The following is a 142688-nucleotide window of genomic DNA, read 5'->3' as shown; positions in this document are numbered from 1 at the left end:
ACATACACACACTCACACACACACACACACACACACTCACACACACATCCCAGATCTCCTATCCTACAGCCACAATACCCTGTTGTTTCCCCTCTGTGTTCTGTCATCGCCTACATGTGCTACTGAAATCCTAAATGGCTTCTTGGTTTTAGCTCCTTGCTAAGTGCTGAGCTCTGTGGCCCAGTACCCCTGCTCTCGGTAGTTCACATTCCAGCACCCTGTTAGCATGTGCTTGCAGTGGCCTCTGTGGAAGTTATATAACTGCAGCACTATAAATAGGCTGGCTCTGGATCTTTTGTCTTTACCTGCTTGCTGTTATTCTAGCAGTTATATTTCTGGAAAGCACTGGAAGCTATGCCATGTAGCCAACCGTTACCATAGTTACTTGTATTAGTGGAAGGCACCCAGTCCAAAAGACTGTTTCTTCTGAGATACAGAAGATTATTTTTAATAGATTTATTTGAGAAGCAAATGGCATTGGACTCTCACACACTGCTTCATCAACAAGCTAATGGGCATTTGAACAATACTGGACAGTTGCATCTACCTCAAATGTTTATCTTGAAGGGAGAACAATGTTCTGGGTCAAAAAGTTTTTTTGCATGCAAAAAATGATGCAAATATAACGGCAAAACAAATATATGATGATGAGAGAACAACACTAAGCAAAGCTTCCATGTGAATTTTGAATTTGAGCATAAGCATGTTTTACGAAGGTGGTATATTAGAATTTGATGTACCTGACTGGAAAATGTTCAGGCTATCATCTGAAACTCATTTAACTCATTTGTACTCTTTTTGTCAAATGTGACATTTTATGACCAATTTCAAATAGAAGGAAATAAAAAAAATGGTCGACTTTCAGCTTTTCTATTAATCAGAGCAAGAACCGTGTGCAAGTTTAATTATGAGGCATATTAGATTTTGCGGCAATGCAGAGGAAATTGATATCTTGGCATGCGCCAATGAAGACTCAAGCAATATGAAACAACAACAGCTTTATTACATACATAAACCAGCATCTAATGAGAGCAAGAGACGCATTAGCTGAGGCTGAGAAATGAGGTATGTTGAGGAAACTGTTAAAGGCAAATCAGGTCAAACCGCTTTCCCATTCTTTAATCTGGAGACTAGGAATGGTACATTCTACCCTAAGTGTAACAGAGTCCTGATAGTTTTAGAATTGCCCTTTCTATCAACAAATTATTTACACCTAATACAAAAAGTGGGTGAAATTGCCATGGAAACATTCACTTAATTGTGCCATTTAAGAGCCAAAGAACTAGAGTACAGTGAACCAGTGGCTCTTGAGGCAGAGTGTAGATTGATCCAACCACAGACCATGAGTGGTTCATTAGATCTATTATTGACTCAGGGAACATCGGGCATTTTATCCACCAGTATGTCGGTTCCTGGGAAGTTGAGATTACTCTTGATGTTTTGTCATTTTAGAGGTATGCAAAGTAAATGTGTGGCCTTGTTGATGATTGTTGGACATTCTCTCTTTTCAAAGTGATGCTGATTCCCATGGTCAAATCCAATTGTCTCCTTTGTCCTCGAGCAGACAGGAAAGTTTTTTTGTTTTTTTTTTTTTTAAATAAAAAATAAAAAATGTTTTCTTTATTTTATATCAGGATTTCATAAGCTCCTAAGAGCTGGTAATTCATTTTTGTCCCTTATAGGGGACATGAGCCCCGGCTTTAACTGAATAAATATATATTGTACTATGATGAAACCTACACTAAATGTGACATTCAATAAAAATAAAATAAATAATATTTTACTGCGACATGTTTTTGTCATTGTATTATATAAAAGAAATAAAAACTTTATCTTTTTTTGGTCAGGTAACAAGAGGATAAGCCTCTGTTCTCCACATACATTCTCAACAAACATATTGAACCTGCCAATGATAAAAAAAGAAACGACCATTTTATGTTAAATGATTTGTGATTTGCAGAGAATTGAATGCAATAATTTTGACATCCATATCAGAAAGCAAGGCTATTTTAGAGTTCCGCAAGGTGCTCATCATATATAATGCACTGAAACAAGCCCACTAAATCCCTAATCATTCACATGTGAAAGAGCAGCATTAGGCAATGAAGCTGTAAAACCTTGAGCCAAAATGAAGGATCCGACTAATCCTAATGCAGGAGAGATGAGCATGGGTGGCTGGGGACAGAGGTGGGCGAGCCGCTATTTTTGGTTCACAAGGGGAAACCTGCCATCGACCGCGGCCCCCCAGTACACGGGCTTCCCTAATTCACTCCTACACTCCAGGGATGAGGCAGCTCCTCAAAGGGCTGTGCTTCCGTTCCCTCCGAAACGGCATTCAGCCGCCGATGCATAACCAATGCGTGAAAACCTGGCACCGGAGGTGTATGCCTAGCCTTCTTAGCGAGTCGTGTTTCCGGACGCGGGTTCCAGTGTTAGGGCTCCCAATCCGTATTCGGTTCTGAGAAGCTCCATTGTTTCGTTCTGTGAGATAGAGGGTGCGCTTTATCCTTTGCCCGAGGGAGCCTAACGTGGTGAAGGTGGCACAAATTTGCTTTGGAGGTGTACAAATTTGTGCTCCCTGTACCGCCCTGTTAATCTTATTGATTCAAGGCTATTGTTATCTGAGGTGTGTTTGTGTGTGTGTGTGTGTGTGTGTGTGTCTGTCTGTACACATGTGGAAACCATCACAGGCTCATTCAGGTTGTGAAAACTTCACTGTCAAGTAAATATTAAAAGTTTCTGATCCAAAAGCCTGTGGTTTGTGACATTGTGTGGTAGACTGAAATGACCGAAGAGTTCTTATTCATAGAACTTTAGAATTCTACCTATATAGATACTGAGTACAGAAAGTAGCACTATAATCAGTACATTTATCTGGGCTCTATTACATTTCTCACAGGAACAACATGCACACCAATGTTCAGCATCATTCTGGTTTTTGTTGGGTGAACCATAAGGGCACAGAAGGGTTGGACTCATTTTGTACAAGAGCCCTGATGGGGTCTCAGGGGTTCACTAGAGAAATCAAGGTTCAACTTGCAGCAGGAAGGAGCACTCTGAGATTAAAACCCATGACCTTCAGGCAAAGTGTCCCTATCATCCCCGCACAGAGCTGCTTGACTGCCAATTCACTGCATGTGGTTCAAGCTACAAGGAGGGCCGCAGTTCCCTCCATCAAAGGGAAATATGCAGCAGCTGTGCGGGGTGATCTGTCAGTCATCTCAGGCGACTGAAGCAGCGGCACGACTTGAACAATGCGCTTCCTGTTTTCACTGTGAAATCCTTCCAGTCTGAGCCTGGGTGTATGTGATGGCTGTCAGGAAGAGGGAGAAATAGTCTATGGTAAGCATTGCCGTGGCAACACTAATCATACCTTGACAAATTTAAAGGCTAGCTAGCTGCCATACTCATTTCCTTTTGAGGCCTCAGTACCACCCCCCCCCCCCCCCCCCCCCCCCCCCCCAAAGAAAAAAGCTTATTATCATGGCTAGCTCAAGTCTGTAGTTGTTACAGTCTTTAATTTAACATTTTTAATCTTTTATTCAATATTTCTCTTATTATTCAGGGCCAGGTAGTTTATTTCAATGATGCTTCTTATGACTTTAAAAATAATTATTATTTATTACATAAAACATTCAGTTGCAGATGTTTATATGTTTAGTCCTGGGACACGGGGATATATTAATCTGTATAGTATTCAACCAAGTGAGCTTGTTTCACGGGAGACTTCTTTAGATGTCACCCTAGTTGGTTTTAAGTGACGGGCACATTCTGATTGATCTGTAACTTTGACAGAAACAGAAAAGTAAAGGAACAGAAAATTCGAAATTCTACGACATTCCGTGGCGCAGCCACGAACAATACAATGACCACACGGAATTGGAATGTTAACATGATCCTCAGAGCCAGGGTTTTAAAGTAGCCTATAATGGTTGAGTATCACGGTTAGTGTAACGTTCAAATGCAATGCAGTTAGGGTAGGGACAATGCTTTGAGTAAATTAACCATGGCAGAAACATCTAACCATTCGTCCAGAGGAAATGGGAACTCTTCAACGTGAGTCGACATAGCAATATGGGATTGTGGTGCTGTCCTTGGTCCTGGTTCAGCGCGCATTCGCCTTGTCTGTTCTCTTTTCTCTGCTCTCAAGTCGACTGCATCTAGACAACTGCACGCCAGTAAGTAATGACAGGGAAACGTGAAGTTGCAAGTACTGTCATGAAATATGCTACAGCATAGCTTTTCAAACCGCTCTTCACGTCTGTTCCAAAGTTACGGTCCAAAACTAACTATAAAACTGCAGTGCCTAACTTGAATTGAATAAATACGTTTTGAAAAATGCCAGCATGTAGCCTAAACCATAGTGTTTTACTCCCAAGCACATCGGGATTGTTGTCGATGTTTCCATCTGCCCACTGGGCTGGGGCGTCTTTTATATTTGGGCTTCATAGCTACCAGTAAATCTGTCACGTTTGTAGCGGCTTTATTCGGCAGTGTCTACAAAAACAGAGCAAGAATACGGAGTTGTGGGAGTGCAGCCCGCCTGATTCTGGAGAGAGACCTCTCAGAGGGAGTTTGAAGCAGCTATTTACAGCAGAGTGTATTTTCAGTAATCTGTCACCATAACCCACACGTGCACCGAAGTGCAATATTCACCATTGTTTAGCTAAGGAATTCTGGCAGGCGATAATCCCTGAATGTTCACAACTCCAGAAAACCTCGCGACCTCTTATACAAACGATGAAGTCACGTTCTTGCCAAACGACCGTTTAAAATTATCCAAGCAATCAATAAAAACAGATTTTTTGTTTTGTTTTAACGACTGCCATTATTATTATTATTATTATTATTGTTATTATTATTATTATTATTAGGCTATTAGGCTATTATTATTATGCATTGTAAAGAAATTTCATTATGAGTACGTAATAGTCAGCTGCTCCCCAAAAATTGCACTTCGAACAACATAATGGGCTGTATTTTATTACCACGCTGATTTGTATAAATCAGGCATTCATCGATAGTTGGTTACCAGTCAGCTACGACAGCCAAAAATGCCATTGAGTCCACAGGACAGTGCAGAAATTAATAACGTTTGAGCATTACTCTGCAAATGTGCACAAAAAGTACATTCAAGATGTTTAGAATCTACTGAACATCCTCAATGGTCCGAATTTGTCTCGGGCTAATCAAAGTTTGCATTGCCACGAACTCCCTATCGTAAATTTGTATGTATCCACGGCGTCAGCATTCTCGTATTATTGTTATTAACACTCGTTATGCTAGTTAAACCCATCTTGATCTTTACCTAGACTAGCCTTTAAAGTGTTGCAAATTTTCGCTTCAGTCTCTATATATCTTGTCACAAAGTAATCGTGTACTCTAGCGTGACTAAATTGCATATTTAATCGGAACAACTGGTTTGCTGGACAGTTTATTGATTGGAGACCGTACTCCGCTGTTACATAACAGAAGAGCGAGAAAATGGCGAGGACAATGCGACAGAAAAGGAGAGCCGTTTATAACTGATATGAAGGTGTTGGTTCTAAGACTTAATGGAAATCGGTTTTATAACAGATAGGAATGTCTTATACCAATTTTTCGATAGCATGCAAAAAAATGCATGTGCGACGTATTCCTCTTGGACTTTACGCACGCATAGTCCTAAGGCATGATTTAAAGAGCAAATACTGAAACCAGAAACTACGTTATCAGCATGTCACTTGAAAGCGATAAAAGATTCACATTTTATAGTCTTTCATAGGAAAAAGTCGGATACGGCCGTGTCAGAACCTCATTTTCGCGTACAGATCTTCAGGAGAGTTGCGGCAACGTCACAGACGTAGGTCTCCTTTTTTGGGGAAACCCGTCACATCCTCTGTCCATGTATGGGCATTGAGTTGATACGCAGCGGGGAATCCTCTCAGTGGAGATGATGAATGGGGAGGAGGGACGACCGATCAACCCAAGAGTATATAAGGCGAGGGAAGGGAAGCCGCCGATGTGAATTCACAGAAACAGATAGGACACGCGCAGCAACCCTGATTTTGTGCACGCAGATTACAGAATAAAGGGAATCCCGGATTATTTTCACAACTTTCTCCTCTACAGCCTTTTCGGAAATTATCTAAAGGATCTGTTCCCCTGAGATTTAAGGACATCTGACATTTGCCTGTCATTTTGCTCATCCACCTGCATTTGGATTGATACAAATCGCTGGACGTTGATTTTAGAATCATGCTGAACAACATGGATTTAAACTCCAAAGATTCGTTTTATTCCCATTTTGACAACTGTTGCAGCTCTTCCCTTGGGCTTGAGACGATTAGATCTAAAGAAAATCAGGACATTTTCATGGAGGCTGAAAGCCAAGCACCTGTTCAGTTGAATCAAGGTGAGCCGTTTTGCTGTTGCAACATAGATCAACAAATTCATGCATGCACTCTGAATTGCAGCAATAATGTAAACTATAATTGCAGAGTCCGTGTGTGGCAATTTATTAGAGAAAATGTATGAGTTTTTTTAAGTGCACCATAATGCGTATTGGCTCTTTCGCATGCTTACATAACAAATGCATAATTTGCATGCATACAATGTCAGTGTGTAGCCTAGTTGATGTGTGTCACTGAGTTTTTTATTTTTATTTTTAAAAATGTTTTTCGTTTTCCTTAGATGGTGCAACCGTGCATCCCAAAGCCGAAGCATCCAACTCGGATTTCTTCTTTGACCCAAGCGACGTCTCAAAAGGCAGCGCCCCCTCCTCTTTCGCCTACTCTGGCAGCTTCTACGTTGAGTCATCGCAAGGACCGGTGTGCAGCACAGAGACCCTGCTCAACATGATCACAGAGATAGTCGGTATATCCACGTTGCCCATGTCAGAATTCCAGCAGGGTGATCCTGGCTCGTCCTACGCATCCCCTTCTCCACTGGAAAACGGCAGGGGAAGCTTTCCAGACACGGGATTCCAGAACCAAGGCGCTACTAGTGCCGTGGTGAGCTCTTCTCCGCCAGTATACTCTCCAGAGCAGGTCTGCAACAGCTACCCCGGAGTTCAGACGAACCTCCAAGATCCCACTGCAGCCCAAACAAACTTTGGTTCATCGGCCCAGGTTCCAAGCCAGGGGCATCCAGAACCGCAGCAACCGCAGCCTGCAACGTTTCCAGTGGTTGTCAAAAATGAGTTCGAGAGCAGCTGTTACGAATGGGACCCATTCAGCAAACCCGATGCATACTTGCCCTCAAGTTTAGAACCAGATATATTCCCGATTTCTGGTAATAGCCCATCTGAGCAACAAGTGGACGTTAAGGACTTCCTTGACTCCTTGGCTCCCATTTGCCCTACTGCTGACACTGAGTGCAAAATAGAACGTGTCATCAAGCAAGAGCAATGCTTCATGGACAACTGCGCACAGAATTTTACCAGTCCCCTTTACACTAACTACCAAGTACCAGTCATGGATGTCTCAAACAACGTTTTGAAACCAGACGTGTTTTCCAATATTGGATCTCAACCTTTGACAAGCCAGTGCGATTCAACGTACTCCTCCTCTACTTTGTCCAGTACTATAGACTCGATTCTTTATTCATCTCTGTTGCCAAACACTTTTCAAAGAAACTGCACACGCGTGGAAAAACCAACTCGTATCAGAAAAAGCCCGGCTTCCTCTAACGGGCCGGCCAAAGAAAAACCTTTCTCTTGCCCCATGGAGAACTGCGACAGGCGTTTTTCCCGATCCGATGAGCTTAATCGGCACATTCGCATTCACACGGGGCACAAGCCTTTCCAGTGCCGCATCTGTTTGCGGAGTTTCAGTCGTAGCGACCACCTGACTACGCACACTAGGACTCACACAGGGGAGAAGCCGTTTTCCTGCGACGTGTGCGGCAAACGATTTGCCAGAAGCGACGAGAGAAAAAGACACGGTCGCGTGCACCTCAAACAGAAAGAAAAGATGGAGCTGAAGCCACAAGTTATTAGTACTTGGCCCTTTACTTTACCCGAGGGAATCTGAACACGCATATGCGTGTTATATGGGCTATATGTGCATGAAATTAAATCTTTCCGTCTTGGAAGATTAAAGCTTTGTAAAACAGTTGACCACTGATTACAAGTTAACGTCTAAGCGTTTGCGATGTGTCATGCCTGTCCAGTCCAGGTGACTTGACGGTCCGGCTTCCGGTGTAACTGTCATTGTCGGAGGAAGAGAAGATAAGAAGGTCTCTCGCTTGAAATCACGGCAACGTATTTCAAATGGGTCCGAATTTTGGAAGGAACCATGCATTGCAAGTCCTATTTACATGCTGAAGACTGCCAACACTAGCGTTCTATGCAACAAATGCGTAAAAACTAATGGACAGCATCCGGCATAGTCATCAGCTAATTACTCGAGACTGAAGAGTTGCTCTTACATTCTGTGTGAGGATATTTATGAGAAATCTCACTAAAGAGCAGTTTCGAAACAGACTCTGAAAAGAATAAGAATAAAAACATTGGAAATGCTACCACAGAAGCAAATCGCAAAGTTCATAACCTCCAGGTCTGAACAGCGACAACCTCAAAGCAAAAAATGCCAATCTAATCGAAAAACGAAACTGAACTAAGGGTGGCGTAGGGTGAATTACACTTAAGACTTGGCAGTTGAGAGTCCGGCGATATGTGCTTTTGATGCTTTTTACATAACACTGCGACAAGCCAAACTGTGTTTCTTAAAGTTGCATGTTCTTGTTTATATTGGAGTATTTCTTATGAAACAAAGACAGCGTTGTCCTGCGTGGGACCAAAAAAGACGCTGCGCCGTGAATATAAAATAACTCTCTCTTCGGCACTCTATTTGTGCCAAGGTTTTGTTGTCATGATATTGTTGGTTTGTACTTGTGCTGTATTTTAATACTTATTGTATTTATTACTTGGACATATGAATGAAATGTGAAGGTATACAACCTGTGGCAAAATAAATATATTTGTATAACTATCTTTAAGTATTTTTCTAAACGTGTATGTATATTTCCAAAAGCATTGCTTTCTTGCAGATTTTTAAATGGAAATGTCTTATTTCCAAACTTATTCACAAGGTTATATTTATGCTAAGAGAATGTTCCAACACCTTAAATATTCCTTTTTTATCACAGTAAAATGATGATGTTTTATTTACACCCACATTGTCACGTTTTGATAAAATTTTGAGTGGAATAAAGCTGTTCAGTGAACCAATAATATTAACAGTGTAATATATAGTTTCAATTCAATTTTATAAAATATCCCAGCACATTATCACAGCATGGTAAAGATTCTTCAATCACAATAATATCATTTAAAATATGGATAAATCTGATTTAATTCTAAGGGTTTCTGCAGTTTGTGGTATTGCCAAGCACGAATATGCACAATGCTGATTGCAGTTGAGTAATCTTGTAAGCACACATTACTGCCACATTCACTTCTTTAATTGATTGGTGATACTATTAATATCTTAAAATGCATCGTCAAAAGGCAGACATTCAATTTAGTGCAAGTGTGAATTATATCGAGGGGTTAGATTGTTTTGTACAATCTAAGTACTGTAAAATGATGTGTATTCTTAACTTGCCTTAAGTTATATTAACTGTTATATTAACTAAGATACAAACTTGTAAATTTGTACAGTTTATACGAAATACCTGAATAGTGTTGTTATTTTTCATACAAATGTTTATGAATAAAACATTTGCTTTTTCGAAATGCTACTGCATGGGTTTGCAATTCGTTCAATTTCCCAGTCTGTATTTACTGTATACACACACACAGACACACACACACATACATGCAAGCACGCGCACACATGCACACACATGCATACACACAGACAAACATGTGTTCTACTTTAGAAGTCCTCTCTCACTATAGTTTTACTCATTTAGGTGTGTGAGTGTCGTCTGCATATTTATCAGACATACCAACTGTCCTGGTAGCCATCTGTTATTCCATTTCTTCATCAGTCCTTCACAGCATTGAAAAGTGGTCAGAGAACAATACAAGAATCACTCGGTACTTTCATATTCATAGCAATGCATGAGAACACAGGAGAAATTGTATAATTATTAAGAATACCCATGCAGAAACTTAATAATGTCATAGAATTGGGGCCTGCAGTCAAAAATATTGCCATAACTTAACATAAATGGACAAATATTTCATACTAAATTTTAAAAAGCCAAAGAGGATGTGCACATCACTTTTGTTGAGGTTATGAGCCTAGAATCAACAGTGGAAAAATAACAGGAAGACACATACTCTCAGTGTTCCACATTTTTATTGGAGAAATGTAAAAAAAATAAAAATAAATAAATAATAATAAAAAAACCAAACACTTTTCTGATGGAGTCAGCCATAACTCCATTGGTCTCCTTGGCGACAAAACCAGCTCAAATAGAACCTTTTTGTCACATCTTAGCCACCAATGTTATCACCATCCATTCAAAATACCTTGTGTCTGTGAATGAATGTGTCTGTTCTTTTCTCTCATCTGCCTCAACGTTTGTGTCACGGTTCTTTTCTTCATTTTCCCATTAACTACGTTGAAAGTACCATCTATTGAAAGTGACGCATGGACATAGGCCTCCATTCACGCAAAGTAAATACTCTGATATAACTCATTCAGAAAATCATTGGAAATTATTGTTAGAATACTCTTCACAGATTGAAGAGCTTGTTTCCTGCACAGGTCTGAACAAGGATTGTTTTTGATAGCTTAAAATAAGGGGGATGGGATTCTGGGTGGTGAAGAAAGTGCTACTATTTTCTTGTTCAAGGTTGTGCTGAAATCTTATTGCACATTTGTAGTTTTGCGTTCACTGCTATATGGTAAGGTGTGCAGATAATCCATACGGGTGAAACAAAGCTACACATGGTACCTTTACAGAGCTAATATTGCATCACAGATTCATAGACAACCTGAGCACAAAACAAAGAAGATGAACCCCTCATAGCTGACTGCAGATATAAGGAAATTTGTGGTTGAAATCGAATCAGCAGACATAGAATGCATTACCCAGATCTATGAAAGGGGAATCTCTTTATGCATGCTATATACATGTTTTGTGCCTTAGGATCCCAAACAGCATGTTCTAAATGTGCAGGGATTCTGAATTTTAATGCTGTCTCAGATGTTTTTTATGGTCCACAGTGTGGCAAATTTGAGCCAAAATGGTGGGAGAGCAAGCAGTAATGTCTGTCTGGATGATATATTGCTCCATTCTGCTGCTGGTGGTACGACTGAGGACTCCGCTGTGAATTGTGGAATGAAGGATGCCTGTTTTCATATGACACGCCTCACTGGCACTGCCACTCCTTCGCCCTCACAAAAAAGGCAACAATTTGAGTATTTTCTTGACAAAGGACCAGCAGGCCCCATGGGATCTGCAGAATGTCCTGTGCAAACAGCCATAATCAGCACTGCCATGCACTCTAGCCACCGTTGGGTTCCGCACCAGTTCTTTTGGCATGAATAAGCCAGAATCTCTTGGGTTCCTCAAAAAAAAGTGACTTGTCTTTCTTCAATCAGAAACAACTAGAGTTGTTCTCTACTGAAAATAAGTTGGCCTGAGTACAATCAGCAGCTTTTAAATGATTTCGCATCAGGTTTTGGTTTGTGTAGCACCAGTAGCAGGTGCTGTATTTTGGAGTTTAAGACAGCATCCTGTACCGCCATAAAAGATTTGATTCTCTGCTGTGACCAAACCTTTACACCAAAAAAAGAACGTAGAAAAGTAATCCAGCCATTTTAAAACCTGAAGTTCATCTTAGTTTCTTTTAATATGAAGATTCATTCCTATTCTCCTCCAACAATGGTTTTGTAGAGACCTATATTCAGCATTGTTGTCCTCTCTATTTGTATATATGCGTGATTGAAACTCTGAATCAATGTGCATAGTATTTTCTTTCTCATGAAAATTAAGGTTTTGAAAAGTCACCTCTCATTTGCATATTGAAAAGCAAGCGTTCAAAACCTTCATAAATTATGCTGACATTGTTTACATACAGTAATAATAGCTTACAGTTTCAAAGTAGAATTCTGAAGTCGCAGGCTACTGAATTTAATTAGGTAGCATAAAACACATTTTTATCTCGTGTGAAAGTTAAATCAAAATTATTTGAATACTCTAATAAAACCTACTTAAATGTAGTTATATTAGATGGAATTTTGAGGCAATTAAATATTTGTGCTCTTGTTAATTAGCCCTGCACCAATATAGCATATTTCTCTTCAGGTAAAATTTAACACAATTTTAGTTGAATAATTGCTACTAAACAAGATATACTTTCCAGCCTCCCTGTGTGAAGTCGCAGAAGTCACAATTATCTTGCAGCAGACAGCATTGTAATGCAACGTGTTTACATGGTAATGTATCTGATTGAATGGCTACATCACGAACAACCTGTTCTTGATGTTTAATAGTAGCTTGATTAATGCGCTCTAAGTGGTGAACATCTTTTTTGTGGAATTTGACACAAAGTCATATCCTCTTTGCCTCTTGTAATTAAACACTGAATAGTCAATTGTCAGCAACAAGGGTAACAGATTTTTTTGGCTGCATATGAAAAAGAGACCTCTTTAATGCTCAGATGAATGAATTGGATCCATTAGGGACTTCCTGTCATATCATCTCTGCACTGTATGTCTCTTCTGTTCAGATTTTTTTTTTTTAATTGCAAGCTTCATCTCTGACATGCATTTAATAAATAATCACGCTGTGTCGTTGCTCTGTTTCATACTTTAGCTTTGTCAAAGTTAACTGAGGTCTATGACATCATTTAAGTCATATAATCACCCTGCCCCTGTCTAGCATTTCACCTATCCCTAACACAGATTCGGTCTTTTTGTTTTCAGACCCTGCAATTTTTTGCTGTCTATTTATCATGCATTTATTGCATATTTAATGTGGTTCAATGCGGAGCAGTTAATTGCATAGTTTTGTACAATTTTATTTCATGTTAAATATTTTAGGTGAAAAGCTGTCAACCGAGGCAGCAGTTGTTGCACTTGTTTTCTCTCTCAGCACTATATGTCACTCTCTGGGGAATTATGGCACTGTGGTCCTTCATCTTTGTGCCCGTGTTTGCATTTTGAGTTCCTCTGGATGACTGGTGTCTTCTAAAAGCCAGGAAAGAAGAGTTGAGTAATGAATTAGGATGGACATGGTGGACCATGCTCTCAGGTTTGCTCCAGTACATATGGCGCAGTGTTTGTTTTTAAGAAGGTTATTAAAGCTATGTTGTACCTGAGAGCGTGGTTGGCTAGCTGTGCAAATTGTGTGAGCACTGCCTGTCAGTGGAGAGCACAGGAGCAACAGTTTCCTCATTCACTCCAAAAATAAAAAATAAAAAATGTGTCTTAGCAACGGGAGGCTCTTCAGCGCACCCCATTTGCACAAATCATTGGCTTGTGAATGTTCATTTCTGTGTTTCGCAGCGACCCGAACCATGTGTCCATTATTATGCAGATCAAAGATCAGGTTTTCGCAATGCAGGGTTACAGACCTCAAGTGCATTCTAATGGTACGTATACTTAGTTAATGATAAGTATACGTACGTACACTTCAGACCGAGTCTCGGCCACAACACGCCTGACAGATCCACTCTAATGCAATCATTATGTTGTTTTCTTCCCGCGTAGAGCGTGCGGCTTGCACAGCAAGACCCACACGTTGGCTCTGTAATCAAGGTGCATAATCACCTAGCTGTATCTGCAATCAACTGCGGTGGATTAAGCCTTAAAACCACTCCAAGCTCAATGGAATGGTGTTCGGTCCTAAAGAAGGGCGTAGGTGGCATGGAGAATTCCGGTGATTAGACATTCAGAAAGACAGAATTACAAAATGTAATTGTTAGGTATACGTCTGGTTGCCCAATTTCCACAATTTCTAGATAAGACGAATCATTCATTAATGTCCAGTAATGGTTGGGTAACCGCGGATCTGCGGATTGGAACGGTTTTTAAACTAAGGGCTATACCTGACTTCTGCTGAATTCTATCACAAAACATCTCTATGGTAACAGTGGAATGCAAGGTCTGGTACCTTATGAGTGAGAAAAGAGAGAGAGAGAGAGAGAGAGAGAGAGAGAGAGAGGGAGAGAGAGAGAGATCGAGTGGAACCCAGGTTTTTAGCAGCAATTTCTGATTTTGCAAATTAAGCAGATGATTTCAGGTTTTCTTGTGAATTCGTCAAGCGCGAGACAGTAGTGTAAAACCTTAAATAGCTAGCTTTGTTGACTGTGAAGGGACTTCCAATTGGTTCATATTATGACTGTGACTCACAGCAGAGGCCTATAATAGTGTGTAACGGCGTTCAGCAGATTGGCGGTCGAAGCAGTGAAAGCCAGCTGCCAGTGGGACACATCCCAGCAGCGAAGCGTGCCATTGCCCACTGAGGGACCAGGCACCACTGCCCTGCTTTTTGTCCTGATGATTAGCCGAGCCTCTGCTGCAGTTGGTGCAAGCTCTCCCCTATGGTAGTGAAGTTCTGTGAACCATGAGATTACTCCCTGGATTGTGTTAAAATAAACAAAAATGAAGAGTCAGCCCAGATTTGGCTGGGAATCCGTTATTTGTGGAGAGTTTAAAAACAAAAATCAATTCAATGGGAAATATATTTTGTAGTCTTGTCATAAGTACCTTTAAAGAAAGGACAGTAGGCCCACCACCCAACATTTTTTATGGGGAAGTGCAATTCAATGCAATACAATTTCCACCCTTTAGTTAAACTTCTTAAATATAAAAACCGCATGGAATGTTTTGAGGGATCAGAAAAGTTATTTGTTACCACTCCTTCAACTGGGTGGAGAAATATAAGAACAAACAGCAAGAGCATTTAAAAATCACCGGCAAAGGTCGCCATCCTGCTCCAGCATTCATTCCAATCCACGTTTCGGTAAAGCCGCACACTGCGCTGATCGCGGAATTTGTACTCATCGCTGAATCTTTTTTCTTCTTAGCAACAGTCCGTCTCACATTGAGCACCTGTTTCCAGGCAGTTCAAAGGAATACCCAGAGAGACCGTGCTATGGCCAGTCGGCGTCACTTTAGCTCGATGACGCCGGAAAGCCTGTGCTTAACGTAAGAAAAAGCGTCCTTCTGTCGCTAACGAGAATGAATCACCTCGGATTGTCAGAAAACATGCTTTGCCCATATAGCTTCAATACGTTCAATACCGAAGTGATTTTCGGAGTCAGAATGAACAATTAAGCCAGCCAGAAAATACCTAGTCATCTTACCCGTGAACTTTAGTGACATATTCGTAGTCACTGGTCTAAGAATTTTGTTAGCCAGATTTGGCTAATTGCTCATATGAATCAGGTGAATGCATTTTTGTCATCATGCAGCCATTTCACACAGGGCAAAGGACACCACTCAAGCAATAGACCAACTTGACCCTGAAGACTTTCTCCAGAAAATACCCATGTAGCCTTAAGACAATTGTAAATAAGTGTTTCAAAGTTGAACATAATTTCTTCATAAATGCCTATTAATGTCAGTTCGTTACATTGATTCCAGATTCATCGCTGAGGCACATATCAAAGAAGGATGGGATCGTATTTATTATTTTATTATCCAACACCACTAGGCTACATGTGAGTGAATTCAGTATTTTTGTCATGAGAGTTTTGTTTGAGATAGATATTGATATCTGCACGTGGAGCTCAAATGGAAATAGGCCAAAGGAAAGCTAAAAAAGAAACCCACAGGTCTTTCATTGTGGATACTTGCTAGTGTGTTTTTATTGCATGAGGTTTTTTTTCTGCTGTGATACAAAGAGAAATGAACTATTTTAACTCTCCGGGGAGGCGGTTGAGAAATGCACACAATTCTCCTCAGTAATTACTGCAGTCGTTACCTCAGAACTGGTGTGTGTTAAATTGAGATTCATTGACTGGGCCTTTTCCTGTTCAATATAGCAGTTCCTCCAGTTATTATAGACAGCAGCTATTGTCTGGGTACAGATGATCTCCTGGATTCAGTTTTCACCTTGTTTCAGCAGCACACGCTATGTCTTTTATTGCCCTTGTCCTTGTGACCGTATTGATCCTACGGCATTTATGAGAAAAGGATACTGCAAGATATAAAACAAGATTTAACATATTAATTTAATCTCTTTTTTTGTAAAGTGCATCTAAAGAGGAACCTTTTCTTTTTAAATGAGGTCTTTCCATTTAATTACTGTTTGGTGCCAGAGGTAGTCAAAGATGATGACAAATGTGCATTTTCTTCGCAACACTGTTTCAGCGCTTGCTTTATGAGCAAAAATAAACCTTGCAAAAATAAGCTGCTGCGCATTAGAATGGTGGGCGGGCACAACTGCCTCATGAACAACTTTGAAGAATATGGCAGTTGGACTCGCTTAACTTATTAACATACATTTTATATTTTAAATGTTCTCACGAATGGGTGTTTGGCAGTTTTTAAATTCTTTTTTTTTTTTTTTTTTTGCTTTTCAACACGTTCGGAAAGCCAAATTGAATTTGCATGCATGTCTCATCTCTGAAATATCCTCCAACAATTTGTGCAAGCAGAAACTCAATCTCCCCTGCCAGTGACCAGCTGTCAATTCTTTTCACTCTGTAGTTCAGCATCTCGCTAAAAAAGAGGGACTCTTTATGGACACTTTATCAGTTAGCACGGGCTAACTGCTGGCACCTGACCAACCAGCGGAGGCTCCTGATATGTCAGGAGATGAGAGAAAATCCTGCCGACTGAACCTCACTTAGCGAAGAGATGCCCTGCGGGTCTGCTAGCCAACAGGATGAATTCTGTACTGTTTCTCTCTTTTATATGATAAGAAAAATGCATTCATGTCATTTTCAATGGTTGTTCTGCTGTTGCGCACAGACCTGTTATTGACTATTCAGTATGGCCTGCATCCAGTTTCAACCCTTGACCCCAGATCACAAGCTAACTGCTGTGCTAATATTCAGGAATCAGGAGGATTTAAAATAACATTTGCTTGAGTTTGGGTCCAATTTTATTTATATGGCCAGATTGTAACATCTCAGCATAATGTATACAAGTAGAATTCAGGTGAATGGGCATGTCATATCTCAGATGTATACTAGAGGGAATCTTATGCTCAACCATCACACCTTGCCCTGATATTATGCAAGAAAAAAAATTCAAATTATGAAATAATTTCCTGCTTGAGGCAAATTTTATGCTACTCTCCATGGCTTGATTAGTTTTCCTCATGCCAATCACCAGTTCAGCTGATTTATAAATTGAGCTTTCCTGCTGTCAGCACAGTGCCCTTATATTATTACAGCCAACAAATATAAATATGTAAATTGATTTCTAATTGTTTCATTACTCTTAATTGTTTGTAATACAGCATGACACAAAGAGTTAGGACATGATTTTAATGTACATTCACCAGATCATAATTAAACTGAAATACATGTATGTGTAACCTCCATTTATTAATTTAGTTTGTATGTATTTATGTTAAAACAATAACAGGTTTACAATCTCACGGTCAATACATGTGCCTTCAAGAAAAGTGTCTTCTGTATCCTTCATAAATGTCATCTGAATCTATCACTTCATGATCTATCACTCATAAAATTCACATCAGTGGCCTGCAGTACTCTATACATATCCAAAGATATTTTTAATAATCATCTTAAGAGTTTCACAGTTATTATTTAAATATATTTCCATGTATTGCTGTTGTGTTTTCTAGCGTAGATTCGCTCCTGGTAGCAGTTAAGGATGTAGGCATCCAAATACATAAAACAGTTAAACAACCTGCTTTCATACTTAGATTGTAAGCCAAAATAAGTTCCATTGAAAATCCACTGAAAAGCAGTACTTGATATTACTGATACTGGATATACTGTTACTATGGCAACAGCTGTGGATTAAGCAAAGAATATGGAAGTCATTTTTATTATTTCTATTTTCATTGTGTTAGTAATATTTACAATATTTCCTCAATTGAAATTAACAAATAACTTTCAGGAATATATTTTGAACAGGAAGTGATTATTATTTGTTTATTAATTAAAATTACTTAAAGAAAAAAAACTGAAAAAAGTACAAATTATCTTCTTTGGTTTATTGCTGTAAACAGGAAATCTCTCTTTGTTACATATCTAATAAATCAGTTACAAATTGCATTTTTCCTATATCAGCAAAAATGAATGATCGAGGCCTTTGACTTGATAGTACTGTTCTATAATTGTCAAATTAGTATGCACAGAATGTGTTTGGTATTATGAAACCTTTGGCCTATTTTTTATTAGTATTCATCCACTTCATGTTCCACAAGCACTTTCAACATTAAATTGGCGTGACTCGGCATTGGTTTCCTGCTACTGTTCTTGTTTTGCTTGCGTCCATGCCCATGCCAAAGTGAAAATAAATTCATAGAAATATTTTGAGCATTGTCTTTCTAAACCTTACTCATATCACCCTCATATCAAATTCAGTGAAATCATTTGAAAACCTTCAATATTAATTTTGAAAAACACAAAAACAAAAACATTTACACTTTTAAATCTATGTTTGGCCAACAAGATGTGTGAGGCTTACAGCAATTGAATAGCTGCAGTGTCTACCTGTACACTGTGGCTCATAAAAGACTGCACAAGTCAGAATACTTTTAGAATTTTCTAGTTCTAAAATGCATTTCATAACTTCCATTTAGTGAAAAGAAACAATTCAGACAAATGCCATGACCATTTCAATGAGCACTGATGAATACATCTGTCTGAAATGTTAGCTGATGCACTGAACACTTTAACAATTGCTTTCTTTTTTTTGTTTTTTTTTTACAAATTACTGTAGACAAATTCTGCACTAAATTCTATGAGAACATGAATGACAGTTGGGAATTTATGACTTATGTAGTCTTCTTTTGAGGTATTGTGTGTGCAGAGCTTTTTCCCACAATGAAAACGTAAAAATGTTACATTTTCACTGCTATGATGTCATCTGTTACATTCCTTCTTGAAGTACTTTGTTATTTTACTTGTTATTTACATTTTTAAAATTTTCTCATCTCATTATGTCATTTTTGCTGTCCATGCCTTTCATTTTTTCCCCCTATGGATGCAAGGAATCCATTTTAGACTAAATGATCTGGGTTGGGGCAATGTTTTCCTCTGAAAAACTGTTAGGTGTATGCTAATACATGAACAGACCAACTCAGTCTCAGGTTGGATTCTTAGCGCAGTCCATACTGTATGTAAAATAGCCTCTGCTGCTAAACCCTCAGCACACTAAGCAATGTTCAGCAGTCCCTGTGTGTCACTGCAACCCCCTCCCCATCCACACACAAACGCACCCATATCCACACACACATCCAGATGCATACCCACACCACCACCGCCCTCCTCCTCACACGTATACCCACAATCCACTCCCCATCCACACACAAACGCACCCATACCCACACACACATCCAGATGCATACCCACACCACCACCACCCTCCTCCTCACACATATACCCACAATCACCACCCCCAACACGCATAATGTATCGAACCCACACGTGTGTACACACATACCCTCACAACCCCCCACACAAATGTACACAATACATAACACACACGCACGCACGCACACACACACACACACACACACATACACCGACCACTTACTTGAGAACAAGCTGCCCTCATACCAGCCCCTTTCCCTGGCCTCTATGCCCACTGTGTACCCCACACTCTGCAGTGTACCCTGAGTGACAGAGGATTGCTCATGTCAAAATAGTGAGCCCTGAGGTTTTTTGGAAGGCGCTGACTCACTGAGGTTGAAGTCATCCAAGTCCGGAAATCTTTTGTTGCCATGGTTTTGTGAGAGGATGTTAGATTTTGGAACACATTAAGGGACACTAGGGTGAGCAGTGATTGCTAGGGTTATCTCCTAAAGGAATTTTGTTAGATGGTTAAAAAAATTTTTATGTCCCCACAATGTTTGGGACAAAGGCACATTCTTTTTCTTGATTTGGCTTGATTTGTAATCAAGCAATTCACAAGTGCACACTCACAGCTTTTATTCAAGGGTATTTTTTTAATACACTTTGATTTTGCCTCTAAGCAGTTACAGCCCTTTTTACACATTAGTTTCAAGCCAATTAAAATAGTCATAACCAGGTGAGTATCTTCTTTGGTGATGCTCTGCCAGTCCTGAGATGCAACCGCCTTCAGCTGCTGCTTGTTTCAGGGGCTTGTTCAGTTTTTGCTTCAGCATATGAAATGCATGTTCAGTTGGATCCAGATCGGGTGAATGACTTGACCAATCAAAACCTTTCCAGTTTTTGGCTTTGAAAAAGGCTTTCTTGCTTTGTTGTTTGACCTTGAGCAGATACGACGCACTACAGAATTCATTCTGCTGCTGCTATCAGCAGTTATATCACCAGTGCAGACAAGTGAGCCAGTATCTGCGGCAGCCATGCATGCCTGAACCATAACTGTAACCTGGCCATTTTTGTTTTTGGTGGATAACTAATGGTTTGCGTCTTGTAGTGTAGCATCTGTAGTTCTGTTTGTGAAGACTCATGAGAACAGTAGTCACTGACACATCTACTGCATGCCTGCCTCCTGAAGCGTGTTTCTGATATGTTGGGCAGGTGTTTGGGGTTTTTTCTTCATTATGGAGAGAATTCTCTCAGTTGTAGATGTCTTCCTTCACCTACCAGGCCCTTTGTGAATACTGAGCTCACCAGTGCTCTCTTTTTTCTTAATGATAATCCAAACAATTGATTTTGATAAGCCTACAGTTTGGCCTATTTCTCTAACTTTTTATTCTTATTTCTCAGCCTGACTTCCTTGACCTTCATTAGCACATATTTGGTCCTCTTTTTGACGAATGCCAATAACAGACTCCAAGGACAAACAGAATCAAGATACTGAAATTTGAAACCTGTACTAAGGAAGCAAATGAACACACGTGACTAATCAAAAACACCTGTGAAACCACTTGTCCTAAACATTATGATGACCTGAAATTGGAAGTCTATGTATAAAAATACTGTAATTCCTGTGTGTGTGTGTGTGTGTGTGTGTGGACAGGTATATGAGTGAGTGAGTGAGTGAGAAAGAGATACAGCACTGCAGAAAGTTGTAGAATATTAAGAATCAAGATTGTTTCTGAAAATATGCTACGTTTACAATTGGATTAGTGGATTGTAATCTGCACAGCACTTGCATTTCGACATCAGAATAATGATGAATTTGAGCCCACACGTCTATTTGACCATTTACTCTCTTCTGCTGCCCCCTGTTGGCCCAGTGTAGTAACTCAACTGGGCAATAATTTTCTCAGGAATGATGTTATGGTGATTCCACATTTCAGAATATTGTCGATATCAGAAAAGATGTCTTGTTTTAAATCAATTAAATTAATTATGAATATTATCCAAACCCTAATATTGCACAGATAATGAGCTGTATACAGATATCTTGAAAATACTTTATGGTATTTGGAAGATCGTCTGTTTTTTATTTGTTCATAAGTCAATGGAAATGCCATATGACTACCGCAATGGATTACGAAAATAAACAGTAAACAGATCCAAGTCACATTTTCCAAATATTAAAAAATGGGAAATATATCAGGCTCTATAATAGCATGCCAGGTTTTTCCAGTTTTGGATTCACCTGTTACAACAAAGCATACATACAAAACAAATGGCATTAATATGCCTGTGCACCCAGGATGTATGTGTTTAAGGATGGTATTACAGTTGGAAATTGATTTTGTTTACATTTGACTTTTTAATTCATTGGGGTTCTGTTAAACTGTTCCAAGGCACTGACCCAGCACCTGGGTGGAGGGCCTTTGAATGGAGTTTCTGATTAGCACGTGTGAGACAGGTGACTAACTATTAATGTTCACTTGTAGATACTCTCATGGCAAATGAAGCTCATTTCATAGGAAACAGAGGTGTGGATGCATGCACACAGCAATTTCCCTTAGAAGACATTGCAGTCCACTGTGTTCTCTCAGATAGTTTGATGCATATCAATCTGTGTTATAATGTGACACATTTCAAATGCTTATAAAGCACACAAAGTGCAATGGAATGTAGTGAGACTGAGTCTTGGCACAAAACCCTTATATTAATAAATATAATGTTTGAGTTTCATTACTTTAATAAGCTACGCAGAACAGAGAGTAACATAAAATTGGAACTTCATTGGAATACATGGACTTGTGTTCTACCGTGATGTATGCTCACTGACATCTCTGCCGATTGTGTTCGACTTCATATTAAGCTTTTGTGTTAATGATATATTACAGACATGGCTAAGTTTACACATACCTCAGCACACTGGATCATTAGCTGGTGGCTCCTTTTAACTGAAAGCAATATCTGTCACGATTTTTCAGCTCATACTTGTATGGAGTTTTACAGAGCATGGAAATTACAGAGCGAACCCACCTTTCCTCATTCTGAATGCAGTGACCCCTATTTACCATTAGATGGTGCCTTAGACCATTTTGACCAAAAACCTGAGTCAATGTTTCTGTGCTCTTTGAGGTGAGGAATTTTCTTTTTTTCATTCTCAAACATTTTTTTTTCTCACTGAAAATGTGTAATCTCAGTTTTCCTCATCAGTGCTGCAAACAGATATTTTTCAGAACATAACATAAATAGATATTTAGTATTTAAAAATAGGGATTCCTCTAAAGATACCATACATATAAATATCCGAAGTGTTTCAAAGCACCAAAGTTTAAATTAGAGTACACAAAATTTAATTTCTTTTAGTTCTCCATAGCAATGAATAAAAACCTGTTATAAAAGCTGAGGTCATTTCAAGACAATCTTTGCCATGAATGAACCTGTTAGAAGGACAGAGTAGAGACAATATCCACTCTCTGAGGTGACATGCACTGCTGTCATAAATTCCAATTTGTCTTCATTTAATTTCTGATTCCTTACATATCATGAAATATCCTGGAATATCCCAAAACATAATGGGATCTGACTCAAGTGCTTCTCTTCCCCTAAACAAGTGCAACTAAACTCAGCTTCAGGACTGTGAAAAACATGGGTTTTTAGAACACTCATTGACATTGCAATTTTATACTAAAACTATAAAACAATGCTCTCAAAGTCAGCTATGACAATGAAATGATGCTGCCTGAGAAACGCTAAACATTTCTAAATTGTGCTTCATATTTAATAATGCTGAAATAGGTCTGGCATTGTCCAAGAGAGTATATGGTAGCAAAAAATAAATACTTCAGCATTGCTATATCAGTTATCAGTTAAACCATTCTTACTTGCCCAACAGAAGTTCTATCATCTCTTGAGCCACTAAAGTCTGGCTAATAAAAAAGGTTTTCGGTGGATGCTCAGATCTTGGCTAAGCCTTGTGATAGGAGATTGGTGCTTTGTGAAACCACACAAAATGACAGAGCTACCACATGCTGTCAGCAGCTTACTGATTTTAACAAGCAAATGTGTTTCACTGTGGAAAGCCAAACATTCTGACTGGTAGCGTCAGTAAATGACAGCTTATTGTGATTCCACTCATTTTGGGGTTCACATAATCTCACCTTGCCATCACTCCCACCCACAAATCCTTCCCCAGAAGCACAGTTTGTTTATAATGTATGACACTGTGCGGAGGAAGACCAACAGTTCTATGATTCATCTGCACAAGGTTCCTAAGCAGGTCACTTTGTTTGATCACTTCACAGGTCAAACACCTGGTCCCCACAAATCCCTCTCTCTCTGTTCTCCTGCATCAGAACATACCATCTCTTAGGACAAATCTCTTTCTCTCTCTCCTCCCCTCTCTCTTACTCTACCTTTCTCTTGCACACTCGCACACACACACACACAGTGATCTAGTGCTGTTGTTACACCTCTCTATACCGCCTATAAGACTCATTCTACTTTATAGGTTCTAGAACTTTCCATTTTTGGTTTGAACACTTGCACTGTGATTGACTATGACTAACCAATTTTATATAGGGAGCTTGAAGAAAACTTGTTGTAAAAACTGAAAGCATCTAACACAATGCACAAAACTTACATATAATTACACAAAGTCCATTACAATTATATACTAGCAAATAGCCAATATGATGCACATCAGATAGAATGTTTACATTGACCCCAGTGGTGACTATTTATTTAACTGTGGTGGATGAAAATTTTAGAGCTATGGCACGGCTGTTCTTTTGACATACCGCAGCGTGAATAAATATAACAGCTGGAAGAACGACGAAAATCACACAGGCGTCGAATCGGTTAACAAGGGGATGCCTTTCATGTTGCAGTTTTGCAAGGCAGAAATCACGCAGAAGCAGCACACCCCTCTACCAGCCCGGATTCGGCGCGTGCTGTACTGTATTCTGCTGCAGAGTGGAACGCGTGACGTCAACGCTGGAGCAGTTGCCTGGCTCGGGAGGAAAATGGGGAGAAATTTGCGAGGTGAGATACGCTCTTTTTATGCATTGTGCATGTTTTGGAGGGCGGTTGTGGAAGAACCCTTTATGTATCTACATAACGTGCGTCTAATTTTGAACCTACTCAATACTATAGCTAAATAAAAGAAATTCAAGCCAGATGCACCAGCACCGATAGATTTCAGTGTAGCCAGCGCGCACCAAGGAAAATGGTGAAAGCAGTGCTAATGGGTGCACTTTTTATTTTCATTGGCGATCCTCATAGCCGGCGCTTTACCCTCGGAATCGGTGCAAATGAGTGTTACATTTTTCCGTTCGACAGAAGTCGTTTCTATATTATTACTGGAGGCTGATTATGTGTATGAAAACTACATAGTATGTAACCGCGATTGCGATGGGAATTGATGTATTCCTCTTGTCCTTACACTAAAATCCAGAACAATGCATACGACGCCAACTGATTAGAAATTAAATCTATTCGGGTGGTCGGAATGTAAGTGAAAGTGTCACTTAATCGATCAACTGTCAATATGAGGTCTTAACAGGTAGACCCTTGAGGCTCACTTCGGTTAATAAACAGTGTCACCCGGCCTTATTTGGCTGGCGCTGTCAATGCTCGATTGGATATGCGACTTCACTCATGTCCATTTGGCTCCGTGCCCGATGCCAACCTAGCTAGTATTTATCCATATCACAATGCGTTAGCCGGGACTGGAGCGTAAGATCAAGCGGTTTATTTATAAGAGGGACACGGACGCTGATTTTTCCTGTGTGCTTAACCATGACATTTTCCATGGGGTCTTGCACAAGGAAATAATTTCCATTCGAATGTTTGAATCGCGTTGCTACGTTGCTACACGTTGCTATTTTCTTAAATCGAATACAGAAACATGGTTATCCGACTCTTGACAGTCTGTCGTGATTTGTGAATGAAACCATTTTAGTAGACTAGCTCAATCTAGACAGACTATGGTGACGGTGAATATGATGGTGAGATGACTACAATCATCAGTGGAAGGGGAGAATATAGCTTTGCCAATACATGTATTCATTTGTTTCATAAATGCCATCGTTGTTATGTCAGACATACTAGGAACGATTTGTTAATTCGTTTGGATCGCCATATTTTCTGTGGGTGCCGTTTTGATTTTAATACTGTCATGTTTTTGCACTTTACGTGACAAAATGTGTATAGCCTAACAGGATATTTTTGCGAGACGCGTAACCCTGAACATTGCGTAATTCTAAGTGTAGGACTTGGTTGTAATGGGACTGGATAAATAGCAAAATCGCATAATTCTATGTAATTTTCTGAACAAGATAAAATAAATTCTTCACGTAACATTTGAGTTAAGACAGTCTCTTTCTTTCATCTGTGCCTCTCCACGAATCGCTGTGGAATGCATAACAACTGATGTTCTTTTCCCAGCGGATTTTTGTCTGGAAATGCCATTAAAGGTCACATTGTGCGGTTTGTCAAAGATAAATAAAATAAAAGACTTAAGTGACACACTGGAAGGACAATTCATTCTGCCCCACCGTGGTTAACCAATGCAAAACCCTTTTCAATACACTGTCATTTGAAGCCAACAAAGTGTCACCTGTTGCTATGGTCATGTACTTGACATGCCCCAGAAGCCCTTGTTCTGGATTGTGGTTTTCAAAAGATGCAGTCGCTGACCAGCTGGAGCCTTTAAAACATATCTTTCAGTAATAGTCTCGAACAACTGTAGTCTAACTTCATAAGGCCTTCGACGGTATGAACATTACGATTTCTTGAAGCAGCTGTAAACAAATGCTTTACAGAAGCTAGCATAAAGTAGGGTGATTTACTACATTTTCACGTTTTCATGGTTTCTTGGTTTCATTGGTTTTTAAACTGGCATGCTTATAAGGGGGCACAGTTGTCTAGTAGGACTAAATATTAGGACAAGAGGCAAATTTGATTGTGTGAGAATAAGGAAGTAACATTTTTATGACAATATTCATATTCAGAATAGTAATAAATTCACAGAAGCTCCACTTTTTATGCTCCCCCGTACCCCACCCCCCACATTCTCTCCAACTTAAAATTGTCCATCTGTATACAGTGCTCATACTGCAGATCTCCTCATCCAGTGCATTAGAGTGCAGAAGAGCAGGCATCCTCCAAAGTGCGCAGTGTTGCCAGCTGCTTCTTTTGACGCTGGAGCCCACAAGCTAAGCTCGCAAAGCTCGCAAAGAAGTGAGTTGGGGGAAGCCAATTCATATGCAGCTTTAGCTGGCAGACTCTGTGGCCCCTGGTCAGCCTGCAGGGGGTGCTAGAGAGCGCCGAGACGTGGCACCCGGCCGAGGGAACGCTCACTAACCCTGCCAATTATGCGTTGCCCCGCAGGGTTACTGGCCACAGCTGGCACTAGAAAAGATGGGAATTCAATCTTGAACCGAGGGGCCCTTACACGGAGACACCACTTTTAAATAATTTACTGATTTACACATTCTGTCTGAACTGTTTCAATTAAAACTACAACCGAAAGTACTAGAATACCTTTATTCCTATTTAATAATACTTGGGCCAGTGGCTATACCACATGACATTCCACTTTTAAGTTTAGACAATGCCTGCCTGTTTGGAAAATGGAGATGTTACTGTAAGTGGTTTTGTCAATTAGTAGAGGTTGGTTTCTCTGGATCATGCAGTGGTCCAATCATGTGACAGTGCTATTGAGCTGTAGGAAACATCTTAAATGTAGGTCCTGAAGCACTGAAATGGTGGCACATACAGTTTACAATAAGTCGGGGCATTTTCCTGTGTTCTAGCCAAATTCCCAATCTGGCTTTCTGTTTGGCCATATGAGCCTCCCCTTCTAAAGAAATCCCTCCTTGTCCACTTCAACTGGTGTATTGTGGGCATTTTGGCACAAAATGGTTTCCATTCATCACCCAAGATTTACAAAGGTTTTGTAGCGACAGCAGTGTGAGTGCACACTTTCTCCTTAGTGCTTTTTTTCTGTTTACCTTACGCCTGTATTTTTGAGGATGTGCATGCACTGTGATTGCTTTAAAGTGAGTATTATACCTGGCTATGTGCATATTACATGTGTACAAGTTCTAGGGAGATAAAAACGTAAAGACGTAGAAAATGCCATATCCTAAAACCCTAAAAATGCCATTGCCTGAATGAACACAAAGATGTTAGAAGATGGGAGATAGGAGGAGAGGCAAAAAGCAGTCTGAAAACATGGATCTTTGGTCTACACCATGGCTATTCAAAGCTGGACCTTGAATCCAAATCTGGCCCTGGTTTTCTTTTCCCCCAGGCAATTAACTGAACAATTTGTGCTACTGATTGGCCACACTGTCCAGGTAAAGGGAGGGGGAAAGCAGTTTGTGGACCTCGAGGATCGTGATTTTAGTTACCAAGGGTCTACACCAGGGGTGTCCAATCTTATCCGAAAAGGGCCAGGGTGGATGCAGGTTTTTGTTCTTGCCGAGCACTAGGACACCTGATTCTACTTATTAAGGTCTTGATTGAAGACCATGGTTAGTCAATTAGTTGAATCAGGTGTCGTAATGCTGGGCTGAAACAATCACCTGCACCCACACCAGCCCTTTTCGGATAAGATTGGACACCCCCGGTCTACACCCTTCAGTTCTGTTTATGCTGCTGTTCAGGTGAATATGCTTTACGAATACTTCATCAGCGCTGTGTAATTAAGTCCGCAGCAGATGTACTCCAATAACGATAGCAGGGCAAATACGTTTTTGGAAGAGTACTGGGATATAGATGAAATCACTGTACTGTCAAAAAGTTGTTTTTGTATTTAATGCTAAATTGGTAGCAGACAAAAATATAAATACTACAGTTTGTTTCTCACAACACTTTGCCAGTGCTAAGTAATAGGAATGTCAGCAGTTTTACCTCCACATGGAAAGTAAGAGTGGAGAAATCGGACCAAAGGAATATTTCAGTTTGCATAAACCATGCCTCCTTTAGGTACTGACCTATGCATTAGCATTAACATGGGAACTAACCCTGAGATAACACACAAGACTTAACAGGTAATTAGGCTATGTCCGTACAGCCATGAAAACAATTAGCAATATCAGGGCAGTGCTTTTCCAGCACCTACATGTAGCTACATAGTAATGTAAAATATGCGCTATGTTCAGAGCTTCCTCTGTGTAAAATTCCAAGAATCTTGTTTGCCTTGTTCTTCAGTGTGGGGAAGCCAAGGATGAGCAACTGTTTGTGAGAAATGTCTGTGACACAAACACAGTTCACATGGAACAAGCTATCATTTGCTTGCCGGTCATTGTGTGATATTTAAAATCTATCAGCCATTAACTGAAATCATATAAGATGCATATTTGGAGGCACTTTCCTGAATGGACTAGATATTGCAGGTACATTGGAAGCATCCTAGTTAGGGAAGTGAATCAAGTGTGTGCTAAATTTAAAATAGTAATTTTAGTAAAACCTTTCATAAATTAGTTGGTGGCTATTTGCTGTTTTGTTGTTGAGTTGTTGCATTTAACAGTTCCTACAGACTGTTCACCTATGACCTCAGTTTAATAATTAGACAATAGAACTCAGGCATTCTGTTTAGACTGACCAAATTCAGAGTGGGCATTTCATATTTCAGTATCTTCTATGCCTTCTTTCAGACTGTGTTTGGGTACTCATCGTCCGGTGTCCTTGTGTCTTATAAAAGTCATTTAGGGGGCATTTTAGCAGTTTTTATGTTATTAATGGTGACTTTATATGTCTAGTGTGAAATGTAACTGGATTTATTGCATATGCTTGCGTGTCTGTGAGAGGATTTTTTTTCTCACTTGATCATTTAATTAAAGAATGGAAACTTTGTATGTTAGCTTGAGATATTTTGCACATGCATTTTGCACATGCATTTCCATAGATAATGATTTTGGCTGTTTAAGTGTTTCTTGTTAAAATTTGTCTTGCACAGGGATAAGAAACTATGCCCCTAGAGTGCATTAGTCGTAACCCTTTTACAAGTTAAGTCAGAGGCGATTCTACTGCTAATCCAGTTAAGTATGTCAGGTTGTAATCCGTATTTGACAAGCAATGAAATAAATAGCAAGTGTCCTGATATATGATTTTATATATTTATTTTTATCCTGAAGACCCTGGAACTGCAAGGTCTGACATTTGTCTTGTGGATGAACCTTTAAATGTATGTTTCCTTTTGTGCATGTCTCTAGGTTGAATCAAGTTGGTCCATCACTGTACAGAGTCACGATATCTGAGAACAGTAACTATTACAAGCAAGTGCAATCCTTTCAACTGTTAAATTCCTTCAGGGAGAGCAAGGGACAGACCACAAATTTCAGTGCGCCTGTGAGCAAGATCAATACAAACAGTTGGGCTGTCGGTTAGGTTTTACTTGTGCACTTGAGGCACGGTGCCTTTGTAGAATGAGCGAATGACTGAGTGATACAACGCACAATTGCAATAAATGCTTGAAGAAATTATCTGGTACAGTAATTTGCATGTAAGGGAGTAATAATTATGTGGTGCTATCATGTCTCCCTGAAATACACTCAAAATATATGGCTCGCTTGCTAAATGCATTTGAAAGGTGGCCTCTGTTCACAAGTGTCAATTTTCAGTGACAATTGAAAATTCCATATTTGTATATATGCAAATTACTGTTATTTACTGAATATTTGTATTATTCTATTTCCTTCTACTAGTCATTCAGCTAAAGCCATAATGCATTAGTCTATACACAATACAGATTTATTTCTGTCAAGACATGTTTACAATGAGCATTTGCTCATTTTCTTTGTCTCGTTGAGTACTGCTTCAAGCTACCAAGCTAGCTTATAAAGTAGCTAGTAACATTTATGATATAGGACTAATACATCCATCCATCCATTATCTATACCAGTTTATCCTGGGCAGGGTTGCAGGGGGTGCTGGAGCCTATCCCAGCGTGCATCGGGTGAGAGGCAGGAATACACCTTGGATAGGCCGCTAGTCTATCGCAGGGTACACACACCATTCACTCGCACAATCATACCTAGGCGAAATTTTCAGGTGCCAATTAGCCTACCCTCATGTCTTTGGCAATCTCCAAACAGAAAGACCTAGGCCAGGATTCAAACTGAGGTGACAACAGTGTGTGACAGTGCTACCCACTGCATCACCATGCCACAATATTCAAATTTCATTTGCATATACATATGCTGCATGTTTCCTGGTTGCAGTTCATTCCCATTTGCTGGGAATAGCATAATCTCCCTGCTTCACTTCTGTTAATTGTAAAAATCTTGACTGCATGGTGTAGCCTAGTGTAGACTGGAGAGTCTTGGGTTCAAGAACAAGGCCTAGCCTGATCAACATTAGCTTTCTCTTTCCTTCTTCCTCCCTGTTAGCAACCCACTGGCCGAGAACATGTGCCATTTGCCTTCCCCCGCTCATTTCAACAGTCCCGGGCATCGCCGAGAGCACTTCTCTGTCACCCTACTGGACAGATGGAAGAATTGTGAATTGTAACAGTATGGGGACATGGGGAGTTTGCCACGTTGCTTAACACTATATCATATGCTTGGACTCAAATGGCAGAAGTGCTACCGTAAACAGTTTGAATAATTTAGATTATTTAATCAGTTCTTCCCCTGGGAGCCACAGTGAAAAACTGAAGGCTGACATAGGTCTCCTTATTAATAAACATCACTGTTGAATAGGCATAACAGAGTTCATAGAAAACAGGGAATACTGCCCTATATTTATGTATAGTTGTGTCGTTTAGGATTTGGGATCATTTTGGTTCTGGTGTTTCAGAGTTTCAAGTCAAAGTACAAACACCATAAATATATTACGTGCACCTCAGTGCCAGAAAATGGAAATTTGTAGTTTTTAAATTAAAGATCAATTAAAAGGATTTTGGCAGATGGAGTAATGTTCACAGGCTTTGAATGATAGAAAAGCACAGTGAAGTGTTCTCCGCTGAGTTGCAAAATAGCTGCCCACTGAATTCCTCAGTAGAGCAAACGCATGGCGACTGGCAGCTCTGTGAATACATGAATATTTCCCCTTCCATGGGGGTAACATTTGGAATCCCTTTGGTGTATGTGTGTGTGTGTGAGGGATGATATTTAGTGTGTGCTTTTCACATTGCTCGGCCTGTTGCTGTTCGCAAAAATCTAGGTGTCTTAATCCGTTACGTTTACTTCGGTTTTGAGCACGTTTCAATGACGACGATCAGTTTATAGGCGTTTACGCATCAAATTATTAGTGTGCATGTGAACGCAGTCACTGAATCCTTCCTTCCTTCCTTCATTCCTTCCTTTGTTTTTTGTTTTATCTTTTGGTTTTTGTTAATTCGTTTGTACATTCGTTTGTTCATTCCCTCCCGAAGGCATGGCGGTTTGGATAGGGGGCGTAAATCAGGCTGATGCCAGCGAGAGCAGCGTATGGAAGGCTCCGCGTGGCAGGGGGATCAGCCAGCCGTAGCGGGAGAGTCGTGACGGTGATGTGCTGGGAGTGAGGCGGGCGGCGACTCAGCCAAACACAGCTCCGCTCGCAATCCCCTCTGCCTGGGGACTCCCTGCGTTGCACTGTGCTACGGTATGCCCGTCACCACAGGATGGAAGCGTTCTTCGGGTATCGCCTTGTAAAGAACGCCAACAATTGTTCATCTGTGGGGAAAAAAATAACAGTTCGGAGAGTATTATAGATTAACCAATATGTTGTGAACGTTAATTTGTTCATACCCTTATAGGAAAAATAATGCACTGAAGCAAATGTCGCTCCCAGCAATGGTGGGGGAGAAACATTTTTCTACTGCATCATTTTGGCGCAATCCAGTTTTGCAGCCATTAGCCTGCGTCGTATTGATCAGGCTGAATGTGTAAATGGTCCTAAAATGATTTCCTGGATTACTTCTGTCTCTGGAAAGCGATATTAACAGTAATGAATGACAGTATGAATGGTTAGCATTAACAAATATCCCAGTAATACAGTGATTACATACCATGCTAAATCGTGCTAAATCAGGCCCTTGGAGGATGCAGTATCCTGTGAAATGTACGGAGGCAAGCAAGAGGAGGTGGGGGAGGGGCAGGGAAGAGAGGTGGGTGGAGACGTCAGTGACGAGTGTTTCATAACCATTTCCCAAAGCGCGCTGTGCGCAGTGCATCATGGGTAGCCGGCAGTTAATTGATTCAATGAAGCCCTGGGATCGATAGGTGCCTGTGTCAGAAAGTCTCGCAGCCTCGGTCGCGAGGGCCCGTCGTGCGAGTATCTCCCGCCCGGGTCCTGACGCACGGCGGTGGCGCGAACGAGACAGTCACGCCGAGTCACCTGATCGAGCGGGGAGACGCCGCGATGCTAACTGTGCTGGGTTTGCCCGCAGCAGCAGCAGCAGCAGCAGCCAGCAGTGAGTAAGGCTGGGGGGAAATACCAGGCTAACACGGAAAGAATGCGCTAACGTCCTGTTCCGCCGCGCGGATGATACATACCCTCTGCGGTGAGGCGCTAGTCTCCAGCCAACCGTCCTGCTAGCCTGGGAGCGCCTTTGTTTACACAGCGATGTTGTGTGAATCAATTGGGAGGGAAACACTGGGCAGCATGGTTGCCAGACCTTGCCCTCTGTTGGGTGGAGTCTGGGCCCTGTCCCGTCTGTTTGGCAACCTTCAGACCGGAGGTAAAATGAAAGGGGTGGGTGGGGGGGGGGGGGGGGGGGGGGGGGAGGAGTTGTGTTGTTTTGTTGGAATCACTTATGATTGTTTTTGGGAGGTTGGCGTATTCTAATCTTCACTGCTGAAGTCAGGGTTATTGCATTTCTTTCACAAGATGGCTGACAAACCCAGGAATGGCAACAGTTATTCTTGGAGAAATTTCTGCTCAATCAGCTCTCCGGCTGATTGCATAATGAAGTGCTTATCTTTGAATTATTCTCAGATTACCCGGCCGACACATGCTTATACACAGTAAAATGTCCAGTCTTAATTCAACTGGAGTTGGACCAAATGTACTCTGTTAGAGTTGAATTAGCACTGGACATTTTACTGTGTATTGTAACACAGCCATTCCTTATGAAGTAAGATATTGATAGAGATTCCTGCTGCATAGGCCCACTATTAGTGCCGTTTCCATGGTAGAGGCAACATTGTGCGTGCTTTCCTAATGGTAAAGTTCACTTTCTGTTGGCCTGTATGTAGCATTGAATGATGTTCACAAGGCAGTGCTAGCTCTGCTGGAGTCATGCACTGGAGAGAGTAGGATGCTGGGATTGCTTTCTTCTTCTTTTGTCGTGAACAAGGCACTGCAAGCCAGTACAGCAGTGCGTGAGTCATACTGATCAGGGTCATATTTTATTGATAAGAATGTCAGCCTCATACATGGAATCATCTGCTGGCTTTTTCTCTCTCTCTCCTCCTCCTCCACCTCCTCTCCCTCTCTCTCTCTCTGTCTTTTTCTCTCTCGCTCTTGATATATACAGTGTGTATATATATATATATATATATATATATATATATATATATATATATATATATATATAGTGTGTGTATACATATTTATATGCATATACAAACAGAGACAGAGCAGTGGAGAGGATGGAGTTCTTGGCTATAACAACATGCAAACTGAGCTGTCTTTGATCAGTGGGAGCATTAACATATTTGGACTTATTACTTCCCTGCTGCTAACAGTAGCCTTCACTGCTGAGAGAGTGTGTTCGGGTGTGAATGAACGCTGTCGTTGTTTGATCTCATGAAGGATGAGGGCCGATCTGAAATCTCAGCTTGGGTCAGAGCCCCTGCAGTGAGGCCCCACAGCATGGGAGGGGACAGCGGGAGGAGGAGAAGAAAGGAGGGATGAAGAAAGGGTAGAAGTGAGAAGATATAGCCCGATAGCATTGGGGAAAAAGATTTGCAGTGATATTTCCATCACTCTGACATTCTCTCTCCATAACCTGTCAAACCAGGTTTGCAGTATTTAAAAACACAGTGAACCCAGTGGCCTACACGATCACCAGCCACATTGGTCAAGTCATCCTCATGTCCTTCACGTAGTGATCCCTTTGCTCTGTGCCGAATGAGAATTGAAAGTAAAGATTTGTTTTGCTTTTAGTTGTTTGCTTGCAAACAAGAGTGTACGGGCGGTCTCTTGTCCTCTGAATCCTAGTCCATAATCTCTCTGCATGCAACAGTCCCGCTGTCTCCCCTGTGGTCTAATTAAAACCGCTCTCTCACACGGATTCTCACATTTTGTGTGTGGTTCTGTGTTCCAGCAACTGTATACAAATGAAAAAGGATCAATATATTCTGTTCTGTATCGTGGAGAGCCTGCTTAGTGTGTTTGTTGCTTGTGTGAGATGGGGAAGGGAAAATCTTTGCCTACTGGAGTTGGACTGAGGTCACAGTAGTGTTTTTATAACGCAGAGAGGTGCTATGCTCTATCTGTCTCTCTCAGTATTTTTTAAGAAGTGATTTGTTTGTCACAGACCTGTGATCACAAAAAAAGGATTCACAAGCAGCAATCAGTGATGATTACACCTCTAGCCCCCGCCCCCCCTTACCACCTCCCCCTCCAGGTGAACATAACTTTTTCATTCTTCCTTCCCTGTTAGTGTCAACTCTCAAAACTCTCACCTCCTCTCTCCTCGCTGGTGCTCCTGCAATCTGTGCCACAGAACTGGGAGAATCTGCTCCCACGTCATCTAAGCTTTCCGCCATAACTCCATCTCTATGTGCCACCTGCTCGGAACCCCGAGATCTCCTTCATGGAGTGACCACGGCAACCTCCTGCCACCGCCAGCTTTTGGGAGTGAACCCCTGTCTCTCTTCATCACCCCCCCCACTCACCGATCCTCCCCTCCCTCCTTCACTGATCTCTCTCCCCCCTGGTTTCCTCCTCTCTTCTCTCCCACGCTACCTGTGAGTCAGCCGTTCCCGCACCTCCCACCTCAGCCGTCTGCCTCCGACGGCGGAATCAGCCGGCGTGCTGTTCGAAGGCACCGCCCCGCTGACAGCAGGCGGTCGTCTGGGGCCGCCGGGCCGCGCTTCTACGGTCGGCGCTCTCCGCTTGTGCGGACCCGGCCCGATAGATGAGATGTTTAGTCAGAACGGGCCATTTGATGCTCGGTGATATGCGTGTTTACCAATGTCTACATCCCTGACTGATTCCGAAGTGCTACGTTAGCGGGAGAGCTGCGTCGCCTCTTCCTGTCCATGATATATCTCCCGTAACTGCAGAATTCTCTCACACAGAAAAACTCACGCATGGACGAAAAATGAGTTTTATGTAAATAGGGGCAGGTGAGTCTTCAGCTAGATTTGAATGACATTTTTGCATCAAAATGATAGCTTTTACAGTAGCCTCCCCTTTTTAAAGGTTTCACATGGTACAGTAATATATCTTTTCATAATTAAGCTCTAAGATACCGCACGGTGATTGAATTCTTAATTGCTTTGTTCCTTATGGCTCAGTTTGACCAGATGTGAATCAATGTCAGATGAGAAATCATGAAACTGAAAAGACACTCATTTCTTCACAGCTGAACTCACAGTGAAGCATATTTGACTTTATAAAGGGATCCTTTTCATTTTTGACTGCCATCTTGAAGCAATGAGCCATGGTCCAGTGGTGAAACAGAGAGTGATGTATCAATCAGAAAAAAATACACATGGAGTTGTCACTGAAGAGACATAGACATACCACTAGTGAGATTTCCTATGTACAGGAGGCTGAAATAGTTAAAAACCTGTGGGCGGCAAGGTTGCAAATGCAGTAAGAGGAGGCTTTTGTGTGTGTGTGCGCATGTGTGTGACCGTGGGAAGTGATGTCACTATGGTTACGAGTGAAAGACACATGTTCTAGGCCTAGACATGACTAAGAGGCTGTCTTTTCTCATTTCAGAGATTTCAGAGATTGATTGAAAGAGGTTGTCTCTCTCTAATGCCAGAGCTCTGGGCTGGAGGGTCTTAGTGGTCACATGACATTTCAGCGAGCCGAATATATATATGCTTGCACTTAGCATCTGAGAGACCTAAGGAGTTTATTCATGTACTGTTTGTGTAGCTTGAACAATATAAATGTTCTTTTGAACATATCAAACTACTGTTATATATAGTTACATGTTATACTAAATGCAGTCTATACTTTGGAATATAGAGTTGGAACTCAATGAAAATTGCAATGGGTAAAAAAAAAGTCAAAATATCAGTGTGATTCAAACAGAGGAATAAAAGATGCTTTTAACTTGCAGTTCAGGCCATTTTAGCACACTGGCACAAACTGCTGCTCACATATCAGCGCTCACGGCTGCAGCCACCCCTATCGGTTTGAGAGTGCTAACACACACGTGTTCTGCGATGCAGCATGTGGAGTTGCTGCCGCTGCTTATCACTTTTCGATTTGGTGAGTTGGGCTTGGGTCAGACTCATCATCTGCAGCTCGACAGGCGGAATTGCAGTCCTGGGGTGGTTGCTAGCGAGCAGTGACATGCAGTAAACCCGGCTGACTGATGCTATCCCGTCTCCGGGCAACGTTAGCGCCAGTTGCGCATTGCCCTGTAAGGCTGCCAAGCACAGCCGGCAGTGGCGCGGTCCGGATTTGATACCAGAACTCGGGGCCTATGCAATGCGTGAGAACAGTATGATCAGGATGAGCCATAGCAGGATCCACCCAGCAGCCACCAACTGCTTGCTATTTTACCAGAGTTTTGGCAAGTTAGTTATACTAGATGCCTTTAGAGCCTTTAAAATTGCTAACATTATTCACTGAAGACTCTTGATATGATTCAGGGGCTCTTGGGTGAAAGGCAGTGCTGTAGAGTGTTACGCGGGTGCAGTCGGTGCTTTGCCATTGCAGAAATGGAGCAGTTAACTGTGCAGTCTGGAGATAATATTTGGCTTTGCCAGATTTTTACTGAGCATTTCTCTTTTAATCTATATTACAGTTTCTGGAGGATATGTGAAGGCTATATTTATGACCCATTACAGGCATTTCACCAGGCACACTTTTCCAGAGCAACTTATGCAACGTTGCATTTTTGCATAGGATAGCTGGACGTATACAGAAGCAATTCAGGCTAAGTACTTTGCTTACGGGTACAAGGGCAGTGTCATTCCTCGGACTCAAACTTGCAGTCAAGTTGTTATTGTTGAATTAAAAAATGTGGGAAAGTTTGAATTCTGGAAACTTCCACTGCTTTGTGGACTGTTCAGTTTCATTTTATGTGTGTGTGTGTGTGTGTGTGTGTTTGTAGAAAGTAAATCTTGAACAGTCAGCTCTAATGTCAAGGGAGATGAGAAAAGCTGACCACCAAAGCCATGGCAGGAAGTGACACATAACTGGCAGGATGCCACGTCTCTAAGCTGGCCAATTATACAGTCTCGTGGCCTGTCTGATGCAGGCCCTGCCCCTTGCCTGTGACTGGAGCTTTCTTGTTTTAATGAGGGTGTGTATTATGCCAGTATGCTCTCTCAAATACCAGTAAATTTTAAATATGTTCTCTTTCTTTACTTCATCTCCTTCTCATCCTTCCACCTTTCTCCCCCTACCCCCCCCTCCTCTCTCTCTCGCTCTCTCTCTCTCTGTCGCTCACTCTGTCCAGACATTTAATTACTGCCTTGGCCCAGCTGTTCTGTACTTGGCACAACTGTTGAGCTCTGTCTGAGAACATCCAAGAGGAGGAGTGCTAATATGCTCATTCTTTTTATTTTTATTTTTTTTTACAAATTGAGCTAATGTATACACACCAAAAGCTGCATATTTCCTACTGTATGTGACAGAATTAATTCAGAAATGTCCAGGATTGATTTTGTTAAAATGAACAGTTGTACCACAGGATTTGGGGACATTTGGGGAAGTTTTGTAATTAGTAATGTATAACTGGAATATTGATCCTCGATCCACGATAGTCTGAAAAAATGGTGCAATGATTTTTTGATTAATCGATCTTTTGGTGCGGAAGATTGAATAAAAACTCAATCATATGTGCACACTTAACTATATTGGAGCGCATTTAATTCTTTCACTTAAATTCTTATGTGCACCGCACAGCTTATTAGAATGTTTCAATATACTGGCCAACAGTATTAGATTAAATATGAGAGGATGTGGCTTACAAAATGCTAAAGACTTATTAAGGGCTCGGAAGTACTGAAAATTAAATTGCTAACATGCAAATTGCATAAAGCCGGCTAGATAATTGTATTAAGACAGCTACAGATACATTGCGTGCCAGGTACAGAATGTGTGTGGGATGTTTCTGAGATGAAATAGATTGATGTAATGAATATACTGTCTCTGGTGGGCTTGGTCTCAGAAATTCACCGTTCTGCCTTTCTCGACTTGGCTTTGAAAGTTGATGTGCATGTTTATCCAAATGTGAAGTTTCACTGGATTTTAGGTGCCGGGCATTGTGGTCCAGTGACAGGCGTGGCCACTGTATCGGGTGGTAAATGGATAAGAGAGGGAGAACACAAAAGCTGAAAAATAGGCTCTTTCGGGAAGCAGCTTGTGCCGAGCTAGCATCCTTTGATAGATGTGTTAAAGCAGTCTATTTTCTGTCAGGCCAGATGGGCCGTCATCCTGGCCTGACAGACTGACAGATCCGACTGCTAGTGAGTCTGTCATCGGGGAGAAGTTAACCGCAGACCCATTTTAAGATCTAACAAGGTTCCTTTGAATGCAAATGACTCTTTTCTGGTATGATTGCGGGACCCACTGTCCCCTTCCAAGCATAGAACCTGTCCAGCTGTTTATTCAGACAATTGAAGCAGGGAGGGGGTGGGGGAGGTACACGACTGAGGGAATGCAGACAATCGCAGCAGCTGGAAGCAATTCAAATATAAACTGAGGATTTTGCAGCTCCGAACCACACAATAGGCGTGTTTCTGAATGCCTGTCCCCATAAGGCAGAGCAAGCTGTGTCTTTATAGATGTCCTGACAAAGGGAAGAAGCAACACCTGGGCTGATTACCAGCCAGCCTCGGGTGTGCTTGCTTGTTTTTGAAGCCATTGCTGTCCATGGTCCTGCAGACCTCCCAGCCGCACAGAATTATTTGTACCTCCAGATTGCTTCAGAAACTACAGCAGAAAAGATATTTGAAAATGAAAGTGTATGACCATCACAGTTAATGACTGTGCATCTCTGTGGTGGAACCTACAAATGTGATTTATCTTTGAGCTATTAAAATGAGTATTATCTTTTTGTTGCATTTACAGGTACAGCCATTCCTTAAAGAGCTCATGTTTGAGCAAAATCTTTGTGAAGGGTAAAAGGTCAGAATTTTGTGGAATTTACATTGAGGCTGACTTTTTGCTTTAAAAATGTAATACTTCAAGGTGAGCTGTTTAGTACCAGCTTTTCCACTTTTTTCACTAATTGGATCTCTTGCTCTACTGAAGAGTAGAGCTTTTTCAGGGTTTCATTATCTCACACTGTCATTAGCAGTCCTTCCCCCACCATAATCAAAAACCTTTAGAATACAAATCCTAAGTATTCACATGAAATACATTTGGTGCAATATTCTTCATGTTAACGTTGCATATGTATTGAATTGAATGCATATGCACATGCACTGAATTGATTTTTGCATATGTATTGAATATGCATCCCTGCCCATAATAAGCGGGTATACTGTACATAATGGATGTATTAATATAACTTAATATTTAATGTATGAACAACACAAAAAAAGATTTACATTTATGAGAGTTCCAATTTTTAGATCTTTGAATAGTGAGTATGTCTAGTTTTATATCTGTTTTACAAAATATCTGTTTCACATGAAGCTATTTATTATCAGTTTACATGTGCAAGACCAAAGGACCAATCGTATTTCAGCCTTTTTAAAATGTAAAATTCTCAACCCCATTTCTGTTCAGTGGAGGCTTATAGCACTGTACAAACGCCTGCCTCGTTAACTCAATTAAATCACACAGACGTGCAGCGTTAATTAAAGTGGGGATGGTCACTTTCTGAACCCTGGTGAGTCACTATCTGTTCCTCATGGTGTTAGCACTTTTCATTCCCCAAATGAACAATCTTGATTGAAAGATTGTGAGGTTCAAGCAAACATCAGAAGGCTGGCCCCAATTTCATTTGTATTAAATACTGAAGGACTGGGAATGATAAGGACCAGCAAAATGGCCACCTACTGGCAGACTGAATTATGGCATCAAAGTGGATTAAAAAGCATCGCTTGACGCACGAGATATTGCTAGCCTAGATCTCAGTCCGCTTCTGAGAATAATTACTTGTAGGCATGGGGTCTCCGGTGGCTTGAATTCAGACTTTCACATGAATTAATTTGCTTGAGAGCTTCAAAGGCTTGCAAGTACAGTGGAAATAGGTTTAGGGAGAAAATAAAGGTCAAAGTCGGCACTGAAAGGATGCTGAAGACCATCATAAGTGCGTACAAATCTTCTTTTAGATACCTGGCCCCATATGACCTTTCAGACTCTTAATTACACAGCGTAAAGCTGACCTAAGGACTCAGCATCTGATGCTAAACTACTTAACGCTGCGTGGAGCTCTCTGGGTATTCGTCTTTTCAGGGAACTGGATACACAGAGAGCCCAGGTCCTGACTTCGGAAATGTACACGATGCACAAAATCAGCTGGAAGCCCTCCAACAGCGATGTTTCCATGCTGTTTGATGCCAGTGCCGTGATAATGGGCGATGTAGCCTGACCCTTCCGTGTTCTGCAGTGATGTTTATTCACTGTGCCTTTAATGAACTGGTGCTGCTGTGTGCTATACCCCAGTCCGCTGGAGACATCCGTCCAAATGGAGATCGAAAAAGAATTACTAAAGCTGCCTGTCGCAATGTATCGTACTGTAATGCCTAAGGCGAGGCTGCCCAAGCCTGTTCCTGGAGATCTACTATCCTGTAGGTTTTCATTTCAACCCAAATGCTTCACCTGATTCTACTAAGAACTCTAGCTGTTGAATGAGGTGTGCTTTGTTAGGGCTGGATTGAAAACCTGCAGGACAGTAGATCTCTGGAAATGGGGTTGGGCAGCCCTGGTCTAAGGTCTCTGTCGGATCCTGATCATGCTAGTACTGAGTGTGGTAGCCACCTGGAATGGGGTGTGATTGTAGCTTTGTCCAGGGTGGACGTGTTTCTGTCAGCAAGGCTCTCCTCACCCTTCAAAACTCTTCTGGTCTTTTGGATGTCTACATTCTGTCTGCTCCAGCGGTGCATAAGGTGCAGTCTTTGACATTGCGACCGTGCTGGTCCGCTGTAGAGGTTGCCTGTTCTCTCTTGAATTAACTGAGGATGTTGCAATGATGGGCCTGGCCTAAATATCTGAGGAGCATCATCTGAATTGGTAAAGGAGTGAAAGAGGGAAATGAATCTTGGTTATGAAAGATGCTTGCTGCTTTGTTCTGTCAGACCATGGTTATGAGAGTGGTAGACCTATGTAAGAATTCAGGACTAATGAAACAAGGAATGTAATAAAAGGACAGGAATGCAACTCAAGGGAAGCCTGTTGTTCACATGGCCATTACTACAAACTCAAAACCTTTTCATTCAAAACAATCTCAAATTGTTACGTTGGATATGTTTCTGAAACTGTTAAGCCTGACATTTTTTCCCTGCTGAGAAATAACATTCCTTCTCCTTCTACCATTACAAAAGAATTTGGTATGCCGCATTGGGCAATTAATAACAGCGGATAAGGATCTCCTATAAACTGTCTCCATTTTTGCTTTAATGGCACAGCACATTGCGCTGCAGTTGCTTTCGCTCTCTCTGTATTTTCTCCAAAGCTGAGCTATTTTTAACAATACCAAATAAAGTAAAAAAAAAAAAAAAAGATGGCCCAATCTGTGCTTTCAGTGCAGTGCTGAAGACCAAAAGGAATAATGAGGAGAGGTCCATTTCTCATAGCAGGTGTCAGATTATTGAAACATTGCTGTCAGACAGATGAGAGCAATGGGATCTATATTTATCTGCACTCTTAACTGGTGTCAATCTGTTCCTCTCCTTCAGCATGAAGCGGAGAGCTGACGGCAAAGCACCAGCAGAGGGCAGCACCGAGTGACGAGAACACGACCCCCCCTTCCCCTCACCCCTGTGCGTACGTGTGGGAGGGGTCCTCAGATTCTACGCGGAGGTCCACGGAGAGGGTAGGCGACTGGTCATGCGGGCCACGCCCTCCGTCTCCCCAGGCCCCGCCTAGCGAACCGGCCCCGCCCCCCTCGCTTTCCACCATGCCGGGCGCCGCCCGCAGCTCGAGGAGCGCGCTGACCCGCCGGCGCGGCCGCGGCGGAGCGTGAAGGCTGCCGGCGCGGCGGAATGGCCTCCCTGGACCTGCCCTACCGCTGTCCTCGCTGCGGGGAGCACAAGCGCTTCCGAAGCCTCTCCTCCCTCCGGGCGCACCTGGAGTACAACCACACCTACGAGACCCTCTACGTGCTGTCCAAGTCCAACAGCGTCTGCGACGGGGCCCTGGTCCCCCTGGTGACCGAGCGGCCCCTGCTGACCGCGGCGGGCGGAGGGCGCGACCCCGCCGAGCAGCACCGCGCCCGGGACCAGCGCTTCCCCTACGACCTGCCCTGCGCGGAGGACCTGGGCCTGACGGCGGCCGCCGCCCGCTGCATCCCCAATGTGGAGATCCCCCTGAGCGAGATCTTCATCAAGAAAGGCATGGCCTCCGCCAACACCCCCAACCCCGGCACCGCCGTGGCCGTGGCCGCCAACGTGGCCGCCAGCGCCGTGGAGGCCGCCTACGAGGAGGGCCTGGCCCGGCTCAAGGTGCGGGCCTTCGAGAAGCTGGAGCTGGACGAGCGGCTGGAGAAGCTCTCCGAGGAGGTGGAGCAGAAGATCGCGGCGCGGGTGGGGCGCCTGCAGGTGGAGCTGGAGCGGAAGAGCTCCGAGCTGGAGAAGGCCAAGCAGGAGAGCGTCCGCCTCAGCCAGGAGAAGCAGGACCTGGAGGACAAGGCCTCCGAACTCTCCAGGCAGGTGGACGTCTCCGTGGAGATGCTGGCCACCCTCAAACAGGACCTGGTCAACAAGGAGCAGGAGCTGACCCACAAGCAGCAGTGAGTACCATATGCTCCATCCAAATAAACAAAACAAATACTCCCTTTAGGTTAGGTTACCATTTTTCATTACAGGCCTTTAGGATACACAAACATCACCTATGGTATTGTCTTGGGGGGTCATGATTGAGGGATTGTATTTCTGGTAATCTCTATGAGAGGACTAAGAGGCTGTTTTAACAAAGTTTGAGTTTAATGGGTCATCTGAAAGATGGAATATCCCACATCACTATGGCCAATCCTGCACCAAGGACAGACAGCCTGTGCTAGCAATGACATTTAATTTGTGCTTCCTGCTCATTGGACCTGCATTTCAATTGCCACTCAATCAATTATTTGTCTGCGGAAGCTGTTTGATTTGATTTTAGAATGGCTGATTCCATTTTAAATAGCCCAAATTCCATTTACAAAGAATGTGTAATTTGTGATTGATGTGCATGTGTGTGTGTGCATGCATGCATGCATGCATGCGCGTGTGTGTGTATGTGTGTGTGTGTGTTTGTGCATGCATGCATGCATGTGCGTGTGTGTGTATGTGTGTGTGTGTGTTTGTGCATGCATGCATGCTCGTGTGTGTGTATGTGTGTGTGTTTGTGCATGCATGCATGTGTGTGTGTGTGTGTGTGTATGTGCGTGTGTGTGTGTGTGTTTGTGCATGCATGCTCGTGTGTGTGTATGTGTGTGTGTGTGTTTGTGCATGCATGCATGTGTGTGTGTGTGTGTGTGTATGTGCATGTGTGTGTTTGTGATTGGTCATCTCTCTTGTACTGCATCACTGCACACAGCCCCTGTAGAGAGGCCTCTCTGCGCTGTGTCAGAAAGCACAGAGTTGTGACCCCGCCCTCCTCTATCCTTCTCACATGACCCATGCTGCTCCCCAGCATTCCTTGGCCAGATGTCTGCCCCCGGTCCGGCCCTCTCTCTCTAACTCTGTCTGCACCCACAATTCCCTGTTTGGACAAGAACATCTGGCCTGATATGCTGCAACCATGCAATTAGATAAAAGGTTTACATCTAATAAGTGATACATTTGTGGATAATATATTTTGAATGCTTTTTTTGGTATTATATAATATATTCACACTTTGATTTTCTGATTTTTATAATTGCAGCGGGGGGTTTCTATTGTCTAAGTGTGAGTGGGTTGACTTCCTCATGGGGAATGATGTCTTCCTCCTGCTGGTAGACCGTATGCCATGAAGCATACTGCGCGTGTGTGCTGTCCTCACTTGGTTGCCCAGCATCCTATTAAGTGACTACATTGCATGGTTTGGATATGCATAAGTGACAGCAAAGTGCTTTATTCTCAACTTCAATGAAATCTCCTCTTTTAACCAATAAGGTCTGTGTCTTTTGTGTGCGAAAACGCCACTAGCATCGTTGGCTTTCATGTTTCTGATGAATTTCTTTATTCAAAGGTTGAAAGAGAGCTGCCCTCAACAAAAATGTTTGCTCAATTGGGCTACCTCTAGTCAGCTTTTGGTAGAATGAATGGACAAGATAGTTGCCTGAAAACTGGGCCAATTTGAGCACGTATTTTGAAGAGAACAGTACAGTCATCAGATTAACTGTACACAAGACAAGTGGGTAAAGCTAGCCTTCGGTAAAGAAAAACAGCAATGAATGAATGACCAGAGGTGAATGTTAACTTGAACCCAGCCTTAATGATTAACAGAAAATGTGAGAGAACATTGTTTTCAGGGTGTTTTCTTAGATTAGTTTGGATTCAGTTAACCCAGAGATTTAAAAAAAAAAAAAAAAATCCAAACATACTGTGGCCGATTGTACAGTAAATCGTTAAAATGAACTCAGTCATAGTGATTTTCTCTATTTTAGTTGTATTTCTTTTTAGCTTCATTTCAAGTGACGTTTGAAGTTAGTTTTATCATTGTGTGTTGACCATTTGACTCCATTAGTGGATTTTGTTGATAGGGGCAGTGTCTAGTCTGAGGTGGGGGAGGGAGCTCTGCCTGGGCTGAAATTCTCTACAGGAAACCTTGAAATGGATAGAAATATGAATGTATCATTTGCAATCTAGCAAAATGTGAAAAATGAGGGTGTGAAGACTTTTGCAAGGTGCTGTATGTTTATGTTATTTCAAGGATTTTTCTTTTTTTTGGTGCCATGCTGCATTATGAATGATCAACTTCTTGGAAAGAGCAGGACAGAAAAATTATAGTGTTAATAGCTAACAGAGATTTGTCATAACAGTTAGCCTTTTGTGGGATAAAGTGTTTGGAATGGTGCCCGCAGCCCTGGCTTGCTACCTTGTCCCTGATACTGCAAGCTCTTTTTTTCCGCCAAGCCATGATGCCGCATCTGTTGATCTGACAGTGAAAACAAAGTTTGAAATGGATGTGCTGACCTCCTCTTGGCCCTGGCGTTGTTGTTTTTATTTCTTCTTATCTAGGATTTTATTAGGATCTTCTTATCTAGGATTTTATTAGGATCTTCTTATCTAGGATTTTTTTTAGGATCTCTGGTGAAGGTTGGCACCCGTATCTTGAGACAATACTAGGCCAAGGTCATTAGCGTAATTATATTTGCGATCCTAAAGCTGCACGGGACAAGTTGCTTTAAACTGACCTCTCTAACATAGAGACTTGGGTAGGCAAGTCCAAAATTACAGCTGCATGAGATTTGGAAAGCATAGAAAGGACGTTTCCTGTTTAAAAACTGATGGCGCGTCTCTACAGCAACATTCCCTGAGACTGGGATAGACGTTGCCAGGTGAACTGCGGTTGCTTTAAATGCAGTGCATGAAGTAAATTGCGGACACAGATGGTAAAGCATGATAACAAGTGGTGTTTATTGGTCACACTTCCTGAGTATGTGATTGGTCCTTTGGTCTGACTCCATATGAGCGGAGACAGTGAAGAACCTTGGGCTGAGGCATGATGGGAAGTATGTAGGCTTATTGTGTTAGACTGCAGTCATTTGCTTTTGTTTGCATGACAAAATGAGTCATTGTATCAAGCTTTTAAAGAGTTAAAAGTGATATCATGGTATTTATATGTATATTAATTTTTATAGAGTTGTTATATTTCTAACTCTTTGTAGTGTTTTTTTTTTTTGCTCAGGGCAGGGGAAATGCTATAAAATAGTAATAAAGATGACATAATAAAAACAACATAATAAAACAGTGAACAAAGATGAATACACAATGAAAAAAGCAACAGTACATAGGAGCACGAAAGACTGCTAACCTGAGATGGGCCTGACAATAAATACATATTATATATTGCTTAATTGAAGTTACCAGCCCGCACAGCAATATGCCTGAGTGTAATAGGAATAATTAAGGTGTATGGCCAGGGAGCATAATAGCTGAGCTTAAATTTGTTGAAAAACTTGATTACTTCTCAAGCTATGAAAACCCTCATTGTTAGAAAGCAGTCTGAAATTGCTTTTTTTCCCCAGGCCCATTAAACTTTTCGATTCCAGGACAGCAACACAAGGATGCAACATAACTGAAACGCTGCTCCTGGAGAAATTAAGCATGCTTTGTCCATTTCTCACAAGGATATACATTTCGCCCTGACAGGCTGTTAGTTTAGATTAGAGCCAATGGCTTTTTTGTCTTTCAGCAAAGACACTCAATGCTAATAAGCTACACTGTGCACAGTCATTACTAGGTTGCAAGCTGCAAGCTGCGGGCTGCAGGCGCATGGCACCAGGTCCTGGTGCATACAGGTGGTAATGCAGCCTGTTGGATTCAATGTTGCCAGATGCCTGCGATTTTCCTCATGAAAAAAACAACATTTTACATTCACTTGCATACAACTACCCTCCCTACATTTCCCAGATATCCCTGGTCTGGCATCCCTGGTGTACTGAATGAGATCCTCCTCTCATGAGACAGCTCCTATTAATGTACGGCCTCTCTCCCTCTCCAAGGGTAATGCATGCATAATATGCAGCACTGTGCTGTCCTCGGGCCAGGTGTCAGAATGTGCTTTCACTTTGCCCTCTGTTCTCATTGTCAATCAGGTATTCGTGGATGTGCCTTCTGGAAATCTCCATTACACGTACAATATTTTTGACAAATAATTTCATTGTCTCATTTTGGCACACCTCTTAGTGAATTTGCATTGTTTGTGCATATGTGTTCAGCCCATTGTGTTGCAAATTTGTATGAAATGTGCTCTATTAAAAAGGCCTGATTTATTGATTGATTCATTGATTTAAGTTGTATTAATCCTTTGAGGTGTGAGATCACAAATATATGATTAGAATGTTCTTAACTGAAATTAAAAGAGATTTTATAGAACACTGACTGACAAATAAAAAGCCTACTCTTCAAAGGGTTAAGGCAGGCGGGCCTGTCTGGGTTTTCCCACATTCCTAGGTGAAGAGAAGGGAATGGATGGCACCGGCTGGCAGTTTTGCAGTGGGGTTTTCTTGTCTTCCGGGTCGTGAATATAAAGCACAGCTGTTTGAGAGAGGAGGAATAAAGAGCACCGTCAGGGCCTTGTTCAGCTGTCTGCTGAACAGAGCCAACAGGCGCAGCAGGCTGGTCCATGTTGTGAGATTTATTCCGTGAAGGATGAGTGAGGAGAGGGGGGCGGCAGTGGAACGGCGAAGAGAGACCATTATATCAACGCGTAATGAAACCGCCCCCACCCTGAACGCAGAGCGAATGGAAAGCCGTTTTTCTTCTGGTATCGCCCCTCTCTCGCAAGGCTCGATCGGCGTGAGAAGACCGGCAGCCGCCGCAAAAAAAAAAAAGAGAACCGTGTTAAAGCCTTCCCACAATGCATCAGTCACGCAACCGAGGGTCATCTTCCCGTCAATTGCCAATTACATCCAGAGGATGGAATTGCCATGGTGACAGCTTACTGGAGGACAGGGTGTTAGCTTACCTTGAGCTTATGCTACAGTGTTCCGTGCCTCGATACAGGGGATCAGACTGATGAGGAAGCGGAGCACATTTGGCTAGCGGGGATTTATGGGCGTTGCCTTGTCCCGCCCACTGGATCGCTGTGATTGGGTTGATGTGTAGGCCTTTGAAGACTTAAGGCTTCGAAGAGCACAGAGAACCTGTCAATCGCTTATATAGAAACACCCCTTGGATTCTTTGCGTGCCGCTAAGTTGGCGCTAGCCCCGGCTTATTGGGCTTTCGTTCCAGACCATTCGTCATATGCGCGGCACCTCGTCTGTCTGGTGGCCAGCTACTCGAGCGGGACCAGAGAAGGGGTTGAGCTGCGATTGGACAGGAGTCAAGTTGTCATGGCGCCAGCTGTGGCATGGTTTTCCCACTCTTTTGTCGGGGCCGTAGCTTTGTAGCTGAGGTTTGCTGCGAGTCGCCACTTTTATCTGCCCTATTCATCTCTCCGCCGGATGTTAGCCGTCTCCATGGAAACACTCGAACACTTATCCAGATATAATCGCACGCTTCACTTTCTCTCCCCAACATCAAAATTGGTTGAGCAGTTCACAGTCTGATTAGCATGCACCTTTTCCCTCTACCTTATTTAAAATAAAAAAACAAACGCTGTGCTGCAGGCAGACACTGATCCCCGGCTGATCCTTAACTTTGGCTCCCTAGTATATGCAAGCTTTACTTTCTTCGCAAGCAACGTTCGACACAATGGGCAGAATTTTCCAGTTGCCAAATGCAAATGGTTTCCATTGTCAACCTAGCTCATGAAATGACTGTGACATGTGACGTCATCTGAGCAGTGATAATTTGATTAAAGGTTCATGGAGTCCCCTGCATCAAGACTACCAGTAAAGCAGTGAACAGTGTCAAATGTCAAAGGGGCACAGTGGACCACAGTGTAACACTAATTACATATGCAGCATGATGATCTCATGAGAAACTAGAACGGGAACTTTTGTATTGTGGTTCACTTCTCAAGAGATGTTCTAGTAGCCCACAAATCCCACAGGCAATTATTTTACCTAGTTTCATCAAATCAATCCATACATTTTTTAGCAGTTAGTTCAGACAGAAAATATGATGAGTGCATAATCTATACCCCATCTGCTGACAAATAGAGTTAATTGAAGCCCATGCCAAGAGTGTATAAATCAATATTGTAACATTAGTGCATGCTCCACTTCCCCAGGCTACTTTTCTATGTCATTTTCTCTCTTTTTTCAGGAAATATAACCATGCTGTGTGCTCCAGTCACATGTACTTGTTGACTGTGCAGTTTCATTGTTCTGCTTTGTTGGGTTGCAATTGCAGATGCCTCAGAAGTGATCGTGTGTGCCCTCAATGGGTAACCTGTGAGGGAGATTAACCCACAGGGGACACGTTTGGCATAATTAATTTACCCTTGCTTGCTTGCTTAATTAATTTTTAAACTTAATGGGTCATTAAGTACTGTACATTACACCTTTAGTGTTTTTGGGGAAAATGCCCGTAAGGCACATATAACAGAAAGAATGTGGGGTGCATTGTGAAGGAAGTAAGGGATCAGGCAGAATACATTCTAGAATGTTTTTAATTGGTGCATTTGATTTGCTGGGGGATTTGAATTAGAGATTTATGTATTTTTTAAAAGCTAGTAATGCACATTTGGGTGCTGATGTTTTGAAACAGAATCTATGAGCGCAGGAGCATATTGAGTGGCTAGCTAGCCACGTTGCTCTTATCCCAGACTGTGCCCCGGACCTCACCACCCCTCTCTCTTTCTCTTCTCTCCTTTCCTTCTCCTCCTCTCATCCTTATGTTCATTGCAGATTGGGCTCTAATCCTTTTCACCCTCTCTCGCTCTTACTCTCCCTGTCTTTTTCTCATTCCTCCTTTCCTTCTCCTTCAAACCTGCTCATTACAGATGGAGCCCTTTTTCTTTCCACTTCTTACTGTCTTTCTTACCTTTCTTGTTCGTCCTCTCATCCGTTTGTCAGATTTGCAGTCTGTCTTAATCTCTCCCTCTTTCTCTCTCTAATGCTGGCCTTACACTTGACAATATTTTAAGTGATTTCACGGTCTTAGAAGTCGTAGTAAAATCTTGCCAGTCTTACCCTCAGCCGGTTCACGCAACCACTCACTGTTTGTACTGAACACTATGCGGAGATCCTTGAGTTACAGCATTACCTGAATCTGTGCTGAACACAGCACATAGATCCATGTCTCATTAACAGCTATGCCTGGATCTGTACTGAACACAGTGCAGAAATCTTATATCAGCTCTGCCTGTTTTTGTATATTGAACGTAAACCACCGCATGCTCCTGTGCCCTATGGCTGCCAGTAGGGGAAAACGGGAATTTAATTGGGTGCCGGAGGTTACCGGGGAGCAAATTATAATTCATGATGCACCACAGTAAGTCAGCAAGGTGGGATGTGTGGAAAATGGTGATGTGCTCCTGCTGATAGGCCGACGGTTAATGGAGCGCGTGTAGACACATCAGAACCGATGTAACAAGGAGAACATGGACTGTGTGAGAATAGAGAAATTAGCTTAATCCTGTTTAAATCCTACTCTTCTGATGTCTCCTTCTAATTTAATTTGTTGTGTTGGTGTTTATTTATTTATTTATTTATTTTAATTTATTGTTTCGTCTAATTACATAGCAGGTACCCAGGGAAATGGAATATGCTTACAGGGTATCTTTTCCCGATTACATCGTGCCAACAAATAATTGGATGTCTAATAAATCCCTGAGTGTCATGCACATCACACGTGAATACGCGAACACTTTCTGTATGCGCCTCTACAAATATTACAATTAGTGATATCCTTAAACCTGTGCATAGCCAATATTTTGACATGTACGTTTGGACATGGAGCAAGGCGTGCCTGCATCATTGTAATTATGTTGGTCGCACTGCGCCTTGCAGTCATTTCTAAGATAAACATTTCATTGCATCACACTAATGCATGGTCTTATTCATGTTTTCACTTGTATGTTATTCGGTGCTAGGCTTTTCCTCCACTATAATGTTATGCCAAGTCTTTCACATGCATGCTTCTTCTACCATTATGCATCTTTATACTGTAGGTCCGCACTGATAGTGGGGGATGGTGTGCATGTGGATCTTTCCTACTTATAAATAGTCTGCCTACGCTACATTTATTTTCTTTGATATTCACACTTGCGGAGCTTTCCGGGGGACTGAAAATTCATGAATAAATTATGATGGCAAACTCTAGAATGTACTGTTTAGAAACAGAAAGCCATTTTACTATGCCTTGAAGGATATAATCTGAGAATGCTTTTCCTTAATACACTGACAGGTCCTTATGGGAAGGGTTTTTTGCTGGGGATTTTAGAAAATATAGAATTAGTATTTTGATGTCCCTTTTCAGAAGTGCTTAAGCAAATGCCAGAACAAACTACCACAAGTCTGCAGTATCAGTGCGGGAGAGCCTATATACTATACAGTAGCTATAGTGTCATTCATGCGTGCTTGCAATGCAGAGTGTTGTGTGTTTGTGGAGGTTTCTGGAAGGCAAAAAAGCTAAATAAATGCTTCTCTCCACGCTTAGGGTTCTATAACACATCTAATTGTACGTCATCTGTTGTGGTAGTTTAGTACAGGCAGTGTGACAGGCATGTGGAACGTTGCCTTAACAAGCCTATTTGCATTAGTCCAATCAGACATCTGGAACTATGCAGACCCAGGGGGAGACCTGTAGCAGTGTTGACAGTCGCGTGGAATCACACGGAGCTAATTAAATAATGTGCAGTCGCACTCTTCACTGCTCACCTCAACGCAACTCAAGCGGTATTAGGAGTTACTGTAAAAATAAGGGCTCGGTCAACGGTGTGACTGCCTTCGAGGTGACAGTCCCAGCTCAGTGGACAAGCTTGGAAATCGGACTTTGGGGATGAGCTGGTACCTTGTGTGAACCAAGTATGTACACAAACAGATATTGACCCTGTCACTGAATTGCAACAGATACTGACCTTGTTGCTGAATTTAAAAAATGCACCCTAACTGGCTGTGACCTCAAATATATTGCAAATTGTCATTTTTGTAATTTCATATTCAAATGTGCACTAAGTATAGATAGAAATGTCAATTATTGATATATTTTGTTTAGGTGCAGTATAATTTGGCACACATTAAAATAGTATTTCCTAAATTCTGGACTAGTTAGGCTGGACCCCTACTCCCTCGGATTGGACTGAAAATGCTGTCTGCTTTCAGTCCAGTGTCTGTTAATACATTTGTCTAAGGTGCCCACTGTCCAAAGTGCCTACACATGGGCTGATGACAGTGGGAGAGGAGCCATCTTGATAATGCTGCGTCATCTCTTCCCCCCTGGGGAAGAATGCATTTAAGTCTAATCTTTTTTTAGCTTATCGTTGTCCCCTGGGGTGAAGTAATGCTGGTATAATTGAAGGGCTTTTTCATCAGTATAGACATCCTGTCCTTCTTTCCTTTTCCCTGATTAATGCTGTGGTTCAGCCACGGCTACTCCAGTGCCGTCATACTCTTCCAACACAGGTTATTGTGTTCATGCTCTGGGAATTATTCACTTGTTAGTAATTCAGACATTGAAAACACTTCTGTTTTAGTCACCCAGGGAGGGAGAGTTTCCCTTGGCAGGGTGCCCTTGCCTCATTGTTTAGTAGAGACTTCTCCTGGTTGATCTGGCTCCTGCAGTCTTCCTTCTGGGACTGTAGCCGTGCAGCTTATCTGCTGGATTGTGAGCAAAAAGCAATGCTGCATGCGTTCCTAAGGATGCAGGTGCTACCGTGCTCTTTCTGGAAACTGATGGATGAGGTTGCAGTGATGGCACAGGTGTGCTGTACAGTTACGACAGTTCTCCAAATCATGGAGAAAACAAAAATAGAATTAGAAATGTAAAGAAAAATACTACCTCCGCCTACTTCTCCTGGCTTTGTCCTGAAACTCCACTGTCCACTGAAATACAGTACGAATCTGTGAAACCATTAATCGTATTCATGGCAGATTCATCTCAGTGCAAACAAACGTTCGATCTGTAATTATTGGACTGACATTACCGAAGAAAAGAGACCCAGTGACTTCTGCGGTGTCCATGAGGAATGAACGCTTTGTGGATCTGGGCCACACACTGTCATCCCTCAAACCAGGCCCATCCAGCACGAGCGGGCCTGCAGTAACTGCAGCCCTCCTTGGTGGCTGCTCTTTTGTGTATTTCTCTCAATACCACTGTATGCAGTTTATGAATACATAAACCCTCCCTGCTCTCTCATCAAGACTATGTGCAGTCAGAGTGGTGCGCAGCGAAGTGTATTGTTTTATGGACGCGCGTTTGATTCTACATTCATTTCTCCGGGGACTTATGAAACAAAACGAAGTGCTTTTGATTCAGTCGCTGCTATAGACTGCAGCCTGGTTTCTGTGCCGCAAAAGACAGACAAAGTGAAAATGTTACTGTTCCTTTGACGTTTTATGTGAGGGTTTTTCATCTCAACTGAATAAGAGCAGACCGGGCTCGCAAACTTTCAGAATATAAACTTCTTTCGCTAGTCTATGATAAGGCAGAGGCAGAAAAGGAAAAAAACGAATCGGTCCACAGACTGAGGCTCGACCTGACCTGTTATGCTGAGACGGTATGTGGTACTTTATTCTGGTTTGGCTCTCTGGGAATCCCGCTGAGATGCCACTGGCCGGCCGTGCATTGCGACAGAGAGTGCGAACTAAAGCAGAACTGGGTGTTGCTCTGAAGCTATCGCTCTGGTGCTGGCTATTGCTCTAAAGCCAGGCTATTGCTCTCATGCTGAAGCCCTAGGTCAGGGAAACAGAGCTTATATGCGGGCCTTTGTGAGCTGCTGGATGCCAGCTCATTTAGTTGTGTGTTTTCAGAAGCTGGGGGAGCTGGTAATCGGTTTGGTATTTGGAACTCGTATGCCTGTGAGTTCATTAGCTTTTTCTTCAGTCTAGTCATGCTATGAGTGAGAAAGGTATAATGAATTGCAACGAAAGCAGTAATAATATAATTGTATGTTTTTTTTTCTTCTGAAGAACAGTTGTCGATCTCTGAAATATGTAACCCTGAGTTAGATTTGATAAACGTGCTCCGTAATTGTGCAAATCGCTCTGCGTGATTATTTGGTAACCCCGCAAGCTTTCATTTTGCCTCTTCAACTGAACATCTGTTTCATCTTGGAGCGTCTCGTCACGCAACTCTTTGCGTAAATACACGGAGACCCGACTTTGAAAAAAGGAAAAAAATGAATCCTGTATGAAGGAGGAAAGAGTAATACAGAATTCTTGTCTGAAGCAATTATGGGTGTATCTATAGGTTGTCTCTTCCTCAGGGCTGTCTGCCCAGTCATAGCCTTGGCCAGGAGCACTCTGCAAGAGAGAGAGTGAGAGAGAGAGAAAATGGGAGAGAGAAAATGACTGGAGGGTTGTGAATGCATTTTAAGTGTTATACCTGCAAGGTGTATGTGTGTGTGTGTGTGTGCACATGCACGTGTGCGCTCCTTGAAAGAGACACTGCAAATTAAGAGACAGAGAAAGGACGATGAGAGGGGGATGGAATTAACAAAGAGAACATATTTTAGAATAATTTCTTGTACTGATATTTGAAAGTCAAATCCGAAAATGCTAATATTTGTTTAAGAATGTAATACTGCGTGTAGAAATACATTGAAAAATAAATGCTGTTATCATGGTTTATTTATAAGCCACGAAAATAATAAACATGCTTATATTTGGTCATGCCTCCCCTTCACCTTGTCCCATCTCCTTAGCAAACATGAACCCAATTCTTCCCACTCGGCAAACACCCACCTAATCTTTTACACCTTGATGCAGGCTGGCATGTACACTGGAAGGGGGATAAGGAAAAGTAAAGAGAAATAAGAGAAAAGCAAACAAAATGAGCAAACAAAACAAGCAAACAGGCAAGCAAACAAAAAAAAGGCCCGGTCTGGCAGTACTGAACAAACAGGAGACCCTCTTAGACAGTGGTCTGAGTGTGATGGCATTCTGCTAGGCTTCTCTATTGCACGAGTCATTTAGTCCCATTTAACAGAGTGGGCATTCCTGTCGAACTTTGAGGGAAAGGAAGTGTGTGGCTGACTTCTTATTGGCAGAGTGGGGAAATCCAAACAGTTGGCTCTCAGCTACAACGTCTAACGTTGCTTTCAGCAGTGACAAATCCATGCAGTTCTGCAGAAAATATCTGGAAAATAAAATTGCCAAAGGGAGACTGACCTAGGACATTCCCAAAATATCTGAGAGAGCACTGCGGGTGTCTGTTTGCACCTGCCACAGGCTGAAACTGGGCCAGCCTTCATCTTGTACAGTTAAACTTTATGTTAGTAAAGCCAATGTGAAATCTTAAGATGAGTGAATCATTGTTTATTGCATATTCAGTAAGTAAGAGCTGTTTCTTAGGTCAAAATGTGCGAGGCTTCCTCCCACTGACCATGGGTGAGCATGCCAGGGTGTTGAGTTGTGTTATGCTCAGCTTTGCATAAAATGCCTCAACATCACTTCTACATGAGGGGCTCTTTTCAAGAACAGAGTCTGTAAGAGAAACATGTGTGACCCGTGGAGTAGGGGGGGGTATGGGTGCGTCTGCACATAGTTACGAACATGTGCATAACAGGGAACTCAGCAAGATAACCTTGATGATGAAGAAGAGACCTTCAAGACTAACCAAACTGACCAGTAATGCTACAAATTGTGCAGTGGAGGCCATATTGAACAGTGAACAAAGTCAAAAATGAGGTTAAAGAGTGAAAAATACAATTTTGAAAACTAACTAAATTCACCTGTGACAAAGATGGCCATGAAAGTGGACATATTTCATATTGTCTCATAAGACAGAGTTACAAGAGAACAGTTGGCAGGGGTAAAACCTGAGGTTATTTCATTTTACCTTATAACCCAAAAAATTCCCAAATCCTAAAGCTTATTCAGCACTTCAGGAAGTACAGCGATGAGTCATAGACATATGAAAGCAAATCATCTGCACAGAGAGAAACTCAGTGTCCCTGCCCACTGCTAATGGTCCCTTTAATATCATGCCTATTTCGCAATAGGAATAGCCAGGGGTTCAACAGAAATAGCAAACAAGAGGGGAGAAATGACCTCATTTCCTTTATTTCAAAATCTGGACTGTTACAGATCCACATTTATAATAGCACAAAACCACACGGATGATGCTGTGAATGACAGACCTTGCCCCAGATCTCACCCCTCCGCGGTGAGGTGCGGCTAAATGATGGTTGACTCGAGACGTGTCACTTAACGGAGCACCTCCTTCCCACATGCTACGCAGCCCCTGAACAGGGAACACGTCCAATCTGCAAACTGCTGACTTGCCATTTGGTCGAATAGAGTGCTCTGTGCAAAGGGGAGTTATTTACTGGCAATTCTGTGCTCAAATCATGATTGAGGAAGAGTACAGAGAGCGGCCTGTGTGTCTGTGTGCAAGGAGGTGTGTGTGTGTGTGTGTGTGTATGTATGTATGTGTGTGAGAGTGCACAGTAATATGTCCAGTGTTAATTCAACTCTAACAGTGTGCCTATGTGTCTATGTGCATGTGTGTGCGTGTGTCTTTGTGTGTGTGCATGCGTGTGTGTATGTTTGTGTGTGTTTGTGTGTGTCTGCGTGTATATGAGTGCGTGTGTATGTGTGCGTGCGTGTGTGCGTGCGTGTGTGTGTGTGTGCATGTGCGTGTGTACGTATGTATGAGTGCAGTAACAGCCAGTGTTTCTGCGTGCAGGGAGGTGGCTCAGATAGACCAGTTCCTGCAGGAGACGGCGGCGCGGGAGGCTAACGCTAAGGTGCGGCTGCAGCAGTTCATCGAGGAGCTGCTGGACCGGGCCGACCGTGCGGAGAAGCAGCTGCAGATCATCAGCAGCTGCGGGACCACGCCCAACGGCAGCCTGGGCCGCTGCAGCGTCCCCGGGTCCAAAGGCACCAGCCGACAGGTAAGGAGGGGATGCTCAGTCCCGATTGGCTGGAGTATACACCTGAATTTTAAACACAAAGATTTATATTTACATTAATGTGGGGAGAACGAGGGATCATGAATCCCAAAATAAGGGGACAGTTTGCTAGGGTACCTCTTGTATGTTGCTTTGGATAAAAGCGTCTGCCAAATAAATGTAATGTAATGTAATAAGGGGAGAAGCAGATACTATCATGTACTCTCCTGGTTGAATAAACCATGCTTTGTTGTGGAGAGAAAAATCTTTCGATTTTTATGTGGCTCATGAAACGTCATCGTTAAGTTATACTGTATATTGTTGAGAGGCACATGTATTACATTACACACATCCAGAAGTAAGGTTGTTCACTGGTATGGTCAAGTACATAATAATAATAATAATAATAATAATAATAATAATAGTGATAATAGTAAAAGTAGTGGTAATTGTAGTAGTGGTATCAGTGTAATAGCATACTACTTATACCAAATAAATATATAAGTAAACAATATATAAAAATGGTTTTAACATTCAACACATTTGGAAGTTAACCAGGCATGCTGAGGATATTTATCTGAGGTCAATGATTACAGGGCAGGCACATTTAAGAATGGCTGCCCATGGCGATCTGGCCTTTAATTCACGTAGATCGAATGTTAAATATTTATTCAGATGGATGGGAGTGTGCTGAACTGTGAATATCAAAATCACACAGCAAGTCTGTCTCACGACCATTTTCACCTACAGCTTTGTTCCTTTTAATGTTAATCATAAGTCCCTTTTATGGCTAAGCTGCATTTACCAAACAATGGAAAGCAACAGTCAATTTGTGTATTGTTCACAAAGGAGGTGATTTTAATGCACTACATGTTTAGCTATAGTCCCTGAGTGCCAGTATAGTGTGGATGCAGTCAAGCCTCTCTGTGGTACTATCAACGTGTGCCACTGGCATTGTGATGCAGTTTCCGTGGATACCAGCGGCAGTATTTGTACAGGCTTCCGAGAGAGAGAGAGAGAGGGAGAGGGCAAGAGAGTGAGAGAGAGAAAGAATGGGAGAGAGGCTGTTTGGACAACTTCCATTAAAAATCTATGTCTTAAAGATGCATTCTCTGGCTCACTGGTTTGAATCTCAGACGTGTTTCAGTTTTAACTGGATTTACCTTTTTGGTTTATTTAATGCCAGGTTTCAGTGAGTGAAAATAACGTTTTAGTATCAACATGCTAACACATTCACAATGTCAGCAGTGGCTCAGTTCATTTGCACTCTTATGACGAATCGTGTACTGTAGTTCTGTTTTAAAGAAGCTTTCTATTGGCCAGTTGTTTTCTTACCTGAGTCAACACAGGTCTGCACTCCTGGGCACTTTGTTACTCTGTTTGACTCCACCCACCTTTTTTTGGCATGGTGAGATTGTTTCCCTTCTCAAGCCCTTCAGCAGGGACTTATAACAGGGTAATCAAGAGTGTCAGATTAAAATCTGAGCTCATTAATCAGCTCAATCATTTTAGGGGCTCTCCTGCAAAAAATGAAATAAAAAATGCATAAAAGAGTAATAATAAAAAGAGCGCAGCGGGACCCACGAGTGAGTGATGGGGTAAAGCCCTTCTGTGACAGAACTGTGGCTTGGCTCTGAGAACATAATTTGTAGCACCGGAAACGTAACATTTGGTGTTATTTGGAGATGTGGATGACGTTTGGAGGTGTGGAGGTGGCAAAGCTGTCTACTTTGTGTCGAAAGTAAGATGGGTACGCTGTATATTGCCAGTTCTTGTCGATTACAGTCGGTTAAGTTGTGGGGTGATTTTGTCATTGCAACACCAGCTAGAACATCACCGCACATTCTTCTGACGTTGATGGTGAATACAGTGCTTCAATATTTAAGTTTTTCTAGCTTAGAAGAATTTCCACACTGTAGACCTCCCTAACAGTACAGTAAATCAAGCAAACGCCATGGTGTCATGCGTCGGCGTGGTTACCACGTGGTCCTTTTTTTCGGTCTGGTTCAGAAGTGTTTCCCTTCCTCTCCGATGATCCCTGTGGAAGGACTGAAGGGAGTGGTCCTGCCGACGGCTCATTTTCATTGGCCGGGAGCCCGGGGCCGGGCCCTGCCTGCGGTGTCAGCGCTTCCTCTGGCCTGGCCTACATTACTCCGTGCCAGGGGCCTGCCCAGAAGGCATCCATCACACCTGCCCGCCCACACGCCCGTCCCCTGGGAGCTGGGCGGGGCTGTGTCAGACACACGCCCACCACCCGCCTGTGAATCTCACCCTTCGCTGCCTCACAGTGATCGTTTTAGACCCATGTCAGCGTGGGCTGGTTTTTTTCACAGCACACACATTCAGTCAAACCACATGGTCCTTTATGCTTACTTACTAGTCTACCTCTTACACTTGAAATACATGTTGAGCAAGGACTGTAAAAATTATATATATATATGCAAATTCTGTTGTCTGTGAATGTGATTAATGTATCTCATAATGTCTTTTTTTGTTGGGAATTTGGTGATGCATTTGCCTTTCTCTAGACTCCTAGCCATGAAATGCAGACACGGAATTCTTCATCCTGTGAACCCAACCTTGATTAAAATGATAATATTTATAGCACTTCTCATCTCCATGGTTTTCTTGTAGCTTACTGACAACTCACAGCATGTTATTTATAGTTTTTTTTTTCAATTTCATTGTTTGTACAAACAGAGAGCATCGCACCTGGTGGAAAGATTTATAACATATTTTTGACTGTGATATTCCCTCAGATCTACCACAAATACAAGCTGTGAAGTGCTACATGCTCCTCTTGTGACTCAAGTCATTTCATGCTTTCAGCTGTGACATTAAGCTTAGATGCACTTAAGACAGGCACCTGTTGACTTGCACTCCTGTCAGTAAGCCAGTTTTAGGCCATATGAAATGTAAAACAATACACTTAGGTTTACTAAATGCATACTGTAAATTCTGAAAAAAAGAAACTCATCCATTGTACATTAAGAATAACAAAGTGTCTGTTTTAATTACTCATAATGGTTTACCAAGGTGGAAATTTAAACAGTCATGTATTACTTAAGGTGGTATTTCTCTCTCTTTCTCTTTCTCATATTCTCTTGTGCTCATTCTTGTGTTCTGGTTCTCTCTCTCTGGTTTTGATTTGACCCTGTAGAGGAACTCCAGTCTCTCGGGGACCTCCAGAGGAATGTACCAGGTGTCAGACCGCCACTCTTCTCCCAGTACGGGGTAAGGCTGCCCCCCTCCCTTCTTTATTTGGGGTTCCTATCCCAGCACAGGCACTCATACCTACAGATGACCATTTGAGGGGTTACTTACCGGGGCCTGGTTACTTTCCCAGAGGGCTCAGTAGTAGCAGCTCCTTCAAACACGTAAAATTAAATCCGCTTTGCAGGGAGTTTTGTATCCGCACTTTCTGTTCCGCAGTTCATACTTTCTTTTGGGCGTGCTAAATGAGTCTTGCATGTCAGAAGCCTGGATTTCTCTGCTTTGCATCAGTCTGCTCCTCAGCTCGATGGCTAGCTCTCCTGGTGCTCTGAAATATGCTGCTCTCAGCTGAGGGCTGACAGTGAGGTGTTCCTGAGGGACTATCACAGCGTACCGCAGGCTAACGGAGCGTGTTAATGCTGCGCTGCGTTTTTACGCAGGGCCGGGCCGCTCCACCGGGCACCGGGCTGCGGTGCGCCCGTGGACGGGAACGTGCGCGGCCAAAACAGCAGCAGGCCGCAGGCTGTAGTCTCCCCGCGACTCAAACGAACAGGAGCGAGACTTCCTGATCGTTTTTTAAATGCGCCGCTGCCGAAATTTCTGCACCGCACAGTGGGGCGCTTAGGAATGTCCTCGAGGCTTGCTCATTAGCGCTTCCGTCGTACGACACGATTTTCTGTTTATGAGTACTTTTTATTTTAAAAATGTAAAAATACAGCACAATACAATGCAGCACGGTAGCCAGTGAAGATAAATAGTGAAATGTTTTTTTTAAACGAGCTGCCGTTCCCTATATGTGCGTCAAATTGTTCAAAGCAGATTCATCTTGATCCATCTGCCCTTCTCTTCTTAATGGCCAACTAATACACGCGTAGAGAGAGAGACCATAATAAGATTATGTGCTGCCTGAATATCCCCCTTCAGATTTCAAGGTAAATTATAAAATCATTTTAATACCTTTCAGCTTTTACTGTTCGGATCATTTGAGGCTAGTTTTACCTGGTTTAAAGATAAAAAAGCAAGCGTAACTGAAATTAATGTTATTATTATCGTAATATTGATTAGATGTGCATAGCTTGTGTTTAGCATGTAGCATATGTAGCCTTGATCTCAAAGCACTTTACTTTGAGGGGGGCAGTGGTGACTCCTTTCAACTGCCACCACCACCAGCCCCTGGGTGATGAGTAGCAGGTATTATGTGCATAATACTTACATTACCACGCATTACTGTGGAGCTACTGTGGGGAAAGGGAGAGATTTATACTCTCACATAGACATATGTATATAATTAAGCAGGGGCTGTATTTGATGACCAGACTATGAGAGCCAAGTAGGGAATTTGGCCTGTGCATCCACTGTCAGGTCTCCAAGTTCACATTTCATCAAAAAAAGCAATTTCTTCTGCTGGATCCAGAGGATGTCCCCTCTTTAGGCTGATAAATCCGAAGAAAGAAACAAGCCGTCATCAGTGTCATGAAAAAGTACTTTGATCCATTAGAAGCATAATTAGTTGGTATATTTAATCGTTAGTCTTGCTGACATAATTACGTCTACTGTCATACCATAACGAGGAGAATCTTAGCATTCATTATAACTGTAATGCATGGGTTACAGTCTATCCTAAGATTTTACATTTACTTTATGTTCTTCATTATATAATGTACTATCCGAGCAGCTTTAAACATACTGTAGTTCTGAACCACTGTAGATGTGAGCTGGAGCTGTGTTAGCACATTAGCTAGCACAGCACTCTACTGTCTGCTCTGCCAGTTCATTTGTTGTCATGTTTCTGAAGCACAGCAGTGATGCACTGCTTCTGACAGTGAGAAAAATAAAAAACAGGTTCCCTCTCTTCAGAACGAAACCAGTGCCAACCCCAATCCCCCCCCTTCCCCCCGTCTCCTGCAACAAAATAAGTCCTGACATATCCATTTCCACTTTTGACTACAGTGACAAAAGATGCCATTTTAGGTCCTGTTTGATGGGAAAGGAGAGCATGGAGGGAAGGTGAGGAGAACGCTGTCTCTGACCTATATTCGGCTCTTCTGTTAGAGTGCCAGAGTTCAACAGGAGGGCGGGCTGTTCTGTTGGTGTCAACAAAACGTAAATTTTAGCTTCCCGGGCATAACTGATGGCGGGGCGGTGCATTTGGCCTTCGGTAAAAGTGCTCCACGGCTCAGAGGGACAGGCCCGTGTTCACAGAGCCAAGGAGTTAACTGAGATTAATGTTATCATCCTGCTGTTTTTATGTGACCGTTTTTTGGGAAGAAGGTTGGGCGAGGTGGTTGGGGAGGCAGGGCAGAATACAAGAAAAACATCATAACAAGCTATAAAGCTCCCATCTGTTTTTCCCCAAATCTCTTTTCTTGTTTTGCGTACATGAAAAATGAGATACAATGAAAGAAGAGGCTGCAGGATTTAGTGAGTGAATCTTAATGTGTTCCCATTTTTGGGGGTTCAATGTGAAACTGTGGCTTATTGCATATAAATGACTGAATGCGTGACAAATATGCAATAATAGACAAAATCAGGAAGGGACATTATACTTTTTCATGGCATTGTATTCGGATATATTCATATTTATGTTCTACAAACCTCCTGAAGAAGAAAAAAATGTAAATGAATGGTCTCTTAGGTTGGACAGTACTAGAGATATTGAAAGAGATAAAAGATAGCCTGCATAGTCATGCACTTATTCCTACATCCTGGAAGCAGCTTCCTGCTGTATATCTTTGCTTCTGCATTTTGGCTTGCGAGTTTATAAGTTGAAATGTCGCACTCAGCATTTTTCAGTGCACTGTGCCCTGTTCTAAAATGAATCGGCTGCACGCAACAGTATTTAAAGAAATATGTACACAGCTGCATTCATTTACATTATTGCTTTCATAAATGTCGGATTAAATCAACAACTTGTCTCGGTGCAGTTTTCCTCAGCATGTTAATTTGCGGCAGGTAGGCTATTAAAATAATGCATTGGAAAAGCTGAACAGAGAGCGCATACATCCTTGGGACTTCACGCCCAGCACATAACTCACATACTTCCCCTCCTGGACTTGTCCTCATACTAGGGTATTGCTACTGCATGAGTTTTTACTGGTTGAGAGTAGGGAGACTCCCTGAAAACTACTGTTTTTCCAGTACTGATGATATCTCTACACCAGGGCTGCCCAACCCTGTTCTGGGAGATCTACCATCCTGTAGGTTTTCACTTCAACCCTTACGAGGCACGCTTCATTCAAGAGCCGGAGATTTTGTTGTGCTGCTAATTAGTAGAATCAGGTGTGCCAAATTAGGGTTAAAATGAAAGCAGCCTCCTATCTCACCCTTCTTCAGATTCAAATGCAGTATCTATGGGGTTAAAGACAGATATACACGATTTTTTGTGAAACCCTTTTTCCCTCCACTTTAGTTTTGGAGTATGAAATGTCAGAATGCAGTCATGTGTTATTTTTCTCTCGCTCATGCTTTTAGTAATCTGGTTACGCTGGTAACTTTAACAAGATCGATTGAATGTCCTGGTCCTGGCCATTACATTTCAAATCCAATGTCTCAATCATTTGGCAGTGGTGTTTATAGTACTGTGAAGGGGGACTGATATATTTGTAGGTTCCTATCAGCAGGGACACCTTCTCACACAAAGAGAATCATTCAGACCCAAAAAGACTCTGTTGTCGGATTCACTTCCATGACTAGAGTTTCACATCTTGTGTTTGGAATATTAGCTTGGTAATGTTGTCTAGTGGAGGCATTATAGTGACTGGAGGCCTATTGGGAGCAGCACAAAGTGGGGTAATCTGCATCTCCAGCCTGCTGGAGCCCATAGTGAAGATTTGTCAGAATTGCAGCGCCGTTGTTTTTCTGAGAATTCATTTCCCTGAGAAAAACAGCAAAAGCACTCAGACCTGACGCCTGGCTTTATTGGCTGTGTTTGATGCCCGGGCAGATCCGTTTTGTGTTTGACAACTGGGCAGGTTTGTTCTTTTTCACTTCCTGGTTATTCCGTGCATGTCTCCGTTGTGGGATTTGATAAAGTGGATACCCTGTATTCACCCTAAGGTGATGCCAGAAGACTTAACTGAGTGTAGCATATCCCCTACACTCCCATGGGGTCAGTCTGAGATATGATTTCCTTTTTCTGAATTGGGGATCTTCTAAATGATTCTAGTACTCTAGCCTGTCGTTTCTCCCTCCTCGTTCAGTTTGATGCCTGGGTTATGTTTCTGTTTTGCGCTGTCTAGCCGTTGTCAGTTTTTGAGCTGTGTTGCAGCTGTTTTCTACCTGCGCTGATGGGGACTGCCTCATCACGGCATATCTCACCCTCAAGCTGCAGAAGATGTATTCAACGGAATGGCACGCTGAAGTGCTATGAATTAAATTTCTGTGACAAGTTTAAATTCATATGAAAAGGTCAGCACTTAATCAAGAAAGGAATTCTTCTGAGGAAGGAAACGGAATCATGAGCCAGTTTATACTCATCAGCTGAAAGAAAAGCCTGGAAATTTCTTGAGATGCGGTTATAAAAATGCAAGGAGTAATGTGCCTTGCTTGAGTGCAGACTTTCTGACTCTCTTTTAAATTCATGATGGCCCCCCAGCTCACCAAACAAGAATATTATGGCTCAAAGTACGCAGTTTGTACAGTGAAAACTGTGCAAGGAGTGTTTATTTATTTATTTCTTTATTTATTTCTTGGATCCCCCCACCATGCATTTCAAATTCACCCTGAAGCGTATTGCAAAGTCCACTGCATACATTGAGTCACTAAGTGTTGGTCTGTGGAATCTCTTTCTGGAGGGATAAACACACCTGCCTCGTTTGAAAGCACGGGCGGACGTGTCTTCGGCATCTCCAGAGGCTGAGTTTACATTCGTCCTGGATGATAGCAGTCAACCTGAATGCTGCCGGCCATTAATTACTCAGGGTAATGATGATAAATACACGTGTTAGCATAGAATAGTGCACTGTACTTACAGGGAGATTATGTCTTTTAGAAAGGCGGTTAAAAGGAAGATGGTGTCTCTTTAAGCTGCATTGAGTGGTATTTAAAAATTAATGGTCAAGTAATGACTAAGTTCCTGGCCCGCATCCCTAGTGGAACTTCTGTGCTAATGTGGAAGCCCTGGAGGATAGCGCTTTACCCAGAATGCCGCTGTGAAATCTCCCAACTGTTTAACGGACTACTGTGGAGCGTGAGAGAGACTGTGAGTGAAAAACATCAACTGTGTCAATCAGCTGAAACCCTGCCAAAGACCCTGCCAAAGACTCTCACCCAGGCCTTCACTCTGGGTAACCAGCCTAAAGCAAGCATTGTTATGTTTCGCATGTTACATTTCCTTAGGCATTTGTTTCAGTTTATATACTTGCTAAATCGTATATTTAAATTTGAGCCAGTGGATTGAATTGCATCATGTATCATCAAACACTTTGTAGCATGAGGTATATGACATGGTGATGGAGTAGCAGGTATATGACAGGGTGGTGGAGCAGCAGGTATATGACAGGGTGATGGAGCAGCAGGTGTATGACAGGGTGATGGAGCAGCAGGTGTATGACAGGGTGATGGAGCAGCAGGTATATGAGAGGGTGATGGAGCAGTAGGTGTATGACAGGGTGATGGAGCAGCAGGTGTATGACAGGGTGATGGAGCAGCAGGTATATGAGAGGGTGGTGGAGCAGCAGGTATATGAGAGGGTGATGGAGCAGTAGGTGTATAACAGTGTGATGGAGCAGCAGATAAATGACGGGTGACGGAGCAGCTCTGGGTGTAGCGGGCGAGCCTGACGGGTGTTCCCCTCCTGCATCAGGGCTTCGGGCCGGGCGAAGTCGGTGTCCCAGGGCTCGGGGGGCTACGACAGCGACAGCGTGGAGATGCAGCCCCTGGAGGAGTGCGCCGAGGCGCAGTACTACCACGTGCAGTGCCGGATGGGCGAGGCCGGCTACGAGCGGGCCGCCATGTCCCGCAGCTGGGGCCTCCGCAAGCAGGCCATCCAGAACTGGCAGCGCCGGCCCTACCGAAACAGCACCGAGGGCGAGGAGGGAGACGTGTCCGACGTGGGCTCCCGCACCACCGAGTCCGAGGCCGAGATCTGGGAGCAGGAGCGCAGAGCCTCCGACTCTCAGCACGCTGCTCCTAACAGGGGCGGATACCGCCTGGGCACAGGTAAGACTGACACACACCTGTACAGGTAATACTGGCACACACCTGTACAGGTAATACTGACACACACCTGTACAGGTAATACTGACACACACCTCTGCAGGTAATACAGAGACATACCTGTACAGGTAAGACTGACACGCACCTGTACAGGTAATACTGACACACACCTCTGCAGGTAATACAGAGACATACCTGTACAGGTAATACTGACACACACCTGTACAGGTAATACTGGCACACACCTGTACAGGTAATACTGACACACACCTCTGCAGGTAATACAGAGACATACCTGTACAGGTAATACTGGCACACACCTCTACAGGTAATACAGAGACATACCTGTACAGGTAATACTGGCACACACCTGTACAGGTAATACTGACACACACCTGTACAGGTAATACTGACACACACCTCTGCAGGTAATACTGGCACACACCTGTACAGGTAATACTGACACACACCTCTGCAGGTAATACAGAGACATACCTGTACAGGTAATACTGACACACATGTACAGGTAATACTGGCACACACCTGTACAGATAATACTGACACACACCTCTGCAGGTAATACAGAGGCATACCTGTACAGGTAATACTGGCACACACCTGTATAGGTAACACTGACACACACCTGTACAGGTAATACTGACACACACCTGTACAGGTAACACTGACGCTGTAGTAACACTGACAAACACCTGTCTCAGCTAGGAAATGATAATTTTTGGTGAATTCTAATGGGAAAATACTACAGATTACTGATCAGTAAAGCTGGGTGTTTGTCACAGAAAATATTGTCTGAAGTCACGGAGCAGTCACAGCGAAGTTGTTGAAAATCACAGAAAACTGAAACAAAACGGAAGAAATCAAGGAGTTTTTAAACATTAATTTATTAAATTAATTAATAGATGCATTTAATCGCTGAATTTGGTCCTTTGCTGAAAGAAAGAGAATGCTTTTTTGCTTTTATGTAAAATAATGTTGTTAGAAATGGAGCGTGGTGACATTACTGAAATAAAACACGGTTACAATGTGTCCGTTTTTATTTCTTTAAAGTTTGTTTTGGTATGATATGTGGTACATACATTGTGACGTTTGAGTCTGTGATAATGAGCGCCTGTTGTCATTGATGTCACCATAATGGAGGAGGGGGCTCTGGGCATCAACACTGCTGACAGAGGCCATTAAACATCTGATTGCCACAACTGACAAGAACAAGAATCTTGATCCTGGCACATTCCGGAATCTGTGTACATTGTCACACTTGACAGGTGACAGCTGTGACTTCTGTGACAAACACTCAGCCTCACTGATCAGTATATCCCGATCACGTCATGAAATCCCCATCTTTATTATTTATGAAATTATTTTTCTCATCGTCATGCTATATTATTGTTTGGGGGTTATTTGACCTTTTTTTTTTTTTTTTAAATATTGCAGGCAGTTGTAGCCCTCCATCCCCCCATAAATAATGCCCTTGACCCAGACACACGCACACACACACTCACACACACACACTCAGATAATGAGTGAGAGCATCCCCAGAGAATGATGTTTGGTGTGAAAGAGGTCAGCAGACGATATCAAATGGGTCAGGTGCTGGGTCTGAGTCTGCTTCACGGAGTGGCTCATTGACACATGGATGAGTAATCACTGACCGCCCTTCACACACACACACACACACACACACACACACGTCCATTACCCCTGAACAGTTCAGCAAACAGCGTGCAGGATAGGCTCATCCCTCATCCAGCTCAGACACCTCAACCCAGCCTGTACAAGCATTACTTTTATTATTATTATTATTATTATTATTATTATTATTATTATTATTATTAACTTCCGCGTAGTTTTCTGTCACTGGCAAATGTCATCATTTTGTTATCAATTCCCTCATTTGTGAATGTTGCAGTTTACCTGTTTTTTTTTTTGAAAATAATTTTTTGTATTTAGACCATCTTACAAGGCTCATCATGAAAACTTGCACAAAATGTCATGTCTGCTGAAAAAGAGAGGCGCAGAAAAGCAGCAAAGTGATCGGGCATTAAGCTGAAGAACAGGGATGAAATATTAATATACACATACAATTGAGCCAATTGATGATTTATTAGAACAATTCATTTTCATGTTGAGTATACCAAGGCCTACAGTATGTGGTTCAGATTTAAGTGGCTGGACCACATAGTTGTAGTTGTGGGATACTGTGCTGTCTTCACTGCATAGGTCTGCATTGGCCTGTTTGCGGAGATGCACTGTTGATGAAGGACAAAGGAAGTTTGAAACAAAGTTAAACTGCAATCACACTCTCAATCTCTGCTCTTACACACTGGAACAGGTATTAATGAAAAACATTTGTCAAGAGGTATACATTGTTACTGCGGTTTTCAGGAGCTGAGTAGCAGTTATTTTTATGCAGATTGCAGTAAAGCAAATTAAAATTGCCTGATATAAATAAACTAGGTGTTAGATTGAAGGTCCTGTCTTTCACGGTGTGAATATCTGTTTCTGCAGTATGATTGGTGACTGATTATAGTCAGCAACTTTGCCTTCAGCAGGAGGTAAACAGTGTGCATACATAATGAATGGTGCATTTATATGATGCAGTTATAAATTGCATTTATACAGCAACACTCATCTCTTCAACAAACTGAATGTGCATTTACTTTTCCTCCGGGGGGGGAGTGAGTGAGGTCACATGACCAGAGCTGGGTTAGAGTGACGAAATCTGTCCCGTTGGCTGCCGCCCGAACCCTGTCTTAACTGATCTCCTGTCTGTCCCTGATCTCCGGAACTGGGGGCTCCAGGCCGGGCACAGTCACTCTCAAATCTCAGCTGTCACCCTGTCTGTAAGGTGCCCCTCTGTCCCGCAGGGGGGGTTAGGGGACCCATTGATTTTTCCAGAGATCACAGGCCAGGTTTCATGGCAGTTGTGTCAAGCTCAAATCACAGAGGACCACAGAGTACCGTGTGCTATTTTTGGTTTAAAACAAATCTCCTGGCTGTAGTTGGTCCTGTCAGTTAGCTTCACAGATTTAGACATAGTCTGCCTTTTCTAAATAAAAATATGCAGCTCGTGGGAACTATTTAGGGCATAAGTTACCACTGATGCAAAACATGTCCAAATTCAATCACTCTGCTTAGCAATAAATGGTCCTGTACCAGTTGATTTTGCTGTGTATTCAGTGGGCCATTATTGAATAAAAGTTCCCATAATCTGGTTTTACCCTTTGGCTTTTTGCAAATTGTCAGTGCATTTTTTCCCAAGTGAGTAATTCACCTCAGCTTAGCAGTGGCTAAAATATGTGCAAGGGGCTAGTAAAAGTAATAGAACGATATTTAATATTTCAATGCTCTGCAAAATTGTTACCGGCCCGGAAATTTTGCACCTTCAGCTACTGAGCCAGATGCCTTTTAACACGTTTATGAGTGTTATATTCAGTGATATCCTCCTACTGTAACACTAAACATGGCTGAGTTACAGGGTTCGGCAGCCATATTGTGTATATCTTCTGCTTACGGTTGCATTGCAGGTGATTGCAACCTTCCCATTTGTCTTTGGCGCCACAGTGTGGCGAATGCTTGGATATTCTCTAATATTCCTGTGGCCTGCCTGTGCTAAATGTTTTATAGTGTATATTTCATCAAACCAGAACCATTTTAGTCTATTACTTATAATATCCAAATAACACTGTAAAAAAAATGTGTATAAGTAATGAACTAAAATGAGACATTCTTCTTAGTTTTTACTGTGATGTTTTACATAAAATTTGTGTCATTTTGCAAATTGAACTTGAACCAAGGCAGTAGACTGGCAGATAGTGTTGTGTGTGGACATAATGTGGTATCAAGTTGATAGTGTTGTTTGTCATAACAACACTTAGGTAGAGTTGTGTGTTGGTGTTATGTATGTGCACGTATTTATAATGCAATGTAATGTTTTGGTGTGATGTTCACTATGTACTCTGGTACAGTTGATGAGTTGTGGTGAAAGTGTTGCCAGGTTGGTTTCTCATTCTCCCTGCAACACCACCCCCCTTCCCCCTCGCTTATCCCAGGCCGGTCGGAGGGCGGCTGCAAGCCGTGCCGCCACGACAAGGGCAGCCCGTCCAGGTCCAACGAGGTGATCAGCCCGGAGGTGCTGAAGATGCGGGCGGCCCTCTTCTGCATCTTCACCTACCTGGACACCAAGACGCTGCTGCGGGCCGCCGAGGTCTGCCGCGACTGGAAGTTTGTGGCCCGCCACCCCGCCGTGTGGACCCGGGTGCTGCTGGAGAACGCCCGGATCTCGTCTAAGGTGCTGCACCCCCCCGAAGCGAGCTCAGGGAGGCCTCTCGCGCTGTCCCTGCTCTGGAATTAGGGTTTTGTTACTGTTCATTACTCATCACTAAAGGCAAAGGCATTGGAATGGCCTGTGTTTAAAGATTTGGTTTGGCTATTATGTATTTGTTGTCAGTTGTCAGGGACTACGCAGTTACTAGTCTCTCATTTCCACATTCTAAGTACCATTGTCTTTTTTGTGATCATGAACAACCTGTCTGTTTGTTCTATCTGGTGTTGTACAGAAGAATCTGGTCACCTGTGTTTTATGCGTGTTTACGTGACTGACCCTGTGTTGTCTCTGTGTTACGGGCTGACCCTGTGTTTTAGCGTGACTGACCCTGTGTTGTCTCTGTGTTACGGGCTGACCCTGTGTCGTCTCTGCGTTGCAGTTCTTGTGCACACTGTCTCAGTGGTGCACGCAGACCCACTCCCTCATCCTGCAGAACCTCAAACCCAGGCAGAGGGGCAAGAAGGAGACCAAAGAGGAGTACCTGAAGAGCACACGGTGAGGGACCAGCTTTACCAGCTCTGCATGCTTCGCTCCAGCACAGTGCCATATGGATGTGCACACTGGCATATGGCTGGTTTTGCGGATATGAAGTCATACGATGAGCGTGAATTCCAGTTTGCACAGGCTTGGCCTGCTTCTCTGTGCGACCAGGATAGATTTTATCTGCAGAATAAGCTGAACAAATCTCAGCGGTGGCAGAACTGGATATCTGTCGGATTTCCTCAGCTCAGCTCACTCACCCTCACAGCAGCCTGTCTCGATTTCTGTCTCAATTTCCCTGCTTCAGTCCTGTCTCTGTCTCTCTGGTTCAGTCTGGTGTCTGTCTCTCTGCTTCAGTTATATCTGCCTGCCTCAGTCATGTCTCTGTCACTCTGCTTCAGTCCAGTGTCCCTGCTTCAGTCCTGTCTATTTCTGCCTTGTCCTCGTCTCCATGGACGTTGTGATTCACCTGCCTTAATAGTTAGCTATTCTTTACATCAACGATTCACTTAGTTTTCTTTGACATACAAAACGTCATGCACTTTGTGTTATGAACAGTATATGGCAAGTTGCAACATAAAGCACGACAAGCCAGTATTTGCAACAACGATACATTTATTAACAAAATAAATAGTTTGTATTATTGAAGTTATATTAAGATATTAACTAAAAGAACCATGGGCAGCGAGGAGCCCAGGTGTGTGAACTCTGTCTTGGCCGTCACAGGGCTCCTTATAAAGGCCTTCCCACAAGTGCTGCCAGTCCTACAATCAAGGAAATGAAACAGAACAAAACACAGGAAACACCTGCCACATATCGCTAGCAGCACAAGTGAGCGGGCTGGAGACACAATAATGAGAATAACAGCTGACCTGACACGTGACCCTATCTGTCTGTCTCTGTGCTTTGGTCAGTGGATGTTTGGAGGAGGGGCTGGAGGCTCTTCTGAAGGCTGCCGGGGGCAACCTGCTGATCCTGAAGGTGTCCCACTGTCCAAACCTCCTGACGGACCGCTCCCTGTGGCTGGCCAGCTGCTACTGCCGCGCCCTGCAGGCCGTCACCTACAGGTGAGCTCCCCGCGCTCGCCCGCAATCCCCGACTCTGGATAGACTTAAGCTCTTTCACGTGATGGTGTGGGCCTGCGGTGGTGTTGAGTAAGCTGATCCTGGATCAGTGGTTAGGGGGGGTCTGAGTCTGAGAAGGGTCAGTCTAGGTCACTGAGATCAGTGCTTTGCTAGAAATCTCTCTTACTGGAGCAGAGGAACTGACTGTGTGTTGCAGGAGTGCCACTGACCCTGTTGGGCAGGAAGTGATTTGGGCCCTGGGAGCCGGCTGCAGGGACATCATCTCCCTACAGGTGGCGCCACTTCATCCCTGGTAAGTAGTAAAGGAATGCCAAACACCTGGAAGCAGAGAGTAGTAGTTTTAATAATGTTCACTTTGTAGTTTTTCTTTGCTTGACTTGTACTGTATATAATCTTTGCATGCTCACTGGTGAGCCACTTCTCCTGTGCTCAGTTCTCACTGATGTGAGGTGGCCTGGGATTGACTGTGCCGTAAACCATGTCAGCCTGGGATTGACTGTACCGTAGCTATGTTTTTCTGCAGACCTGCCACATGTACACTTGTCTTTCTGCAGCCAGCAACCGGCTCGCTTCAGCAACCGGTGCCTGCAAACCATTGGCCGATGCTGGCCACACCTGCGGGCCCTTGGAGTGGGCGGGGCTGGGTGCGGGATTCAGGGCTTGGCTTCATTGGGTGAGTTGGACAGCTTGGTACGGATGTCAGTTTGTTGTCACCTTTGTCTGTGAGGGACCCTGCTGAAAATTCCAGCTTAAACAAGCTTAAGAATGCAAATAAATTAAATAACCAAATGTTTTAAATTAAATCAGTATGAGATTATTTCATGCAAAATTAGTAGTTGTCCTCCATTTTGAGGCAAAGATCTCCTCCTTGGGTTAGTGGCTGCTGTAATGTACATAGTGTTTCTGTATGGTATTTAGTGGGAAAGGACGAGGCTTCAGACATGCTCAGTGACAGGCAGATGTTCAGATGATGGCGGTTGATAATGGCAAAGGATACTCACGGCACAGTGTCCTTGTGCTGCTGGTAATGAAGGCTGAATGAAGGCACCTTGTCATTTTTGCAGACGTGAGCAGGATTTGAATCTTTGCCAGATGCGGACTGCATTAACTCAAATCTCAGAAGTCGATCGTATAAACATTTGCACCTCTGCCCCTGTCGCCTTGCGTTGGGTTAAGGGCAAAGTGTCAATGTCTCGCAGCACAGACCGGATTAATCTTTTTTTCCCCCCAGTCTCACTGAGAGAGTATACTGGCACAGCCTCGTATGTAGATCGATATCCTAGCAACCACAAATTTGGTCCATTGAGGAGGAAATCAAAAGAGATTTAACAAAGAGATTGCTTCCCTGCTCACGACCCGCTGCTCGTGAAAAGGAAGACAGAGGAAATTGCGTTTTCCTTCATGTGAGACATCCCTTTTGGAGTGGTTGGATAAATAATGTTTGTTTGCTGAAGGAAAGCATAGGTGGAGAATGAGCAGATGTAGCAGAGCTCCTGAGCTCCTGCCTTTGCTGCTTCACTGGAGCTGAAGAACTCTTGTTTAATTGCAGATAAAAATATCAGGGTTCTGGTATTTTTTCTGAAATTCTTTTGGCTGTTCATACCACTGTTATTTTTTATATGTACAAACTCTGTGTGTGTGTTTGTGTGAGTGTGTGTGTGTGTGTCAGTGTGCATGTGTACAAGTGTGTGCATGATGTGTGAGTGTGTGTGTGCATATGTGTGTGTAGGAGTGTGTGTGTGTGTGTGTGAATTTATTACGTTTATCTAAATTTGCTGCTCCTTATATTGCTGCAGCATACTCCACTACACTGCTTCTTCTCTGGGTTTTGAGAGATTTTTAAGTGTTTGGTCATGCACACTATGCCAAGTGCACCAAGTAGATGGCAGATTCTCAAGAAGATACTGCCAAATGAATTCTTTCCATGACTTTCACTTTTTCCATGGTTCCATGGTTTCACTTTTTCATGTGCAGAGGTAGCTGGAAAATAGTGGGTTTTCGGGTGCTATACGAGTCTAAGACTGCCCCCTTTCTCTTGCAGCAAGGAACTGCATGCGTCTGCAGGTTTTAGAGCTGGACCATGTTAGCGAAGTCAACCAGGAGGTGGCAGCAGAGGTGTGCAGAGAGGGGCTGAAGGGCCTGGAGATGCTGGTGCTCACTTCTACCCCTGTTACTCCAAAGGCCCTGCTACACTTCAACAGTGAGTATATAACAATGATGTTCCTGTAGTAGGCCTAAGCCTTGCAGCTCCTCATGCAGTCTGTCACGTGTACATTCACTCCTTGCAACAGGTGTGTGCCGGAACCTCAAATCGATCGTGGTGCAGATCGGCATCGAGGACTACTTTGAGGACCCCAACAGCCCGGAGGCCAGGAAACTGTTTGACGAGATGGTGAACAAGCTACAGGTGACGGGGGCGCCGCGATCCATTTTTCTGTTTGCCAGCTGCGTAACACACCCCCAGGAACGCTGTGGTTCCTTAGAGCTGCTCGCGCTCTATTTTGAGAGCACTTGTTTTCATGCCTGCAGGTTTAAACATCCACATGACTATTTTCCATCTTGGTGTGAGCCCTCTATTAATAACCTCCTTAATGATGAGAGGAGAGGGGTGCTCGGCTCCTAAAATACAGCCAGCTGGCACGTATAATTTTAAGAAAGGCAGGGACAAGGAAACAATACAGGAGGTGCAGCTTCACACCCACAGCAGGGCTCACTGAAGCATTCTGGGTAAAAATAGCAGTCCTCTCTCTTGGGAATTAGTACCCACTTACTGTAAGTGAGACAGCAGATTGCGCAAATTAACTCCTTCTTGTTAGATTATGCTGAAATAGCAGAATTATAACATCACAAGATGGTTAGACCTATTGTGTAATCCGGAGTTAGCCACACACAGGAAAACTGTCAATGTTAAGTCGGCTCTTAAAGTTAAGGCTGATTTTATACTGAATGCTCTGACGTGTAAAAAAAACCTCTTTATTATTGTAAGCCTAGAAAGCTCAAATGTTTGTGTTATTTTTTCTTGATCAGGCCCTGAAGAAAAGACCCGGTTTTTCCAAGATCCTGCATGTTAAGGCGGATGGGGTTTGCTAACCTCCGCTCCCCACTCCCGACCCAGATCCCCACATCCCCCCGCCACCCCCCCTTCCACCCAAAAAAACAAAAAACCCAAAGGGTGCCGAAGAGGAGGTACAAGACCTCCAAAACTAACTGACTAAGTCCTCGACCCTTTTCCAGGAAGCAGTCGAATCGACAACTAACCACCACAAACCGAGAGAAGTGAAGCAGGAGCTGGTGAAGATGTGGGGTGCCAGCGTTGAGTCAGCCTCACTGAGGTGCTCCAAAAACAGGACCATTTTCATCACATTTACTGAACAAAAAGCAGGCGCAACTGAAAAAGAGGCTGCTTCAGTGTCACGGCATTGCCACAGTTTAACTGTGAGGCTGTGCTCTCTGGACAATAGGCAGAAGTTCTCTACAAAGAGGGCTTCAGCAGTTTATGACCCCGCACGCAGTCGCTGGTCGCTTCTTAGTAGACTCACTTGGACAGAACACAGACCTCTTTCTCCATAGCACAGAGCTGGTCAGATTTCGGGGGGAAGAAGTCAAAGTGAAGCCACTTTTCTACATGGTTGGCTTTGCAGACTGTGTTTAAATAGCTTTTTAAGGACGTGAAACCACAGAGCACATTTTTGGAAACGCACACGTTGAAGATGTGAGGAGTTGGAAGAACTGTTCTAAACGTACCCTACAGGAAATGCCCAACTCCTCTGAACCCATGCGAATGATCACTTCCTGTGACTACAAAAAGAGCTCCGGACTACAAAAATGACGGCCTTTCTGTGGCTCTCCGTATCAATGCACTGTGTGTGTCTGGCATTAGCATGGCCCTGTATGTGTGTATATGTGTGTGAGTATGTGTGTTTTGCACAGCTTGAGAAGTTTAAGTTAAAGGCCTTGGTTGAAGAAGAAGTCAGTACATTACTTTTCCAATACTATTAAAGTTAGGTGGTTTGAAGAGCACACAATGGGTGTTGCTGCTTTGTAAATAACCACCTTTCTTGACAATAACATGAAGTGCATAATGTTATTACGTTGCAAGTCCGGACAGGAAAATATCACAGCAATGCCTATGAGCTTTCTGATTTAGCGTTTTAATTTCACACTATTTTCAGGCCAGGGGAATGTCATGCAGTTAATTTGGCTAAAGATGATCCTCCATGTTAGCACGTGACCTTGGTTAGACCATTCAGCCTGTTCACTATCGAGTATTATGTGCATCTGACTCATGCATACTCACACACACACACACACACACTCATGTCACTGCAAAGGAAACACCAGCTGCAAGCGTATAACGTTGAAAGTGTCAATCATCACTTAAGAGTATTTTCCAAATTCTTTTTTCTTGAAGAAGGACTGTGGAACTCCTCTTTGCTTGTTTGCAAATACACAGTAGTTCAAAGGACCACATCATGTGACAGGGTCTTAGAGCCAATAGCAAGCTCTATTGGGCAACCCAGTGCCCTTGTCGGATCCAGCAGCTCAACAGGATCATCAGCTGCTCTCCAACGCACATCCCATCCTCTCTGTCTTTCATTCTGCATCCCCCATTGATTACTACTGTCTGTGTCCTGGGACCTGCACTCCATAAGTTTGCATCTCAAGATCTGTTGCTCACAAAAAGGGGTTGTAAGTGGATTGTTATTTATGCCTTACCTTGATAATGTGCCATTCATTTGTAATTTTACTCCTTTTGATTGCGTATGTGCCATTACATTACCTGCAAATCAGGTGCAACTCTCAAATCTGTTTCAGTGTTGTGGTGAACATGCTGTCTGAAACCAGAACTTTACAGATGTAAAGTTTCCCTGAAAAGTCCACACGATCCTATAAGATGTACCAATGCAAAGGGATTTCTAATATATTTACATGTATATAGATGATCCAAATGGTGCATTTTATGGTCAGCCTCGGATAACACATTTGTATAATTCAGTGTGTATGCGTACAGTTCAAATTCTGTGCTGGACATGGTTTAATAATCCGTAATTTGCAATCCCTGTATGACTCAATAGATCGACCTGCTCCTGACCTCTTGTCTCCGCTGATTAGGGGATAAGTCATAACTCACATTGCCTAAAGCCTTCTGTGAACGGTGCCGAAGGCGGTTTGATCTGATTTGGTCTTCTGGTGGATGTTTCAACACCTTCTCTGGTGACTAAATAGCAGCTGCCTCGCTGTCATAAATGTAATCAGTTGTGATTCTCATGATTTGTGTCAGTGATGAGGAGGCAAAGTTGAACACCCTTTTTCGGCCTCACGCTCAGGCGGAAGCCTGCTAGCTCGATTGCGTGCGCTGCGTACGTTCCTGAGGCGCGTTAGAGGGCTAAATGCAACGTTCAAACTCAGTGGAAGCATTCGGAAAGTACGAATATCATAGAAACGTTTATAATGCCACAAGAAGACAAAAACCAGATTGAATGCCTTTGCTGTCCAGTGTGTGCTGTCTCTGTCTGTCTGTCTGCATACTGTGCAGTGATGGAAACAATTATCACCACCTTCCGCCCGTTTTCTCCCACTTCACCGCCCTTTCGGTCAAAGAACCTGCGTCGGTTCTGACGTCGCACGAATGTGATTCGTGACATCACATGAATCGCGTCAATCTATGAATGTGGATATGTAACAAGCCCCATTTTAAAGCACATTGGATTACCTGTCTAATTTAAGAGGTGGGGGAGGGGGGCTCACGCATCATTGTTTACGATAAAGGGTTGGGGAATGGGTTGATGGCGTCAATACACACGATGAGCTGTGACTCAGCTTGCCCTCGCCCCATCACCCGAAACCTCCATACTCACCCCCTCCCTCCCTCCCCCTGCCCCGCTACTGCAGAAACAAGCGATGCAATAAGACATTGTTTCCACCACTGTGTCAGCACTCAGTACTGTATCTGTTATCAGTCCAACGCCGGTGCTCTCTTCAAGAGGAACTTGTCGAGCTCTGATTCCACCCGGACCTGGGACGTGTGTTGAACGTTACCCTGAGTGCTGAGCTGGACGGAGGCCAGCCTGTGACCTCTGACAGGCGGAAGCAATACTGCACTTCCTGGCGCAAAATCACCAAATCGTTATCATCTTGGATAGAGATACAGTTTCAGCATGGATCAATAGTATGGATCAATAGTCTCATTCACAGTCTGGTTAATGATCTGATCTTAAAGAGTGAGCATTCATACGCTGTATAGATTGTAACATACAGTGTGCTTTGTGAAAAATATCTTTCCTTACCATGGTGCTTTGTTACCTACATGCAAATTTGATGTGTGAGATGCATTGTGAGGACTGATGTAACCATATTTTTTTTAGTTGACTATATGCTCTCAGCCAAGACATGAGCTAACCATACTGAGGTAGGGGGAGCTGAGGGGAGGAGAGACGTACAGCATGTGAATCTGGTCTAAAGTCCACTTAGAACCAACACAGAGGCAGCTCTTTGAGGAAAAAATTGGCCTTTTCTACAGGGCTACTTAGTCCAGGGGGATCTATAGGCCTTTGCCCCAGATAGGCAGTTATATCCAGATCCACAGGGTCATCGTCCTGTCTTGAACCCCCTCAGCTCCCCCCCTTTGTCCAGGTCCTATGGAGTTGATGGTTAACAGCGGGTTTGTAGAGCCTGCAGGATTGTGCAGCTCAGAAGCCCCCTTTGCGGCTGAGGCCCTGGGCGCCTCTGTCAGGGAAAAAAAAAAAAAAAAAAAAACGAAATCATGCCAGCATCAACCTTGCTGTACTTCTGCAGCTCCAGCTCTCATCAGCATAGCGGTTCAAAGCGACGCGAAGCCGACGCGTTTTTCAGGAAGACGACGAGATGAAACTGGCGGGCTTTTTTTGGAATTTTCCGCAAAGAGGAGACGGTCTCAGGCTGCTCCGGCTCAAACCGCGCGCCAGACGGGCGGCGTCGGTCGCGCCGAGTGTAGTCACCATCGCTATGCAGCCGTACTGCGCGCGGTCTCTGAGCGGAGGAGACAAAGATGCGGTCGCGAAGCTCTGCTGCGCCATGTGGCAGCCGTCACAGCGGACTAGAACAGTGTAATTATTCAATGGGGTCACGCTTTGATTTCCGGGTTTTTGACAATCTGTCTCGTGAAGACCGTAAAAGCTGTACATAATGCTTATTTCTAAAGAAGGGCACTGTTTGGTGTTACTGCGTTTCGGTGGTGAAGGAGACGAAATTACATTTGAAAAAAGAAAAAAAAATTCTGAAAAGGACCCCAGTCCATAGATGTTATATCGTATTTGTATGTTACTCCAAAGGTCAAGACTTGTGTATTATAGATACTTTATATTAAATGTGAAACAAAGTCCTATACAGATGGATATTATTTAATGAGAGAAGATAAAGATTATTTGAAATATTTATTTCTATAAAAAGAGATGTCTATACTGTTGGCATGTCCGTTTAAACATTAATCATCATGTTGCCTTTTTAGCTGTACTGTAGTCGATAGAAAAATTGGTGTTCAGGACTGAATTGCTTGCTGCAGTGTTCTGCATTTAACTTTATTTTTTAGTCAACTGTTGCACTAGTGGAAAAAAAAAAGAGGAATATGTTTTGTGCAGTACTACAATGCTCTTAGATGTTCTTTCTTTAGAAGTAAGGTATTTCTCAGTATTTGTTATATATGAAGCACTTTAGAGTCTGTTTGCTAGGGCGCTTGTAGAGATCTGGTTGTCAGTGGCAGTAGATGACAAGGAAATCAAGATTTTTTTTCAGTCTGGGTGATGCAGTGCCTGCGTTTCCATGGTTTTCGTTCATTGTGCCAAGCCCACGTCACATGATGAAAGCCCTTTTCTGTAGCATTCTTCACCAGCCAGAGAATTCTTTGTGAAGCACTTTTCTTTTTTCAGTTTCATTGGACCAAATTTTGTTTCCTGTCCAGTGTAGGACATCTTGACATGCCTTCAGGGGTGTGTGGTTGTCAGAGAAGTGACTGTACCCAGTTTTATTAACTTTCTGGCCTGGGGCAGCGGTTGGAGAATAGTTTACATTTGTTTAGATGCTGTGGCCTTGATTTGGATGCGTATATCATTGCTGCCATTGCACTGAAAGCCTCAGCTATATAAACACTATATCTTTGCGATCATCATATTTACATTCTTTCTTCCCCGTTTTGCGTTTTTCACCTGGGGCAACTCAGAGTCAGTACCTGATATCACACCTATGTTTATCCTGGCTCAACCACATTCAAGTGCATTAGAAGCTGAACACCAACATGACCTTACTGAACAAACATTAGTAATGATGTTACGGATCTAACCTGTGTTCTTTGTGTTTTCTTTTTTTTTTTTTTTTAATACCTTTACTGAAAATGATGGGTCTATTGATATTCCATTTCAAGTGTAGAGACCGTTCTCTATATAACAGGAGGAAGTAAGCATAGTGAAATAGGGGGTAGTTGGTTCACAGACAAGAACCATGCAACCAAGAAACTTAATGGCTATGTAATGAATGTTTGCACTTAATGTATTGGTTGTATCTGAATATTATGTGTTGGCCTAACCTTAGTTGCTATACTTGGACTTCCATTATTCCAATGTACCAAATACATTTGAATGGTTTATTATCCTTGTGTGCTAGAATCCTCCTTATCCTTCTCGTTAAAGTCTGTCAGGATAATAGTCTGATTTAGGATTAATCTGAGGAAATTGGATTTTTTTTCCCCAGTGAAGCTTCAGCCTGATTCTCAGTTTCAGAAATTGGTATTGGTTCACAGTTACGTGATGCCTTGTTACAGTAAGATGAAATGTGATTGGTTCACAGGTTCATCAGTTAGAATGGCCCATTGTTGCATGTTTGTTGCAGAAACATTCTTCTCTGTTCTTATCTGTATAAATGATTGTACTTCCTGTACATTATCCAGAACTTTGGCTACTCCCAATCTCTAGAATTATTTACCCAACACAATTATTTTGTTGATGTTTTTTTGAAACTCCATTTATAATAAGATTACCAGTGATCTTCCAGTGTTACTCAAAAACACTGAGCGCTTTGTCCGGATGCTTCCATATGTTTCAAGGTCTCCTGCAAGCACAAGTCATTATTGTGTATCCTGCGTAAGGCATCCTTGACCTTTAGTATTGATATGTGAAGTACAGTTGCCATGATGTCATTGCTTTCAAGAAAGCCTTGGTGCGGAAGCAAATCATTGTGGCACTTTAGCAAATACACACTCACAAACAAAACGAAGAACACTACAGTTCACTGTTGGAAACATTGTTTTTTCAGCATTTACAAAAGAGGAACTTTGAATGATTAGGATATTTGAAGGGATTTCAATCTTGTTTGTATTTGCATCATCCTGATGTGTAAAAACCAACAAATTTTACTTTTGGGATGTAGATTAGGAGCTTCCCTCACAAAGCAATGTATTGAGCTGACCAGAACATTTCAGGTTGTGTATGAAAAACCGTGAAATGTTGTGATTGTCAGGAAGTGTCGGCAGATTTTTAAGAGCTGTTTTTGTTCTCGTAGGACTTGAGCAATGAGATGCTTTGTGAGGGACAAAGGGAAGCGTTCGTTTTTGGAGGGGTGCGATGTGTCTGTTCCAAAGGCAATGGAATGTTGTGTGCAAAGACACCTTTCTGCTTTAAAGGTTCTTAAATTCAGTGCATTTTCTAATGTAGTTCATGCAGTGCAATATGTGCTTGTTTTCCTCAAGGTGTAAATTTAGCTGTACTGACTGCAATCTGTGACAGTCCAAAGGTGTGGGCTGCAGTCTAGTTTCTACAGTAGTTCATGTGCCTATATATAGATAACTCAACTGATCGCCGTTAGGGGTCGGGTATATTGTTGCCAGTTAAATGTTTTGAATCTGCCGTTGTGTGCATAGCGATATAGCATTACTCGAAATACGCGAATGTTGTTGCATTGAATACACTTCCATGGATATAATTTTTCATGAAGAACGGCGGCCCCTTGTGCATTATCATAACTGATTACCGTCGTTCCTTTCAACTACAGTGGTGTGTGGAACTGCTTTACGTACTGTATGCATGTGGGGCCACAGATATCAATGCATCACTTTTATGGAAAATTGTGTGAAGTGGGACATTTTATTGTTCAGTTTTACAGATCTCTCACACAAAGCTGGGAGGATGTGTTGATAATTTGTACCGCAAAGAGAAATAATAGTTTGCTTCAACCAAAACATTTTTTGAACAATCAGTTAACTGTTAAATAGCATGTATTTTAATGAGCATAATGAACTTATGTTTTTTGTCTTTTATTTTTGCAAGTGAATCTCCCAGATCTCTATAAGTTTGGCGGTTAAAAAAAGAAGGACCAGTAACGTAGTGTCAAGTGTGAAGAAGATGTTTTGGTGTGTGAATATAAGGTCTTGCTTCTTTTCAAGGCAAAAAATCACAACAGAAAAGGCAGCATGCATCTTTGGTGGTATTCTTATGGGTGCTGTTGACAGGGAGGACACAGTCGATTATTTTAGAGACAATAATGTGAGTTTCAAAAGTAAGAATGAGAAGGGAAAAAAATAAGGGTGCAGTGAGATGCTTGCTCTGGTCTACCAATCTGTGCCGGTTTTTGTCTCTCGCCAGACAGGTTGGACAGGCATTGAACAAGTAGACCGGTTGCCAAGATTGGCACAAAGTGGCACAAATAGTAGTTCAGCTCCGCCTTGTGCCACAAGTACTGCACTGTTAGAACCACCTGGCTGGTATGGCAACCTGGCCCTGAACTCCACACATGGACAGTACGCCATATAGGCTACAATTGAGTTGCTGTAAGGGAATATACTAAATAAATGAGTAAATACACTGCATGAAAACCAATATTAGTGGTACTCACTGCAGCAAAAATTGTGCCTGCTGTCCTTGCCATGACTGGTGTGTGCGAGCACATTTTAAAGGTGAAGTTCTGCTGTGTTTCGTGTTGTTACCACAACAATTTTTCAGCTGCCAGGAGGTCAAATATAAGAGAGCTCTGGGACCAAGGCAGTGGGCTGCGGAGTGGCTTGGAGCTTATTCTTACTGTTGTGGGTCTCAGTAGATCGATCCCTTAATAAACCACCCGTAAACCTCCTTTGCGGAAGATGCGGGTGATTGAATTTAGCAGGGCGAGAAACGACAGACGTTGAACACTTTAAATCCACAATTTCCACATGATTTTCTACCTTTATATGAATTACTCACTCACTGTACGTAGTCAGTATGTTACTTGGATACTGGACAACAGTGAGAAGAGGAGTTCAGCCACTCCTTTCATGTTATTTCTCTCCTCGGATTGAGATGAGGTCTATGACAAGGTGACGCAGCCCCTGTAGAAGCACTTCAGATGCCTCTGCTTTTTCTTGTGTGATACGCCATGCGGAATGCAAGCAAAAATGGTATTGACAGAAGTGTATCACTGACTCTTTGTGGGTACATGTTAAATAAAGATTGTGAAACAAGCTGACCAGTTGAATGTCTTTTTTTTTTTTGGCGGCATCATTCTTCCTCTTTTTTTAACAGGGAATGTAGGGCTTTACCAAAATCAGAATGACAACTGCCGAGGTCTGGTAATCCAGTTTCTGTATTACTGTAAAATGACTTCGGTCGGTTCCACTGAAATTCTGTGAAATGACATCAATCAGTCTCATAGAAATTCTCTGAAATGACATCAGTCAGTTCTATCCCACTGCATCCTGGGAGCAGGCAGGAATCGCTCGCCGCTGCATTTGTGGCGCCGGTGTCGAAGCTGAAGAATGGGTTCGCCTCGTTGCCATGACAACGAACGGGCCAATACCTGAGTGCCACAGGGAGCCATCTGTGAGGTGTGGCGGGCAGCTCGAGGAATGATGCTTAAGGTAGCAGCCATCGAAGCGTGACTCCAGTCCCGCAAGAACCTCGGAGATAAAACAGCTCAAAGCTTCCTGTAGAAACCTGACAAGCTGTCCACTGGGGGAAAGCTGTTTCTCCCATTGCCACAGAGCACAGATAACGCACCAATCGGAAAGCCTGCTGCAGCATTGTTTTTTACACATAGATGGAACAATAAAATAAGGATTTAACTAACATTGCATGTTTGTGGTGTTGGTGGTGTGATATGTGTTTTAAGCACTATGTTATTACTGTAAACTACCCTGTAGTGCATTTACTGTGAGTAGCCATAATAGAGGAAAAAGACCAAAATGTATCAGAAATACACAGTTCAATTTACAACAGCATGGACCATATTAACTGATCACAACAATATAGCAGAGGTGCTCTACAAGAAAATACTTATTCGTATATGTACACTTATTCAAAACACTCATGACGAAAGAAGCATATATTCCGACTTACACGTTACAATTTTGGGACCAAAAAAGTGCACCAGCAATGAAACGTGTAAGCGTATATGACTTTATGCCACAAGGTGGCAGTGCTACCTAATGAAACCCGTGCTTGAAAAAAAAAAACCCTTGGTAGCTCATAGACGGTGTAGTGGTTGCCACTGTCCAGGCAAGAGTTTTCATTATCAGTTGACTGTTTGTTTCATATTTATTAAAAAATAAGTATTTCATAAAAGGTTATGAATGCCCCCTGACATGTCACACAAACATACTGCCTTCACAGTCAGAACATAATTGTTACATCAACCTATTATGTCACCTTTAAGTGAAATTTTACATCTGCTAAAACATTAATACATAAAAATATGTGTCAGCTAGATTTATGAAGCTGAAATAATATACGCGTGGCAGAGGCAATTATCTATGGAAATCCCCTGGTAACTTCTAACAGCCTTTGGCCACACATGCTTGGCAAACACCTGCAGCCTTTCTATTTGGATCTGGCTGATATGAAGAAAGTTTGAAGTTATTTATTTTGAGCAGTGATGTGGTTGACTATCTTGCCACAACATTGACAGACTGTCACACCTATACTATGTCACTGCCAGACAGTAGGCCTACATGTTGGGACCGAGCGCAGAGTCGTATATATTCCCAGAGAACGGATAATCCAAGGGGCGAAGCAACTGAATTCATCAAAGTGACCCAGCAGGGAGTGACTGAAATGTGCTTAAAACCGGTAAAAAATAAACAGTGCCAGTTCAGCTCCATAGCTACAAAAAAGCGTGAATGTTGACTTTCTGGAGCAGTTCACAAGCAGGGCTTTTCCAGTATTGACTTTGCAGTGTTACTTCAGGGGCAAAACCATCAGCAGTATTGACCAGTAAAAAGTCTCCATGGTGAAGCTTTTGTTGTGTTTCGGGGAGGGCAATAAAAGACTCAAGTGGCAATACAAACAATACAGATAGACAGAGGTTCAATTCCTTCCAGTAACCAGAGTTTCGTGTACGCGTGCCTACACAGTAGACACGGCTGATGTTGCACAACACCAAGGCATTTTACATGTGACCAACATACTTAGACATGTGCTATTCTTCCACTGATGTGAAATAAATCATTTATTATAACTCTCTTCATCTGCCCAGCTCATATTCAATTCTCATCTGAATCTAAATATAAAATGAGACGCTTGGCAAGGGGACTGGAACACCCAGGTTATTGCCAGGAATGGTGCTTCGGTGGGGTCAGGGTGTTTCTATTTATGTCATGGCGGCACACGTGATTTCTAAGAAGGCACTGTTTTTGGACATCAAGGTTTGGTCCCCAGGCATGTGCTCCCACCCGACCCCACCCCTCCCCCCACTCAACCGCATTCCTGAGCTCTCTCCACTCCGGCATACTGACACACTCACCTGTCGACCTTCCTGTGCAGTTGAGTAACCAATCACAGACCCTGTCACCCAGGGATCAGCGGTAAAGGAGAGAAGTATTATCGTGAGGAAACCTGGGTTTGTTTGTAAGCGAGGTTGTAGGTTCAAATCCCAGGTATTATTATTATTATTATTATTATCAGCAGCAGTAGAAACATAGTGTTCAGTAGTAGAAATGAATAGAGCATGTAAAAAGTATACTGCAGAAGTAAACACTGGATAAGAACTTGCTCTAAGCATCTGGACTGTGCTGTAGTGGAACCATTTGTGTGAACACCTGGGCGTGGGTACGGGAGACATGATTGACTTATGGAGAGTGAGGGCAGGAGTACAGCACTGTAAACACAGAGGGAATGAAGTGCTTCGCCCGGCTTCGCTTATGTGGCGTACCACCGGATGCTGGAAACAATGCGATCTGTGATGGTGATGGATTTAATGGCATTAGCAGGGTGACTAGGAGCTGCAGGAACCAGGCACAATTCATTACTGTTAACAGGGCATCAGCTGTTTCTCATAGCCGAGGCCTGGCTGGAGCGGAGGCCGGTCGCTCCCAGTGTCTTCCACGGCATGGTGAATGGCAAGAAACATCTGACATCTGATGTGCTTGCAGATCATGGGTGCTTTATAAAAGACTGTGTACAGTTAACAGCTGGGGAAGAAGAAGAAGAAGAAGAAGAAGAAGAAGAAGAAGAAGAAGAAGAAGAAGAAGAAGAAGAAGAAGAAGAAGAAGAAGAAGAAGAAGAAGAAGAAGAAGAAGAAGAAGAAGAACCCATTGCGTTAGTATAATATTTACCCAATATCAAAAGTGCAGTGAAGGGGGTAAACATAAGCTCACCTCAGGACCCACTTGGCTTAGGCACTGCAGCCATTTTGTACAGCAACACTTAGGCTAAAGTGGGGAGTGGGGTCTGAGATGAATAGCTGGCTCGGGCTGAAAGAGCCAGGCTGGGGATTCAGCCAGGACAAAGGGAGCCTCCGACTCTATGAGGTAAGTGTAGAGGGCTCCAGAAACGGGTAAGTAGGCAAGGTGACAGGAGACTTCCCATTGCATTCATGGCTCTGAAGGGTGACAGCCCAGGCTGGTGTGGTGTCTGATGGGTTTCTATCTGTCAGTGCCAGCGATGTACAGTCCAGGGTTACTAGGCTGATGTCACAGTCACAGTCACAAGAAAACATGGCAACATGGGGCTATCGAAGAAAGGAAAACAATATCAAATGTCCAACAACTCAAGACTCGTTTAGGAAAAATGTCCCCCCACCCCCAATCCCACACACAGTGCTTTGCACATTCTCCTTGTGCAAGATTAACACTCCTGGAGCTGTCTTCCATAGTGTTCTATATTTTTGGGAATATATCAACCATTCCTCCAAAAATAATATTTCAGGATAAATTGGTCTGAGCTCATGGACTGTCCCCTTCAATTAAAACATCTAATTTTTGTTCAAGAGACTGAGGTGGCCTTTACAAAACAGTTATTTTGTGGTCAGTCAACAATTTCTTAGTTGATTTTGGGGGATGCTTGAGATCAATGTTTTGCTGAAAAATCTATTTGTGGCAAAGACTGAGCTTCATGATGCAAGCAGGAATCCTTGGTTTTTGGTCATTATGTCTTGGCATTTGCTGGAGAGTGATTCCATTGACCTTGACAAGATCCCCAGGACCAGTAAATGCAAAACAGCCCCATAATATATATCCACCAACATATTTCAACATGATCTTTTCCAAAACATAAAGTCCCTTCTTCTGATGCCCAATCCACTGCCTGTGTGCATGGTCGGAAAGATCAATTCTGGTCTTGTCTGACCATACCACCTAATAGGAACTGAAATTCAGCATTGGAAATTCAGTTGGAGTATGGCGTTACTGGCTTGCTTCTGGAAGAAGGGTGGACACTCCCTAGATCAGACAGTCCCTTTAAACTGAACAGCAGAGTAAAGACAAAACTGAAAAATGAAAAACCTTTTAGACAGGTCTAGCAGAGAACATTCTTATTTAAACCGGAAATGATGTTATCTTTCCACAAACGATATTGAATTGCACATGCCTGTGGACTGTGATTCTAGTGCGTGTGTGTGTGTGTGTGTGTGCATGTGCGTGTTTTGTTTCGGAGAATAACCCACCACCTCCTGTTCCTTCCCTAACAGCCACACCGGGGCTTTGTGAAATACAAAAAACATCCCACGGCAGATTTAATCTGCCCATAAAAACAAGCAGTCCTGCTGTGCGTTTGTACATAAACGGATCTGGTCATTACATTGGAAATGAACATTACGTAAACAACTCAGCGAACAATGCCTGACTGTGCAGTTCACGTTGAGGGAGCTGGCAGGCCAGACTGCTCTCCCGGGGCAATGTAGCAAATGGTGCGAGTCACATCTCAACGCTTCAAAGGGTGTGTGGTTGTCACGTTTCGTGAGCGACTCACTGCTTAGAACCAATCATGTTTTTCTGCAGTGAAAACTCTTGTGATTGGTTCAAGACATTAATGTTGTTAATGGACAAGCTTCAACCTTTCTGAGATGCATGTATCATTCTCCCATCATTAGGCACTATAGTTGAGCCATTATCATTAAAAAATGACACGTTTAAAATTTTTCTGATTTTCAGTCGGTTAGAAGGACATGGTCAGCATTAGTATTGCTGTCAGAGAAGAACAAAGACAGAGGAACCATACAAGTCTTACACAGCCTTGCACAAATGGGTCCTGTCCAGTGCAGTACCTGGTATTACATAACCCGGAAATATAAATTGCTTTTAGCATACAGCTAACAGGTCTCTCAGTTCACCATCAGCATCCTCCAAGGGCTCATTTGCAGAGCCTTAGTTTGTGATTTCACCGTTGTACGCGATGTTCCTTGGTGCGAGTCTCACACAGTCGCACGGAGGACAAGATCTCATCTCCCGCTCGTCAACACCCTGACGGCGTGCTGTAACTTTCCGCCGGTCAGCATCGCCGGGGAGTTTTTACGGCAGAGAACCGCCGCTCCCCCACCGCTACGCGCCTATGGCAGTGCTGCGACTGGGAGAGGCTCGATATCGCACCGCTGTTCCAGCTTCGTCTCAAATTCCTTGACACTCTCCTGGTCTATAAAACGATATGAGTCAGATGTGGCGTGTGCCAAGTCGGTGCTGTGGCCAGATGAACCCCAAATGCAACTCTGACAAACTGAATACAAGCAGACAAGATGCGGTTCTTTGTAACATACTCTCATTATGAACCACAAGCTCCCCAGGGTTAAAGTGCTTTTTTATTTATTAGCCTACTCGGAGCCTAGGAGCAAAATAATTAATTCAGTTACAATGGACAAAAAGGCAAAAATTGCTTAAATCTGTTGATCAAAGATATAGACACATTGGTTAAAATGTAGGAAACCAATGCCAATTGCTGTTACTAACAGAATGCTGTTTGAAAAGCATTGTAGCTGAAAATTACAAGGAATTGTTTTGGTCCATTAGTTAACGCGGCATTAAAATGTTTGCCAAACAAACCATTTTGAAGCGCTAGTGCTTCCTGTGCTCTACTGTGGAGCCGCAGTTGTCCTTCAATGGCATAAACATGTCATGTGATCTGTGGGGAGACGAGGCCAAAGCTAAATGCCAGCTAGAAGCTAAAAACTACTCAAGTGACCGTCATCTCTGGCTGTTCCTTTTAAACTTTCTGCGTCCTTCAATATTTATATATTTGTAAATAGGGCGGTAGCCTCCATTAGTGCGTGCATTATGTTGTAAATGTGATAAGTACTGCATTCGTCATTATTGATTGAATATGTGTGTAATCATGACTGAAATAAATAGTGCAGTTTTTACAAGTTTCACCTTAATTATTATTGCTGAAGAACTGTGAAGATTGAGAAATTTTACACCACCAAATACAGTTGGGGCCAAAGCATGCACTTCTACTCTGAATGGCTGAGTAACATTGAAATTACTACTTAACTGGTGGTATGAATAAAAAATGATCTTACAGCACTATCTGGCTGGCTCCTGCCGATAAGTATATCCACCCAATAAGGATGGCAACACAACAGATTCTAAGGACTCCGATTGGCTATTTTTGAGCTATTCAGAGGTCATTCAAGCAGGTTGCCAAGTTCAAGGCTGGTCTGTGCTGGCAAGTGCTGGATGACTGAGAGGCAGTAAATTATTTCACTTCAGGTCACTGTCAAATGAGTCAGCTCAAGCTTTGAGACAGGTCACATGTCAAACTTACATGGTCATTAAAAAAGGCCAATATATGTGTCATGGTTTTGGGTGCTTGAGCATTCTGCTCTATTCCTTTCCACCCCTGCTTCTCTAATTAGAGTTTGTCACGTCGTTTGGGTTAATTGTCCGTACGCATGCAGAATTCACTCTGCCTACAGACCCCCTCCGCGCTGATTGGTTCAGAGCTCGGCAGGCGTGTTGATTGCATTAGCTGCAGCACCTGTCTAACGTTACTTAAGGTGTGGGCTCTCAGAAAGACGGTGCTTTTGTGTCATCTACACACAAGAGCCGGTACTGGTAACCAAACAGTGCTTTTCAGCGCTTTGTACCTTATATAAAATTCACGTCCAAGAATTATGCCCATAGGCGTTAATAATCTCTTGCGTGAAACTTACATAAGGGAGGTATCTGGTTTAGCATGTCCATGACTCCTTTAGTCAGGATTGTCACAGGGTAGAGAGTTAGAGGAGATCAGTTCTGCGAGTTAGTCCTCTCTCTCTCTGAGCTACGGAGGTTTTTTTTTTTTTGAGTGCAGTGCCCAGAGGTTGGGTCTGCATCAGCTTGCTCCGTTGGGCTATTATTTTATTTTCGTTCTGAGTTTGAGAACCTATCTATTCCTCCCCCTTGGTTTGGAGTCCTCCTTTTGAGGTTCCCTTATTTAGTTGGGATATTCCCGTGGAGTAGTCGTTTCTGTTTGTTTCTTTACCCTTCCTCGTTCCTGGAAGAGATTTTGTGGCATGCTCAGCTTTTAGTGAGATGCTTTAAGATCCCTGTTCGGTTGCGCTTGGTCTCCGTCCCCCAACCCTTACAATATGTACTTTAAAAAGCTTTGTTCTCAGATCCCCTCAACACACACACACACACACACACACACACAAATCAATGCACAGGAAAGCAACATTTTTATTACAGTATTTCATATATGACCGATACATGCACTCTCCACCCATGCAAAGAAGGAAACTCAGACTCTCTTCCAAAACTTGGTATTTTTATTTACATTTCAAGTCAATCACATGCAACAATTTACTTAAAATGAATGAAACAAGAAATTAGCAAAAACAAAAAAAAGAATGCATCTCATTTCTCAAAATAGCAATTAAATATACAAAAATAGAGCTTACAAATACTGTACAGCAAGTCTCCAAAAATATTCTGCTGCAGAATTCTTAGTTTACAAACATGTCTGTGAGCTCGACATATATTATCAGTGTTAGCACAGGGTTGATGGGGAGGGAGAGAGCTCTCTGCTCAGGATAGTGTGTGTGTGTGTGTGTGTATAAGGGCTAGTGTTTAAGGGCTGACCAATGACTGACAGTGAAAACATGCTGACTGAATGTGTGGTAAACAAAGCGGACTGTGTCTAAGGTCTGCACAGCTGGGCCCAGAACCTTGATGCTTAAACAATAGAGCCCTCAGCCACTGATGGTCCGGTGCAGAATTACATAACCCAAACGGACTCTTATGTCACAGCGTTGTCTCCTGGTCGGGAGTAACACAGGAGCTGTGACCCAGCACTAATGGGCCACCAGCCGGCACGGAGGGACCGGTAGCTCCCCCGTCTGCAACCGTGGTTTCACCCTGTGGCAGCTGTGCGCCCTGCTGGGTCAGCCCACGAAGAGGGCGTTTCGGGGGTGGGGGTTGTTGGTAGGAAACCATTTGTGTGAACTGTCGACTAATTGACAGCTTCGGGGGAGGGAAGGGATGACATTGCCAGAATATGTCTAACAATTTTTTTTTTTTTATACATTTTTTTTATTATTATTAATATTATTTTTCAAAATAAATAAATACTAAATGTCATTCTCTTCCTAGGTATAGATACCATTTCAATCATTAAAAGAGCATTCACTAGGGCTGCTGTTAGTGAACAAACGCAGCTGCTGCTAAACTCGCCAATTTTTGGGAAAACCTCATGTGGCCTGAAACCTGTACGCAGGACCACACAGAGTGCCCTTCCTCAGTAGCATCATCATCGTCGTTATTGAACTACAGAAAATAAGGGCATCTGCGGATTTACGGAGCGCCAGGCTAACCTGTCGATACTGACCGGGGCCACAATGCTCCGGCCTGACTCAGTACATCACTGTGAGCAAGTGCAGGGAGCTACTGATAAAAGAACGGTGAGTGAGCAGAGAGAGGTTTGGCTAGGCTAGCGCACAAATGTGTACTGCACATATGGGAATTGCAAAGGGTGGTGGGTGACAGCTGAACGCAGGAATTACTATGGGATGTACTTAAGTTGTGTGGCTCAGAAAGAACGTTCAATTTGGCAACAGAGACTTCTCGGGACGGAACAAATAGTGGGCTGCCCACAGGATTCTATGACTACAAAAAAGCATTAAGGTTCTGTGTAGATTTTTAACAAGTCGTTGCCATCAGGGAGATACAGGAGAGCAGGTCAGTGGGTGGTATGGTTTGTGGAAGGGTACAGGTACAGACAGAGCATAACGGCTACAGCAGGGATTTTCCTGTCTCTAGTATCAAGTGCACCCCCAGGTAATAATACTGAGAAAATACATCCATACAGTCTACTGTGACATCAGAGGCCGGAGCCGTCAAAATGTCACAGTTTCACATTAACAAAACCATTCCACTTCTGCCTCTACAAAATAAAATAAAAATAATAACAAAAAGTATAAGAAACTCCATACATTCTCAAAGATAGAAGTGAACTCATTGTAACAAACAAATCCGTGGCTCTTAAGGACCAGAATGTTAGAAGTGGCTGTGCTTGCGTTGAGATGAAGACCTGTTCTGCAGGGATGGACACAAGCAAGCTCTTTCGCACAATATTCACCTGGGTTGACCGTGGGACCTTTGGATCCAGGTGATTCCAAAGGACCTTGCCCTGTTTAACTTTCAAAGAAAGGCAACCTTCAAAAGTGTATTTTTAGCTGAGGCCACAAACCAGGTGGAAAAAAGTCACCCATGTTATCGGTCTGAATTGGCACATACACAAGCCACACTGGTGTGCTTTACCTTCGACTTCACATACAGGTGACACGATAACTTTAGGCTTCTCCAGAACTTGACCGAGAACAGGTACTCTCACTCAACGCTGGCCAGTAAGCTGCACTACCCTTAGAGAGCACATAGGGTTGTTTGGCTGGAAAGTGTCAAGCAGCTTTCCTTAACACAGTATTTGTGAGAAAACATAAGCACCTGGAAATGGACTTCACTACATGTTCACAAAAACAGCATGTTCACGTGTGGCGAAAGACCCCTGGCAGGAGCGGTTAGCAAAAGCATACGGGCCAAATGCTGAACTTTCATTCTCACAACAGTGAGAGGTGCCTTTTATAGAGCTGCTAACATCGCTAAACGGGCAATGTGTGCTGGTACGCTTCAACCGTAAAACTCGTAATTACGTTCAACCTCACAGGGGATCTCTTCAAAATGGCCACAGAGAAACGTGCTATATACACAGTTCCAGTTGATATTCACATCCCCCCCCTCTTCAGACCTGTTCTTATTGCGTACAACATGATGTGGCAGAGCCACGCTCATAATTTCAAATGAAAGCCAGCGCCAAACTCCATCCTAATAGCAATTTGCAATCCATACTTTCTTACATGGAAATGGCAGAACAATGGCAAACCCCTGTATATGTATAGCTCAGTGCAATAAAAAAAGCAAAGCTGGATATGTGCTGTGGTTCATGCAGGCCGGCCAGTGGAAACGCAGTGTACGGATCTCATCCTCCTGGGGATAACAGACCCGGTTTGGCTCAGGCGTCTAACGTCCTGATAGACGACCCCCACGGCGAGGTGTTTCTGCAGACGTGGCTAAAATTCCCAGCGATGTGTAACCTCTACCAGAGGGCCTGTGCAGCCCTTCTTCACGTCAGTCCGTTTTTTTTTTTTCAGTGGCGTAAACGGCTCAGACTCTCCCCGCTCTGCCCCGCTCCAGTGCGGCCGACTGCACCGGCTCCTCGACGCTCCGTCACACGCGGTGTCTCTCCACCTCACCCTCGCGTGCGCATTCGCACGAACGCGCGCGCCTCTGCAGGTTCCAAACCCATCGCGCAGCTCTTTTTTTTTTAGCCGCGCTACAAAGGGGAGCGGGGGGGGGAGGACAAAGGGTTGGGGGGGTCAGAAAACCGGTCACCCCGGGGACGAAGGAAAGAGCCAGAACGAGGGTTCCAAAAAAAAGCGCTCCATTCTGAACCGGCCCGCGGCAACCTGCTGACCGCGGCCGTATTTCCCACATAGGCAAGCGATACGTTAGCGCACTGGGCACGGCGGCCAATGAGCCCCATGTGGGCTTCAGAACCATTAAAACCTGTGTGCTACCGGAGGCTGAATATGGTGTGTAACGCACACAGCGCTAGTGGGGGTCTATGCAGCATGGTAATGATGTATACGGATATGCTACACTGCATTGGAATGTCAGGTCAAGGCCAGAGTTTGACAACGTATTTGATTAATCTTAAATCCAAACTTAAAAAATACCATACAGCCCCATTTGTGTGTTACTTTTTACAGAGCCTTCCTACAGTATGTCATTGGATGGGGGGGGGGGGAACTCAAAACTCTTTCAGTCTTTCAAAAAAAGGATCACCCTTTCTCAGATCAAAACCTTGCTGTAATGTAAGATCACACCAGTTTCTGCCAAGATATGTGATACTACATATGTGGAAACAAACATACAAGTGATACGTATTTGTTGCTTTGCATAGTGTCCCAACTCGAGCTGGCCTGAGAGATGAGCTGGGCTGGGTCCTCATTCGCGGACCCCCACCTCAGTTTTTTGCAGAAAGTTCAGCAGAAAAATGAAAATAATTCAATAACATAACTTGTTTGTGGAAAGATCTTAGCAAATAAGTAGGTACACTATCATGATAAAAATGCAACAATGCTTTGGGAGTTAGACTGTGTAATTTTAGGCTAGTATTTCATACAGCCAGTGGTCACAATTTTTGTATTTTGGGATGGCAGGTATGCCATCCCGCCAAGTTACGCCTTGGCGGGGGCATGCCCCCATACCTATACAGCACCGAGAGTTTGGCACTTTTCAGGGTTCCCCACAGAAATAACCACAACAGCCACAGACACTCAGCCCTTAAAAACATTAAATTCTGTACATTCTGACCCCATTTCAACAGACAGAATTCGTAAACAACTTCACATGTCCACACAATAAAGCCCCAAACTAAGGGGATTTTGCGTTTTCTCCTTCTTCTTCTTCTTCTCTTTCTTCTTCTTCTTCTTCTCATTCTTATTTTTCCTGCCGCCTATCCCACTAACAACATGTCTCCCCATTGGACATTTCACTAACACCAGCCAAATCTGCCCTACACGACCCAATCAAAAACGCGCATACACACGCAAAATACCCATACATTTTTATTCTGAAACATTTCCCGTTCAAACAGCTAGTCCGCCTGTGGCCTAGTGGGTAAGGTTACAGTCTTGGGAACATGGGATCGTAGGTTCAAGCCCAGCTTAGAACACGTTTCTTTAACCTGCTTCAACCCTCACTAATAATTGTCTACTAGCCTACTTATCAATTATTGCTTTTGCACCATATTTACCCGCCGTTCACCGTTCAGTTATTAACCGGCTACAATATTGCTAAGCCACATGGATTCAACGGGAGCTCTTCTGTGCTTACTGGCCTGTGTTCTTTAAAACCACCGGCAGGTTTGCTAATGATATTTCACGCATTGCATAGCTATGGCATTAGCTAACGAAGTCACGGCAAATGTATTCCTTTCATTAAAAAGTTACACCAGTTCACCACTGTGCCATTTCTATTAACTATATTTCTTCACTTGGCTACCGTACTAAACTTTCATATCAGCAAACGCCACGTTTCTATTTCTACATTCATGTTACCTCGCTCTGTTCTCTATCTAGCCACATACGCTACGAACAATTACTACTTATGTACATTCTGCAACTCCGCAATTTGAACAGCTAATCCATCCGTGGCCTAGTGGGTAAGGTTACAGGCTTGGGAACACTGGGTCGCATGTTCAAGCCCAGCTTGAAACACGTTTCTTTAACCTTCTTCGATCCTCACTAATAATTGTCTACTACTTCTTAATTATTGCTTTTGCACCATTTCTACCCGCCGTTGACCGTTCAGTTATTAACCGGCTACAATATTGCTAAGATATATGCATTATGACTTACCGTCTGTACGTTCAGTTATTGACCGGCTACAATATTGCTAAGCCACATGGATTCAACGGAAGCTCTTCTGTGCTTACTGGCTTGTGTTCTTCTTTAAAACCACCGGCAGGTTCGCTAATGATATTTCACGCATTGCATAGCTATGGCATTAGCTAACGAAGTCACACACTGGTAAACCTCACTCACTCACGGCCACCCATATGCATTTCATGACGCAAATGTATTCCTTTTATTTAAAAGTTACACCAGTTCACCACTGTGCCATTTCTACTAACTATATTTCTTCACTTGGCTACCGTACAAAACCTTAATATCAGCAAACGCCACGTTTCTACATTCCTGTTACCTCGCCCTGTTCTCTATCTACCTACATACGCTACAAACAATTAGTACTTATGTACATTCCGCAACTCCGCAGGTTGAACAGCTAATCCGTCTGTGGCCTAGTGGGTAAGGTTACAGGCTTGGGAACACTGGGTCGCATGTTAAAGCCCAGCTTGGAACCCGTTTCTTTAACTTGCTTCGACCCTCACTAATAATTGTCTACTACTTCTTAATTATTGCTTTTGCACCATATCTACCCGCCGTTCACCGTTCAGTTATTAACCGGCTACAATATTGCTAAGATATATGCATTATGACTTACCGTCTGTACGTTCAGTTATTGACCGGCTACAATATTGCTAAGCCATATGGATTCAACGGAAGCTCTTCTGTGCTTACTGGCTTGTGTTCTTCTTTAAAACCACCGGCAGGTTCGCTAATGATATTTCACGCATTGCATAGCTATGGCATTAGCTAACGAAGTCACAGACTGGTAAACCTCACTCACTCACGGCCACCCATATGCATTTCATGACGCAAATGTATTCCTTTTATTTAAAAGTTACACCGGTTCACCACTGTGCCATTTCTACTAACTATATTTCTTCACTTGGCTACCGTACAAAACCTTAATATAAGCAAACGCCACGTTTCTACATTCATGTTACCTCGCCCTGTTCTCTATCTAGCCACATAGGCTACACACAATTACTACGTATGTACGTTCTGCAACTCCGCATTAAAACATTACATTTAAAATCATGATTCACTCATAAGTATAACTACTAGCACTGAACATGAGAAAAACACATTCGTGCAATAGATTACATTACAGGTAAATAATGTGTGCAGTGTTATTTGACCCTCCACTTCAACAACCAATGTTCAATACCGACTGTTATGTAAACCATTTGATAAGCTCGCTCATGATCACTCCATTTACTTCGCACTATACTCCGTGATCATGTCAACCTTCACCTACATGCCCATTCTGCTAAAAACATATTGTTTCAACTACGGAATTTCGTAATTTCATTTTAATTTCTCTCACACTGTTGTTATTCTCTCATATGCAAAGCCTGCTGCGTCTGCTCCTATTCTCCACTATCATGTTTTCCGGTTCTAGTTTAGCAAAACGGCGAAGAGGATTCCTACCTGCAGATTAGCCTATCAAAATGCCTTATAAACCTTACAAACACTAAAAGTGCATCTCCACGAAATAACAGACAATGGAGCAGGACAGAAGGATAAACCTTACAAACACTAATAGTGCATCTCCACGAAATAACAGACAACGGAGCAGGACAGAAGGCTACACAAGTTGCGACCTAGGGAGTTATAATTCTACGGGCGTGTTGATTATTTTGTCAGTCAAGGCTCGTTGGATGGACGTCAAATCCGTGAGTACATACCATATTCCATCTGCGTTTCTGATGCGTTTACGCTTACGCCATTGCATCCTTTCTCACAGCCACTGTTTTACATATATAGCAAACCGAAACTGCTGAACGGTACACGCTCATCAGACTGTACAGATTCACACAACGATAGCCATAATCCACAACCGTTTCTTGCAGGGTCGCATTTCTCACTCTCATAATAAAACGCTTTGCAAAAAGAACTGATATCTCATAAAAAACACGTTTTCAACGTACAAAATGCCAAGTTACTAAAAAGTATTGATATCAAAATGACGCCAAGTTACGATACTACAAACAATATAGGCTATCTTGCCTCACCGAAATGACATAAGATGTATCTCAAAGCAATGCTACCCAATATTTCCTCAGTTCTTTCAAGTCACTTGGCCCTGTGTATAAGCATGCACTACATGAACAGGCCAAATATATGTGTGGATGGCTCTCTCACAGTCAAGATTGATTGAATAGGTGTGTGTATGTCCAATTTGTATTGGTATGTAGGCCTATGTATTTCGCTGCCCAGGCTTTCTGTTGCGTGAATGATAGTATGTTTCTTGGTACAAGTGTGTTCGTGAATGTGAATGTAAGATGCTGCCAGGGAAATGTCCCCATGCCGATAAAGAAGTTCTCTATGTATGTATGTACAATATGTGTTTTACATGCAGTATTTATTGTACGTAGCAAATATACAATAACTTGCACATGTACTCAAATTCAGTTCAGAAGCAAGTATAAACATGTTTTCTGGAGAAATGTGCTTCCTGTCGTTGCTCAGCAGCAGTTCTGTACATTAATTAATTTATACATTAATTTCAATGTACAATGTTCAATGTGTTCCATGAGGCAATTCGAAATATTTGTCTCTTTGATCTGACAGAAAGTTTGCATGACATTGTGAAATGGTAAGATTAGAAAACACAGGGCCAAGTGACTTGAAAGAACTGAGGAAATATTGGGTAGCATTGCTTTGAGATACATCTTATGTCATTTCGGTGAGGCAAGATAGCCTATATTGTTTGTAGTATCGTAACTTGGCGTCATTTTGATATCAATACTTTTTAGTAACTTGGCATTTTTGTACGTTGAAAACGTGTTTTTTATGAGATTATATATACAACAGAGGAAACGATTTTAACGTGAGCCCCTTCTCACAAATTTTAAGTGGTTATTGCTGTCATTGAACTCAAACCTATTTACATTTTTTTGCACCTAAATGCTAAATATGAGACCCCAAGGGCTCGTCCTCGTGCGTTTTGGCAGTGACCTTTCCCCCAAAAAGCAATGCGAACGACACCCGAGGGGATCACAGAGGCCTCTCATGCACAGTTATGCAACAGGCAGGGAGGTTCCTGATTGGCTGGAGCTCAATCAGTGCCAGGGGACCAAGTCTGCGGGCTCTCTGGTTCCCCCGACTTCCTGCCTAATTCTCCACAGGAAGTGGCGGGCTGCACAAGTGGAGGTGGTTCAAACACTCGTGCCGGTCTACACACAAACCAACGGTATGGATCAGAGAAGTCCAGCGCCTTGGACAGGAAACTCTCACGGAGCGCGCTCGCACACAAGGCACGAGGGAGGCCAGGCGGGAAGCCTCCGCTCTGGAGCCGCAAGGTACAGCGAGCTGGCGTGATTATGTAACATGAAGGACAGCCGGGGGGGAAGGAGGTGACTAAGGGCGATGTGGACCCAGCGGTGAGGAAAAGCGGACTGGGTGTGAAAACCGCAAAGTCACGCGCTGGCTCTCCCGATGGCATTGTTGCATTTCTTTTTCTTTCCAGATCAGAATTTTCCCAGTTACGAGTTCAGAAGTTCAGAACACAGATGTACAACTTCCAGGCGCAGCTATTGGTGTGAAACAACAACAGAAGCCACTGGGAAAAACCAAATAAATCCCCCTGTGTGACACCTTTAAATTAGGGAGGCCCACAGTGAGAGAGAGACAGAACGTGTGTGTGAGAGAGAGAGAGAGAGAGAGAGAGAGAGAGAGAGAGAAAGAGAAAGAGAAAGAGAGGGAGAGGCCGAGTGTAAAGGGGCATGAATACAGAGCTTGAGATTTCCCAAGGGACACACCACCCCCCTCTACATCAGTCACATTCACATTAGTGGGATAAAGGCTGCTGAGTATCCAGAATCCTGGTCTTCTCGTCCTCCACCCCAAAAAAAACTCCTCCTGCTCCTCCTTTGATTCAGTCTCCACAAGACCAAGGATTCTCCAGCCCTCAGACAAACAGGCGCACCACCGCGTGCTCCGTCCTTCAAAAGCCGTCCCTTTCACACCATTTCAAACAGTCTTTCGCTGTCAAAATGAAAGCAGTGTGGGGCTCTATACGCAAGAATCTCAAATAAAATGAATAATGATAAAATACAAAATATGACCTTGCTACTACCTTCACAAGCGATTAGGTTTTTAAGAGTCCTTGTAAAGTGCTGGTTAAAAAAAAGTGTTTGTTACATAAAGAAAATGCAGCCATTTGTGTTCAAAGGTTTTGCTGTTTGTTTGCTTTTATTTAGTTCAGTTTTTTTCTCTTCTTCTTTTTCCTCTTGTGCTGGTGACCCCAGAAAAAAAGTGCTTTGGTTGCGAAAGTCATGTTTGACCCCAGCTCGGCCAACGAGAGCACGGGTTCTTCAGTGTCCACAAAAAACAGAAAAAAAACTAAAAAAAATAAAAATAAAACTCTGAATTCACCGAGGCAGAAAAAAGTGAAGTTGCAGATGAACGTGTAGCTGGTCTCTGCATAGTAACATCAGTCCTCCAGTCTGTGCCATTGACATGTGTACCTGTACAGGGGGGCTGGGGTAAGGTGGGGCCCTACGGGGGGGGGGGCTAGACCAGGTTCTCCACGCCGGGCAGGGGCTGCTGTGTGGGACCCTGGGCCTCGGCGCCACCCTGCTGCTGGGCCAGCTGCAGGACGGGCATGTTACAGAGCGGGCACACCTTCCTCACCTCCAACCACTTAATGAGGCACCTGAACCGGGAGAGAGGGGGAGAGAGGAGGGAGAGAGGAGGGGGGGGAGAGAGGGAGAGGTGGAGAGAGGATAGGGAGAGGTGGAGAGAGGAGGGGGGGAGAGGTTGAAGAGGAGGGAGAGGAGGAGGGGAGAGTAGGGAAGAGGAGAGTGGGGGAGAGAAGGGAGAGAGGGAGAGTGGAGGAGAGAGAGAGGGAGAGGTGGGGGGGGGGAGAGAGGCAAAGGTGGAGGGGAGTGAGAGGGGAGAGAGGGGGAGAGGTGGAGAGAAGGAGTGAGGAAAAGCCAGAAATGAGAGTGAGCAAAAGAGAGGTGAGAGAGAGAGAGGAGGGAGATTGAGACATGGAGGTTATCTGAATTGCACATTGAGGATATTTGCCAGTCTAAAACATTGTTATCGCACGATAAGCTTTATCACCCCCACTGAAATCAATGCCCTGCTGTGTGACAGAACTCTCTACCAGGCTGTGTGTGTGGGAACCGGGTGTCCACACACACAGCCTGGTGCCCGAGCGCGAGCAGAGGTACGTGCTCTGCCTCGTTCTCAGAACTTCTGGCTGTCTCCTGCAGCCAGTGGGTTCTTTATTTCCCCATATTACAGCAAACACATGTCCAAGTGCTATTTTTCAGCTGCGAGCATCAATCAATCAACTGCAAATACCGTAAAATGTACGCCTGCGTTCAATATTGGGCCTACATCAAAGAATAATCACACAAAATGACCCCAGTTGTTTTTATAAGACACTCCCTGCAGTGCTACCGTAAAAGCACTCTTGAACAGGTGCTACCAAAAGAACCAGTTCTAAAAATTTCTCTCTCTCCTTTGAGTATTTCCTCCATCAGATAACCTCCACAGAATCCCGCATTATATAATTATAATGATTCTCTTTTTTTTTAAATCCCTTGTCCACCACCAGCTCAGTCTCTTCTCTAAGAGCCAAAACAAGTCGACAGCACTTGCCTGGATACTAGAACAGATTAATATGTGTTAACACACACACAACGCACCGTAAATAGTCTTAATGGCAGCCATTTTAAAATATCTCCATTCATTTGGCTGGGAGCCATTAGCCATCCCTTAACAAACAGGACTTGTGGTATCTCACACTTGCATGGACTACAGATGAGGCGCTAATGGATTGTGAGTGGCAAACACTCACCCCTATGAGGCATCAGGACTATAAAGGCCTCTTTCCACTGGGAACCATAACCATAACAATCACTATTCAATTATTGTTCCAGTTACATTTTGTCTACGTTACAACAATATCAATAAAAACAGGCTAGAAAGATTAAGACGGACATGATACAAACGGATGTCATTTGGCTGAAGCTCTGAGCAAATTTTAGAATACTTCGAAGATAACAAGCCTAACCAAGCACTGCAGGAAGTGTCTATTTATTGACAGGTGTGCAACAATAAATCCTTCATTGGAGTGTGTGTTAGAGAACAATTAACATATGCTAGTTATCACTTGAGGTGACTGGCCTTACTGTTAACAAGGGACTACAGAAGAAAATGCGCTCCATTTGTAATTACCATACATTCCCCTTAAACTACATGAAACACATACACGCAGTGTGGCAGGATGTGACACTTACTTCCTGTGAAAGGCGTGTTTGCATGGGCATATCCCCAGCTCGTCTTTCTGTTTGAACTCCTCCAAACACACCGCGCATATCTGCAGAGGGAGAGAAGACCAGAACACACTTCCTTTACAGAGGCCGCGAGCACAATCACACACGCGGCACAGGGACCCTCAATCACTTCAGCCTTCAGCAGAGGCTAATCATTCCACAGATTAATTAGTCTAAGAATAATCTCTCAGAACAGAATATCCAAGTCCTGCTCCAAGAGGGAAGAAATGAATTCTCTCTCCTCGGTGCGAGACAAAGAACAGAAGAAAGAACCACCTACGCTTAGAAGGACTGCTGATTCGAATGGCCGTGCCCTGCTAGTCTGGGTATGAGGAATGACTTCTGATTGGCTATATTTAGCATGTGACCTTTGGGTAGGTGAGATCTGCCTGCTTGTTCCCAGGGGAGAGGGAAGGTGCTGGTTAGCGTGTAGGCCCAGGCGGGGTCTCCAGGGTGAGAGAAGCTAGCGCCTCACGCAGAGGCGCCCCTAAAAGCCCTCTCTGAAGCACCCGGTTCTCAAAAAAGCAGGGCTCTCGCACGTCAAAATACGCCGTAAAGCAAACCCACATTTTCAGTTACCAGCTTTTTCTCTCACTTTGGGAGGGACAGCTGTGTTCTGTAAGCCGTTCCCGTTACCCAGCGTCCTCCACTGCTCTGGGAGAGCGCGGCCTCCTTCACGGCTCTGAATTCAGAGCTAGAGGCGCGCCCGCATTCCTCCCCGAGGTATCGAAAACACGAACGAAACCGCGGAAAACCGTCTGTGCTAGAGGGGAAAAAAACGAAAAGGGATCTACACACACACACGGTCACGCCGCATGCCCGCACAGTGTGGAGCAAAACGGCGACAGAGAGAGAGAGAGAGAGAGAGAGAGAGCGACGGGGAGAGAGATTAACACGTGTAACGAGAAGCACAGAAGAGCTGAGGCAGCCCTCTCTGTTTGTGTGTTATTGAACAGCGATACGGCGAAGAACATTCTGGAGACTGGAGAGTGTTGGGCGCCAGGAGTCGTCTAAATGTGAATTACATAACAGAGGCAGGCGCCATCTTCCAGCACCACCCCCAGAGACTCCCATGGCTCCCTGTCCTGGATTCCAGCCCCCCCCCCCCCGACCTGCCTGTCACCCCCCCTCTGCCTCAGGGCACAACACGCTCTAAGTGTGTTGACAGCTTTTTCGCCACTGAACCGGGCAGAGTTCTGTCCTGGCGGCCACGGGCCCGGGCGAGAGCGGGAGGGTCCAGCTGTGCGGTGTCACCCGGGCGTGTGCTCGCTCCGAAAGGACGAAAACATCCGCCGCGCCTCCCCGGGACTTTCCGCGGCGAACGCCGTCCCCTTGAGCAGGGGCAGCTGCCCCTGGACCATGCCAGAGTGAAAGCCGCTATAGCGGGTCCAGTTGCGCTGGAGAGCGGAGGGGGCGTTAGCCGTCCTGGTTTACATGGCTTGTTTTTCCCCCGCAACCCGTTTCTTCATAACATACAATTAGGTCCTGTCCCTTCTCCTCAAAATTCCCTGCAAACCACTCACTGAAGGCCCTAAATGACTGAGTAAGTACCGTATTAACGCACTGCGATACTGGCCATGCTGGTCCTGTTTACGCGACTGTTACGCGTTTACAACGTTAGCCACTTTGGATTCCGTTTAAATGAGCTGCGCTACTAGCTTTAAGAGGACAATGGCAAAGGCACTCTGGATTTCGCTAACTGTCTCATGCCTCGCAACTCGGTAAGGCTAATGGAGAAACTAGGCAGGGCTGTGCCTGCATCCAGTGCTCACATACAGGGCTTACCTTTGTGTGCGCGAACAGTGCGTTCGTGTGCGTTTGTGTGCTTATGTGTATTTGTGCGTGATTGTGTGTATTTGTGTGATTGCGAGTGTTTGCGTGCGTGCGTCGGCTCGTGCGCATTTGTATGGTTGAGTGCGACTGTGTGTGTTTGCATAGTGCGCATTTGTTTGTGTTTGCGTGTGTTTGGGTGTGCACTGTTTGTCGTTCATTGCCGAGAAACAGGATAATTTAATGCGAATTAAGGGGGAATCGCACCCTGAGAACGAGAACAAAACGTGAAACAAGTTGCTTTTTAAAGGTCCTGATATATTAAACATAATTATTATCTTTTTTTTTATTTTATTTTTTTAAATGAAGCAGGCACTGAAAAGGAGCAGCAATCGCACTGAAGCTGTTCCCAAACAAATGAAGTCCACTGCAATGTGCTTAAATAAAGATAAGTTCCATGAGTTTCTTTGGACAGAGGCAGCTATTTATAGCGGAGGACTTTCGCTTGTCTTCGCATTCAGCCTTCAAATGCAGCCAAAGGGTCATGTGACTCTCGCAGGAGGCTCCGATGACAGCGTGGGGCACGCGTGGACGGCTGGTGCCTATCCTGCGCCATTTCCAACAGCGGCGCATGGACGTGAACAGCTATCGGCGCTGTTCGCTGATTAGCCCACCGCTAATCGCCCGCCATTCCCTTCCATAGATAACGCGCACACTCAATACTACACTAACTACAGCATCTACACTAACTAATACTACACCAACTACAGCTATCGGTAACAGACAGCAGCCGTGCGGCCGTGCCCATAAAACGCCATAAACCCGCCGTTAGCCTGTCAGCCCGCGGCTGGGCGGTGCCAGCGGGGCGCGTGCGGGCCCGCATTAGCCTCTCCCTGCCCGTTTTGTTTCTCTAAACCGTGTTGCGTGCGTGGCTCGTCGGCAGCCGGCCGCCGGGTCGGTCGTCGGGGGGGCGTGGCGACGGCAGCGCTAAGAGGCGGCACGTCTCCGCGGGGACGCGTCTGCCACGTGCCGGTCTCTCAGCCGCGGCGACGATAAAGCGGGGGGCTCTGACATCAGCACCAGTTTGATTGGCTCTAATTCCACCGGCGTGTGAATGACGCTGGTGGCCTTTGTGTATGAGCTTCTCCCTCATGCCATGCTATAATAGGCGGCCTGTAATCTTCCGTTGGCAGACCAACTCTGATGGCAGGCTGACATTGTCCTACAGGGCAACTCAATGACAGGCTCAGATTCTGCCACAGGTAGACTACTGTATGTGACAGGCTGACACAGCCCTACAGGCCAGCTCTCGGGTATGGTGAAATTCCCCCACAGTTAATCAATGTGATAGTTTGACACAGTCCCCTACAGGTCAGCTGGCATTCTTGTGAATGAGAGACTGAGAAATGAAGGGGCTTACGTTTGCAGTTTCCTCCATTTTTTAGCAATGACAGTGATACTGAAACTCCTGAAACTCAGCATACAGACACCATTTCCCTGCTCTGGAGAGGCCCCACTCAGCCCTCTTCACACATGTTTTACACATGCATCCAGTCTTTACAGTGTATAAGAACGTCAAACAAAACAATCCTCAAAATCTCTAATGTCCTCAAAATGTCAGTACACAGTCAGGTCATAACTGACCTCCTAAACCACACACACACACATACACACACAACATATGTACACACAATTCAACAATCTACTGATTGTTCAAGTGAACTAGGTGCCCTCAGGTCTCATTTTGAGTCATTTCTCCTACATGACATGTAAATGTATTATCCGTATTATTAGTATTTCAACTGAACACATACACATTGACCATTTTTAGGTAAAATGCTATTTACAAAATATCCTGCCCAGACCACACACATTAGCAAATCAGGATCCTCTGCTGGAAATGGGAATAGATACCATGCCAGTTGGGAATGACCCGTGAGCAGGTCACCGTTATCCAGGCCAGCGTTTTCCTGACACGAAAAAGCCAAGCGAGGGACAAAGCGGCAAAGTGCTGACCCCGAAAGTCACGGGACGGGGACAGGGGCCGGGCGACGGGGCACCGGCGTCCCGGGGAGCCTGCCCGGCCCGGAGAGAGAGAGAGAGGCCCCTCGCCGCCATTGTCTCCACGCCGCAGCGTCTGAGCCACAATGGAGGCAAAGCGCTACAGTGACATTACTGTACAGCACCAGGCCCCGCTTGATTCGCTGCGGCAGCCCCGTCATTCACACTGGTGTAACTCTGTGCCAGGCGACACACATCTGCCCATAAGTGTGCCGTTTCTACACAGTCTCAAGTAAGGCTACTCCCCCCCTGCTGGACCACTACTGGAGTACAAATGCAATCCAGCTACACATGTGATGGCTGTAGCTTCTGCTGAACTGGAGAAGCTATTCTTTACTCTCTGAAAACCATGAGAGGAGAAGTGGTTAGGACGCCCAATTTGAAATCAGAAGGGTATGGGTTTGAAGCCCTCCATTACCTGATACCCAGGTTGAGAAGTTTCTATTAAACTGTGAGCTGTGAGTCAGCAGGTACATGTAAATCTGTGCACCCACCAATTTGACATTTCCTCAGTATTTATTTCAAGAGTCTTCTTTTGTAGGGGAAGATGTAACCAAAGTCAGAGGGGAAAGAACAACAATATGTGTCCTTAACTTCGACTTCCAAGTCAATGCAAGTCTTGCTAATTTTCCTCAGTTTTGGCAGTTACCTTTAGTGGCTGCTGAACTTGCCAAACTGCAAACTGAGTTTATGCATCATTACGGATAATTTTGTATCGTCCTTCGGACAATCGTGTTAACAGTCTCAAATTCCACAGTCAATGGGCGTGCCCAAAAGCCCGACCACACCAGCTGTATCCAATCCCATAAAAGTGCTAAATTAAAAGTAAAGAGTGAGGTAAACCGATAAGAGAGAGAATGCCTTTCTTCCCTGCACTTCGTGGCCAATGTGGCACCCGCCATTAACAGCCTTATACCGCTGATGTCTGGAGCCAAGCCGTGAAGGTCACTGAGCCCTCCGGGGAACGGTAGGGCCAATGGGTGAGGGGACAGAGTCGCTGTGCGTTTGTGCTTCGGTCAGCTAAAGCTCAAGGCTATGTTTGTCCACTGCTGTGACTCAGAAAGACCAATTTATCACACACACGCGCAAACAAACGCACAAACACAACACGCACACACACACACACACACACACACACACACATACAAACACACGTGTGCGCATGCACACAAAAAAATTCAGCCCACTGTTCCTCAGCCACTCCCAAAGCAAAACAGAAACAAAGCATGCCAGCTAAAACTGAAAGTGAAAATGCCCATATTTGCATTGAAAAGGGTGCTGCTGGTTTCAGGGCAGACTTCTGAGAATTCAGAGTATTACAGGAACCTCACGTTTTGTCGTTAGCTTTGTCTTGCTAAGTAAACACATTACCTGGCATCTCGCTCCCTGAAACGCCTAGAACGCAAAACACACTCAAGCCTCCGGAATGCTTATAAATCTCTGATTCATACCTGTGCTTTCCACACTGTGACTAATAAAAATTGGACACACCAAGCTGACAGAGTGGAATTTTTCCATTCAGTCTCGAAACAGTCATTAGCTTGACTTTTCAGTTTTTGTTTCAGCTTCAGTTCATGTCATCTTAAATAGACAATGTAGCAACACCTTTAAAAAACGAGCAAATTTTTATAAAAACCAGTGCATACTTCAGGTGTCCGTCATCTGTCAGGAGTCGTTCAGGAAATAATATAAAAATACAAGTTGTTCTCACTCATCTGGCTGAACATTTCCCACAAAGTAGAAATAAGCTTGTATAAATCAATAAAACAAAATGGATCTCTTGGAAACTGGCGTTAGAATCTCTCCCTCAGCCTACAGCTTCAACCGTGTGGTCAGAAAACCTGTCTCAGAGAGCCAATCGATCTGGGAACATATTTGTTTTTCTGGAACACATTTCCAGGTGCTGATACCAGCCTTCACACCAGGACTCCATGTTATGTTCGCTGTGCCCGATGACATTATTCACCCAGGCGCTACATGCCCTGAGTGCAGGTTAACCGGGTGCAGGGGGCTTGTTTACCCAGAGCGGGCCCGCGGTGTCGCACGGGGCCCTGGGCATTCCTACGCAGCGGGACGGACGCTCTGGCGGTCACGTCGAGGGGCCCGGCCCACCGCGAGGGCTCTTCATTAGAGGGGACGCGCTAAGCGCGCCGAAGGCCCGCGCCAAGTTTGGGAGCCCCCCGAAGGAGCGGAGGAGGGTCAGGCGCTGCGGACGTGCGGCGAATGCAGCCAGAACACGCCGGGGCTCAATCTTTATCTGCGCTGTCAAACAGGAAACGCCTTCCAGCATTCCAGCCTGGACAAACAGACCCCTTTCTGTGGCTACTCCTCTACTGCCACGGCTTCCCATTAAGGAAGAGAGGGGCGGAGAAGGGAAAGAGAGAGAACTGTAGTCTGTGGAGCCTCAGTGTGTAAAATCGCACCAGGCCGTCTGATTAAATGTGAAATTTAATAATGGCGGACCGCTCTGTTTAAAGGGGCAAGTTCACTTTCAACCCCTTAAGGCGTGAGATCACAATACGTAATTAGAATGTTCTTAACTGAACATTCTAATGCTGATGTAACAATCACTGCTGGTTGAATAGCAACAGAGTTGTACAACACTGACTTCGAATTTTGGAGGAAAAAAAAAATTCCAATAAACCTACTCTTCAAAGGGTTAAAGAAGGACGGCTCCAGAGGTTGACATTCCTCTGGCTAATAATAGTGCGTGGTTGCCGTTGCCGTCGGCTCCGCTCCCAGGCCGGCGGTGGCTCTGGTTTCCCGCCTCGCTGAAACAATCCCAGTTCCCTGATTACTAAATGTCAACTGGCCCGGTAATCAGGAAACTGGGCACTCCCTGCCCTGTTCCCGAGGATGTACCGTTTCTTATCAGGTGAGCAATCTGACCGCACCACAGTTAAAGCATGTAGCCACCTCACAGGGATGGACCCGATTTGACTACAAAAGGGGAACTACAGCGCTACTCACAGAGCATTGGGTTACTGGCTCAGACGGACGACTGACTATCACACATGTACGTGTTCAGCAAGGTGATTCAAAGACCGAACAAAAGAGCAGCTATGCAAAAAAGCTGTTAAACACAAGCGGTTAATTACTTTGCTTACCTCATGTAGATTTAGCTCCTTGACTTTTTCCTTCTGTATAACCTATTGGGAGAAAAATAAAGAAAAGAAGGCATTAATAGGCATCACAAAATTCAATGCTGTTCATAATCTCTGACTAGCAGAGGTCAGCCCGAAGGCTACAGAAGGCCAGACTTCACACATGCTGTGGGCTGGTTTATTACTAAGGACTGGATTACATTGTCTTATTCTGTTTCTGTTCATGTTAGCCCTATACACATGTTGAGAACTACGTGGACTAAGTACACACTATTTGAAAAATTAAAACTAAAAAAAAAAAAGTAAAAAAAGAAAGCTTGATGATTACATTTGACAATCATTTCACTTCAATCAATACCGGGACTGAACTGTCTGGAAACATGCATACCCACATATTGGGAATATGTCAGGCAGAGAGACACCAGACTGAGAAGCAGAGAGGTCTGTCGCGGTAACGGTGTCAATGCTTTGGGGCCCGCATTGCAGGAGGGTCGTTAAGAACTTAACCCAAGACCCAGACACTCACAGCATCTGGGAAAGTCCACCAGAGAGCTTACATAACAGCGAAGGGGGCCACCACTCCCTTTGCTGGCTTTCTAATTAGCTCCGGGGGGGGTGAGGGAGGGGGGGGGAAATAGCAGATGGTCCCCCGGCTATTTCAGGTGTGATAAGCCTACCAATGCCTCCTCATTAATAGACTGCGGGTTACGTAACCCTCCAGCAAAACAAGGGATCTTGGATCAAGGGACAGAATGCTCCAAGGACAGCCAACTTGGCAGGGCGTGGGCATTTAGAACGGGATACAGGACAGAGGCCGAGTTCTGACGACCCAAAAATAAACATGCGTATTAATATGCATGATATGCATATACAGACATGAATATTAATATGAACGTACCTGCTTGTAGGCGTAGAGCTCCTTGTGGGCCTGATGCCGTAACCTAAAGGGCGACCAAGAGAGAAGAGACTCTTTTTTTAGTACAAGGACGCCACAAACCAAAACACACTTCCAAAAAATAAAAAAAGAACCTGAAACAAGAAACAATGACAAACTGACTGCAGAGTTTTCAATAAATAAAATGTTCATTTTTAAAACACAAAACACTAACTTTTTAATAAATGAAATATAAAACAGCAAATAGTACACGATGTCCAGGGAAGCCAGTTGGCGTATTAGAAAAATTGCTTGCAATCTGAGATCAAATGAGAGGCAGCAGCTATTTGCAGACTTGTATACAGTCTCAGCTGCCAAAGTGCTTTCAATAAGGTGAGACAGAAGCACCATTCTACTGAGTGATGGCTTCGAGATCAAAGCACTTTGACTGCATGAAAACAGACGCCATGTGGAATCTATGAAAAGAAACCCTGCGCGCTTGCTGTGTGTGTGCCGTCTTCATTATATATGAGTACAATATCAATATTGCTCTGTATATATATGAGATGATTAACCTCGCTGACCCAACCTTGACAAAGCACCCCGTGGGTTGGCTGCCTTCAACCTGAGCGTGCTGTTTATCAATGCGTGTGAACTTCTGACCTCCCGCCCCTGCTGTCTTACAGAAGAGGTTCAGTACACCGACTGCAGTGTGGACCGAGTCCTTGGATATTCAACTCAATTTGATTCAAACAGCGCTCATTCAGTGTGTCTTAGCGCCGCTCTGTGCCGCTGCTAAGCTGCATTCTGGGGAAAAAAAAAGGAAAACAGAATAGCAGTTGTTGGAGGTGACTCACCCCTCCCACTGCTATAAGGCAGATTCTTTTGCTATGTAAGCAATGGCGCCTGTGTTCGTTAGCGCACGTTCCCCCTGCACATCTAACCAGAGCCGTAGTAGCCCGTGGGCCCCATTTCTGCTGATGGATCATGTGCGCCACGGTCGAGACCCTCCTTTCAGCCAATCACAGGCTGCGAAAGGTTCACTCCCCAGGAAATGGGAGGGGGGCATAGCAACCTCTATTTGAGGACATCCCACGAAACCTTTACACTGTGTAGATTAATGGTCATCTCAGTTAAAGGCAGCCAAGCATCACCAGGTAACAGAAGGTTTGTTATTGTTGTGACAGCACCCCAAGGCCCTTTGAACTCAATGTTTGGGGGTGTGTGAAACAGAAAGTAACTCTGTGCCTACTTGAAATCTATTAGCTATGTAGAGCTGACATGCACACAGCAAGAATACAGTCAGTAAATACTGAGAGAACTTCTGTAACTACCACCTAGAAAATGTGTGTGTGTGTGGTTTGTGAGGGGGGTGAGGGGGGGGGGTGGCTGCGAAGGACAACCCTCCACTTTGAGCACACTTACAAACTACAGATGAAAATCATAAACGTCAACAATTTTCAGCAAAATGCAATATGAAGCTAGCTGCTTAAGATACTGCTAATTTATAAACCCTTATGTTTTTGTGAAGTTAAATACAGCTGGTTAGCTATATTATAGCAAGCCAAGCGATATTAACTTTGTTCATCAGGCCAAGACAGACATAGACCTCAAATACGTAAACAGAAAATAATGGGGGATTTCAAAAAAGAAAACAACTAAAATAACCAAAAATAAAACAAATAAACAGTAAAATGCAAATGCTTTCGGTTGGTATCTTTATGAGCGAAAGATAAACATGGCCGACATACGACACCAGTGGTGTGGTGTGGTATGTCTTAGACCAAGCTCCTTTCGCATAAATCAATGCACATAAACTTCGAAGAAACAAAACGAGAGAAAGAAAGAGAGAGAGAGAGACCGAGAGAGAGGGAGAGAGAGAGAGAGAGAGAGAGAAAAAACATGGCTTGAGATTTACCTCCATAACAAGTAACCTTAACCTCTCGGAGCAGAGAGGGTGGGATCTGTAAAACAAGCAGCACAGTCTAGGAGAGACACTGACATTCTGAAAGAGACCAGCAGGTAAAGGTGCAGAAACTCCCTTGTCAGGGCATGTAGGGGAAAGGGTGGCCATTCCAGTGTGGGGGGGGGGGGAGGGGAGGGGCGATGAGCCAATGGGAAAATCAGCCAATTACCTCCGCTCCTGTCTGTCACACAGTCAAGAGTGGAGAGCCTCCCCATTGAATTCCAGGTAATGCCACCTCAAGCTGCTTGCAAATTAAAGCATTCCCTTGTTTTAATAAACGTGAAACACAAGAGAGCATTTCTGGACTGGCGCGGATGTGAATGCGGGCTTTATATCGTGACCGAGTGAGACAAATGGCGTCCTCTCTCGGAATGTGCCGGCGAGCGGCGGGAGTACTTCGCGAGCATGTGACGGGTCTGCGGGCGAACGCGGCGGGGGGAGTCGCGACCAGCCGCCGAGCTTCGGGCCCCGCTTCGGCTCTCCCCGCTAATCTCTGCCGGGGGTAAACAGGGAAGCCGTTCGCGGGTCCGCTCCAGTGCGCGACTCCCCTCGCCCCGTACCCGCCCGACCACACCCCTCCAAAGCAGCCCGATGCTAATGTCCAGCCAATCCGCGCTAGCTGGGCTCAGAAACCCAGTTTTACTTACTGGAGTTAACTGTAGGGTTGCAAAGGGTCTGAAAATTTCCGGAAACTTTCCATGGGAAGCTCGAGAATTTGCAACATTTTGCACAATTTCAATATAAAATGCTGGCTTATAATAGTGAATTATTTTGTGGGGAAAATACAGATAGATATTGTGCCATAACTTGGTTAACATATTCCCATTTAATGGGAATTCAGCAAAAATACAGTGAATTATTTCATCAGAGGGAACACACTATTCAACATTCCTGTTTTTATTTTGTTGTTCAGTGAAGGAATCCCATGGATTAAGTAAACACATTAATCTGAACTTCAACTAAAAGCAAAATTGTTTTTGATTTCTATTAGTAGGTTTCATGTGGTCAAAGGTTTACATTTCTACATGCATATGGCATGGTAACCTCCTATATATATTCCCTTAAATTCCTGTGTATTCCTGTTAATTTCCATGGAAAGTTTCCACCCCTGAATATTTCCAGAATTTTGCAACCCTAGTTACCAGCAGTACATAAATGAGAGATGAGGCTTGCAAATAATGAGGTCATCCCATCTTGCAAGGAGCTAAGGTTAAATGTTTGCCCAAGAATTAGGTTCTGTGGTAAATGTGTAATATGTGATCCCTCCACAGTGCTCAGAAGGCTATTTAAGGCTAAAACCTTCTACAGCCCACACCTGTTTTCAATAACAGGATGACTGAAAATGAGCCAGGCAAAATGGAGTCTGCATGTGGCAAAAATTTGTGAAAGGCTGAAGAAACCCCATTGGCCAAAACTTAGTGAAGTGCAACTGGCTGGTTAACAATGCATTAGTTGGCCAATGTAGCAGGAGGGAGACTGCATCTTTAAAAGCTTCTCAGAGTTCAGCTCTACATGATTTTTGTACACCAGTGACTTGGTAATCTGACCACCTTTGTATAGTAAGACACTGTGCTTCTTTCATACAGTTTGTGGGAAACGGGCGGCAAACCCGAAACAGGTCGGATGTTGAATGAATCGGAAAAAATAGACTTACCAACTGCCCCGCTGGGTAGCTTGGGTTTGATTGACAGCAGCTGGTTCTCACTGTCTTTGGTAAGAGATGCTACAATTGCACGTTATTTCTATAGCGAGCCGGTGCCAGGGCTGACTCTTTGGCAGCGCTAGGCACAGAAGGGGGACTGGAGAGGCTTGTCTGAAACAAGGGCAGCTGCCAATGGGCCAGCAGGACAATCAAGATCCTCGCTTTTTGCACTGTAATGCCCTGACTTTAAAAAGCACCTAGGGTTGTTGTTTTAAAAACAAAACCAAAAAATCCCTTTATCACCAATCTCCCTCTGTTTGATTTTCAAGAGCCTATTGACTGAGCCCACAATTCAGTTAAATCCCTAAGTACTGTATACACAGATGGTGTCTGGTTGGAGTTGCTTGTTTATTATATCAAACCACTTGTTTGTTCTGAATAGAATTAGCCATTTTCCTCACATACCCACGATGAATGAACCCTTTTAATGTCATACAGAGAGACATTGTTATCTCTTAATCTGCTTTGGGGCTTTTTGCTTGGGAAAGTTCAGCTCTTTTTCAAAGACAGAAGTGAGCATTTTTTAACTCTTGCAGTAAGTGTATTATTTGAACTGAAGCAACAATAGAATCATTTTGTTTGCTATCAATTTCATTTTCGTTTTGGTTCTATATAACTTAAAAATTATTTAGGCAAAGTCTGAAAATACAGTTCACAAACAAACTATCCAGGGCCACACGCATTAGTATTTTTGAAAAAAAACTGGCTTTGCATAAATTGATGTGCAGATTAATACATTAATCATTATAACCAGACTATATTCAAATAACCCTATGTATTTACTAAGGAAAACAACCCCAGGTGCACCCTAAAACAGGGACAGTACGTTTTTTTGAAACGGAAAGGGGGAGTAGAACATGGTGTGCCAATCAAACTTGGTGGTTTGCCAGTGTTTAATCTCCACATGCTCTCTCACAGATACTGAGCAATAGCATTACTGATGGAAGCTCTTACATAAGAGTTACCACAGTGCATTCCCTTTGCTTACGCTTTATCTAGATGTGATTGAGCACTACAAACTACCTATCCACACAGACTTATCCTAAACAAGCGTTACGCTATGACAAGGCTGTGCAGTTGCTAACAGTCAGATTTTTACATGTTACAGGTAAAGCAAATTGACTGAGGAGGAAAAAAAGACTACCGTTTTGATGCGTAAAAAACAAACTGGCTTATTACTAGTTTTCCAGCTGATGTTTCTATGACTATTGTGTTGCTAAGCGGATTTTGAAAGGTGGATTTCTCAGATTATCAAGTCAGTAAAGGTATTACCTTCTCCAAACTGTGCTGTGAAACCTTTTAACCCTCTGTGGAAAGCCTCTGTTAATGTTTAACACACAGCAGCACCACAACAAATGAAACAAAACAGCAGTAGAGAAAATAAAAGGCATAAAGAAAAAAAAAGCCACACAAGTAAAATAGGGAAATTGCTCAAGATCTTCAGATGTAGCCTAGTACTATTATTTGAAAATTCATTTTTCACTTTAATTTTTAAAAGATTTATACAAAAAAATTAAGGGGGGGAAATATTAAATTACTGGTTGGTGTGGTTAAAAGTGAACCAAATGCCAGTATCCAGTACTGAATTGCATTAAAAATAAGACTCACTTCAGATGGCTTAGCCTTTTCATTAAGATAAACCCTGGTACATTATAGGCCTACATCTATAAACCTCCTACAGCGAGGCAATGTTACTGAACAGAAAAGCTGAAAATACCCAATTGGGAAAGGATTACAAAGCATTACATCAGCATAATTAACTACACAACAAAACTTGAACGAGCAGCCATAAAAAGAAGTGAAGAGCAGTGTTTCGATACCTCACGGTAGCGCCTGCTAAAATGGCCAAAGAAAGACACATAGGCTATATACACTGCACTAGCTGTCAGCAGAAGATATTTAAAAGTGCGGTTATGTAATTGTGAGAAACGCGAGCGCTAGCCAGTCCGCAGCTCGCGTAGCAAGATGGCCCCCGCCGCGGCCCCTGACCCCGACGAGGCGGCGAAGCGGGGGCCGACTTCGCGCCTGCAAGCGGCTCCGCGTTTTAGGCGTACGGCGTACCGAGGCGCTGTGCTGCGTGAGGTCGAACCGCTAATTAAATCCACCGCTCAGGGGCCTGCTAAAGGGCTGACTCCACCTCACCGGTGTAGCTGTACGCCCTGGCGGGCGAAAGGCTGACTTTATCACCAGTTCCCTCCCGAATGGAGATCCTCGTTACGAAACTCAACGCAGCGGTGATCAACGCAGGTCTGATTCCACTGGAGCAGCAGAGCGCCGTCTGTGGGCGGCGCCCGACTTCACCGGACGGCGCCAGGCTGTGGCAGACCGTGCCCAACAGAACCACACCGTGCCATACTGTGTCTAACAGCACCAGACGGGGCCTGATTTTGCCACACTGTACCAGAGTCCACCAGATAGTGACAGACTGTTGTGCAAGCCTGCACTAAAACTGGGAAACCACCTAAGTTCCCTGAGTCTGCCTCTGCTGGCACAGACAGCTTTAACAGAAGATTAAAAGCAGTTCATAAGCAAGAAAGGCCCTGCTCAACTGTACATAACACCCACAAACAATTCTGTCTGCACAAATGATCAGACCTCTTCATGCTCAGCCACAGCTGTAATGTGTCTGCAGTACAATGCAGACAGGGTCGTTTGCATCATCTCACCTGGACGTGGCCGCCCCCGCTATCTAAGCGTATTTCACTCACTGGTGATCAGTCTGCTGCCAACAGAAGCACCAAAACATAGAAGCAAAAGACCTTTGGAACAGCCAACGCATTTCAACCGCAACATTTGACCGGCTTCGCTTCTCCTAAGAAACGTCAGCAGCGAAACCGTGGAAGATCGCCACCGCCGTGCTGCCAGGAAGAGCAATGTCCGCGAACTCCGTGTCTGTGTCATCAGCCGCTGCGGTGACCTTTGAACTCACGCACCGGACAGCCAGTGTCCAAGCTCCCTCCAAAAAAAACCCAATGTTTATACAAACAGACTGTGGATTTTTACCAACAGCCGTCATTTAAGATAAGTGAAAGTGCATCTGTTCCTCAGGCAGACACACTTATTTAATGAAATGGCAACCATCTGAAGTGAGTTTCCCAAGTCAATCATGGAGGAGTCCTCAAATGTGTTATATATTTGCACTAATATTTATTACACTAAATATTAAGAAGGGGGGGGGGGGGCATTGGAAATAAAAAAATAAAAATATCAAGAAAATCGCGTGGCATTAAAACACGTAAAATAAACGCACGGCGTGTGGCCTGGGTTGAGAGTGTACATCTCGGACGGACTCTGGGGGTCTTACCTGATGAGGTAGCAGCAGAAGAGCAGGCTCAGGATGAAGACGAATATGGCCGTTCCGAACACCACGATGTAGATATTGAGGGGCAGGTTCTGAAACCCGATGTTCGGCATTCTGAAGCTGTAGTGCTGGAAGTCTGAGCTCATGGATATGCTGTGAGAGAGAAACGGAGGGATGAACGGAGAGAAGGGGAGAGGGAAAGATCAGCAAGCGTTTCAACGGTGTAAATAAGTACTGTTAGTCTGTTAAATATTTCCTCTTCCTGACTGTTTGACATATTAACTGACATATAATGGCTCACAGGTCTTTCAGCATATTTGCTTTTATTTTCTGAAGTGTAGATAGGTAGGTTCCATTCTTTCACCTTATCTATCAAACAATGCTCAACAGGTTGAAATGTTTACACGCTCAGTTGTTGGGTATTTGCACTGTAGCACCATTCAAGCTACAAACAGCTCCGGCTCTGTGCTGTACTGACCACGACTACATATCCAAAACACAGCTGCAGTCGGGGCACATGCCACAAAGTGGCTAACTCAAGAAATTAGCCCCGAATAGTACACACTCTGCCTTTCCATTAGCCTCCGCTACTTCAGTGCGCTCTCATCTCAGCGCTCTCATCTGGGCCCACTTTCATTCTCAGCTGCCGCTACCGCTGGAACATTGAGCGAGGCTGCAGAATTCAAACGTGTGCCCATTCATTTTCAGTCAAAAAAAAAGGACTGACAACTGTACACCCACGGCGAGGCGGGAGAAAGTCTGGGACTGCTGCCCATCACAGCACAGAAAAAAAACAATCCCGAGTTTTCACACAGCAGCGATGCTCGCATTAAAACTCCGCCCAGCCGGTCACTGAAAATCGCTGCGTCCTGTGGCTTTCCGTGCCCATCTCTCCCCTGCCCACGCTTATGCTAATGTCAATGCTAAAGCTAAGGCCTTCTGTGCCCATCTCTCCCCTGCCCACGCTTATGCTAATGTTAATGCTAATGCTAAAGCTAAGGCCTTCTGTCCCCATCTCTTCCCCTGCCCACGCGTATGCTAATGTTAATGCTAATGCTAAAGCTGAGGCTCCTTTGGAAGGACGGTTTCCGTAGCGACCTCAGACACAGAGCAGCCAGTCCAGTTCAGTGAGGCAGTGTGCCAGCCTCTGTTCGCTCCCAGACGGTTCCGGCTGCATGTTTCCGGGTATCCGGTGAATCCCACGCACCCCCCCCCCCCCCAGCCGGACCTCCAGCTCCTGCCTCCCACCCACATCCCGGGGGAAGGTACACGTGGTGTGGGTCTGGTAGGCCGGGTACTTCAAGGGTCAAGAGTTTGGATAGCGGTCGCCCATAATGGGGGGGTGGGCGGGGGGTATGGGCAAGGATGGAGGTCTCGGGTCATCATCCCACACTCTCCGTAACCTTCGCCCCCCCCAGCCCTGAGGCTCCGCCCCTTCAACCAGCCAGCGTCCAATGGGCAGCGATGGCCAGGTCTGAAGACTCAGGTTACAAAAGTTTAAAGAGCCATAACTTTAAATAGCTGCTCCACCGACAAAAAACCATCGTCTCATGCATTCTTCCAAGGAATATCTTTTCTTAGAATCTGCAGACAGAGGCCCACACCCATATGGTGGGTCAGTCATCCGCACGCTGTTTTTCTGCAGGAGAGGCAGGGCTGTTCAGCACCCAGAACTGCCACAAGTGTAGAATCAGTTTACTGCATTTACAGACATGTAAATGACTGGTGGGAGGTGTTCTATGATCTGGTGAGCTATGCTGGTTTTGTGGGGACACCGATTCTGAAAGCCTTAATCATTCGATCGCGTCCGGACTATTTGACTTTTATTTGCAATTCTACATAAAGTTTTACTGCACATCATATCACATATGCAAAGATCAGCACATTTCCATATGGTTTATGGGTGAGGCACTGCGTTAGTAATCAAAAGTGCCTCGGAGGAAATCCATCATGTTCAACCCCAGAAACCAGATCAAACCAAACCCTAATCAGGTTACAGGAGCCACCGGATTTCCGTTCCAAACACAACGTGTTCAAACCACTGCATTTGCATGAGTCAGTCCCGTCATCCTTTATGTTTATGAATACTCAAGCACTACAACATTCCACATAATCACTTCATCTTTTGGCTCAGCGTCTTCTGGGTGGCAAATCTTCGGTTACTCAAGAGAAGCACTTAGGCTACTTATCAGCACTGAAAGAGACACTGGCATTGTGCTAGTTTGGGCTAGTTAACTCCTCCCAGGTATTATATCAGAACTGACATATTGAATGAAGAGTGTGAGATGAAGACGAGCGTTGAAGATCTTCACTACTGCAGGTTCCTGATTCAGATTCCTCTTTTAAGGGCCCTCTAAAGCAAATATTTGTGTTGCAGGCAAGTAGCCTTTGCGTAGAGCTTGGGAAAGGTCCAGGTCTGTGGTCAGCTCATACCGAGAAGCTGCAAAAGGCTCACTGCGGTCTGATTAAGCCGCAGCGGTTTCTGTGAAGTTAAACCAGACGGCCCAGTTCACATCAAATTCAGCCCATCCCTAAACAAGACGCATTTTCTATTTTTGCGACCTGGCAGACCAGGCTACGATTGCGTAACACGCAGGAAACGCGTGCCTGGCGACGGCAGGTAAAGAATGAATTGTCTTTATTTGGAATGAGCCGGGCGTCGAAAACAGACGAGCGCAGGTGACGGGGGCAGAGGCTTCATCGGCGCACTTGTAAGGCCGCTCCAGGTCCAGTTAACGACCGGGACCGGAGATGCACCTCAAACTCAAATTTTACTTTCCAACACCAGACATTCAACATGTGAACAGAACACCAAGTGCAGCAAGGAAGGGGAAAAAAACTAGGCCTCAAGATCCAAAAATGGAACTGCCGTTCGACTTGACGGATAGTCCGTGGGTTAAGTGTTCGCCTCAGAGAACAAAGACCAAAATTCATCCAATCTCAAGAAAAACAATTTGATTCAAAATGGGCCAACAAATTGCACTACACTCAACCAACAGTGCTGAATGCAAGGTGCGATATGAAAAGTGGAAATAGTTCCCCGGAAAAAAAAAAAACCCCCAGTTGCAGTGAGCAGCGGTCTGTAATCCTTAAGCTAACGCACACTGCGGTATCCCACCGTGCTTCTCTCTGCGGCGATTCGGCTACGTGCGGCACACGCAGCGACCGCGTTCCGTAACGTCGGCGCGTCGCATCGCCCGGGGACGTCATTAACTTCCTCCCGGTGTCGCGCGTTTATACTTCCCCCGTATCGCGTTCCTGCGGGGTACGGATGGCTCAGCTCTTTTTAAAAGGCACAGACTGGCCGGGCGGCTTTGAGGGCTCAGCAGTAAACTTAACTTTATCGCTCGGGATAAAATGAGGACAGAGCTGCCGCTAACTGAATTAGCATAGCCTAAATGGCACAAAGACCCTGAGGACACCGAAATAAATATGGGCTTAATGAAAGAAGCCTTTTGCTTAACTCCATTAAACAAACAAAAATGGAAATCACTGCTTAATGTATGCAAATGCTTTTCAGTTACAGTACTTTTTCTAGCACTGAACATGTATTATCAACAAAGAACTATTTAAATCCAGTGACCCTTTGGATTTCTGCTTGTGAATGTTATGTTTTAAGTATCACCTTACTCAAGAAATACTGCAATGGGGAGGACAAATCGTGTGGGGGGGTGAGCGATGGGGGTTTAATAGGGAAGGATGTGTCCCAAAAACCTCCCGAGGTATCGCCTCCAAGAGAGACAAGACACGCTGTCACTTGCAGCGGCAGTACCCCCTCGGGTCGCCCCACGCTCCGTATCAGGATTCGCTGAGCAGGAGCAGCTGTGAAACACCGGGTCGTCACAGTAACTGTACCCCGCGACGGTAAACAACCTCCTCAGGCTCCGCCTTTCATAGCAGAGCCAAGCCCTACCCCCCCGCCGCCCCCCACCCCCTGCCCCCTTTCAGCGCTCTGAGAAAAATCTGTGGGGCGCCTTTGTCGGGGTAGATCCACGGCGGGGGGGGGGAAGGGGGAAAGCGAACGGACGGACAGGTCGAGCTCTTTTGCGCTCCGATGGCGGGAGGTCAGTCCATTCAGGAAGCCATTCGGCCGGAGCGGGGGGGCTCATGGGGGGCCTGGCCGCAGCTTCCTGCTCTTTGCTCTGGAAGCTTCTCTCAGCGAAGGCTACCTCTCGCTGGGACATTGTGCGGCGGAGACGGACGCGCTCACAGCCGCGCTGTCAAAAGCCTTTCCGTCGCGGCTCGGCCGCGGGGCCGGCGGACACCTCTGAGGGCCCCGGGCCCTTTGCGAGGGGATGAAAGATGCGTCACTGCGACAGGATGAAAGGGGCGCGGGGAGCGGAGGGGACGTCTGCTCCTCCCTGGCCTGGGCTGAATGGACATCAGACGTTCTCACGCGCTCCTCTGTTCCGCGCATCCTTTCACTCGCCGGCTGAATGAGGAGCCTTCGCCGCTTCGGCTCCCGCTGAAAGGGCGCGGAACCGGAGAACCCCGAAAACCCCCGGGGGCTGACGTCACTGCCGGCGTCAGGCGGCCCGTCGGCCATTCGGGAGCGGCGGCTCCCCTCGGTCGGCGGTCCGCGGGGCCCCTGGCCTCGGTAACCATGGAGGACGCGGCGCCCCAGGCCACAGGGCGCTCGGCGGTGTCCTGTAACACCACGAATCTGGGTCTCGCTTGACTAGACCTGAGGCCTCTGAACCAAGGGGGAAAGATTACCATCTCCCTCTCCTCATGTAATGTAGGTCAGGACTTCAAACACCTAAAATTCTCTCCTTCAGGAATTAACCATGAAAATATGAATATGAACATAAAAAAAATTATAAATATGTTGGAATATCCCACAAATATGGAAAACATATTTCTACTAGTCTAAAAAGAAACATCTCTCATTACAAGTATAGTCGCAATGATTCCTCACTAGGTCGTGTACATGAGATCTAAGACACATTCACACCACGACTGTTGTTCTGCCACAAAAGAGTAAACACAAATCTCTCGGAATCTGACTTTTAGTCACGTGATGAGTAATGAGGTCAGAGGTCACAGCAGGGTAACGGGTTCATTAGTAACGTGCTGAAATTAACATTTGGAAAAGAAACTTACTGATGAGTTAGCGATTGCTTTTATGTAGCCTACCATACAAACGTAAACGGCTGTGGAAAGAGCGAGGGAAGCCGACGCTTCTTCGTGCTCCCGTCCAGAAAAAAAAAAGAGATAAAACCAGCGGCGACAGGCCGGAGGCAGACCGCAGTCCTGGGTAAACACAAGCCTTTGACAATCTCAGCCAAGCCACCGTAGAGGACGTGGAAAATGCAGAATACTAGAGCGAGCAGAATAATTCTCAGGCTCTCCCGAGCTGGCGGCGAATTCGCTGAGGATTTCAGGCGCCAGTTTCAGTTTCGCTTCGTTTTGGGAGCTGATATCTTCGAGCGTGTGCTGTGAGTGATATTTCCTCAGACGCTGGCAGACGAGATTGTTAGGGTGGGGGGCTCTCAGGAGCAGCTGGAACTGAGAGAAGCCGTCTGCGGTGTCCTCTGGATGAGCAGGGTGGCCTCGGTGTTTATACAGCCAGCTCCGATAGGGCAGTGAAGCAGAACCACCCAGCGCACACGGACACATACACGTGCACTCACACGCGTATACAAACGTGCACACACACACGCACACAGAGCATGTACAAATACGATGTGTGTGGCAGGCACGAACATGCACACATGCATAAACACACACAGACAGACAAACACACACACACCCTCACACACAAACACACATACGCACACACACACACAAACACACATACGCACACACACACATACACACACACACACACACACATACACACACACACACACAAACACACATACGCACACACACACACAAACACACATACGCACACACCACAACACACCACACACCTCACACATACCACACACACACAAACACACATACGCACACACACACACAAACACACATCGCACGCACACACACACACACACACACACACACACACCGCCTCTCAAGTGCAGCCCAGCAGCCGCTCCACGGCCCGTGCAGACAGTGGCGAAGGGGAAACGGACGCTCCCCGCACCAAATTCAGCTCAAACGTTTGTTTTCTCTTCACGCCGTCTGGCTCATTCAAACCCGCACGCTCAATTAGCGCTTCCAACACAGCTTCCACTCACGCGCCGACGCGTGCGCTGCGCACACACACGCACACACACACACAGCACTTCAGTCCTGCCAAAGAACTTCACATTCACTTTCAGTCCAACGACAAGCCGGGCCAAGAACTGCGTACGACGTGCCACCAGCAGTGGACAGCAACATAAAAATACGACACTGTACATGTTGTTTTCACCTGGCCTTTAAAAACAACTCCGCAGCACGCCTGAAGCCACACACTCTTTCCACTGTATGACCCTTATGTTTCTGCCATTTGCCATTAGCCTGTGGAAATTAACCGTCAAATTAAAGCCTCTGCAGGGCTGGTGTAATGCTGTATTTCAGTAAGTTCTACCGACGCTAGTTCGTAAATGGTTTCTGCGCACAGTTAGCCTGTGAGACTGCGGCCGTTTCCTTACGCTGCAGCCGCGCCGCGCGGTCTCCCCCGTGAGGGAGAGTGTCACCGCACCGCACAGGAAACGGCTTTCAGCCGCGCCGCGCAATCTCCCCCGTGAGGGAGAGTGTCACCGCACCGCACAGGAAACGGCTTTCAGCCGCGTGGGCGCTGGAGGCGAGCGCTCCTCGAGGGGGGGGGGGGGGCGAGGGGGAGTTTTCATAGAGAAATTCCCGCAAAGACCGTTTGGACAGACACCGAATCTGAGACAACAGGGAACACCGGAGGGGGTCAGACCCAATGCCCTCCAGTACGGGGAATAACCCAGAGCACGCCAGCCCTGTTCCTGGAGATCTGCAGGTTTCTCATTTCAAGCCTAATTTGCCAGACCTGATCCTACTAATCAGCAGCTCAACGAGACCTCCAGCTGTTGAATGATGGTAGAGGATGACAGAGCTCCAGGGACAGGGTTGGGCGGCATCCCTGGCTCATGCCAACGTGCAGCTCGGAAGCCACGCCCCTCTCACGTTCACGGTTGCACCCTAACCCTAACCCCTCCCCCCCTCCCAGTGTTCGCCGGGGAGGTGCACAACCGCCCCCTCACTGCCCGGGTCCAGCAGGTCACACGGCCCACTGAGAGGGCCACTTCTTCTACCCTAAAGAGGGCCGCTGGTCACTGTGAGAATCGCTAACATGCATGCTAAAGCCCCCTTCAAACCCCCTCCACTTTCTTTAATCGGGCTTTAAAACGAGCGACTGCCCAGCCTCAGCTTCAGCCACGTCCGCCTGCACACTTCCCGTAAACAGGGCCCCGCAGACAGACAGCGCTCGGCTAATGGGGGGGTCGAGGCGGCGCTCGAACGCGGGCGTCTCCATTTCAAAACACGTGTCACATGCTTGTGCAACCCCACCGGCCGGTAGACGGAAAGAGCCACAGAGGAAAAAACCCAGCAGTCTGGCAGAGGAAGAGGGCCCAGCATCATTCCTGTAATCTTCCATCGCATGGCAGTGGGGGGGGGGGGGGGCTCCAGTGACCAACCGTGGGCCCTAATGTCCGCCCTCTCTCCGCCCCTCCGAAACGACACCCTGTTATTTTCCCCGTGCGTTAGGTGAAAGGTGAAACTGACGTCCGCGCCAGGTCGCGCCGAGCTCTCATTGGCTCACACCTTGCCGATTCATCCGCGTTAATAAAACTTAAGAGCCACCGCTACTGATGGTGAATCACTTAGCCTAACGCAGTTAGCCTGACAATAAAAAGTCACCCCCCTCCCTCCTCTTTCAATTGCAACAGACGCACCAGGAAATGATTCAAACATGCATCATGACTAGTGCAAATCCTGACTGTACATCAACGCTTCTGTAATAAAACCCAGAAACATGGTGGGGTTTCCACAGAAAGCAACTTTAAAGAAATGAAAACTTGCCACTGATCACCACTGATCACTACTGCACAAGGGGAAATCTACTAACTGAATTAATCACAGCATTACAGGCATTTAGCAGATGCTCTTATCCAGAGCGACTTACACAATTTTTACACAGCATTTAGCCTACATTGCACCAATTTATACAGCTGGAGATACACTAAAGCAAAGCAAGTTAAGCACCTTGCTCAAGGGCACAACAGCAGTATCCTGCCCGGGAACTGAACCTCTGACCTAGGTTACAAGACCACTTCCTTACCCGTTCTACTACACTGCCAAATTAAGTGTGTCACGGTTTATGAAACACTTAAAGGCTTTTCTTTTTGAATGTTTTGTTTAACGCAACGTAAGGTTAGGTCCACTCCACCAGTAAATGCAAATGAATAGCACAGGGGAAAACATTAACCTTAAATAGTACGTTCAGAACCACTCCTTTAATAATGTGAGCCAAAAAAGCACAGAAGGCTCTGCCCCTCCCCCCTTTCCTGCACTCGCTCCTTGAAAGTGTCAAATCAGCGCGGTCGGACGCGGTCCTGAAAAGATGAAAGGAATCCGATTTGTCGAGCGGCGGTACGAACGCGCCGGCTTTTGTGCCGCGTCTCTCTGCCCTCCTCCCCGAATCGCTGACGGGTGCGGTCTTTTGCAACGCGGACCAAAAGCCAATTTACAGAGACTTGTGGCGAACCAAACCCCCCCCCCTCCCCACACACACACACTCACACACACCCAAACCAGAACAAAGGCTGAATTCTAGAGTGGAAATTTCCACTGCCGGTGCAGCCAGCGCTGCGAGCGGAGCGCTCGAAACTTAGCGTGCCTAAAGCGCAAAGCCGAGCTGAAGTGAGCACTGCGTCCCAGACTGCTTCAGGGACCGCCTATTACAGCACAACAGGCCCGTCAGCTACTTATTAAGCAACAATTCACGCGGGTATTGAATTGTGACAGACTACAAACAGCGCAATTGCTCTGGACAAGCGAGTAACAGAATAGCAGGCAGGAAGCCTCTGTCTTTTGGGGAACCGGTGTTGCCAGGGGCTTTGCGGTTTCAGTAGCTAATCATAGGGTAGAGCGTTTCGAAGAGCCAAGGATATAAGATACGCACATTTCTCACTAATGCCTTTGAAAAGGCTGTTTGAATCCAAAGCAATAATACCTGACGATTGTTTATGCTAAGAAGCAGCAAGGGTGTTTCCTGAATATACGAAATATGCATTCAAAAAGGGCCGTTTGCTACATTTAATGTGCAATAAGAGGGTGACGCTGCAATTAAAACATTAGTGTAGAAACCAGGAAACCAGACATTCCAAGAAAAAACACTGAACAGACCAAGAGTTTCTGACTAGATCACGTTGACATGAATGTATTCACATATAGGCCTACACCTCTATAACTGCCCTCTCTCAAGAACACACAGCTTTTTAAGATGAGAGAAAACCACAAACGCTTCCATCTGACTGTGCAAGCATTTGCCTGCAGGTGTTTTGTGAGCACTTGTGTCACGATTAGGCAAAAAGTCCTTAAAAAACCCAATGTTATCAGGAGATAAGCTTGGCACACATTTAGGCACTGACAGTAACAGCACATTCAAACACCGCAGTCAAAAGCCATCAGTAAAAATATTGACTCTCTAAGCAAGCAAATATTAATTTAAAACATTAAATATTAAAAGCTGGGAAACGGGCCCTCGGAGCTCGAGTGGCGGTTGGTAAACAGTGAAGCTTTTGAAGGTGATTGCTGGACACCTGGAAACACATTCACTCGGCGGGCGAGCAGCAGGATTAATGCCCCCGTAATCCAGGGCAATGGTGTTGCTCCTGCGGCTAATTAATCCACTCTGCGGGCCTAATCTGCGAGCGGCGGGATCAGGCCGAGGTTGGAGGTCAGGGCGCGTGAGGATCGGCGGCGGCGGCGGCGAGAGGGGGCCTTGGTTCAGCGTGCCCGCGTTTGCCACCCTGCCGAAAACGGACGGGAACGGCAAACACCGTCCCCACGCACTCACCGCTGTCCTGTGACCTTTCCAGGCACCCTTAAACCCTAGGCATCGACCAAACCCACCCCCCACCCCCAAACCGCCCTGTGCGTTCAAATTCTCCGCTGGCCTCCTCCTCCTCCTCCACTGATCCGAGAAACACAAGCTGGAGCAAACAAGCGGGCGACTGACAAGGGCAGCTGTTCCCCTGAACTGTCCCCTCCCCAACGCACATATTCAGACGGGTTTCGTATTTAACCTCTCAAACGTCCCAAATGCTACCTGGTGGCAGCCCTGTTTTTGTACAGCCCTACTTTCACATGCATTGTGTCAAATAACTCCAGTATGGGGGCACACAGTAACACAGTGTACGGTGTTAAAAAAAGCAGACGCCAGTGAGGACTCCCTTCAATGGCTCCAATGGGACTGCACCTGAAGATGCATTCACTTAAGAAGCAGTAATAAAACACTAACTGTACCCCTTTGGTCTGCAATCCAGACACCCTGGATTAGATAACATGGCTTTATTGACACATGAAATGAATCTGAAAGCTTTTTTTCGTGTTGTAATTTCCTCCAATATAAAACCCAGTGCGAATAACACCTTGCTTGTCTTCCCAGAAATCAGGCAAATGCTTTGACTATAGCGGCGTGCCAGCATATCAGGCCAGCCAACAAGGGTTGTTTGCCAGACACTACTACTGTTAATTCAACAGCTTCACAAACAACCTTATCTGTGACACCATCCAGGTCATTAGCAGACACGGTTAGACACACAAGGTACTATTTTCATGTATTCAAATCCAATTCAAATCATGTACATACATGAAGAGCGTTAGCGCTCCACAAGTCGTAAACGACAGTGCCCCGAAGTAGACGAAACACAGCACGAAGTATGAAAGCACGCAGGGTTAGCGAAACGGAGGTGACGCAGGCCTGCATCTGGAAACGCGCACGCGAGGGCCGAGCCCACCGATCTTGGCAGCGCTCCGGCGGCAGGAGTGATTCACAGCGCAGGAATGCGGGAGGCAACAATGGGAGCCCGAGCCGGCTGCGTCCTGCGGGGCCTTCAGGTGTCGAAACGCCTCCGACGCTGAACTCAAAGTGAAACCGATGGTCCTTTTTTTTTTAGCCTCCTTCTGCTTTCTCGTAGCGTCTGGCCTGGCAGCCGAACGGCCGCCGCTACGGGAATGAGAGCCGCGTGTTGTTCAGCCGGTGACCTCACAGTAAGTGATAACGGCCGTACAATCTGTACGGCTAAGCTGCGTGTGTGTGCGCGAGCCACTGATTGGGAGGCATTAGCTGCTGGTTGCACGGCCCCCCTGTTGTGATATCGCAGCGCCGGCACCAAATTAGCTGAGAGAAACAAAATAAAAACAGCCGATGCTGTTCCCCAAATGACATGCAAACACGCATCCATACAAGCAAGCGCACATGGACATGTGCATGCCCTCCCTCTCCCTCTCTCTCTCTCACACACACACACACACACATTTATACATTGCCTACACTTACACAGGTACACATGTACGTAAAGTACACACACAGACACACATGCACTGATGTGCACACATACACAGCTTCATGTAGCTCATGGGCACCAGTGCACACACATACTGTATATGCACGAACACAAAATAAGCAAACAAAACAGCCCCGAAACAAACGCAACTAGTCAACTAGTCCAGCTCCATGCTTCCCCCCAGTAGTGAGGAAGATATTTTATATTTCATCCATCGCCTCTTCTTAAGCCCCTCATAAGCAGATCATGTGACCTTGACATGTGATACTGCAACAGCCCACAAAGAAACACAACACACAAGCAAGGACAACAAGCCAACGGCACCATGCCATTCCTGTGAGGCCTTACTTATCAGGGCAAATACTGGACGTGTCACAAGGCAGGACAGTCACTGTCACGACCGGCCAATGACAAAGTGCCCCTCTGGCCAAACTATTGGTCAAAACCGTAGTTCATTGGTCAAAACCCTAACCCACTTCCTGTCGAGCATTGTGGATGTGTGTGAATTCCTGATAGCAGCTGTCAAGATTTAATACTGAAACTGGCCCAAAGAACTGACTAGCACTTTTACTTTTCACACTTACCACCACCACGACAGCATCCATGGTTTACCAATTGCAAACTGACACACTGCTAGCAGTGACATCTGTAGACAATGAACGGCACACACCAACACAGCGTATTCTGCTGGAGGATTAACCTATACCCAAAGTAAGGTTAGCCTGCTCTCCTGCTTTACGCCTTTTCACCTGACTCTACTTTACCCCTGAAACAATGTGAGATTATTTTACATAGGGTTACATTAGATCTAACAGACACACACACACAAAAAAAACACAAATTCACCAAATGGACTTGCATTAGAAATAGTCTGTGGTCACCTGCATCATCAAACCACAGCAGATTATGCAGTTCTGCAAATTCAGGGCTTTCATTTGGTATGGAAATGCACCATAAGGGCTGATTATCTTGTGTGTTACCCCACACCATGAACCAATTGAAGCAAGTTGAACACTGCCTCCCTATAAGTCTGCATCTTCAAGCATTAATCATCGCTTACGGCAGAATGCAGCTGGAGACCTGCAATTCTTTTCCAGACATATATTCAGAGATGCAATACATTACTGTGTGGAGAGTGAGTGTAAGGAGGCTTGCTTCACCATGTTTGGATTTAAAGTGCTGCCACAGGCACTTCACTCTAGTCCTCCGTCATTTCTGACAACAAAACAGCCGTTTGTACGTGACAGTTTACACAAATGTTATGCAACCAACTGGTGATGTGATTCAGGCCTTAACTCTGATGAGAATACCCGGAAATCGCCTTGGCCCCAAGAACATAATCAGGAGCACTGTTTTCACACTAACCGGAGAATTACATAATCTGGATTAGACCAACTACTTCATTTGAATCTATTGTATTGCTAACAGGCGAAGTACCAGTAAGCACTTAAGAAATGTTGACGAGGGCAGGGGTCACGTTCAGCTCAGCTCCCACTGTAAAGGTTTTACATTTTCACACTCCTGACCAGTACAAGAAATCCAGGAGACCTGTACCAGCATGCAGGAGGCCGCTGGGCACCATACAGCACTAGACAGTGGGAAACGGTAAACAAACATCTCTGAATCACAAATTAGCGTCATTCAGAGCTGATCTGTAAGTGGAGTCTTTGTTGGGTACTCTGAAATTGCAGTACATGTCAATACCCGGCAATATCTAGGCTATAGGAATACTGGCAGGCTAACCCAGGGAGGGATTCATCTGTGAATTTATGCCCCACCAGAAGACAGAGGGAAACCTATTCCTGATTCACCCTCTGTATAATGTACCAGACTACAATTGCTATATAGAAAGCCTGTCTCCATCAGTGAACATATAGCAGAAACTATTAGCCAAGTAACATACATTAGTCTGGTCCATTTATTGAGCGTGGCCCACATACTGTATATTCTAACATCCCAAAGCACACTAGTCAGAATACATGTCTATCATCCGTTAAGCGGGTGTCCGTCTGAGCATACACTACGATTGCCTGTAGGATCATTGTCGCTTGTCCATATATGCTCATTACATCCAAAGCACTGTAACACTCTGTTCCTTGAGATCTACGCTGTGTTCTCTTCACCATCAAGCACACCTCGTTCAACTAGAGATTTTGTTGAGCTGCTAATTAGTAGAGTCAAGTGCGCCAAATTACTGTTGAAATAGAAACCTACAGGATGGCATATCTTCAGGACCAGGGTTGGTTACCACTGTCCAAAAGTTTTCAAGCGATTGATATAGAACATACCTAACGTTACCTCTGGGCATTTCTTATTGATTTTCCTTAGATTCTAAGTCGTTCACATAAACAACTGTCGTAGGCGTGTAAAATGGCATAAATACCGGCGATGCATAGTACGGGCTAGTTGACATCTCCTAGCCTAGCTCTGTGCAATGTGTTACCAGCTAGCTACCTAAGATAGCTCGCTAGTCGGTATGACATCGCGACCTAGCAAACTAGCTAGTGTATGTGGCGCCAGCTAACGTTGCTGTCAATAAACAGTTGGTACAAATGTAGCAAGTATTAAACCGAGAAGACGCGCTGTCACTGTGTGACATATAGACTCGTCGAGGCAACTTACCAGCCATTTACGAGTACCGTCTGATTTAATGATAATTAGCACTGGTTAACGTTGGTTGCACTGCTTGTTAGGTTGACATTCGCTATAACGTTTCCCAACGAGCGCAGATACATACCCTGTGAACGGGAAAAAACACTCGGACAGGCTGCTATCTACTGTAAACGTTAGTTAAAATATACGTTATCTCGCCACAGCTAAATGTGCATGTGCGTGTACAAGTAGTAGCTAGTTATTAATATACAATTAATCGCACTCAATTAGGAAACAACTACGTTAACACGATTCAACATTACATTTAACATTGACCAGCTAACAGGCGCTGTGACAGTAATGCCAAATATTGAAAAACGGAGTGCCAGCTAATAACATACGACTAGGGCAACGTTCTTCGCTAGCAAGCTGGATCAGCGATAACAATCAAACTTACCAATGTATCTTGACTTCCACGTTATTTCCCCGAATATCGTCGCAAGGTTATGTTTCTGGCTTATCTGGGCATCAGTGTTTAATAAAAATCTAAAAATGACTATAACAAAAACGTCAAATGGCTAGCTGCAGTCCATACAGGGAGCACTGCATGAGTAGCTCGCTAACCAGTAAATTTAGATTAAATTCCGAACGGCTCAAATCGGCTGGTCAAAGCTAACGTTACGTGAACATCTCTATAAAAAAATTGCAGGTAACCACGTAGTAAAATAATCGATGATGATCAACATCAGGTTTTCTTCTGGCGTCTTCGGTCTGTATCACTGATTTCCAAGAGTGTGCGGTCGGATTATTTGCTAAATAACGGCAGGTTTCAGTTTGAACAAACGAGCACGTAGCACCACAACTAGCTAGATGCCTTCTCCTACCCGTTTCAACACAGACAGAGAGGCGCAATCTGGTGTACTGGGAGTGATGGGGATGGGCGGGAGCGATAGCAGGGAGGGAGGGGTGCACAGCAACATTTATGCTTGGAATGAACGCGCGCTGAAGACGATTAATGTAGCATTCTTCCTAAGAATTTCCTGCATGGGCGTTTTATTTATTTATTTATTTATTTATTTATTTATTTACTTATTCAAGACGACATAGTTTGTGTAATACAGACAACCTAATTATTATTATTATTATTATTATTATTATTATTATTATTAGTAGTAGTAGTAGTATTAGTTGTAAGTAGCTGAGCTGGTTGTGGCGGTGGTGGCGAAAGTGTTGTAGTAGCCTAGATCCCGACAAATATGGGATTTTTGAGACCTACACCATGCCAGTTCAGAGGGGAAAACTCATTATCGAGCTGGATGAAATAAAAATAGACATTTCTGTGAGGATTATGCAGTGATTTTGCACTGATATGATGCTGCAAGGTACTCAGCATGCTGCTTTATTCAACAAATCACCTTTATTGAGGAATATTTTGTTATTAACATTATGTCAACCAATTTTACAATAAACATCGTGTCCTAAGTAAACGTCAGTGTGTTGAACATCAACTAATTACTGACCGTCAATACTGCCAGTCAATTAATGATGACACAATAGAAAACAAAGAAGCATGGCTTCTCTGCATTCACATCTGTCAGAGAGTTGTTCTTGTTCACATAGATGATCCCTATTGTTCTAAAAAATAAAATAAATAAATAAAAACTTTCATAAAAGCAGCACTTTGGGACTGTTCCTAGACATTTACATTTACTGAAGGCTATATGAGAAAATGAGCAGAGCTCCGGCAGAAGCCAACTGACTATAATGTGTGATAAATCAGATCAGCACAGGGGAAAAGCTACAATAATTTGGCTGCTGTGTTTAGTCTATGATGACAATGTATGAAAATAAAAAATGATTTCCACAAAAGTAATGATTTGTATCTGTTTCTATGTTTAGAAATACATTTACTGTAGATGCACGTAGAGATGTAGTCCTAGGAACGGCCTAGGACGGTAATCAAAGACGACGTAGCTGATTATAGAGGATCAATATACTATACAGTGAGGTCCATAATTATCCAAAGTTAACTAATCTGGCTTCGAAGGCTTTCCTGACACTTTATCTGCAAGCCAAGGCCATAAGTCCGAATAGCATACATCCAACAGAGATTTAAAATTCCACCCAACACAAAACTTATTTTGTTCAATTTTGATTCTCATCTTGTCCTTCTTGTTTGTTTTCTTATTGGATTTTCCGTTTAACCATTGACTAGTGCTAATTAACTCAGATTCTTGCCTTAGCCCTTCTAGTTTGTTTGCCCACTGGATTTAGTGTGTTTGACTCTGTTTGTTCAGTTTGACCTTGACTCTTGTTTTGCCCCTCTGCTCACCGTAGAATGACTCCAGTTAGTTAGGGTGTTCCCAGCTGGATTACAAATTGTTCCCTCGGAAACATGATTTTGTTCTTTTGCTTTGTTATTTTTCCTTTATTACTTTTGAAGGTGACTCTGGGTGGAATTTTAAATCTTCGTTGGGCGTACGCCATTCAGACTCTTGGTCTCAGCTTAAGTGTCTGGAAGCTAAATGTTCAAAGTCGCCCCGTACCCGGCAAGCTTTTGAAGACTAGACGGATTAGTTAGTTCTGGATAACCTAGTTACAACAATTCTTGGCTAAATCCAAGCACAAGACTAACTCTTATGTTGACCTTGCCCTAGCTATAAAATACCAAACCAGGTTGGTATATCTTAGAATTTATCTCATGATATTGACCTACACTCTCCAACTATGTCATGTATCGCGTATTCTTTTCACAAAAGTTTGTCCCATAAATTTCAACATTTGATAAGTGAAAAGTTCTCTGGAAGAAGTGCTTTCCTTCTGAGCAGTACTACATGCGCAAAACATAGCAAGGGCTTTTGATAAGACAAGGAGGTGAATGTCTTTGTTTTGTTTTGTTTTGGTACAAGGGCCAGTGAGTGATTAATGTTCTGTTACTATGCTGTATAATACCCTGGTATAACTCCTTGACCTAATACAGTGTATTGTGTGAAACTGGTTAATTTATTGTTTTTTCTTCCACCACCAAGGGACCATCTGTTAGTGTGACAGATTTATCAGGCTCAAAGGCTAAAGCCATTACTTTTTGCATCCTCCACTTAAACAAAACATGAATGTTCCAGAATAACCGCTCCTTCTTCTACTGTATGCTCTTCTTCTTCTTTTTTTTTTTTTTTTTGTTAAACAAATGAATGTGATTACCCTGACCTCCTGCAGTCAATGCATGTTAATGAGGTGTCAGTCACTGGAGCTCACTGTGAATAGTGCAAGTGGGTGGGTCATGTGATCCTCTTCTGAATGGGCAGCCGGGAATGACTGGGAGGCAGAGGCAGCAGAATTCACAAAGGCCCATTGAGCGCGGTAAACCAGCGGGTAGAGTGATGTGGGCACCGCTGGCACACGGGGCGGCTGAACGGGCAGAAGCCTGCAGGCCGGCAGTCACCAAACCACGTAAATCCTCACCAGGATGGGAGAAGAACCGGTTTCTGAATTCAGATCTAAAATATTGAATTCAGAACTTCATCCTGAGCGATAGGCACAAACCCAGCTTACTTTTTGCAACAAGAATGGTTTGTTAATCAGGTTGTTTAATGCACATTTGAGTACATTTATTTCATATGCAAAGGAGAAAACTCAAAGGTAACACCACTAAATTTGACCTCTCTGTGGAGACAATGAACACCTACATTTAAATGAGCAAATTTATGAAGCATGTTATATGATATGTTCTTCAGAACAGCATTCAGTTAACTTTTTTCTTCAGTGGTTGCCAGCATGTTTATTTTTCTTCACAGTGCAAGTTGCTCAAATTAACACTGTCATACGACACAAAGATAATCAGTGTTTTTGGTATCTCTCAGTAATTCCTCATTTTTACAGCATGACAGTGTGTGGTCTGTAGAGTTCATAAAGACAAGCAAGAGTGTTGCATATTAGATATGGTAAGACCTGTCTCTTTGAAAACAGCTTGAACCAAAACCATGTATATATACAACTTTACTTACACATGGACTGTTTTTCAATTAACCATTCAAATGAGAGTTGTTCATTATTTTCCCCCCATCTGGGTTTCAAAAAAAATAATAATAATAGCAGTTCAAATCATTTATGTCTCTCAAATAAAATAACTGTGTTCACTGAGCATACCATTAAGGATGACTTATTGCCACAAAATTTATTTATTTATTTATTTATTTATTTATTTAATATATATTACCTAGTCATTCTACCTATGCATTCATATAAATTCGTTTTCATTAAAACAAAAAAGGTTTGAAGTAAAAAAATTTGTATTTTTTTTAAATCATCAAACATATACAATAAAACCTGTTCTTCTTGTACTAAGTCTAATGATTTAAAGAGCACATAGGGTAATATATGAAAAACAACCTCAGGGAAGTTATTGAAAAAAGTAAGCTCTCTGACACCCATAATTGATCTTCTCTGTGGGCTATTATTGAAGACTATCATTACTGGGGATTAAGATAATGTACTATTTGTGTTTTAAAATGAAGAGGAAAAAAGTTAACATAAAATACAAACCAGCTTTGCACGTGTGGCTCTCTAGATATACAGTAGGGGCTCTCTATGATGTATTGCAGGAAAGTTTTCATTCTTGTATTTTCTATTGACATGAACTAATACTACTTGCACTGATTTTTCTGCCTAGATTGTTACATTATTGAGCATGAATTTCAGTTCTATAAACATCCTACCAGACAGTAAATAGCAAATCTGTTTACAGTCTCGTAAATTTGTCTTGAATGACTTCAGTTTACAGCCCCTCAAAAGGATTTTAAAAGGATGTTGTTTTCTTTACATTTTTACCTTGTTTTATACATTCAAACCCTGCTTCTCCAAGTTTTTCTTCATGTTTTATGGAGTAAACAGTAACTCAATTGAAAAAAAAAAGAAACCTTGGTGACAGGAGTTTTGCATTTGGAAGGTTTTATGGACTTCCAGCGGCGGTGAAAAGCTGAATTAACATCCAGAGAGCGCTGCAGGAGAACGGAGGTGCCATACTGTGAGACAGCCTAGTTAGTCTCCACAGCAACAGCCTGGCAAGCACAAAGGCTGGGGGGATTTGTGTGTGGAATGAATATGCCGGAATCCCTCCTCTGAACATTTAGCGCCTTCTCTTCACAAGGCATGCCCTTCTGGGTCCATCTAGTGGTCAGGCAAAGGTATGTCACAGGAACGAGTTTAAATAAAGTTGTGATCTTGAATCCAATTGCTTCTCTATCTAGTCCCTTTGTCTTTCTGTTTGCCATCAAACAATAATTCCTTGGTGATTTTCATACGTTTGAAAATATGGAGAAATGATAACATTTTCATATGAAGAAAACATCAAGATGTCATAACTGCAGGATCATGCTCTTCCAAATTCATTTTCATAAGCACTTTCAAATGGGAACCACGGTCACTGTGCGGAATGGGAAAGGGAAATTTGCATATATTTCAAACATTTTCATGGACAAATTGCATAAGAAAATAAATTAGGGGTGTCAAACTGAATCCCAAGTTGGCTGCAGTGTCTGTGGACTTGTATGGCTTTCTTGTTCTTCCGTGGTTTAATGGTAGTCAGAAAACTAGCTTTTGGTGCATTATCGCTACCTTTTGTGGTTTCCTTTCAATCAGCTGCCAGTTAAGGTTTTGAAAACAAGGTGTGTGGATTCCTTAGCCAATCAATGACTTAAATGAGCCACTGATGACAAAAACACCTTGACAACCAGTAGACACTACAACCCTCCGATATATGGTTGTCATTGTCATTTATGTACTGCAGTTTTCCTGTTTATTACTGAATTAAATTTAATTAAATAATAATAAATTAAATTATAGATAAACCAAAAACCAAACTTTTTGTGGCCACATGCGTTTCCTTTTTTACCGTTTAAACAAATGATCTTTTATAACTTTACCAGAATCCAGTTCACAAATGAAAAAAGTGCAGCAACAAGTATAGGTCAGTTTCATAAAATAGCACAGAGCTGACATACAGTAATAAAATCTAGTTTGTATCACAAACCAATGGAGGAGCATAATGGAAGTAAATATTATTAATGCAATTTCATTAGTGATCGTGTGACAGTTCATACACTGGACAGAACTTTACTTGAACTGGGTTATAAAGATCCTACAAGTTGTCTTTGTAGGCACCTGCCCGTCTGCTCTCCTCTCTGGGCAACGTTTGAATTCTTTCAAACGTTTCCTTGCTTTCTTACCTGGCTTCCTTTCCAGAGTTCCTCCTGAACACGTCATAGGGAAACATGAAAGGAAAGGAGGTGTGGAGACGAGGACCGTGGGACGGTTTCATGAGAATTCAGACATCCTCATTCACGCCTCTGTCATTTTGCTCTATCACACGCACACACACACACACACACACACACACATACACACACACACACACACACACATACACACATGCACACATACTCTACTCACACAGACAAACTTGTGCATACTTAATACTTGATTTGCATAATGCCATGGATATTTTTCATGTACTGTTAGAACCCCCAGGTGTTCAAGCTACAAAATAACAGTGACAGTATGTGTATATGGCCACAAGGTGGCAGAAAATACACTCAATACATGATAATGACCATTCACAGGTCTGCAAACATATTCTCCACAAATCAATTTTTTGTAAATTACAACAAGATGACAAAATTTAAACCAACACGACACAGTAGGGCATATAATTTTTGTTCTCCATGTGAAAATATTATTATGGTTATATTGAATTAATCTTTTAACAGTGTTTAAAGTTAGTGAACTCACACCTGACAAATAATAATTGATATAATAATGATGGCTGGCTCCTCTCTGTGTGCCACAGCAATGACGGTGGATACGCTCCACTGTGGTGAATGTGCTTGTTCTCCACTGATGCCATCTTCTTGGAAGGTTTAATTAACTGTGCCCTCTAAAGGATTTCGCTCAGCCGCTGTGGTAAGATCAGAAGAAACATTTCACTCCAAAAGCTTGGGGATGAGAGTTGAGGCTGCCCAAGCTGATATCCAGAAGATGAGCCTCAGTTATTTGCACCACAATGCTCAAAGCATACGCAGTAAAATGTTCAGAGTTAATTTAACTCTAACTCTGAGTACGTATGGTCCTACTCTGGGCTACAGCAAGACCATTTGTACTCTGTAAGAGTTGCTTTAGCACTGGACATTCTACTGTGTAGGGAGAGCCTATCAGCCATGTCTGACAAATCCTGCTGGCACAGAACTCATCAAATAATGGTTCATTTTCCAATCTGTGAGGAATGCAACACGGAACTCCACTAATCAGCTTATTGCTCTCAGTTTCAGTGATGGGCCTTTGGTGTGGTGTGAGTCTACACAGAAAACATCTTCTGGGTTTGACAATGCACTTTGAACTCACAACTATCCAATGACAGGATGTTACATGGAGATCATGCCTATAAATACCATGAACATGTGTGCTGCAAAAGACAATAGGAGAAGAATGTACTGTGAAGTAAAAGAAGTAGTGGCTACATGGAACTAGACAAGACTGACCTGTTCTTAACAGCCATAGCCAAGTACAATGAATGATTAAATATATAGATGCAGCCCCCAAAGCCCAAAATGGAAACCTAATGCAGCCAACCCCAACCAACCATATATTTTCGATGGTATATTTGCATACTTTTTTTTTCAAAACAGATGCACTCAAGTTCAAAACCTAACATTTAAGTGGATATCGTTCAAAACCCTAAAAATAGTTTTATAATAGTTATAGAAACAAACTCGTAACTGAAGTTACGTAAACGGACCAGTCACAGCTAACTCCCATCTGAGTTGGTGTTGAGGGAATTTCAATGTTGTAGGCAAATGAAATAGACCAGATAGACTAAAACCGGCATTGCTGCACCTGTGACTTACAATATGTTACAGTATTTTCAGCATTTTTATGTATTTTATTTATTTATTACATTTTTTAGCAATATAGCAGTGTTGAAATTTTTGTTTACATAATTTAATTTGTAATTTCTATGCCAATAAATCCTTTACCACAGAATTCCTATGACTTTTTCTTGTTGCATGGACAATAGCACATTCTATACAGAAAAGATCATGTGTCATGTATAGTTTGTAAAAAAAAAAAAATCCATTCATTCTTACTCTGTCAACCACAGAACAAAGTAATACGTAAACTAATTATGTACAATAACAAAAGAGAAAATAGAGAGCAACAATACTGTAAGGCCACCTGTAGTAATCATTGTGCTATGATGGACAAAGTATTCTTGACGGAAGAAAACTAGTGCTGGTGTTTCGCCAAGCTGCGTGTTGGTGTGGAGTGTTGTATGAAGAGCTTGGAATATGTGAGCTCTGTATTGAAAAATGCTTGTTAGCAATTGTAAAAAACTGTAAGTGCACCATCCTGTATTTAGTCATGTGTGTTAAGAACATTTTTACACTGCAATGGATACTCAAAATTGAGAGAGAGAGAAAGTCAAGAGAAAGAGAGAGAAAGATTAATGACTGCTGACAGCAGACTCTTGACTTGTCTTGTGTTTTCTGGCTGAGTGCATGCATACGTGTTTGTATAATTTTCTCTGATATGTGTTTGTGTGTCTTTCTGCGCCATTTTGTCTTCCTGTGTACACACCGTCATTTATAGTTTTTCACAACTGTTAATACACATTTCCTGAAAGGATACTGTATTTTCCAAAAACAATAAACAGAAAACAGAAAAACTCAGACTGCTCTGACCAAACCTTTTGGCCAAGTAGTGTACATTTTACGATCTACTCTAATCTACACAAAATATGTAAATGTGCACGAGTTTGCAGTAAAACTGTACACAATATCAAAATTGACTAAATTTATCTAGTATTTTTCCGGTAGACAAGAAAAATCAGGAGAACAAGCAAAAATAAAATCAAAGCAAAAAACGAAAAAATAATTATAATAAACTATTCAACGAAAATACGGGATATGTACACGTTGTTAAAGAAAGAAAAAGGTCATATTTACACTGCCCCAGCATCCTGCCTCTGGGTCTGGCTCAAGCCATCATAGGCAATGTTAGCCCTGGCCAGGCAGTGGGGGAAGTGCCCCCTGGTATGCTTTATCCACCCCTGGCAAGACTTGAATGTAATGTTCCCACAAGCCTCATCCATTGCCTGGAGAGGGTTTTCCCGCTCAGACAAATTTCTTTCATATACCCCAGGGTGGCGGATGGCAGTACAGTGTAGCATTGCCACCATGCTGGCCAGAGACTTCCACAATAGCCCAGTGGCCAATAATGTTCTGTCCTCTTTTCCTCCATTTGGTGAGGTTAAATCAACAAAAATGAACTGATGTGGAGTGCCTTTGGCTTCAAGCTCAAATATTCCCTGTAAAAAATATAGGAATACATATATTACTGTAGAAATACAGTAAATCACTAAAAATCATATAGCCTGTACTATATACTCTGGAAATACATAACTGGTTTTTGGCTCTTTTTGATATTCCTTTCAAAAGGAACACTTGCGTAGGCTTTGTTTCATTCATATTCTGTTGCATTAAAGGATGTGGTCAATGGTTGTAATGCTGATTTGGAAAGTTCTTTGAAATATACCCGCATCTTTAATTATTCCAATCTGAATTTCCTGCAAACAAATAGCATTGATGGCTATGACCATGTTGACAAGTGCAAGTTTCCTGCTCTTCTGAAATAAGTTATGGTCTGCCTCAATGAGTTTGTCTTCTCTCAGTTCTGCAAAAAATAGAACAAGTACTGGGCAACCATTCATTATTATTATTATTATTTTTTTTTACAAAATATTAATACAATTCCCAAGTTCATGTAATACAGTACAGTGATATAATGCATTTCAGGAGCATTACACTACAGCAAACAACAGGTAAGACAGCAGAGTATAGCACTCCAATGTTACAATAGGCTAGATAGCAGTAGATTAACTGGATTCTTCTCTGAAGTTCCAGATAATAGATGCTATTGTGAAGCGGCTCAAATTTGCCTGTGCTCTTTTCCCAGCTTCTCTCATTGTCATTCTATGGACAAGTAAAGACAGCAGCACAGATCTCATCAGATACAAATGTTCTCATTGCCCTTCCTTTTCCTCTTTCACCTCCTCTCGGTTGTACTCTTCCTTTTACTTCAGCTCTTTCTGCTTTGTTTGGGTCTATTGAAGTATATGCTTACCTGTGGCCATTTTGAGGTTGCAGGTCCTGATTGGTGTACTAATCTTTTTCTTCAAAGTGTTTGCACCCAGAGAATTGGGCGTAAATTGAGTTCAGGTTGTGAGGTCTTGCTTTAATCATACTGATTGTTAGTGTTCCTAAAGGAGCACTTGCTGCAACCTGTGCTTTATGAAGAAATTTGTGTGTAAAGTTTTGCACCATGGGTTCAACAAATCTGGAACTTGTGAAAACAAGTGAATAGCCTTCATGGTTTTGAGAAATTAGTCTTTTTTTTTGATAGCTGATGTAATGGTTTGGATGTTTTGCTCATAGAATCTGTTTCAGTGAAGCTATATAATTTGCCAGCGGAGAGGCTTGGCATCCTGACAGTTACGTGTGAAGTCCTCTCACTGGCCTCAAAGCTATAAAATGGGTGCAACAATTTATGTCAGGTAATTCCAGCAGTTGTATTTTGTTAAATAGCACACCCAGGGGGTGTAATTTTTAGTGATTACTACTGCCTGCAATTAACACCTGCCTCATGAGAAGACTGTGTGCTTGTGTGTGTGTTTTGCATGTGTGTGTATGTATGTGCAAAATGTGTGTGTCTGTTTGTGTTTGCGAATTTTTCACAAACACAAACCCATTTGTGTGTGTGTATGTGTGTGTGTATGTGGCATGTGTGTGTGTCTGTGTGTGTGAGAAACAGAGAGAGAGAGAGAGAGAGAG

General features: G+C 43.8%; 3 protein-coding genes across 4 annotated transcripts; 2 read left to right on the top strand and 1 right to left on the bottom strand.

The window, feature by feature from the left end:
* Nucleotides 1-5997: 5997 nt before the first annotated feature.
* LOC135254718 (early growth response protein 1-B) lies at nt 5998-9671 on the top strand. The gene is made up of 2 exons (XM_064335143.1): nt 5998-6394; nt 6673-9671. Exons 1-2 carry the CDS (start codon nt 6238-6240, stop codon nt 8010-8012), a joined length of 1497 nt encoding a protein of 498 aa, XP_064191213.1. The 5' UTR covers nt 5998-6237; the 3' UTR covers nt 8013-9671.
* A 14655-nt stretch (nt 9672-24326) lies between these two features.
* Nucleotides 24327-83993, top strand: fbxo41 (F-box protein 41). 2 transcript variants are annotated; one of them, XM_064335141.1, is made up of 13 exons: nt 24327-24421; nt 42361-43412; nt 57047-57254; nt 60412-60485; nt 66268-66623; nt 70691-70929; nt 71345-71460; nt 72360-72512; nt 72727-72822; nt 73085-73203; nt 74572-74730; nt 74822-74937; nt 75558-83993. In XM_064335141.1, exons 2-13 carry the CDS (start codon nt 42667-42669, stop codon nt 75618-75620), a joined length of 2445 nt encoding a protein of 814 aa, XP_064191211.1. In that variant the 5' UTR covers nt 24327-24421; nt 42361-42666; the 3' UTR covers nt 75621-83993. The 2 variants fall into 2 exon arrangements, with proteins under 2 accessions (XP_064191211.1, XP_064191210.1); XM_064335140.1 differs by lacking the exon at nt 24327-24421 and adding an exon at nt 27925-28050.
* Nucleotides 83994-99476: 15483 nt separating this feature from the next.
* rnf24 (ring finger protein 24) lies at nt 99477-132760 on the bottom strand. The gene is made up of 6 exons (XM_064335139.1): nt 132266-132760; nt 117749-117898; nt 110801-110843; nt 109906-109947; nt 102932-103011; nt 99477-101334 (listed from the first exon to the last, which is right to left on the bottom strand). Exons 2-6 carry the CDS (start codon nt 117889-117891, stop codon nt 101193-101195), a joined length of 450 nt encoding a protein of 149 aa, XP_064191209.1. The 5' UTR covers nt 117892-117898; nt 132266-132760; the 3' UTR covers nt 99477-101192.
* Between the last annotated feature and the right edge of the window lie 9928 nt (nt 132761-142688).

The sequence above is a fragment of the Anguilla rostrata genome, chromosome 5 (genome assembly GCF_018555375.3).
Source record: "Anguilla rostrata isolate EN2019 chromosome 5, ASM1855537v3, whole genome shotgun sequence".
Lineage (NCBI taxonomy): Eukaryota > Metazoa > Chordata > Actinopteri > Anguilliformes > Anguillidae > Anguilla > Anguilla rostrata.
The sequence above is the reverse complement of the archived record's forward strand: the minus strand, read 5'-3'. Positions and strand labels throughout refer to the sequence as shown.

What these genes read in the sequence shown, in the direction of transcription:
- fbxo41 (XM_064335141.1), top strand. Translation starts at nt 42,667, where the DNA reads ATGGCCTCCCTGGACCTGCCCTACCGCTGTCCTCGCTGCGGGGAGCAC. An exon ending in GAGTACCTGAAGAGCACACG is followed by an intron (nt 71,461 to 72,359) that starts GTGAGGGACCAG and finishes TGCTTTGGTCAG; the next exon opens with TGGATGTTTGGAGGAGGGGC. An exon ending in TCAGGGCTTGGCTTCATTGG is followed by an intron (nt 73,204 to 74,571) that starts GTGAGTTGGACA and finishes TTTCTCTTGCAG; the next exon opens with CAAGGAACTGCATGCGTCTG.
- rnf24 (XM_064335139.1), bottom strand. Translation starts at nt 117,891, where the DNA reads ATGAGCTCAGACTTCCAGCACTACAGCTTCAGAATGCCGAACATCGGG. An exon ending in TTCTGCTGCTACCTCATCAG is followed by an intron (nt 110,844 to 117,748) that starts GTAAGACCCCCA and finishes GTCGCCCTTTAG; the next exon opens with GTTACGGCATCAGGCCCACA. An exon ending in AGGAGCTAAATCTACATGAG is followed by an intron (nt 103,012 to 109,905) that starts GTAAGCAAAGTA and finishes CTCCCTCTGCAG; the next exon opens with ATATGCGCGGTGTGTTTGGA.
- LOC135254718 (XM_064335143.1), top strand. Translation starts at nt 6,238, where the DNA reads ATGCTGAACAACATGGATTTAAACTCCAAAGATTCGTTTTATTCCCAT. An exon ending in ACCTGTTCAGTTGAATCAAG is followed by an intron (nt 6,395 to 6,672) that starts GTGAGCCGTTTT and finishes CGTTTTCCTTAG; the next exon opens with ATGGTGCAACCGTGCATCCC.